Source organism: Arvicola amphibius, chromosome 17, assembly GCF_903992535.2.
Source record: "Arvicola amphibius chromosome 17, mArvAmp1.2, whole genome shotgun sequence".
NCBI classification, from domain to species: domain Eukaryota; kingdom Metazoa; phylum Chordata; class Mammalia; order Rodentia; family Cricetidae; genus Arvicola; species Arvicola amphibius.
Window position 1 is genome coordinate 31,739,895 of NC_052063.2, and position 130,820 is coordinate 31,870,714.

Below are 130,820 nucleotides of genomic sequence, written 5' to 3' on the forward strand. Positions count from 1 at the left end.
CATTCAAATCTGTCTCTGCTAGCTGACTGGCAGAGTTCCCATCTTGTCCCCACTCTTCCTCACATCCCAGCACTATGAGGGTCATAGGCACATGTAACATAGACTATTCTTACACCGTGTACACCGTGACACATCTAAAAGGCCAACAGCTACAGCCAGGACTTCTGCACAGAGCTGGCGGTGTTGCCGGCGAGATGGGCCATGCAGAGTAAGGTAGCCAATCCACATAAGGAATGTAGAATACAAGAGATGGGTTCATTTAAGTTAAGAGCTGGTGGGACAAGCCTAAGCCATAGGCTAAGCTTTAATTAATAACCTTCGCATCATCTGATTTTGTGAGCTGGCAGCCCCCAGAAAAGTCTGTCTCCAAGGTAGGGATATGAATTCAGGTCCGTATGCTTGCCAAGAGCACTTACCCAAGTTCAAGTTTAATGGAACTCATTCTGTATGCAGCCCAGGTTGACCTTGAATTTGGTTTTTTGTTTTGTTTTCTTTTTTATATTTTTCAAGACAGGGTTTCTTTGTGTAATAGTCCTAGCTGTCCTGGAACTCGCTTTGTAGACCAGGCTGGTCTCGAACTCAGAGATCTGCCAGCCTCTGCCTCACAAGTGCTGAAATTAAAGGCGTGCCACACCGCTTGGCGACCTTGAATTTGTGATGGTTCCACCACCTAAGCTCCCAGCATTAGTTTTATAGTAGAAAGCTACCAGGATCTGCTTCTGGGCTTTGCTCATTTTAAGAGTACCCCCTTACCCCTTTTCTTGGAGGCAGGGTATCCTGTAGCTCAGTTTGTAGCTTCTGTCTCCACTCCCCAAGTGCTGGGAAGACAGGTACACACTGCCACACTCCATGCAAGGCAAGTACTTCACCAACGAAGTCCAAAAGACTTCTGAGGTTTCCAGAATGGCAGCACAGTCATCCCCAAAACATCCTGAGACTTCCTAGGGCCCTAACAGACACCATACACTCAAAAGGTAAATTCAGAAACTTTTTCAAGTTAAGTTGTGTTAAGACTATCTGGTCTGGGCGAGCAGCTCTGAAATGATCTAATTATAGGTCCGCGATTCTGCCAAAACACTGTCTAAAGCTCACTTCATTTCCCAAGAGGATTCCTTACCCAGTTCCCTGGCAGCAGTAGTAGCAACAGACAAGGCAGACAAGTATTTACCAAGTAAGAAGTCTCCACCTTGTTTCTGGGTGCTCGCTCAGAAGAACCCCAAGATAAATCCTACAGGTTTTGTGGCACGCCTGGCAACTATGAATTACACAGATCAAGTCAAAACCATTCTGCCTTCCTTCTTTTCTCCAGGTATACTCAGCTTCAAGTTCTTTACAGAAGTCAAGGTCGTTTGTGGGACTGTCCCCACTTGGAGTAGGGGGCTGAGATTCCATCAGCACAGCTGAATCTCTGCTAAAAGCGCCGAGCTATACGGAGCCCAAAACAGCAATAATCTGAAATTAGAGTTATTACTTGGACTTGAATTTCTGGATTCAAAAAAGCAAAAACGTCCAAGCCAGGGTGTAAGAGGAAGTACTCTTGGTTAGAGGAGACTTAAGACTAGCAGGAAAACCCGCACGAGTAAGGAGTACAATTGGTCATGTGACCTTGGTTGGTGTTACTCCGCTTGCTGGTCTTCATTTATTGGCCTGCAGCTTGGTGGAACAACCTTTCTGGTTCTTGCTCGAGTCATCAGTGATATTCTATCAGCAGGTTTAACAGAAATGCCCCACCCTATCCTAGCTCCTCCTATGTACAGTTAAGACTCCCAAGGACAAAGAGGAGCTGGGGGCTCTCCCCTGACAAAACTGACCCGGCCGGGTTACTCAAAGGCCTCAATTACAATGAGAAACGGAACAGGTCTTGACAGGACTCTTCCTACAAAGCAGAGCCCAAATTAGCCCCGGCTCCAGCACATTCGTTCACCCCCACTCCTCCTCCCAACAATTCTTCTCCCCAGCTCCGGCTGCACGCCACACCTCTACTCTCGGGCCCTTCGGCCAGAACCGGCATCCCTGACTTGCATCTCGGATGTGACAGTCAGACCGGGACCGGGCGGCCGGGGACCGCAAGCCGGCGCCGGAAGGAAGGGTAGCGCGGCACATGGCCTAGCAGCTCAGGAACGGCTGGCGGGCGGCCAAGGCCGGGCCCCTTTAAGGCGCGGAGGGGTGCGCTCCAGGGCGGGAGGGAGGCTCGGTGCCGGAGGGCCTGCGGTCGCCTCGGCCCCACCCCGCGACGACGCGCTTCCCTCCCTGAGCCGCTCACCTTGGCTCCCCAGAGCCGGGCTGCCGCAGTGAGGAGAGCCATGGCGGGCGAACTCCGGGACCTGGCGGGAAGGAACGCGGGGAGAGAGAGCGCTGCAGCTCCGACGGGAACTGCCGCTGCTGCAACGGAGACCGCGCCAACCGGCGGACAAGGTTGAAAGGAGGCGGCTGAGGGAGACGGTAGACGAACCGGCAGAGGCGCCCAGCCCAGGGTCCTCGGCGAGGCCCCGCCCCTCGGCCGAAACCCGAGCCCGCCCCTCGCCGAGGAGTCCCTGCGGGCTCGGCCATTGGCCCGAGGTGGAGGGGGGGCGGGACTTGAGCCACTGACAGCTGTTCTGGCGGGGAGGATTGGACCATGCGGATTAGGCTAATTAAGAGTGGGTGGAGAGGGGCCCGTAGGTGTCTTAGGATGTGCCTGAGAACTCAGTTAACTTCCTTCTTTGGCTTTTCCCTTTGCCCTTAACACATTTCGGATTCTCCGGAGAATGCGAAAGATACCGCTCCGGCACAGCACGCGACTTTTGAAGGTCACAGCACACAGCAACTGACCATTGCATTCCCCCACCCGCTTGGCACGCCTTTTAAAGAATGTCTTTGGCTAATGGCTTCATGGCCATGGAGGTGACATCGTGTGGAAAGCAGGCTGTGATGCCAAAGTTGGCTACTCGATGAAGATCATTTGAGAACAGCAGAAATTCTGGTATTGTAGATACGGACCCCACTATGTGGAGAAGAGCGAAAACGGGGGCCTGAATATTTAGTGCTGTTTGTGAACTGTAGGGAATCTAAGTCATACAAGGCCCTCTTAATGAGAAGGTGCCTGCATCTTTCAGACTTTGGGTCCTGGACACTATTACTCTGTCATTCTTCATACAACCCCATAGAGCCAGCCCATCTCACATTCAGCCACAGGCTGCAGATCTGCCTTCCGTCCAAGATCAGGCATTAGACACTCCCTGTTTTTGTCACATCATCCGCAGTATTTCCAAAGGGCTCTAGGACACTTCTCCTACTTGGCTCTTACCCTCTGCTCCTCCAGAAACCATTGCACTAAATGACACAAGAATTGAAAACAATCTTACACATCGCTCTTAAGCTCTCTGGGTAGAACACCTCAGAACTTTAGTACCTTCCTAAGCCTATCTTTGTAATTGGCCTAAGGGTGGAGAGAAACTGACCCAATGATCAGGGCATCTTATCTACAAACCCCAAGCTCCAAGGGAACAGATCCTTTTATCTTCCCACATGGCGGTAACAAAGTGCAGAGGTCTCAGCATGAAGCCAATAGTCCTTGTTTATAGAGGATGTAGTTTGTGGCTGAGACTTGGAAAAGGAGAAAGAAAACCCTCATTTCCCCAAATTCTCTCATAGGCAAATTGAGACCTGCCCAGCAGTTCTTCTGGCCTGGAAATCAGATCGTTCTTAGGAGAGAAGAACCACACCCTTGTAGAAGCAACGACCCCAGCTAGCTCCCTAGGAACTTCAAAGCTTCACTGATCAATATTTGCTCCCAATTTAGCATCTCACATAGAGTTTCCTCATAACCCCAGAATAGTCTGACCTGGCTGATTCTCCCTAGTTAATTATCCACAGAGACCAGCTAGCAGATCAGAGGGCTGAACTCCAGTGCCCTAAGAAAAAGAGGCTTTCCCCATCAGGTGAGACTACGGGAGGAAAAATTATTGGGTGGCTACAATGGTAGCTGGAGTTTTAATAACTGCAGAGAGAATCTGGAGACAGTAGTGTTTTAATTCCCTTGGTGTAGGGTCCTGGATTTTAACATCCAGATTTTTTTTTATTTGAAGTTGTTCGATCCTGATAGTCATTATTATAAAGTAAATATGAAAGCCTAAAGTTGAAAGGGACCACATGAAACCTCCCAAAAACTGAGTCTGTGTTATCAGTCTTTTGTTTCTAGAATTAAAAATGTAGATTCTCAGCTGGTTGGTGGTGGTGCACACCTTTAATCCCAGCATTCAGGAAGCAGAGGATAACTGAATGTTAGGCCAGCTTGGTCTACAGAGTGAGTTCTAGGACAGCCAAGGTTACCCAGAGAAACCCTGTCTTGGGGGGTAAAAAGTGGCTTCTAACATGCTATACTAATACTCTTAAACTACATCCCTAGCCTACAGTCTCTTTCTGAACATAGGTGGGAAAGTTAAGGCTTCCATGAATATAATAGCTAAGTAAATTCTAGGCCCAAATATAACCAAGTGAGTGAGAACAAGAAGGGACAATAAAGAAGGCCCAGACTTGACCTCATTGTGACCTTGGGAGTATTTAAGATGCACAGAGACAATGGTGCCCCCTGGTGGTCCAAAACAAATAGGAGCGTGCAGGTCCCAAAATCCCCTTGATCCCTTATCATTGTCTACTATAGGTAAAATAAACTTCCTTATTTGGTAGGCAATAGTTTGCTCTCTCTCTCTCTCTCTCTATCTCTCTCTCTCTCTCTCTCTCTCTCTCTCTCTCTGTGTGTGTCTGTGTGTATATGAACATGGATATAGTTCCATGAGTCTTACACATGCTAAGCCATGAGCTATACCAAAGCCCTGTTTTTGAAATTTTGAGAAGCCAGGAGTGGTGTCACGTGCATATAATCCCAACATTTCGGAAGTGGAGGCCGGAAGATCTAGAGTTCGGGGTCATCATTGGTCACACAGTCAGTTCATGGACAGCCTGGAGCATGTGAGACCCTGTCTAAAAGAAAAATTAAATTTACTTTGAGGCAAAGGCTCACTAAATTGCCCAGGTTGGCCTAGAACTTCTGATCCCCCTATCTCAACCACTGGAATAGCTAGGACTGCCATGCCCAGCTGACAAAAGGTGTACTTTGTGCTTACTACATCAAGTTACTATCTAGCTATAATACATGAGTCATCGTAATTAATCCCCACGACTGGAAAATATGTAGTAATAGTAACTTTAAAGAGGAGGAAACTCAGATAAATATCTTGCCAAGGGCCATTGCTCATAACTGGCCTAAAATTCAGACTCAAGTCAATTTCATTCCAGAGCCAATGTCTGCCAGGCTTTACCATGGACTCAATAGGTGCTGGGATCAAATCCAAGACTTCCTGCATACTAGGCAGGAATCTTACCAGAGCCGCACCCTGGCCCCAGATGATGTCCTGGAGACAGCGGCACAATGCCTTGCTATAAAGATACTTTGAAAGATAAGAAGTATGCAGTCTCACCTACCTGTAAAACCTTTGCACAGCCACACTGATCTATATAACCAGAGACACCACCCACCCTAGTACACATACAAGATGATTTTTAAAAAAAAGAAAAAGAAAAGAAACCTAGCAGCTAAAATGACCAAGGTGAACAAGATGAATGCCGTCTTCCTTGCAGTGGCAGGGATCAAACACTAGGTAAGTGTTCCTACATGTGAGCGACACCTATTTTGTTGGAGAAACGGTGGTTTTTTTGTTTGTTTGTTTTTTTGTTGTTTTGGTTTTTCTCTTTTTTTCTTTGAGACAGGGTTTCTCAGTAGCTATGGAGCCAGCCCTGTAACTCACTCTGTAGACCAGGCTGGCCTAGAACTCACAGAGATCCACCTGCCTACGCCGCCTGAGTGCTGGGATTAAAGACATGCACCACTACCGCCTGGCTGAGAAACAGGGTCTTATACTTTTGATCAGGCTGGCTTCAAATTCCTAGGCTCAAGCAATCCTTCTACCTCAGCCTCCCGAACGGTTGACAACTGCGTGTACTGCCCTACCCAGCTCTACAACAGGCTGCTGCTTTTAGACAGTTTGGCCTTGAACTCATGATTCTTCTCCCACATCCTCAAAATGGGTGTCTGGAAAAAACAGAGTATGTAATGCTTTCCTATTAGTGATTATTAGCATTCGGAACACATGCATTCGGGCTTGGAGGTCATTTTCAAACATATTTTAGAAGTTTTCCTCTTACACAACTATTAGAGATCGTATGGAAACGCTTCACAAGGGGGTGTAGCAGAAAGGTCACTGGGTGGTGGAGTCTTCTGCACTGACTAGCAAGACCACTTAACCTTGTGAAGTTTGCTTCTTCATCTATACAATAGAATAATGACACAAAGCAGAGGAACTGCCTTGAATCCCAGCACTTTAGAGGCAGAGAGGCAAGCAGATCTTTGAGTTCAAGACCAGCCTGATCTACATCCAAGATAGCCAGGGTTATATAAAAAAAAACCCTATCTCAAAAATAAAAACAAAAAATAATATATAGCAGGGTATGGAGGTGCATATCTGCAACCCCAGCACTTGTGGCTGGGGCAGGAAGATTGTGAGAGACCAGCCAGGGCTACATATAGCAAGACCCTGTTTCAAAAACACCTCCAAGCAAAATGTGGTGGTATACCTTTAATCCCAGTACCTGGGAGGCAGTTGCACATTGGTCTACATATAAAGAGGTCCATCCCAGCCATCCAGCACTATATAGTGAGATCTTGTCTCAAAAACAAAACAAAATAAAAATTCCATCAAAGGAATAATGCCTATGTTAGTGGTTTTCTTTCTTTTTCTTTTCATTGTTGTTGAGAATAAAATTCAAGAACTTGCACAAGCTGGGTAAGTTCTTCTTCCTTCTTTTTTCTTCAGGTTTTTTTGAGACAGGGTTTCTCTGTATCGCTTTGGAGCCTGTTTCAGAACTCACTCTGTTGACAATAGTTTCTGACTTGCCCAGTCCGGCAATCATTCAGTTACAAAGAAACACAGAGGCCTACATTAATTATAAACTGGTTGACCTATTAGCTCAGGCTTATTAACTAGCTCTTACATTGTACATTAATCCATTATTCTTGTCTATGTTAGTCACATGGCTTGGTACCTTTTACCAGCAAGGCATTCTCATCTTACTTCCTCTGTGATGACTGCAGACTAACTCTTTCCTCATCCCAGAATTCTGCTGGTCTAGTTGCCGCACCTCTACTTTCTGCCTCACGACTGACCAATCAGCATTTTATTAAAACAATACAATATAAGTGACAGGGTACAAGACCATTGTCCCACAGCATCACTCTGTAGACCAGGCTGGCCCCAAATTCACAGAGATTGGCCTGCCTCTGCCTCCTGAGTGCTGGGAGGCAGCACACAAAACAACACAAACAAAAAGTTACAAAGAGCTGGAGAGATTGCTTGGCAGGTTTTGTTTTGTTTGTTTTTTTGGGGACAGGGTTTTTCTGTAGCCAAGAGTGCTCTGTAGACCACTCTGCCTCCATAGTGCTGAGTTAAAGATGTGCACCACCACTGACCAGTAACTTGCTGCCCTTATAGAGGACCTGGGTCCCATTCCCAGCACCTATGTCTGACAGCTCACAACCACCTCTAACTCCAGGTCCGATGTCCTTTATATATCTTTTTTTAAAGATTTATTTATTATGTATATAGTGTCCTGTGTGCATGTGTGCCTGCTGGTCAGAAGAGGGCATCAGAGCTCATTACAGATGGCTGTGAGCCACTGTGTGGTGGCTGGGAATTGAACTCAGGTCCTCTGGATGAGCAGCCAGTGCTCTTAACCTCTGAGCCATCTCTCCAGCCCCCTTCCCCTGATATCTTTTTCTAGCTCCCAAATGTACCGCACCAGCATCTATCTAGTGCATGTACATTCATGCAAACACTCACAAATACATATAAAAATTCTTTTTTCTTTTTGTTTTTTCATGACAAGGTTTCTCTGTAGCTTTGGAGCCTGTCCTGGAACTTGCTTTGTAGACCAGGGTCAAAGTCACAGAGATCCACCTTTCTCTGTCTCCAAAGTGACATTTTTAAAAAATATATCTTTTTATCAGGCAGTGGTGGAATATAGCCTTAATCTCAATACCTGGAAGGCAGAGAGGCAGACAGATCTCTTAAATCCAAGGCTAGTCTGGTCTATAGAGTGGGTTCCAAGACAACCAAGGCTACACAGAGAAACCCTGTCTCAAAAACTAAAATAAACAAAAAGTTTCTTGAACTTGGTGGCGCACACCTTTAATCCCATCACTCAGAAGGAGAAGCAGGGAGATTTTGGTAAATAAAAGGTCACAGAGAGACAAGGACAGCCAAGACTACACAGAGAAACCCTCAACAAAAACCCATAAAGATAAATACATCAGAGGCTCCCAACCACCTCCACCCCCACAAAGGACCTCCAGTTGTGGACACCTGCACTCATGTGCACAAACTCACACGCAGACACATAAATAAAAAATAGTAATTTTGATTAAAAAATAGTAAATTTCTTTTTTGTTTTTTTAAACAAAATCAGAGTTGCAAAGATAAGATGAAAGCATGCTCGTCGTGCTGGCATGTACCTGTGATTTCATTATTCAGGAAACTGAAGCAGAAAGACTTAGCATTGAACACAAGCCTGGGTTACATAGAATTTAGAACAGCTAGCACTATATAACCACGCATAGTTTGTTCCCCGTGCCACCCACCCCCACAGAGTATTATGGAAATACGCTGGTTTTTGTGTGATCGAATATTTAACGTATGTTTCCTTCCCTGTGCTGTTAATCCCTGTCCAGCATGACAGCACATGATGTAGCCCCAGACCTTGCAAGGCTGTGACAGGATGACGTCAGGCCTCAGGACAGGCCCGGGAGACCTTGCCTCAAATGAACAACAACAGTAAAAAAGGATCTGGCTTCTGCTGTCTCTTTTAATAGCAAAACATTCTAAGCAAACCACATAGCAGTAGAAGAACACTTGCTTAGCGTGGGCAAAGCCCTGGGTTTGATCCTCTTTCAAAGACTGTTTTTTTTTTTGTTTGTTTGTTTGTTTTTTTTGTGGCAGGATCTTACTGTATAGCACGGGCTGATCTTCAACTTGAGAGCTTCCTGCCTCCACCTCCCAAGCGATCAGATAACAGGCCACAGGTGCACAACATGGTAAGACTTTTCTCTACTGGCATTTTGTTTCATTGCATAGGTTGGTTTCCAACTTGTAGTTTCAAGTTATCCTTCCGCCGAGGCCTCTATAGTAACTGGAACTATAGGCACGGGACACTGAATGATATTGCTGAAGGACGACATTTTCCTTCTAATTTTTAAAGTTTTATTTCTTTTATGTACATGATGCTCTATCTGTATGTACACCTGCACACCAGAAGAGGGCACCAGATCCCATTACAGATGGTTGTGAGCCAGCACGTGGGTGCTGGGAATTGAACTCAGGTCCCCTGGAAGAGCAGCCAGTGCTCTTAACCACTGAGCTATCTCTCCAGCCCCCTACATTTTCTTTCTAAAATTAAAAATTATTTAGATGAGCCACATGAGTGTCCAGCACCCATCTAAGTAGGAAAAGGGCATCAGATCGTCTGAAAAGTTACAGGCAGCTGTGAGCAGTCATATGGGTGCTGGGAACCAGTGTTCTAACCACTGTGCCGGGGCTGGGGAGATGGCTCAGAGGTTAAGAGCATCTCTTCCAGAGGTCCTGAGCTCAATTCCCAGAAACCACATGGTGGTTCACACCATCTATAATGGGATCTGGTGCCCTCCTCTGGCAGAACACTGTATATTTAATAAATACATAAAATCTTTTAAAAAGGGCAACATCATTTTAAAAAAAACTGTTAAACCACTGTGCCATTTCTCTAGCTCAGGACTGTTTTTTCATAAAAGATCCTAGCTAGGGGGCTGGAGAGATGGCTCAGTGGTTAAGAGCACCAGCTGCTCTTCCAGAGGTCCTGAATTCAATTCCCAGCACCCACATGGTGGCTCATGACCATCTACAACAGGATCTGATGCCCTCTTCTGACACACAGGTGTACATTCGGAGTACTCATACATAAAATTAAATAAAGTTTAAAAAAATTAAAAAAAAAAAGATCCTGGCTACATCCAGACTCTGTCTTTTGGAAATATCTATTGAAGCTCTTCAACTTCCTGATAAATAAATGAGAAGATATTTAAGGCTTAAACTAGAAGTTGATTTGCAAGATCAAGAATATAGGTTTAGGGGCTGGAGAGATGGCTCAGAGGTTAAGAGCATTGCCTGCTCTTCCAAAGGTCCTGAGTTCAATTTCCAGCAACCACATGGTGGCTCACAACCATCTGTAATGAGGTCTGGTGCCCTCTTCTGGCCTGTAGGCATACACATAGACAGAATATTGTATACATAATAAATAAATAAATATATATATATATTTTTTAAATATAGGATTAGCCAGGCAGTGGACACTCCTGTAATTTCAGTCCTCAGGAGGCAGAGGCAGGCGGATCTGAGTTTGAGGTTAGTTTAGTCTATAGAGTGAGTTCCAGGACAGACAGAAATCTTGTCTTTAAAAAAGGGGGGGTGGGGCTGGAGAGATGGTTCAAAGGACCTGAGTTCAGTTCCCAGCAACCACATGGTGGCTCACAACCATCTGGAATAACATCTGATGCCCTCTTCTGACCAGCAGGCATACATGCAGGCAGAACACTGGATACATAATAAATAAATAAATCTTAAAAAAAAAAATCCATTCCCAGCAACCCCATAAAGCAACAGTAACAACAAAAAGTTAAACTATTCCTTCAGATGCCTTAAGGTATTACTGAGACAAGAATGTTTCTAAACTCTGATACATCTCAACATCAGGATATTTAAGAAGTTTCAAGAGGTAGGTATCTTAGATTTTCCACACTATGTGCAGGACAGAATAGTCTACTAGATTATCAATGGCTTGTGATACGTGAGGGTAAAATCTTTCACGGTAGCCAAGCAGTGGAGGTGCACACCTCTAATCCCAGCAGGAGGATCTCTGTGAGTCTGAGGCCAGTCTGGTCTACTGACCAAATTCCAGGACAGTCAGGACTGTTTCAAAGAGAAACTCTCGAAAAACAAAGAAAAAATAAAAAACAAACAAGAAAATCTTTCCCAGTAAGAAGTGTTTATACATATGCACACCTGGTGCCCAAAGAGGCCAACAGAATCCCTGGAACTAGAGTTACAGACGGTTGTGAGCTGCCATGTGGGTGCTGGGAACTAAACCTGTGATCTCTGAAAGAGCAGCCAGTGTTCTTAACTGCTCCACCATCTCTCCAGCTAAGTGGGAGGAGTATTTCTGAAACAGGGTCTCACTATGTAGCCAAAGCTAGCTTCATACTTGCAATCCTCCTGCGTCAGCCTCACAGGGGCTAGCACACTTTTTTTTTAAGTTTACGTGAATTGTAATTGTTTTTTGTTTGCTTTTTGTTTTTTGCTTTTGGAGACAAGGTTCCTCTGTGTAGCCTTGGCCATTTTGGAACTCACAGAAATCCTCCTGCCTCTTCCTCCTGAGTACGCCAGCACTGCCCAGCAGTTTTCCAGGGATGTTTACATGTTAGACAAGTATTTCACCACTGAGCTATCCCATGCAAAAGAAAGATAACACTTTAATTGCTGCTGTTCGCATCAAACCCAAAACTTAGGGCTAGCAAGTAAGGCCTTTCCTTACGCAACACGCCTTACCTCCTCTGTCCCTATCGGAGAAAGCCCTGTTTTTCAGCTGAGCTGGTCACATCCATTTTCCCCTTCCTGTCTCTGCTCTTGCTGGTCCCTCCATCTGGAAGGGCAGAGGGAAGAATAGTGTGTCTCCATTATTTCCTTCTAGATCAATCCCGAATTCCCACCTCTAACATCTTCTCAGCACAAACACAAAGACTCCCTACAACCTGTTACGTTCCTCTGCTCACACAGCTGCTTCTCTTCTTCACAGTGCTGTAGCGACCACATACAACACTGAGTAGCTGTGAGGAGTTACCTATGCTTTACAGATGGGACAGGATCCCAGAAGAGCAAGAACTAAAGGGCCAGGACCCAACTTTAATGCTCTCCCAATCCCTAAACTCTCTAACCCTCCTTTTTTTGTATCTCTGCAATCCCCTACCTCCAATCCTAACATAAAGGCTAAATTTGGGCATAAAAAGACAACACAGTTTGTAATTTTGGTTCCAGACATTCTTTCAGTTCATTTCCATAAAAACATAATATAAAAGGCAATGCCGCCATCGTCCCCTCCTGGGGGTGTTCCATCAGGTTGGTCTCGGCTGCTCCAGTGACTCATAGCTCGTCATGAGATCTCTGCAGTGCATGGTCACAAAGATCTGCAAACAGCACGTAACAGTTTAAAGGGAACGGCCACCCTCGCACACATACCCCTTCCAAGAGAACACCCCAAGCCGAACCAACACCCACCACCATTTTTCAAAGAACGTGTTTACAAATGACAAATGCCCCCACCCCCCACCGCTCTCTCTCCTCTGTCTAAGGCAATGGAGACACAGATTCTGAAAGCTGAGAGGTAGAGAGCTGAGAGAGATGACTCCAATCCCGAGGGCATGGGAAGCCAGCTGTGGGGCATCCACAGGAGGTGTGTGGGCACACTCTCCTGTGTGGTGAGGGTGGGACCGTGAGCACAGGAGGCAAGGGGAGAGGCTTACCTGTTCGCTTACTGCAAAGTTTGTCTTTAACGTTGTCAGACTCTCGGGAAAAGAATTCAAGAAGTTCATCTTCATACTCCTCCACGATAGTCTCACACTGTCAACCCGAGGGCGAGAGGTGACACGGGGGGGCAAAGACTCTCACCCAACTCTCCACTTGGTGTTTTTGGGGGATTTTTTTGCAGGCAAGGTCTTACTAGCTGGCCTGGAGCTCACTATGTGGACCAGGCTACCCTCAAACTCACGGTGATCTTCCTACCTCAGCACCCTGAGCGCTGGAATTACAGACACGCAACACCACACCCACCTCCACCCTCCAACTTCTGATTTCCAAAAACCAGCTACTCACCGCAAACTTGAGGGTGCCGCTGATATCTGCATCGATTCGGATGCCCTGTAAGTCTAGCTCACTGGACTCTCCTTTCCGGCTCACAACACGGACGTAGTTCTTGCGGTGGGTGGAAGGGTCAATCTGTTCCCCATACTCCTTCATGCGGTCACACACTTCCTCGAGCAACTCTGTGAGGTGGGCCTCTGAGCGGGCATAAGGTACCTAGAAATGCACTCAGTCTTTGGTCACTCCCTTTTACAAACTTACTTTCCCTTTTAAATCTAGCTCAAACAACTCATTAAAAAAAGAAAGAAAGAAAGAAAATCTTCCCTAATAGTTATAGTTTCTATGTCTGCCTGTCCTCCTTCCTTTCATACACATATATTTTTGTTGGTCTTCTGGAACAGGGCCTCACCCTGTGGGGTTGAATGGCCTTGAACTCACAGAGATCCACCAGCCTCTGTCTCCCAAGTACTGGGAGGAGTATGCTACCACTCTGGGCAAATGTACAATATTATTTTACCTGATTATAAAATCCCAAGGAATAACACAGGCACCATTAACTCTAAATGTTAGGCAGAAACCACTTTGCTTAACTGTAATCAGCTGTGCTGTTTTCCTGTAACTCCCTCAGGTCTGGGGACACAGGTAGCAGACCTCTGTTCAAGGCCAACCTGCTCTATGTGGTTGAGTCCCGGGACAGGGGACAGGCAGAGCTGCAAAGACAGACCTGGCCTGAAAAAATAAAAAATAAACAAGCAAACAAAAACTGAAGAGGTGGTATATAGGTTCTGATGATAGCACACCAACACACTTCCCAAGACTGTTTCATTTCAGGGGCTAGAGAGATGGCTCAGTGGGTAAGAGCACTCACTGGCTGCTCTTCCAGAGGACCTGGGTTCAGTTCCCGGCACCCACCTGACAGCTCAAAACTGTAACTCCTGGGGATCCGACACCACCAGATACGCAGGAAAAATACCAAAGTAAAAATAAATCGTTTTGAAAAAGAATGTTTCCTTGTATATTACTTAGTAGGTATAACTTTGTGTATGTATCTTATTTCTTTTATGTTTATTGGTGTTTTGCCTGCATGTGTATCTGTGTGAAGGTGTCAGATCCCCTGAAGCTGGAGTTACAGACAGTGCTGAGCTGCCATGTGGGTGCTGGGAACCAAACCCAGGTCCTTTGGAAGAGCAGCCAGTGCTCTTAACCACTGAGCCACCTCTTCAGCCCATGTATGTATGTCTTATGTTTCCAACTAATAAATTTCTGGAATACAAATATTTTCTTTAAAAAGATTTTTATTTTACGTATATGAGTGTTTGCTTGCATTTATGCATACCCAGTGCTCACAGACATCAGAAGAGGATGTCAGATTTTTAGAATGAGTTACGCGTCACTATGTGGGTGCTGGTATCTGAACCGAGTACCAAACAACAGCAAGCGCTTCTAACCACTGAACCATCTCTTCAGCTCCAAGGAAGACTCTGAGAACATGTAAGGGTTACAGGTGAGTACCAGCATGCAGGGTTTATGGGGTGCCAAGGACGGAACCCAAGACTCTGAGTGTGCTAGCATAGAAAATGCTATGCTAGCATAGCATATGGGGTGCCAGCTGGAAAAGACCTTTTATCCTTTTATAAATAGATGTATGTATCTATACTGCTATAGTGAAACAAGAGTCATTAGGAATGAGGGATGTAACTCCCACAGCAGAAATAATGAATTGAGGTTTGGGGCCAGGAGGTACAAAGGTCGTGAGCCTCTCCCAATATGCCCAGCTGTTCTGTTGTCTGTTTGTGAGGCAGAGCTTCAAGTAGTCCAGGCTGGCCTTGAACTCCTGACCATCCTGTCTCTACCTCTCAGTACTACGACTACAATACCGTATCTGGTATAGAGCCCAATCTTTCAGACACAGAATGTTCTGGTTGGTTGTTTTTTTGGTTTCTTTTCTCTTTGAAGACAGTATCTAATTCTGTGGTCCAGACTGACCTGGGACTCTGCTTCGGCCTCTGAGTGTTGGATTATTACAGGTTATACGCCGCCTGCTTTCTTCACTTCTGAACTAAACCAAGTTCCGAGTCGTAGCCTCAGTGAGCTACTTTATCTGGGGATAGTAAGTTACCTCTACAACTGACTGGCTGCCGTCTGGATTGATCCGGAAGGATCCCATCTGAATGGTCTTCTTGGGGTCCACCCGGGCAATTTCCCACTCTAATTCATCCACCAGAGCCCTGCAAGCTGGTGCCAGGGAAGAGAACAGGGGTGGGGATGAGGAGAATGGGCTCGACCCAGGGACTTCTATCCATCCTTGTCCTTGTCCGGATACCTCCCAAGGGTCGGCTTCCTCCCGCTTCTCCTTGTCTTTGTGCCTTTACCTCCACAGTGTAGATCCTGGCTCCTTCGAGCCCAAGCAGTTCCCAGCAGGACCCCCGAAAGTAGGGCCAGCCAACCCCAGCCTTTCATCTTTAGCGTAATGGGGTCGCTCCACCTGGATTCGTGTGAAAATAAAGCACAGGTGTGAGGAGACAGCTCCATCCCCCCCTCCCCTGCCTGCCACTCTCCATCCCAAGGCCTTCAGAGGCCTAGGTGTGATGGGTTCTACTGTCCAGGAAAAGGCCAAACACACACCCGCGGGGCTGGGGTTCCCTGGGGGTGGGAGGGTGGGGGAATGGGAAGTGAGAACTCAGTTCCAGAAACTCCTCCACAGGTGACGGCCTGGTTACTGATATGTTAGCACTGGACGCTGAGGGCTCACACAGCTATGCAGTAGCTATCGGATGGAGATTATCAATCGTGCGAGGACGACTGGCAGAAAGGGGCTGCCAAGAAGGCACCATCAGTCAGGCCACGAGGCCAGCGAGAACACTCCTTAACTAGGGCCCATGCGGACCTAGCGCCAAAGGTTCCAGAATCCCCATTTCCACTATGTAAGTAGTTCCCGTGCAGACCGGTCCCTTTTCAAAGGACTCCGCCATTGCTGTCGCTCAGATCCATCCCCAACCTCAATGTGCCCATGGCCTCAGATGCTCGCATCTGTCCCACCTCTGCTCCCACGGCCGCCGCCGTGGCTCAGGAAAGCCGCCAGACTCTCACTTTGTTTTCTGTGGCTCCCAGCCCTAGCAGTTGTCTGGGAGGAGCGAGGCTGTCCCGGTTTCTCCAGAGCGATCCAGCGCCCGCCAGGTTCAGGGTGGCCAGGGACTGCCTGGCCCAGCGGTCCGCACCTAACTAGGCACCTAAGCAGGGATCGGAGGGTGCCATGCGAGCCCCCACGGGAAACTGATCCTAAACCCGCCTCTCCAAACTCTCGCGCGAACAGGCAGCTTCGGAGTGCCTCAGAGGCAGCGAGGACCCCTTGGAAGGTTTAAGGACCCAGACTTGCGTGGCGATTCCGTTCACGTGACCACCCAAAGAACAAAGGTAGCCTAGCCGAAGGTGAGCACCAAGCCCAAGTGGTGCATGGGGATAATGCATCAGTCCAGGCGGGCTAGGACTTCCAAGTAGATGCAATAAGTGAAAGCGAGACCTAGGTTTCACTATGCAAAGAGTTTATCACAAAGGAAACTACATTTCCCAGGAAGCACTGCGATATCAAGTCAAGCTTTGACAGTAGCTACAGGTCTTTCTGTCCTTTTTTTTTTTTTTTTTTTAACTAGTTAGATTCCTCTTGTGCCTTGTTAATAAATTATCGTGATTAGGTATGTGTAGGGGAAATTACTTTCTATCTGCCTTTTCATGCGTTCTTGGAGAGTCCTGTAAGTTATCCTCTGAGGATGGGGACGGGACTGCTATGTTAAGGTTATTTAATATTAGCTCTCAGGCTGTGAATTTCCTAGGACGATTTCCCTGAATACCCAGCACATCGCTGATACTATTATAGGTTCTTTGAGGCAGGGTCTTGCTGTGCAGCTCAGGATGACCTTAACTCCTCATCCCTGGCTAGTCACAACTGTTAGGATTACAGGCAGACACCAAGCCTGGCTCCACAAGTCTTAAGAAACTGGATTTGTGATCTTCTGTCTTTAGGGTGCTAGGAAACTACAGCAAAGACCGAACACTGTCCAGGGAAAATCATATTCTTCCTGTTGCCACCCATTTCAGACTCCAAACTCTAACCTTCTTCTTCTTCTTCTTTTTTTTTTTTTGTTTTGTTTTTTGAGACAAGGTTTCACTGTAGTTTTAGAGCCTGTCCTGGAACTAGCTCTTGTAGACCAGGCTGGCCTCGAACTCACAGAGATCCGCCTGCCTCTGCTTCCCGAGTGTCTAACCTTCATTTCTAAGTGTGAATCTGAACACAATTTGTCTTTGTTCGGTGAACGATGAATAAAACAGGGGAGGGCAGAAGCCAAAGAACCCACACCAGCAGTTTTCTAATGAGATAAAAATATTTTTATTTTATAAAACATGCCATTTTAAGCAAATTTTCTTAAAAAATAAAACAAAACTCAAGACAGAATGTATGGAAGACAGATACTTGTCAGCTCTCGGCGGGAATGAAGCCGCAGCTCAGCTTCCTCCACACTGGTTTGATTGGCCCATTAGGATGCCACACGCTGGCCCGTCCATTAGAGTTCCACACGCTGGCCCGTCCAGCCATCATTGCCATCGTCTCTCAGGCAGCGGGAGGCTTGCGCTGTCTGCATCTCTTGTGGTACCGTCCAGGACTTCAGTTCTCTAGCTGGCTGGGGACTCAGTTCTGAGTCTAGGAGCTTTTTTTTTTTTTTAAAGATTTATTTATTATGTATCCAGTGTTCTGCCTGCATGTATGCCTGCACACCAGAAGAGGGCACCAGATTGATTGCTGGGACTTGAACTCAGGACCTCTGGAAGAGCAGCTAGTGCCCTTAACCTCTGAGCATCTCTTCAGTCCTTTTCTAGGAGCTTTTTGTTTAGATATCAATAATCCAGGTATTGCTGGGCAGTGGTGGTACAGGCCTTTAATCCCAGCACTTGGGAGGCAGAGGCAGGCAGATATCTGTGAGTTTGAGGCCAGCCTGGTCTACAAAGTTGAGTTCCAGGGCAGGCTCCAATGCTACAGAGAAACCCTGTCTCGAAAAAAAACAAACAAAACAAAAAAGAATACCAAGTATTTTCCCTGGGTCAATTTAGGCTCTGCAGAGGATAAGGAAGGGCTCTGGCTTCCAGACCGACTGTGACAATGTTTTGCTGCTTTCCAGTTCTGTGAACAGCGCCATCTGCAGGCCCTGAGCAGATCCAGTTCCGGAGTGGAGAAGCCATCTCTCAGGCAAGGGCAGGTCAAAGTGCCAACACTGAGGGGAAGACAGCTGTGTCTGTCAGGAGAGAAGCAGTGGGACGAAGTGTGAGCAGAGACAGCTCCTGTGAAGACAGGACACGAGGAGGAGGAGACAGCATCGAGACACCTCTGAAGACAAGACGAGGAGGAGGGGGCACGGCATGGATCTTCCTCAGTTATTTTAGGCTGGGCAAGCGGCTTTAGACCAATGGATAATTTAAAAAATAAAGTCCAAGCCAGGCATACGCCTTTAATCCTAGCACTTGGGAGGCAGAGGCAGGCAGATCTCTGAGTTCGAGGCCAGCCTGGTCTACAGAGCAAGTTCCAGAACAGCCAAGATTACATGGAGAAACCCTGTCCCCCAAGAAACAAACAAACAAATAAATAAAAATAAAAAAAAAATAAAGTTCATCTCATTGACTGGTAGAAAACGCGGTGATCTGTAAATGGTCAGCTTCACGAGTAGAAGGTAGGAGTACACGCCACCAAAGCCCCACCCCAGCTTCCCTGGTCTTCACGAGTAGAAGGTAGGAGTACACGCCACCAAACCCCCCACCCCAGCTTCCCTGGTCTCAGCCCAGCCTCACTCTTGGGACTTGTCTGGCTTTCAGGCTCAGGCACCTTCCAGTCCATCTTCCGGCCCTTCTCGTAAAGACCCTTGAGCACCTTGTGGAAGGACTCGGGCTCAGTGCCGTTCTTGCTCAGCTCTAGGTACTTCCGGTAGAGCTGAAGCGCTGTGCGGGCATCCTCAATGCTGTCGTGGGTCTCACCTTGAATCTTCAGGTCTGCATAAATACAATGCTTAAGGACCTCGCAAAGGAGGCACCCCATTTCTGACACCCAGAAAACTCCCCTACAAGTTCCCCTAATCACATGCAGATTCCCAGTCTCCCAGAAAACTTTTTTTTTTTTTTTTTTTTTTTTGGTTTTTCAAGACAGGGCTTCTTTAAAGCCTGTCCTGAAACTAGCTCTTGTAGACCAGGTTGGCCTCGAACTCACAGAGCTCTGCTTGCCTCTGCCTCCCGAGTGTTTTTTCAATTTTCTTAGATTTATTTTATGTGTACCAATTGTTTGCCAGAATGTATTTATGTATGGGTGTGCGGGTGTGCATGGTGACCATGGAGGTCAGAAGAGGGCTCCATATTCCCTGGAACTGGAGTTATAGATGGTTCGGAGCCATCATGTGAGTACTGGGAACTGAACCTGTAGGTCCTCTGCAAGAGCAAAAGGTGCCTCTTAACCACACAGCCAGCTCTTCAGCCACAGAAAACATGTTACTGACAGGAGCTGACTGAAACCATTAGCAGAAAACACATTTTAATTCTAAACTGAGAAATCACTAACTGCTCTTCATTCCAAAGTCTCCTGCTCTGTTTCTGTTGGAGTTTTTGATTCTTTTTTTTTTTTTTTTTTTGGTTTTTTAAAACATGATAACAGTCCTGGCTGTCCTGGAACCCACTCTATAGACCAGGCTGACCTTGAACTCAGAGATCTGCCTGCCTCTGCCTCTCAAGTGCTGGGTTTAAAGACGTGTGCCATCACTACCTGGAAAAACTTTTTTTTTCTTTAATTTATTTTTTACACGTGAGTGCTCTGTCTAGAAGACATCAGAGACCCCATTATAGATGGCTGTGAGTCACCGTGTGGTTACTGGGAATTGAATTCAGGTCCTCTGGAAGAGCAGCCAGTGTTCGTAACTGCTGAGCCATCTCTCCAGTCCTTGTTATTTTAAGACTGTATCTCCTCTATGGCCCAGGCTGGCTTCAGATTTCTATAGCTGAAAGCATTAGCCTCTTTATGCTTCCTCCTTTTTATTTGGACAAGGTCTTCTGTAGCCCAGGCTGTCCTCGAACCCATTAGATGGAGCTGAGACCAATGCTGAATTTGTGTTTCTTCTGTGTCTACGTCCTGAGTTATGGCTGCAGGCAGGCATCTGCCACCATGTCCACTGTCATGCTAGGCAAATACCATCAACTGAGCTCTATACCCTGCCCCCAGTGTTCTCTATTCATCAGTACCACAGGGTAGACAAGGTAGAGTAGCTCACCTAGAAAGTACCAAGCAAGAAATCGTAGGGAAATCATCCGCTTTCGGGGCATGTGGAACAGGTAGACTGTGTCAAGAACTTGGTCCTTGGGCACCTGGCAGGGATCAAAAGAGCAGAAGACTTAAGATAAATGATCCATACTCTCCCACACTTAATACAAAATATATACACTAAGAAGTCCACCTTCAAAAGTAACTCCTGCTAGACAGTGGTGGCGCACACCTTTAATCCCAGCAGTTGGGAGGCAGAAGCAGGTGGATCTCTGTGAGTTCGAGGCCAACTGCCTGATCTACAAGAGCTAGTTCCAGGACAGGCTCCAAAGCTACAAAAAAACCCGTCTCAAAAAACCAAAAAATAAAAAAGTAACTCCTAAGTCAGCAAGATGGTTCAGCCAGTAAAGGCATTGCCACCAAGCCTGACAATCCCAAGGATCAACACGATGGAAGGAGAGAATCCACTTCCACAAGTTGTCCTCTGACCTCTACATATGCAATGTGGGACTCTCAGGAGCTGTAAGAGTGCACACACACACACACACACACACACACACACACACACACACACTAATAAATGTAATTTTGTTTTTAAAGTATGGTGCATGGGAGTGATAAGAACAGACTGTGTGTGGGAAGAAGGCTGTATATTAAAGAAGAAAAGATACCAGGCATGGGGGCGTATGACTTTAATCCTAATACTCATGAGAAGGATCTCTGTGAGTTTGAAGCTGGCACGCTCAACATAACTAGTTACAGGGCAATCAGAGCTACACAGTGAGACCCTATGTCAAAATAAACAAACAAGCAAACAAAAATGAAACAAGAAACAATAGTAATGCCGTGCGGTGGTGGCGCACACCTTTAATCCCAGCACTCGAGAGGAAGAGGCAGATGGATTACTGTGAGTTCGAGGCCAGCCTGGTCTACAGAGTGAGTTCCAGGGCAACGAGGGCTATTACACAGAAACCCTGTCTCAAAGAACCAAAAAAAGGCAAATAAAAGAAAAAAAGAAAAAACAACAATATTAACCACAAAAACACTTCTAAATAAACCCTGTCCGAACCATGAGGTTGATGACCCGGAAGTCCTTCTGCAGACCATGACCCACAAACTTGACTCCAATATCAATGAGAAAACGAAGCTTTAAGTAGGTAGACTTGAGAGTTGTGAGGTGCTTGGAGGAAATTTTGGCATCAAGGTCGCCTGGCTTTATCCCCGAGTACTGAGTCAAGTAATCTACTACCTAGGGACAGAGAAAAAGACAAATCAATGGGACATGAAGAGATGCTGTCTCTTCCTACCACTCTCCCCAGCGTTCTCAGACACTCTATGATAGCATGGGGCTGTTCCCAGGGTTCTCAGACACTCTATGATAGCATGGGGCTGTTCCCAGGGTTCTCAGACACTCTATGTTAACACAAGGCTGTTCCCAGGGTTCTTAGACACTCTTATGATAGCATGGGGCTGTTCCCAGGGTTCTTAGACACTCTATGTTAACACAGGGCTGTTCCCAGGGTTCTTAGACACTCTATGTTAACACAGGGCTGTTCCCAGCGTTCTCAGACACTCTATGCTAGCACGGGGCTGTTTCCAGGGTTCTCAGACACTCTATGCTAACACAGGGCTGTTTCCAGGGTTCTCAGACACTCTATGCTAGCACAGGGTTGACTTCAGTGGTCCCTTCATATTCTAATACCTGCTCCTGGGTAGAGATGTAGTCATCAATGAAGGGGATACCCTCATTAGGCCCTTGGCCCCGAACACAGGTGATCCTTGCTACTGACATCTGGCTTGGTTTAATGGTAGACTTGGTACCATCACTGCGTAACTCTGCTTCTTCCTATGTCACAAGAATTAATACAGACATCAGAGAAGTACCTAAAATTACTGATATCCTCAGAGTTCGGGTCCTATGTCCCATCTTTTTAGTTGTAGTTACCTCATTAAGAGTGACAAACTCGGCATCAAGGCCCACCAGGTCCCCAACCTGTGGCATCTCATTCAGCATCAGTGGAATAAAGGTAGTATGTGTTTTCCGCTGCTTCCGTGCCAACGAGGCTTCTGCCAGCAGCACACTAGCCTCAATGGGGTTCTTGACTGAAAAGGAGAACGCAGAAAAGACAGGAGCTGGAGAAACGGCTAGGGGGAGACCCCATGATGGCTGCTCAGAGGCCACTGGTCTATATTGTGATCTCTCTCTCTCTCTCTCTCTCTCTCTTTTTCTCTTTCTCTCTCAGATTTATTTGTTTATTATGTATCCAGTGTTCTGCCTGCATGTATGCCTGCAGGCCAGAAGAGGGCACCAGACCTCATTACAGATGGTTGTGAGCCACCATGTGGGTGCTGGGAATTGAACTCAGGACCTCTGGAAGAGCAGCCAGTGCTCTTAACCTCTGAGCCATCTCTCCAGCACTATTGTGATTTCTTGATAACCAAAGAAATTGAGTAAAAGGAGAGTATCTGGGCTGGCCAGACGACTCAGCAGGTAAAGACACTCACTGCCAAGTCTGACAACCTAAGGTTGATCCCCAGAATCCACATGGAGAAAGGAAAAGACCTATTCCCACAAACTACTCTGATGTCCACATCTGTGCAGTGTGTGGTATGTACTAATACACACACACACACACACACACACACACACACACACTATACACACACACATTATACACACACAGAGTAAATTAAAATGTAGTAAAAAAATTTTTAAAAGACTATATCATAGTCTGCTATAACACAGAAGATCAAATCAGAAAATTATCAAGAAATAGACCAAGAAAAAGACAGAAATGGTTGGAAAGAGAACGATTTTCACTTTGAACCTTAGCTTACAAAATCCAGCAAGGCAAAGCCACAGAGAAACTATTGTCTGAAAGGTAGCAAACCCCCTGGAAAGAGACACCATCTGAGGAGAACTGCTGGCAGTGTGATGCACTGCGCAGGCCGACAACATAGGTGGAAGGGAGAGCTGAGGCTACAAAGTTGCCCCTTAGCCTGCACACACAGTAACAATAAATAAACAGTAATAAAGAGCATTTGAAAAAAGATATCCTGTGCGGCCATTCTCATTCAAACCACTACAAAAAGGAGATAGGAATGCTTAGAATCAAAATCATCACCAAAGTCATTTTTATAAAGCTTCCTCCTTCCTTCCTCACGTCACCCTCAGAATTTCCAGCTTCAAAACTTATTAATTAGTTAACTTCATTCTGTGTTTTTGAAAATGGTTCCCACTCTATAGCCCTGGTTGGCCTTGAACTGACTATGCAGTCCAGGTGATCCTTGAACTCATGTCAATCCTCCTGCCACAGCCTTTTGAGTGCTGGGATTACAAGCAAGAATTACCCTCTCCAGCCACCTTCTAAACTTAAGACCCGATCAGCAGGAATTTCTTTTTTTTTTTTTTTTTTTTTGGTTTTTCGAGACAGGGTTTCTCTGTGGCAGGAATTTCTTACTATGCCTGGAAGTATTACCACCAGTCAACAACCCTCAACACCACAAAGACATCCCCCAGGTTTTCTCCTCAGGTCCAACTTAAACTGCCTAAGCCTTTGGGCCACTCCACGTCACTTACTGTTCAGGTTGTATCTGGAATTGAGATTCCTTTTGACGTAATACAGGATAGCAGGTACTTTCCAATTCATGTCAAACTGCACAGCTTCATACTAGAAGAGGTAAAACACAAGGGGCCAGAGGGGTAGCTCAGTGGTAGAGTGCTTGCCTATTGTGCATAGGCTCTTGGCTTAATCCCCAGCACTAAAATTCCCCACTCTAGAAAAAGAAACAATACAGTGTCCTATCATAACAATGTATCTCATCACTTCTCATCAAGACAGGAAGAGGCCAGGACCCAGGTGCTATTTTAAAAAAATTCCTGATGCCATTTATTTCCAAAGCTTCCTCCTTCCATTGTGAACCTTGCAGGCACTCATTAGGGGCCTGAGAATAAAAAAAAAAAAAGCCAGACAGTGGTGATGGCACAACCCTTTAATCCCAGCACTCAGGGGGCAGAGGCAGGCAGATCTCTGTGAGTTCGAGGCCAGCCTGGTCTACAAAGCAAGTGCTAGGACTTGCTGGACAGCCTGGACTCCAAAGCTAAAGAGAAACCCTGTCTCAAAAAACAAAAACAAACAAACAAACAAGAAAAGGAAACTAACAAAGACGGGTGGATAAAAGGGGGAATGGAGCTGCAATTACACCTGTAATCCCTGCACTCTGGAGGCTAAGGCAGAAGCACAGTGAATTAGAGAACAACCTGGCTCACACAGCAACACCCTCCCTGTCTTCCCATGAAAGGGGGAACAGAAATGTCTTGACTTACCTTATCAATAGGTTCAATAAGAAAGTCATTGAAAAGATACCACTGCTGGTGAGTCACCCCCTGTGGAGAGAGAGCAGTGACAGCTGGTCTGCTACACTGGACGCTCAGGGCCAGCCCTGGGACTGCACTGCAGCCATCTCCTCCAGGAGTGCTTTCCTGGTTCCATCGGACTCACCTCCTTGCGCTGGTGGTAGGTCTCACCTACTTTGATGTGAGCCACCAAGCTGCCTCCTGTTCGTGAGTCCAGGATGTGTACCACAGTAGCCATCAGGTCATACACATAGACACCATGCTCCTCCTCTGCCCTGGCTGGACCCCACTGTGAGGGGGTACCCAGGCTGCTAAGCTATGTTTAAGGATTGGGGTTTGGGATGGGGGATGGGGATAAAGGGAAAAGGGTAGGGAGTTCTGGGAATGGGGAGTCAGGGCAGATTATCTTTATCTTAGTTCATCTATGACTTCCCAACACTAAACCAAGTTATTCTAGAAAACCCCACAACTGGCAGACACCCTTTATTCTCGTCCTTGACCCCGGGTTCCACCATCCCCTTGCCCTGCCTCACCTTCTGCCCTGCCTTCACTCCCTCACTCCCTCTCTTCTCCCCATTTTTCCAACAACCTGCATCTCATCCCCATCAGTCCAATTGTAAACATCCAGCCCTTTGTTCTTGGTCATCTTCATGCGAATGGAAAACGGAAGCCAGACATTCTTCAGCTCCTCAATGGAGGAACACAGCAAGCCCTCTGGACTCCTTGGTTCCTTCCTATCAGGACAGAAGAATGAGAAATGTGCACTGAAGATACCTAGCCAATTAACAGAGGGATCACCAAGTAGTCCCACCATTTGATAACATGGTACCTACCGGTCAGCCAAGGTAAACTCCTTGTTCTTAATATCCCCACCGTATTTCTTCACCGCTATTTTGAAGGCAACCTGAACACACAGGAAAGACATCAAGATTCCTAAGAACATAACCATACATAGAAGTAAAACAACTAATAAAAATAAAAAGAACGCCTCAAAAGTCCTGCTTCCAACCAGGTGGTGTTGGTGCACGCTTTAATCCCAGCACTCGGGAGGCGGAGGCAAGCCCATCTCTGAGTTTAAGGCCAGCCTGGTCTATCTACAGAGCAAGTTCCAGGACCGCCAAGACATAGAGAAATTGTCTCAAACACACAGACACACACACACACACACACACACACAAAAGGTCCGGTTTGCAATCATCACCTCAGCTTGTGATCTCCAGAAATCGGCCTCTTTTGAGCTATTCACTTCACAGTTAATGACAAGAATGTCTGGCAGATGTCGGATGTTGCGGGTCTGAATCTGAAGAATGAAACAAGAAACGGCAGAGTTGCCGGGCGGTGGTGGCGCACGCCTTTAATCCCAGCACTCGGGAGGTAGAGGCAGGCGGATCTCTGTGAGTTCGAGACCAGCCTGGTCTACAAGAGCTAGCTCCAGGACAGGCTCTACAAACTGCAGGGAAACCCTGTCTCGAAAAACCAAAAAAAAAAAAAAAAAAAAAAAAAAAAAAAAAAAAAAAAGAAATGGCAGAGTCTATAGAAAAGAAACCTAGACAGGCTTGGTAAACCTGGAGCTCCTCTTCCCACACCTCACATCCCTGGAAGGCAATGCTAACAGTGCCTGGAGGCAGACCATGGACTGCGGCTACTCACTGTGGGCTGGTACTTCTCACAGCTGTCGCACCAGGCCTGTGTGTTCTGCTCCAGGCAGATACTTCGCTTCAGGATGTGAGCGAAGTCATAGTTCTTCCCGGCTTTATCTGAGGAGAAACGGGATACTTCACTCCAAGCTCTCCCTCTACCCACAGCCCCCACACCCACTCAGGTGCTGCCCAGCGGCAGGGTCTACCACAGACCTACCCTCAGGGTAGGAGAGTGTGAAGAGCAGCGTGGATGAGGCCCGCACAGTCTCGCTGCCACAGCGGCAGAGGCTGCAGTTCTCCATCTCACAGCTGAACAGCTGCCCGATGACAGACTCCCCTGACGAACAGAAACTGCTGAGAGTGGAGAGGGCAGCATATACACAGGGGTTAGAAGACCCTTATAGTCTCAGAGGGGCCTGCTTTGGTGGCATGATTCTCGTCCAGCTCCATACCTTCCTCCAGCGCCGCGATAAGCCTGGGGGACCTCCGGCTCCTGCATATCCTGGTGCAGCTGAGTGAGAATGAAGCGATTCCACCTCTGGATGAGCCTGGCCAGGCTGCCCCTGCCTGAAGCCTCATCCGAATCAGCCAGGATGAGACCCAGGGCTGAGGCCTCAGGAATCGTGCGGAATGCTCGAAGGAAATTACTGCCCTGGAAGAGGGTTATGTTGATGAAAAGGGTTACTTTCTGTTCTGTGCCATTTGCACGGCAATACCCTTTTCAACCATGCATCTTCTGTCCCTTGCCCTTTTCAGTGTCCCCAGACTCGAAGGACGGACCTGACAAGGATCACCACGAGAAAGCTCCAGCATATGGAAAAGGAAGCCGAGCTCACATGCCAGGCAGAACTCCTTCTGGCAAAGGTGGTTCTGGATTAGACAGCGAACAGGCTCCAAGAAATAGAGCACCTGGAGGGAAGAGCAGGAGAGCTGGTGCGGGAAACTGGGAGGGGGGAAAAGATGGGGGTGCTCTGTGAGCCACCGGAATACAAAGCAGGACTCCACTGAAGCTAAGGAGCTCACAGAGGAGACTTGAAGGTACGGGGGTACATAGGAGATGAGGCTTGACTGAGGAGACCTAGGAAGAGCAGAGCAGGGACTAAGGGGCAATGGGAATGAAGAAAGGCAGGAAGAGCCACCCTTACCTGGATCATGCAGTTACAGTAGGCATTGGGGATATGGGGCTCTAATCCAGCAAACAGTGTCTTATTGTAGTGTTTGAAGTCAAAGTCTTCCAGCCCTAGCTTGGAATATTTGATGGTTACCTAAGGCAGAATAGTTTGAGCAGAATGAGTCAAATCTTTTTCTAGAACCTCCCTCCTGGGTCTAGAGTTGTAGAGGAGACTTATTGATTAGACGCAATGATTTTTCCATATAATACCCTTTCCCCCACATCCCACAAGAGCCCTGAATCAGTGTCCCCCAGCACCTTCCGGTACTTCTTAGAAACCATGTGCAGATGCGGCTCTTCCTCTCGCCCTATGGGTGATTCCGTGACTTGGCTGAAGTTGTCAAATTCACTGTCCGACTCCTTTAGTCGATAGGGAATCTAGGGTTTGTGTTTTGAAAAAAGAGGAACTCTGTTGGATGTCTTAAGCAGCTTTGGCTTCTGCTTTGCCTTTTCCTGTCTGTTTCTGTTTTTTTGTTTTGAGACAGGGTCTCACTATGTACCCCTTGTTGGCCTGGAATTCAGTATGTAGACCAAGCTGGCCTAGAATTCTGCCTTTGCCTCCTAAATGCTGGAATTAAAGGCACGAGCCACTACAACTGACTCTGTTATTTTGTTTGCTTTGAGGCAGGGTCTCATGTAGCCAAGGCTGGTCTCAAATTCAGTATGTAGCCAAAAAACCCTTGACCTGTCCAGCCACCCAGGGCTGGGGTGGCCAATGCATGCCACCTCGCCTAGTGCTCACTTAATTCCTTTTGTTTTCTATCTTTCAACATAACTGTGCTTACAGAAATATATTCACATCGGCTAATGAAATGCAATTAAGTTTAATTTGTACATGGTTTATGATTTTAAAAAACCAACACGCCTGCCATCTAGTTTATTTTTTTCTACTACAAACACATAAAAGATCTTCCACTAAAATGCTGCCAACAGGAGACAGAAAGAACATCGAGAGATATGCCTTTGGTTTGTCTCAGAAAAGTAACTCATGGGCTGGAGAGATGGCTCCATTGTTAAAAGCACTGGCTGCTCTTCCAGAGGTCCTGAGTTCAATTCCCAGCACCATATGGCTGCTCACAACTCCAGTTCCAGTGTGAAACTCCAGTTCCAGGTGATCTGACACCTTCATACCAATGCACATAAAACAAAATTAAAAAAAAAAAAAAAAAAAAAAGGAAAGTAGGGGGCTGGAGAGATGGCTCAGAGGTTAAGAGCATTGCCTGCTCTTCCAAAGGTCCTGAGTTCAATTCCCAGCAACCACATGGTGGCTCACAACCATCTGTAATGAGGTCTGGTGCCCTCTTCTGGCCAGCAGGAATACACACTGACAGAATATTGTATACATAATAAATAAATAAATAAATAAAAAAAGGAAAGTAACACATATTACCATATTACACTGAAAAAGGTTATAAATTTGGGGCAGAGCACTCGGGAGGCAGAGGCAGGCAGATCTCTGTGAGTTCGAGACCAGCCTGGTCTACAGAGCTAGTTCCAGGACAGGCTCCAAAGCCACAGAGAAACCCTGTCCCGAAAAACCAAAACAAACAATAAACAAACAAACAAATTTGGGGCAGAGTAAAACTGATGACCCCAGTTCAATCCCCAGATCTCAAGGTAGATGAAGAATCAATTCTTCTGACCTCTACATGTGCTTATCTCTCTTTCTCTCTCTCTCTCTCTCTCTCTCTCTCTCTCTCTCTCTCTCTCACACACACACACAAACACACACCATACACATCTATACAATAATAATTTTTAATGAATTTTAAAGTCTATAAAATTGGCATAAATGCTGTAATTTTACACCACCACCATTTATTTCCTGAACATCCATGACTATTCTGTTATCGTCAACATTTTCACCTCCATAACTACTTACCCTATCTATTTATTTCGTTACGCTGCCCTCAATTGCTCCGGCCCGAGTAACGGCTTCCCTCTGAAAAGTCCTGGGAGAATGCTAATGACATTCTTTTGCATTTAAAACCAAGATATAAATAATTTCTGACGTTGCTAATGTCTTACCTTCAACCAAATAACTTTCCTAAGGGATAAAACCTCATCATCTCTGACTTAGACAAGCATAGCTACTTGAATTCTGTCCATACACCCCAAACCTTTACTATCTAAAAACAAAACACAAACTAGTAAAAGGTAAGAGAACACAGTAGGCTCCCCTCTGAACACACCTGATTGCGCAGCCTGGTGCGAGGGTTGGGTGCGTAGCCAATAAAGCCCACTTTCTTCATGGTTCGAAGAATCTCTGCATCCACAGGTGGTGCTCGCCTATAAGCCAGTGTCGTTCTAGGGCTTGAAGGGTCATGACAGCCACCCATGCCTTTCCCAACCCACGGGTTCAGAAAGGGAAACAAAGCCTTTAAGGCAGACAAAAATAACCATAGCAGTGGACTAATAATCAGGCTAACAGAAGCATCTATTTCCCTGGGCCCCACCCTCCCTCCGGCCCAGGGATGAGGTACAACCTGGGAGCAGGAGCGGAGTTGGCAGCAGGCCAGTCAGAGAGCAGCATGTCAGTGGTGAGAGGAACAGGAATAAGGGAGAGAGGCAGCAGGTCCTGGCTCCAGTCCAGAGGCGGCAATGTGTCCACAAGACAGGGCAAAGCAAATTCAGTCTCACGGGAGTAGGGGTTGAAGGACGGTTCAGGGGAATCAGTCCAGAGATGCACACAGCCCTCAGAATCCCCAAAGGCCAGAGCCTGCTTGCTGGCTGACACATCAAAAGTCATCAGCAGAGGGCCCACGGCACTCACATGAAAGATGTCGGCTGGATTGGCCAGGCCTGTGGGCTCACAAAACTGGCACTGACCTAGGAGAGGAAAAGAAAAGCCAGACCAGTGAGCCGTGAAAAGTGCAAAAAGAAGAAACCCTTTACACTCTTACCCTCTTTGTTATCAGGGAGATGGACACCAACATCATGTGCCTAGACACAAAGAGAACGCCGGCTCATGCGTTCTCATGGGCACAGAAACTTTACTCCCAGCTAAGGGCAATTCTCAAGTTATTTTATTTATTTATTTATTTTAATTTTAAGAATTTTTTTCCAAGACAGGGTTTCTCTGTGTAGCCCTGATTGCCCTGGACCTCGCTCTGTAGACCAGGCTGGCCTCAAATTCAGAAATCTGCCTGCCTCTGCTTCCTGTGTGCTGGGATGAAAGGTGTGCACCGTCACGCTCAACTAAGACTTATTTCTCAATTATGTGTGTAGGTGTGTGTCTGTGTGTGGGATACACACGAGTGCAGGGGTGCAGAGGCTAGCAGAGGGCATCAGATCCTCTGAAGCATCCTAATGTAGGTACTGGGAACTCAACTCTGACCCTCTGTAAGAGCAGGAAACAATCCCAGTCGCCGAGGTCTTTTCTCAGTCTCCTTCTACTTCTGTGTTTAACTCACTTTGAGACTGAAGCCAAAGCTTGGCCCCTTGTGGGCCATCATTCTGTCACTCAGCTACAGCCCCGCCTGCCCTGTTTTTCTTTTTCAAGATGGAGTATCACTATGGTGCCCAGGTAGGCCTTCAATTAGTTCTGTAGCCCAGGCATGGATTGAATGTGCGTGGATTGGACCTCAGTGAAAACCTGGGAGCTGGGAGATGGTTATTTCTATCCCCAACAAAGAGGCACATGGGGATGACTTCTGGTGGACGAGTTCTCTGCTCACCAACCTGCCCTCCCCAGTGCTGACCCCTTTCACACCTGACTGGGAGATGATAGCAAGGCGGGAGGTGTACGTAGGGATGAAGCGCAGGAAGGCAGGGTCCACGTGGACCTGAAGAGGTGTGATGGCACGCATCATGCGTAAGTCATACACCTTGAGGAAACGGTCACAGGCCAGGCCGGTGAGGCGGCTAGAGAAGCCACAGGCAGCCAGCAGGTTGCCATGAACATCAAAATCTGACAGACTCCCTGAGAAGGCATCAAATTCATGCTCCACTTTAAAACTGCGGAGGTCTCGCAGGGAAACCTGAAAGAGAAAAACTGTTACCTGCCACCTCTGTGACAGGGAGGAGACCCTGCCACCTAATTAATCCTGCAAATGTCCTGCCAAAGAGGACAAAAGTTCGAGGATACTGACAGAGCAAAGAGAGGCACAGAGGAGAGCCAAGAAATGGAAGGGATGCCCCAAAGAGTTCTTTCACTTTTTTGCCTCCAAGGCACCTAGCTGCAGAAAATGTCAGGATCCAAGAAAATCTCATGCACAGAGTAACACACGAAGCAGGAAGTGATGTCATCCTTCACACTCCTCATCTTGAATCCAACTGGAGAAAGCAGACCCCAGTATCTAGTGAAACCGGGCCTATGGTGGAGGACCATGGAATCCCGTTACCTTGCCAGACGTATGGCCACAGAAGAAGAAGCGATTTGTCTGTCTCATGATGGTGACTCCGGGTATCTCCACTGCATACTGGAGAAAGAAGCAAGAGAAACAAGTGAGATGACACTCCCCACAGACTAAGGGACAGAGAAGTCACACGATATATCAACGCATTTCCGGCCCAAGCACACCCCCACCATGACCTCAGGTCCCACACGGGTCTGCACCTTCTGAGTCTCCTGGACACTGTTGAGGTCAATCTCCAGCACGTGGTTCTGCAGCCCGCCGATGAGCAGAGTGCTGCTGTCAGTGAGCAGGAGACTGTGCATGTCCTCACACTCATCCAGCCTGCGTGAGAAGGGCCAACAGGCCAGGGGCTCACCAGCTGCCAATCCTAGCTTCCTAGGATTCTCCCTCTTTCCCAGCTGAGTTGGAAGCCCACTTACAAATAGTCAAATATGATGAGCCCCCCACGGGCCATGTACTTGAGGTTGTTCTTGGTGAGGAAAAGGATACCATTCTCCAGGCTCTGGATTTGCCGAATGTCATCGCTGCCATTGACCTGGAAGGATGAGTAGCGCTCCAAGGCTGGACCAAAAAAGGAAGTGGCATGGCCCTAGCAAGGATGAAAGCAACACCTGAGTGGAGGGGCAGGAACACCCAAGACACATGGCAAGGACTGCACATTTCTCTTCTCTCCTCTCCTCTCACCCATCCTTCCTGTCTAGGGGCAACTGAGGCATAAAGCTAGGAACCAGAACTCTCAGTGATAAAAACAATGATACCTTATGCTAATGTATCACATAGTATTAAAGATGTTTTGGTTATTCTTATTTATGTATGTATCCCAGACAGGCTGGAAGAGGGCACTGGATACCCTGGAAGAGGAGCTACAGACAACTGTGAACTGCCATGTGGGTGCTGGGACTCCAACCCAGATCCTCTGGAAGAGAACAAGTGACCTTAACCAATGGAGCCATTCCTCCAGCCCCAAATTATTTTTGTTTACCCAGCACAAAATACTTATATAAACTCTCACAATGACCACAATCAATAGATAATGCTTCAGTTAATTGGAGATTTGTTTCTTCAGAAGGCCAAGGACACAAGCTGATCCTCCACTGGCCACTTGTTCCATAGTAGAGTCTTAGGGTGGTTTTTATTTTGGCTTTTTTTTTTTTTATAATAGGGTCTCATAGAGTGCAGGTGGCCTGGCACTTGCAGTGCAGACCAGGATGTCCTCAGTTACACTGATCCTCCTGCCTAGGCCTCTTGAGTCTGAGATGAGAACCGGCTTCATGGCCAGATCTTTCTGCTGTTGCTTTTGAGACACGGTCTATGTAGCCTTGGCTGTCCTGGAACTTGCTATACAGACCAGGCTGGCTTCAAACTCAGAGACCCTCATGCCTCTAGAGTCTTAGTTTGGTTAAATTTTCATCTCTACCAGCATGAGAGACCCATACTGAGCCAATGTCATAGGCCAGAGCACAAGACTGTGAAACACACCTCCCTGCTGTCAATCATTCACTCCTGCCTTCTGGCTCCATTTTCTGGCTCCTTATGTGTACCCCTTTTTTGTTAGAGAGAGGGGCTTACCATACAGCCCTGGGTGTCAGGCCTCTGCCCCCAAAGAGGGATGAAGGTGTGTGCCTCCACACCCAGCTTCCCCTTCTTTTGATTAAAAAAAGGTCTGTCTTCTCACTTTATCTTCTCATTTGCTCTCAGGTGCTTTTTGCTTTAAACACACTTGTGCTTGACTTTCGTTTTATTCATTACTAGAGATCAAAATGCTAGGTGAGCACTCGGCTAAGACAGCCCAGCCTTTTTTACTTTGAGACGGAGTCTTGCTACACAGTACTAGATGGCCTTGGCCTCTCAAGTGCCGAGATTACAGGCAGTGTGCCTGCCTTGAACCCCATTTCAATTCTCTTGTTTTTTGTTTTTTTTTTTTTTTTTTTTTTTTTTTTTTTTTTTTTTTTGGTTTATTAAGGCAGCTCTGGCTGTCCTGGAATTCGCTTTGTAGACCAGGATAGCTTGAAACTCACAGAAATCTGGCTGTTTCTGCCTTCCAAGTGCTGGGATTAAAAGCCTGCACTACCATGCCTGGCCTTGATTCATGAACTGAGTTTTGTTTTTTAACTGCTTATTCCAAACCTAAGCCTTACAAGCAAGTTCGTACCTAGCAGTTGACTTAGTTAACTAGTTTGAGAATGTGGGGAATATAGCTCAGTGATAAAGACTTGCCTACACAGTGAGGTCCTGCGATTATATTCAAACACTAGAAAAGTCGAATTTTCCCATGCCTTAGGCATATGAGCTATGTGTATATGGGGGGCTTGATCCCAAGGCCTCTTGTATTTTGGGCAAGCACTATCACTGACTTACACCCCCAATTCATGTGTGTGCTCTTCATCCTGCTAAAAAAGGGAATATATCATTTTGAGTGAGGTAACCCAGACCCAGAAAGACAATTATATATATTCACTCATAAGTGGTTTTTAAACATAAAGCAAAGAAAACCAGCCTACAAATCACAATCCCAGAGAACCTAGACAACAATGAAGATTCTAAGAGAGACATACATGGATCTAATCATACATGGAAAAAGACAAGATCTCCTGAGTAGATTGGGAGCATGTGGCCTTGGGAGAGGGTTGAAGGGGAGGGGAGAGGCAGGGAGGAGAGCAGAGAAAAATGTAGAGCTCAACAAAAATCAATAAATAAAAAACAAAAATAAAAGGAATATAGATTAAATGAATAAGTGCCTACCTTTCAACTTCCAGCCCAATATATGTCTTTTTTTTTTTTTTTTTTTTAAGTTTAAAGCCAGGCATGTGGTACCTGCCTAGAATCCCAGCACTCAGAGGAGGTAAAGGGAGGCCGATCTCTAAGTGTGAGTCCAGCCTGGTCTACAAAGTGAGTTCCAAGACAGTCAGGACTATGAAGAGAAATTCTATCTCAAAAAAAAGTTTAACCAGGTACTACAAGTCCAAGGTCATTCTTGGCTACAAATCCAGTTTAAAGCCAGCCTGGGCTAAAGGAGACTGACTCAAACAAACAAAGACAAATTATCTAGTACACCGGAAAGATGGCAGCAGAGCCGCCAAGCGAGGCCAGCACGCTAAGAAGTTGTGGTCCCTCGTGCTCACCCCACTCTATGACACCCTGGGAATCTCCGCTGAGGCAGCCCCCCCCCTTCACTCCAGCTTCTATTTTTTGAGACAAGGTTTCACGGAGCCCAGGCTGGCTTCACACTCTGTAGCAGCCAGTGATGGCCCTGAGCTCCTCTTCCGGCCTGTTTCCTCCCAGTGCCAGGACTACAGGTACTCAACACACACTCCACACACCTATTTTCTAAGACTCATTCAGCTTCACTCTTGTGGCTCTTTCTGACCCTTGCAACCACTCCCAGATCCTTTCACACTGATATTTAAGGCTAGGAGAGCACTCGTGTGTGCCTTTCTCCTCTCACTGTATTGTGAACTCTGTGAGAGCAGGTCACTACAGTTGTGAAGCTAGTCCACAACTTGCCATCCTCCTGCCTCAGCCTCCAAGTTAAGGTTACGGGGTGTGAACAACCACACCTATCTAAGGTCTACGTTGTATTCTGTTTTAGTCCTTGTGCCTAGTGCAGCAGTAGACATGCCTTACTGAACTGAAAACGTCAGTGAAAAAAAAATCACTTCTAATGGGAAAACAATTCATGAATCATTAAACGGTAAATAAGTAAACTAAGGTCTTACAGGAACCATTTGGGTTCGCAGCATATATAAATACACACTTTTTTTTTTGTTTTGTTTTTCGGGACAGGGTTTCTCTGCAGCTTTAGAGCCTGTCCTGGAGCTACATCTTGTAGACCAGGCTGGTCTCGAACTCACAGAAATCCGCCTGCCTCTGCCTCCCGAGTGCTGGGATTAAAGGCGTGCGCCACCACCGCCCGGCATAAATACACACTTTAAAATTAACACTGAGACTAAAATCAGAGAGAGAAGACAAAAGGATTCCAGTAGGTACCATTCCACAATTATAAGCCAGGTGTGAACCTGGTGCATGTCTGAAATATGAGCACTCTGAGGTTCAGACAAGGCTGCTCCTGGATCAAAGCCACCCTGGGATGTATAGGAAGTCCCAGATAAGAAAGTACTACATAGTGAGACCCTGTTTCAAACCCCCATCCTGCTCCTAATTCTAAACTGGGTAAGACACTAGAGATTGGGTATGGATGACTATATACTAAATGATGGTAAAGGTGATCAAACCATGGGACTGAGCTCTGCTTAGCGACACCACTTACAGTCTCGGCACTCTGGAGATCAAGGTAGGATTGCAAATTGAGGCTGGCCTAGGATACATAGCAAATCCCTGTCTTGAAACCAAAAACAGGAATGGGCATATTGCTCAGTGAGTAGAATGCCTGCCTACTACACAGGAAAAGCACTGGGTTTTATCCCCAGCACCACATGAACCAAGCATGGTTTTGGTGCCTATATTCCCAGCACTCAGGAGACTGAGGCAGGAGACTCAGAAACTCAAGATAGTCCTTTGCTATACATAAAGTTCAAGGTCAGACTAGGAAATTTGATACCCTGTCTTTAAAATAACAAAACAAAATAAACAACAGTCAGACACGGTGGCACACATAAAACTCAGCACTTGCGAGGTAAAAGCAGGAGAATTGCTGTGAGTTCAAGTCAGCCTGGACTAGAGAGATGTCTCAAAACAAGACAAGGGATGGATGGGCAAACGGGCAGAGTGGGATGCCTTAGGAGACCAAATATGTAACCAATCTCTGGAGCCCAGATTCCCCAGTTCTTTCTCCACTCCCTTCTTTTTGTTTTAAGTGATCCAGCAAACTCTCAACACTCCGACTCAGTTTTGACTACATGCAAAGAGCTGTGCTCAGGCAAAGACCGGATAAAGACTTCTAATCCACCCTCGCAGGCTGCGGAAAAGGGTCTTGTTCTTACCCCATGGCTCCCCACCCATAGCATCTCCTCATGCAAGTCAAAGTGGGAGACGGACACAGGGACTCCCACTTCAGCCACCACGCTGTGCAATTCAGAGTAGACACCTTCCATGATGTGCACGGATTCCTGGACGGGAAGTGACTCCAAGGCCACTCCCTCTGGGTCCAGCTCCACGTTCTGTAGCAGACTTGGGTTCAGGTGGGCATCCAAGACTGGATCCAGGGTGGAATGCATAGCTGGGGAAAAGTCGGCCAGGCCAGGATCCAGACCCTCAAAGTTCATGGCGATGACGGGCGAGGCTCAGGCCCGAGTCACACCCTCCCTTGCCACGACTCCTACGGACATCTGACCCAACCTTCAGCAGGACAGCACCAATGGGCCTAGAACGGACATCCTAGCCTGCAAGGGAAGGAGGCACCTCAGTCAGGACAGGACTGGTGTCTTCTATGTGGACAGGACAATGAGGCAGACACAAGGGCCGAAACTGCCAGACAGATGAAAGAAGCATGCAGGAGGGGGACACGGGCAGGCTGCAAGGTGGAAGACCTGTGTCCTTCACGCCGCACCCCTAAACTTTCTAAATTCCCTAGCATCCCACCACACGAGCTAATCTGACTTCCCTTTCTCATGAACCACAGGGTGATGGGAGCAGGTACAGGGAATGGAGTTTGGCAGAGTGGTCTAAGATGCTTGCTTCCTAGAATTGGATGTGAGGGGAAGGGGTTGGGCAGTGAAGGGAGCTAGACAAGTCAGTTTCCCAGAATCCTTCACAGTGGTTACCCAGCATTCTCCAGGGGGTGGCTAACAAGAACGGCCAGTTACCCACAAACGGGGCGGGGGGGAGGGGGAAGGCAGAGAAACAGATCGCTACCCAGAATTCTTTGGGCGAACCAGAGAAACTGGTTACCCAGAATTCTCCCCCGGCGCAGGGGACGGGAGGGGAAGGAGGAGGGCAAAGGTCAGACGTGTTCCTGGGATGCTTACGGGGAATGGGTCATTACCAAGATTTCTCCATGGCGGATATTTTGGAGCGCGTGGAATTCAAACGAGTAGGGGGGGAGAGACAGCGCCGTCAGCTCCGCGGGAAATTCCAGTTTCCCTACTACGCCCCCGCGCCTCTAGCTCAACCTAACCCCAGCAAGCCGGGCAGAGGATTGGCAGTCGTCGCTTCCAATCAGCAGAGGCCTGGGGCTCGTCTCAGCCAATCAGGAGCAGCCAAGTACAATCCGTCCGGAGGAGGCGTGTGACGCCAGAGGTCCGTCAAAACAAGGTTACGGAATGCCGCTGGGGACAAACTGAGTCAGGCGCGTGCCTACGTGGTGTGATGAAAAGTAATCCCGTCAGTTTTCAGCCTTGTCAAACGAAATTAACTTTAGACTTGGAAACTACGTCTTTGCGCTCCCCGAATAGAAACTGGCCCGAGGCGGGCCGGAGGCAAAGCACGGGGACGCGCCTGGTGGGTATTCCCGGCGTAGCGGGGTCTACCCCTTCATCCTGCTGTGCCTGTGAGCCATGCCCCCTGCGTCCCGAAGCTCACTGGCATTTCCTATGACTGCTAGAGACGGGGAAGAAAAAGGAAGCGGGAGCATGACTTCTAGGTTGACCCAAGTGGCCACCTTTTCTATATTTCTAAAGGCATCCAGCTAAAATTCCCATCCATGTTTGTATCGCCCCCAGAGGTCCCCATAATTTTCCCAAGAAACAAGACTCCCGGGTTGTCAAATTCCCCTAGACTGTGGAGTTAGACATTGTCTCTCAGAGGGAGATAAACAGTTAAGTTGAGTCGGTTGAGTCAACTGAGGCATGCATATGCTATCAACAACCATTCTGGGGGGATTCTTGACCAGCCTCCAACTCAGAGATCCGACCGTCCCTAATTCTTCTGTGGGAGGATGTCACCATGTCCAACAGATTCTGGGGACTTAGCTGTGGATTTAAACTGCTTTAGAATTAATTGGCTGTAAGATGTCTTAGGACACTCAAGCTGAGCTGTCATTACTGTGTTTGGGCTGTCCTGAAACTAGCTCTATAGACCAGGTTGGCCTCAAACTCACAGAGTTCCGCCAGCCTCTGGCTCCCGAGTGCTGGGATTAAAGGCGTGCGCCACCACTCACTGCTCGGCTCCCAACTACTGTTTTTAAAAGTCATGTACAGGTAATGGTCCACACCTGCAATTCCTGCTTTCTTAAGAGGACCCCACAAATTCAAGGCCAGATTAGACTACATATCAAGGACACCAGGCCAGTTACAGCTACACAGTGAAGCCCTCTTTCAGCAAACAAATAGTATAAAGGCCAAATTGTGGGATGCCTGTGGAAGAAATTCCTCACCAATAGTAAACTTTTACAGCATTTCCTGGGACGTGGAATAGTAGGGACATACTTGTAATGACAGTAATCCAGAGATAGAGGCAGGAGGATTAGAGGTGCAAGGCTAGCTTCTGCTACATAGCAAGTTCCAATCTTGCCAGGGTTGCATGAAACCCTGTTTGAAAACAAAAACAAAACAAACAAACAAACAAAATGCCAAGTTATGTGGGTTTGCAAACCCAACACTCAGGAAGCAGCAACAGACGGATCTGTGTGAGTTCAATGCCATCCTGATCTACCTAGTGAGTTCCAGGCCAGGGAAAGCTACGCAGTAAGACTTGTCTCAAAAGAAAAACCCCCTAAAAAAATCAAAAATGTCTTTCTTTTCAAAAATGTGAAGAAAGCTTTCAGGATGGCACAACAGGCAGGGTCCTTGCTGCCATGCATGAGCACCTGACTTCCACCCTTCAGGATGGCACAGCAGGCAAGGTCCCTGCTACCGTGTGTGAGCACCTGACTTCCACCCTTCAGGATGGCACAGCAGGCAAGGTCCCTGCTACCGTGTGTGAGCACCTGACTTCCACCCTTCAGGATGGCACAGCAGGCAAGGTCCCTGCTACCATGTGTGAGCACCTGACTTCCACCCTTCAGGATGGCACAGCAGGCAAGGTCCCTGCTACCATGCATGAGCACCTGACTTCCACCCTTCAGGATGGCACAGCAGGCAAGGTCCCTGCTACCGTGTGTGAGCACCTGACTTCCGTCCCTGGGACTGGTAGTGGAAGGAAAAAGTGATACCCAACATCTGTCATCTTCACTCATGGACTGTGGCACACACACATAACACATTTCTGCACACATATGAAATAGATACAGCTAGTTTTATGAAAGTCAACCGCTAAAGCATCTATTTAGCACATGTAAGCACCTAGCAGGAACAAAGCCCGAGTTTAAAAAAAGCCCAGTATCTCCAAAAACCAAATATTCTCTGGGCTGAGTCTATAGGTCAATAGTTTAGCGCTTGCCTAGCATACACACGTATAAGAAGCTCTAGGTTCACAACACACATGCACACACGCACACATGCACACACTCACATCCATGTCTGTGTGCTCTCTCTCTCTCTCTCTCTCTCTCTCTCTCTCTCTCTCTCTGATTTCTCTCAATAAAAGCAAGTAAGTAGAACTTCATGAAAGCACATGAGGTGGAGGCAGATGGAGCAGCGGTTCAAGGCATTCTCTGCAGCGCAGTGACTGCACAGCCTGGACTATAGGAGACTCCATCGAAAAAACAAAGCCAAACTGTAAAGGGGGCAGGCAGGAGGACATAGGCACTTGGTATTCCATACTCCATGGACTCCTATATCAAAATAGGAAATAACCTAACTCAAAGAATCTCTGATATCACAGGTTCTAAGATTTAAATTTTCACACACAAAGCTAAGTGCTAAGAGGCTTAAACAGTTCCTATATAGAAATCTCTACATTGAGAGCTCATAATTCTCATAATTTAAGAGACCTCAGAGGAGTTAAAGAGCTCGAGATACATGGAATAAATAAATTACTTTTGGTTTTGTTGAGCTAAATTCTCACTACGTAGCCCAAACTGGCCTTGAAATTGTTATCCTCCTGTCTCAGTGCTCCCAGTACTGGGGATAGAGAAGGTGTCGCCGCACCCCACTCAAGAGTCTACTTTATTGCTGGACAGTAGTGGCACACACCTTTAATCCCAGTGCTCGGGAGGCAGAGGCAGGTGGATCTCTGTGAGTTCAAGGCCAGTCTGGTCTACAGAGCTAGTTCCAGGACAGCCGTGGTAACACAGAGAAATCTTATCTAGAAAAAAATAAATAAATAAACAAAAAGACTGAACAGATAAATCAAAACAAAAAACTAAACTGCTGTCTATGAGCCTATGAGGTGAGCCTGATGCAGATCTATAATCCTTGTTAAATTAGGAAGTAAAAATTTAAAGATCCAAACCAGGTGTGGAAGTGCTCACCTTTATCCCTACAGGAGGCAGCCGAGGCTGAGTTCAAAGCCAGCCTGCTCTACACAGTGAGTTCTAGGCTACCCAGGCTACACAGTGAGACACTTTCTCAAAAAAAAAAAAAAAAAAAGTTCTGGGGATCTGATGAGAACACTTGCCTAGCGTGTGTGAGGCCTTAGGTTCACTCTCCAGAACCACAACAAACAAATAGGGGAAGTGTGAAGCCAGTGGGAAAGATGCCTCAGCGGGTAGAGGTGCCAGCTGCCAGAGCCTGGCAACCTGAGTTCAGTTCCTGAAAAGCATGCCAAGGTGGAAAGAGAGAACTGACTTGAACGTTGTCCTCTGATGTCCAGAGGCGTCCTGAGGCACACAGGCACCCGCACACATGCACCCACACACACAGTAATTTTAAACAATTTTAAGCTTTTTTTTTTTGGTTTTTTGAGACAGGGTTTCTCTGTAGCTTTGGAGCTTGTCCTGGAACTAGTTCTATAGACCAGGCTGGTCTCGAACTCACAGAGATCTGTCTGCCTCTGCCTCCTGAGTGCTGGGATTAAAGGCATGCACCACCACCGCCCAGCTAGTTTTAAGCATTTTTAATTTTTTTAAAGATTTATTTATTTATTATGCATACAACATTCTGCCTCGATGTATGCTCACACACCAGATCTCAGTACAGATGGTTGTGAGCCACCATGTCGTTGCTGGGAATTGAACTCAGGACCTCTGGAAGAGTAGCCAGTGCTCTTAACCTCTGAGCCATCTCTCCAGCCCTTAAAATTTTTATGTACATTGGTATTTTCATCTCTCTCTCTCTCTCTCTCTCTCTCTCTCTCTCTCTCTCTCCCTTTTGTACCTGTGTGAGGATGTCAGATCCCCTGGAGCTAGAGTTACCGTCAGTTGTGAGCTGCCATGTGGGTGCTGGGGATTGAACCCAGGTCCTCTGGGAGATTAGTGCTCTTAACCACTGAGCCATCTCCCCACCAATTTTTAAAAGTAGAATCTGAAGGCAAGTTGTCAGCACCAGAGTTCTAGTGGTCTGTGTTAGATTACTTATCTCCGCCCCAGGCTCCCCAGCTGTCATAGGTAGTATGTAGCATAATAACACTTACTGCGTAGACTTTCTTGTGAGACTTAGGTTAATGCACATAAAGTGCTTAGAGCAAATGCACAGCATAACGTGAAAGCCAGCCACACATTAGCCATCGCTTTTACCCACCTGGGGGACCTTCAGCTGGACTCGGAGGCTGAGCATCCAGCTGGAAAGGCCTGTCTAGGAGTGTCTTCTGAGTGTGATTTGCATAACGGTTGAGGGCCAGCTGACGTCAAGAGCTTCTTGAAGTCCTAGATCAGCTGTAGCCTTGGAAATGCTCCCAGCTGCAAGACAACCCCACAGTCTCCCCACGGACCCTGCTTCCTACTCCTCTGCTAAAGCAGCAGGAAGTGAAACAGCCCTGGGCCTACAGCTCGCCCCATCCAGCTCATCCCACCTCCCTTTCCTTATCTTTCCTTCACCTTTCAGCTCCTTTTAGGACTCTCGGGACATGGACCAGAGGTAGCAAAAGTAGAAGAGACACTACACTAAGTGGAGTGGACTCCCCAGGCAGCCTCTCAATTCCCTTATTCCATTTCTGCCCATCCTACGTAGTCGAACCATCTCTCCCCCAAAGTGAGTCAGTCTTACGGTGCTGGCAATGTCTTATCTAAAGGTAGGCATACCTGCCACAACATCCTAATAACACATGAGCTGGACGTTTCACTGTGGTTTAGAACAGTCCTGAAGGGTCCTTGCTTCCTCACGCCTTGCTAAAATCGCAAGGATACAGAGATTAGCATCCCTGTGCAAGGATGACATACCAATCCACAAAGCAATTTTATATTTAAAAAGTAGATTCTGGGTGGTGGCGTACACCTTTAATCCCAGCACTCAGGAGGTGGAGGCAGGCAGATCTCTGAGTATGAGGCCAACCTGGTCTACAGAGTCATTTCCAGGTCAGCCAGGGCTACACAGAGTTTCTATGTGTCAAAACAAACAAACAAGCAAAAACAAACAAAGTCTTAAGGGAAGGGAGACCCCTACTGAGAACACGTCTCTCAGAGGAACAGTTAACTTTGAGAGCCTTCCATGTGGTCGTCTACAGTCTCATTCTGACGTCCAAACTGTCCTGGGCCCCTCTGTGGGGCTGGGGCAATTCCAGCTCCAGACCACCCTCCCCTCCCACGTCCAACCTCACGCTGTCAGTTGCTTCCCTGGCTGTTGCGTCATGGACAGTGATGAAATCAGCCATCAGTGGATTTTACCCGTGGATGCAATAGGCTGCAAGCCCAGCACAGATCTCTGCCACTGCACCTTCAACTGCCCAGAACTTGTAGTGACTCTGTTCCAGCCATGGGGTAGGATGGGGTGGGGGTGGAACGTCCATGTTGCATTCCCAGTCCTTGTTTCCGCTGGTTCCCTGAAAAATCACTGCCTCAACCCCACAGAACCAAGGACAACCTTAGGCAAAGTGGGATAAGAAGTCAAGCGGTTCTTAGTCGACATTATCACCCCAACGTACCCTTCCCACAATGAGGACTGGCACAGTAATGACTTACCCTGCCCCGAAATGGCATCTCAAGTCACAAAGTACTTTCATGGTTACTGTTGGCCTCCAAAAGCAGGACCACCCAGTGACAAGAACACCCTTTCCCACGGTGGAAAAGAAGGGCTTTGTTCTCACGTAGATGGTATCACACAGGAACCAAAGTTCATTTCAAACTGAGCTCACCATGGGATTTGGCGATGAATGAATGCTGTTTTGGTTTTTCCTCGGGCAAGAGGAAGTGAGGAAATCAGAGTGGGATGAGGTAAGAATAATGCCTTGAGAGGCAAAAATATCAGACAGATTGCACGGGAAGGAACTGGAGATGGCATGAATTGAAATATTCGTTCCTTCCCCGCCCGGCTGCAGCCATCTCTGTTCCTGGAGAGCGTGACACACGTCCCATCCTCGGCCTCCAGCCACGGCAACCTCCCCACTCATTTCCCCTGGAACCGAGGAGGCATACCTGGGCTCTCCACAGAGGGAGATGATGCAGGGAGGGGAATCCCACCTGCTCTGAGTCACCTGCTAGTGGAAAGGGCGGGTCCTACAGCTCAGGGACCTTAAAAAGAGACTGCGAGACAAAGGGAAGAAAACAGGAAGCACCTTAGAAACCGGACTACAAGACTCAGATCAAAAGGAGGCGGGTGGAGAGTCCACCAGGCCTGGTGCAGGTCACAGAACCAGCCGGATTTGAGAAGAGGACAACAAGATGCTGGATTGTAGAGCCATACTACTGCTGTGGCTGCTGCCCTGGGCGGCTCACGGCCGGGCGGTGCCTAGGAGCAGCAGCCCTGACTGGGCGCAGTGCCAGCAGCTCTCTCAGAATCTCTGCACACTGGCCTGGAGTGCACATCCCCGAGAGGGACATGTGGTAAGTGTGAGCTCCTGGAGCCATGCAGAAACCTTTGCGAGTCCTCAAAGTGTGAAGTGTGATGGAAGCTGGGGCCCTGGGTGGACTCTGGGGGGCTGAAGGTCGTCACAGAATGAGAGAGGACAGAAGAAGACTTCGGGTAGAGCCTAAGAGTCTATTGGATACAAAAGTACTTGTGTTGCCGGGCAGTGGTGGCACACGCCTTTAATCTCAGCATTCAGGAGGCAGAGGCAGGCAGATCTCTGTGAGTTCGAGGCCAGCCTGGTCTACAGAGTAAGTTCAAGGACAGGCTCCAAAACTGCACAGAAACCCTGTCTCAAAAGAGCAAAACAACAAGAGCAACAACAAAACCTTATCTCATCCTCCCCCGGCCCCATTCCAGGATCTGCTAAGAGAAGAAGGAGGTGACGAAGCTAGAAATGACACCCCGCACATCCAGTGTGGGGATGGCTGTGACCCCCAAGGACTCAAGGACAACAGCCAGGTACCGTCCAAATGACGTTAGTGCATCTAGGGCAGGGGAGGAATGAGCTGGCATCATATCGACCCCTCGCTGTGCCTGAGATGGTAAAGAACTGCCATGGGCTTGAAGCCGGCCTGAGCTACATGGAGTAGGTTTAAGGCCACAGCCTGAGCTAGTGGGACACTGTCTAAAGAAGAGGAAGAAGAGAAGGCAGGGCACTGGAAAAGGGTATCCACGTTTTCATTGCTTCCTTCTTTCCCTAGTTCTGCCTGCAAAGAATCCACCAAGGTCTGGTTTTTTATAAGCAGCTGCTGGACTCAGACATCTTCACAGGGGAGCCTTCTCCACTCCCTGATGTGGGCCAGCTTCATACCTCCCTACTGGGCCTCAGCCAACTCCTCCAGGTATGAACCAGGGATCTGGAGGATGGGACTAGCCAGAGTCCGAGATGGAAGCTGGCAGCTTAGTATTAGAATCCATCCTAACTGTGTCTTGTATCCTTTTAGCCAGAGGATCAGCACTGGGAGATTCAACAGATACCTAGCCTGAGTCCCAGCCAGCAGTGGCAGCGTCCCCTTCTCCGCTCCAAGATCCTCCGAAGCTTCCAGGCCTTTGTGGCAACAGCTGCCCGGGTCTTTGCCCATGGAGCAGCCACCCTAACTGAACCCTAAATGCCAACAGCTTAAGTATGGCACCCAGGTTCCCATGACTCAGCAATGATAAGATCAATCTACCAACCCAGGCATCTATAAGCCAACAAGCTAATTGACCCATTAGTACTTTTGGTTGTTGTTTTGTTTTGTTTGAAGGGCAAGAGCAGCTTTACTACAGGCTCGCCGTGCTACAGATAGAAGCTCGATACCAGCCTGCTTAGTCCCTGAGGACTGCAAACGGCCAACGTGGACCGACTGATTTCACCTGGGACAAAGCTGCATATTTATTAATCCGGAAGGGAGATTTGGGTATTTATCCTTGTAACAGAAGTTTACAGGATTGTTATTTATTATATTTATAAGGAATTATGTATTTTTTCCAATAAAGACTTATTTATGTGGCTCTCTGAGTCTAATTTCTCTTCCTTCCTTCCTTCCTTCCTTCCTTCCTTCCTTCCTTCCTTCCTTCCTTTCTTTCTTTCTTTCTTTCTTTCTTTCTTTCTTTCTTTCTTTCTTTCTTTCTTTCTTTCTTTCTTTCTGGTTTTTCGAGACAGGGGTTCTCTGTGTAACAGCCCTGGCTGTCCTGGAACTAACTCTGTAGACCAGGCTAGCCTCGAACTCACAGAGATCCACCTGCCTCTGCCTCAACAGTGCTGGGATTAAAGGCATGCACAATCACTGCCCAGCTTTCTTGACTCTACTTTCTTTTTTTTAAATTTATTTATTCTTATTTAATAAGCATTGGTGTTTTTGCCATGGGTGTCAGGTCCCCTGAAACTGGAGTTATAGACAGTTGTGAGCTGCCATGTGGGTGCTAGGAATTGAACCCTGGTCCTCTGGAAGAGCAGTCAGTGCTCTTTTTTTATACATTTTTAAAATAATAATTTTAATTAATACATTGAAAGGAAAGGGGAGTTAGAATCTGAAGAAGAACCAATGCATATTGGACCATTTCTAGATTAAAGGCAAATATTAAGGTGACTGCTTTTATAAGATTCAACCACAGTTTGTAGAGCGCAGGCGGAGAGATTGATCAACAGTTAAGAGCACAGATTATTCTTCCAGAGGATCTTAGTTAAATTCCTAATATCCACTGCAGGTGGCTCACAACAGCCTGTGACTTCAGTTCACAGGGGTCCAATGACTTTAGTCCATATGCACGTGGCACACACCTTCACAGGCACATAGCCACACAAGTAATAAACAATGACTTTATACATTTTTTATTAATATTTATTGAGCTCTACATTTTTCTTTGCTCCCCTCCCTGCCTCTCCCTTCCCCCCTTCAATCCTCCCCCAAGGTCCCCATGCTCTCAATTTACTCAGGAGATCTTGTCTTTTTCTACTTTCTACTTCCCATGTAGATTAGATCAATGTAAGTCTCTCTTAGTGTCCGCATTGTTGTCTGGGATTGTGGTTTGTAGGCTGGCTTTCTTTGCTTTATGTTTAAAACTTCCTATGAGTGAGCAAATGTGATGATTGTTGAAGGAGAGGCTCTTCACAGGGAGTCAGGTTCTCTCTGCAATGGTCTCCATGCCTCTCCTCTCCGAGACAGACGCAGGTTAAGATCTCTCCTGGTAAGCCACCACCTCATGGTGCTACACAGTATGGGTTAAAGCAAGATGTGAGAATTAGCTAATAAGAGGCTGAAACTAATGGGCCAGGCAGTGTTTAAATGAATACAGTTTCCGTGTAATTATTTCGGGTAAAGCTAGCCGGGTGGCGGGAAGCGGCCTGCTGCCTCATCACTACAGATAATTGTCTTTCTGTGTCTGGGTTACCTCACTCAAAATAATGTTTTCTTGTTTCATCCATTTTCCTGCAAAATTCAAGCTGTCGTTATTTTTTCCTACTGTGTAGTACTCCGTTGTGTAAATGTACCACATTTTCCTGATCCATTCTTTGATTGAGGGGCATTTAGGTTGTTTCCAGGTTCTGGCTATGACAAATAAAGCTGCTATGAACACAGTTGAGCACATGTCCTTGTGGCACAATTGAGCATCCTTTGTATATATACCCAAAAGTGGTATTACTGGGTCTTGAGGAAAGTTGTTTCCTAATTTTCTAAGACATCACCACACTGACATCCAAAGGGGCTGTACCAGCTTGCATTCCCACCAGCAATGCAGAAGTGTTCCCTTTTCCCCACAACCTCTCCAGCATAAGTTGTCATCAGTGATTTTGATCTTGGCCACTGTTACAGGTGTAAGATGAAATCTCAGAGTCGTTTTGATTTGCATTTCTCTGATGACTAAGTATGCTGAACACTTCCTTAAGTGTCTTTCAGCCATTTTAGATTATTCTGTTAAGAATTCTCTGTTTATGTCTGTACTCCATTTTTTTATTGGATTATGTGATCTTTTAGTGTCCAATTTCTTGAGTTCTTTGTATATTTTGGAGATCAGCCCTCTGTCTGATGTGGGGTTAGTGAAAATCTTTTCCCATTCTGTAGTCTGTCATTTTGTCTTGTTGACCATGTCCTTTGTTTTACAGAAGCTTTTCAGTTCCAGGAGGTCCCATTTATTAATTGTTTCTCTCAATGTCTGTGCTGCTGGGGTTCTATTTAGGAAGTGGTTCCCTGTGCCAATGCATTCAAATGTACTTCCCACTTTCTCTTCCGTAAGGTTCAGGGTGGCTGGCTTTATGTTGAGGTCTTTGATCCATTTGGACTTGAGTTTTGTGCATGGTGATAGATATGGGTCTGTTTTCGTTCTTCTACATGTTGATATCCAGTTATGCCAGCACCACTTGTTAAATATGCTTTCTTTTTTCCATTTGCTATTTTTTGCTTCTTTATCAAAGATCAGGTGTTCAAAGATTTGTAAATTGATATCCGGGTCTTCTGTTCACTTCCATTGGTCCTCCTGTCTGTTCTTTTGCCAGTACCAGGCTGTTTTTGGTACTGTACCTATGTAGTAGAGCTTGAAGTCAGGGATTGTGATGCCTCTAGAAGTTCTTTTATTGCACAGGATTGTTTTGGCTATCCTGGGTTTTTTGCTTTTCCATATGAAGTTGAGTATCATTCTTTCGAGGTCTTTGAAGAATTTTGCTGGGATTTTGATGGGCATTGCCGTGAATCTGTAGATTGCTTTTGGTAAGATTTCCATTTTTACTATGTTAATTCTGCCTACCCCAGAACATGGGAGATCTTTCCACTTTCTGGTGTCTTCTTTAAAGATTTAAAGTTCTTGCCGGGCGGTGGTGGCGCACGCCTTTAATCCCAGCACTCGGGAGGCAGAGGCAGGCGGATCTCTGAGTTCGAGGCCAGCCTGGTCTACAAGAGCTAGCTCCAGGACAGGCTCTAGAAACTACAGGGAAACCCTGTCTCAAAAAACCAAAAAAAAAAAAAAGATTTAAAGTTCTTGTCATACAAGTCTTCCACGTGTTTGGTTAGAGTTACTCTGAGATATTTTATGCTATTTGTGGCTATTGTGAAGGGTGTTGATTCTCTGATTTCTTCCCCAGCCCTTTTATCATCTGTGCACAGGAGGGCTAATGATTTTTTTTTAGTTAATCTTGTGTCCTGCTACATTGCTGAAAGTGTTTATGAGTTGTAGAAGTTCCTTGGTAGAATTTTTGGGATCACTTAAATAAACTATCATATCATTAGCAAACAGTGAGAGTTTGACTTGTTTTCCAATTTGTATCCCCTTGATATCCCTTTGGTGTCTTATTGCTCTAGCTAGGATCTCAAGAACTATATTGAATAGATATTGAGAGAGTGGGCAACCTTGTCTTGTTCCTGATTTCAGTAGAATCGCTGGAAGTTTCTCTCCATTTAGTTTGATGTTGGCTTGCTATATATTGCCTTAATTATGTTTAGGTATGTTCCTTGTATCCCTGCTCTCTCCAAGACTTTTATCATGAAGGGATGTTGTATTTTATCAAAAGCTTTTTCGGCATCTAATGAGATGATCATGTGATTTTTATTTTTCAGATTGTTTATATGGTGGATTATGTTGACAGATTTTTTTTTTTTTTTGGTTTTTCGAGACAGGGTTTCTTTGTAGCTTTGGAGCCTGTCCTGGAACTAGCTCTTGTAGACCAGGCTGGTCTCGAACTCACAGAGATCTGCCTGCCTCTGCCTCCCGAGTGCTGGGATTAAAGGCGTGCGCCACCGCCGCCCGGCTATGTTGACAGATTTTCATATGTTGAACCATCCTTGCATCTGTGGGATGAAGCCGACTTGATCATGAATGATGGTTCTGATGTGTTCTTGGATTCGATTTACTAGTATTTTATTTAGTATAGTATATTTATATAGTATTTAGTATTATTTAGTATTTTTGCATCAGTGTTCATGAGTGAGATTGGTCTGTAATTCTCTTTTTTTCTTTCTTTCTTTTTTTAAAATATTTATTATTTATTATGTATACAATATTCTGTCTGTGTGTATGACTGCAGGTCAGAAGAGGGCACCAGACCCCATTACAGATGGTTGTGAGCCACCATGTGGTTGCTGGGAATTGAACTCAGGACCTTTGGAAGAGCAGGCAATGCTCTTAACCTCTGAGCCATCTCTCCAGCTCCTGTAATTCTCTTTCTTAGTAATGTCTTTTTGTGGTTTTGGGTTTCAGGGTAATTGTAGCCTCATAAAAAGGTTTGGCAATGTTCCCTCTGTTTCTATTGTGTGGAATAACTTGAGGAGTATTGGTATTAGTTCCTCTTTGAAAGTCTTGTAGAATTTTGAGCTGAAACTATCTGGTCCTGGGCTTTTTTTGACTGGGAGACTTTTGATGACTGTTTCTATTTCTTCAGCAGTTATAGGTCTGTTTAATTTGCTTATCTGGTCTTGATTTAATTTGGCAAGTGATAGTTATCCAGAAAGTTGTCCATTTCCTTTAAGTTTTCCAATTTTGTGGAGTCCAGGTTTTCAAAATATGACCTGATGATCCTCTGGATTTCCTCAGTGTCTGTTGTTATGTCCCCCTTTTCATTTCTGATTTTGTTAATTTAGATATTCTCTCCCTGACTTTTGGTTAGTTTGGATAAAGGTTCGTCTATTTTGTTGATTTTCTCGAAGAACCAACTCTTGTCTCATTGATTCTTTGTATTGTTTTCTTTGTTTCTATTTTGTTGATTTCAGCTCTCACTTTGATTATTTCCTGCCATCTAGTTCTCTTAGGTAAGTTTGCTTCTTTTTGTTCTAAAGTTTTCAAATGTTCTGTTAATTCACTAGTGTGGGATTTTTCCAGCTTCATTATGTAGATGTTTAGTGCTATGAATTTGCTTCTTGACACTGCTTTCATTGTGTTCCATAAATCTGGGTATGTTGTGTGGTCATTTTCATTGAATTTTAGGAAGTCTTTAATTTTCCCCTTTATTTCTTTCTTGACCCATTGATGATTCAGGTGAGCATTGTTTAATTTCCATGTGCTTGTGGGTTTTCTGGAATTAGTATTGCTGTTGCCTTCTAGTTTTAGACCATGATGATCTGATAAGGTACATTGGGTTATTCCAATTTTTTTGTATTTGTTGAGGTTTGTTTTGTTACTGTGTATGTTGTCAATTTTTGAGAAGGTTCCATGAGGTTCTGAGAATATATATTCTTTTCTGTTTGGATGGAATATTCTATAGATGTCTGTTAAGTCCATTTGAGTCATAACATCTGTTAGTTTTCTTATTTCTCTGTTCATTTTTTGTCTGATTGACCTGTCCAGTGGTGAGAGGGGAGTGTTGAAGTCTCTCACTATTAGTGTGTGGGGTTTAATATATCATTTAAGCTTTAGAAGTGTTTCTTTGACATATGAGGGTGCCCTTGTATTTGGGGCATAAATGTTCAGTATTGAAATTTCCTCTTGATAGATTTTTTTTCCTGTGACTAATATGAAATGACCTTCTTTGTCTCTTTTGACTGATTTTAGCTTGAAGTCTATTTTGCTAGATATTAGGATAGCTACACCCACTTGTTTCTTAGGTCCATTTGGTTGGTATATTTTTTCCCAACCCTTTACTCTGAGACTATGTCTATCTTTGAGGTTGAGATGTGTTTCTTTTATACAGAAAAAGGATGGGTTCTGTTTTCATATCCAATCTGTTAGCCTGTGCCTTTTTATAGGTGAGTTGAGTCCATTTACGTTAAGGGATATTAATGACCAGTGGTTGCTATCTCCTGTTAATTTAGTTTTCATCATTGGTGATGTTAATTTGTGCGTTTTTTTCTTCTTTGGGATTTGCTGTAATGAGATCATCAATTGTCTGTGTTTTTGTTGGTGTAGCCATCTTCCTTGGGTTGGAGTTTTCCTTCTAGTATTTTGTGTAGGGCTGTGTTTGTGGCTAGGTATTGGTGAATATCTTGTTTTGTCTTTCTATGGTGATTGATTGCTGAGTATAGTAGTCTGGGCTGGCATCTGTGGTCTCTTAATGTCTGCATAATGCTTGACCATGACCTTCTGGCTTTCATTGTTTCCAATGAGAAGTCAGGTGTAATTCTGATAGGTCTACCTTTAAATGTTACTTGGCCTTTTTCCTTTGCAGCTCTTAATATTCTTTCTTTACTCTGTATGTTTAGTGTTTTGATTATTATGTGGCAAGAGGACTTTTTATTTTGGATCCCATCTATTTGGTGTTCAGTAAGCTTCTTGTATCTTCATAGGCATATCTATCTTTAGGTAGGGAAAGTTTTCTTCTATGATTTTGTTAAATAAATTTTCTGTGCCTTTGAGTTGAACTTCTTCTCCTTCTTCTATACCTATTATTATAAGATTTGGCCTTTTCATGGTGTCCCATATTTCATGGATATTTTGGGTTAAGCTTTTGTTAGATTTAATGTTTTCTTTGACTGATGAGTCTGTTTCCTCTATTGTATCTCAGCGCTTGAGATTCTCTCTTCCATCTCTTGTATTCTGCTGTTCATGCTTGCGTTTGTGGTTCCTGACCTTTTTCTCATGATTTATTTCTGTTTCTATAATTCCTTCAGCTTGTGTTTTCTTTGTTGTTTCTATTTCAGTTTTCAAGTCCTGGATAGTTTCTTTTTATATGTTTGATTTCTTTTCCTTGGTTTTCTTTAAGTGATTTGCTGCTGCTATCTTCCATTTTTTTGTTTGTTTTTTCCTCCATTTCTTTTTTTTTTGGTTTTTCGAGACAGGGTTTCTCTGTGGCTTTGGAGCCTGTCCTGGAACTAGCTCTTGTAGACCAGGCTGGCCTCGAACTCACAGAGATCCGCCTGCCTCTGCCTCCCGAGTGCTGGGATTAAAGGCGTGCGCCACCGCCGCCCGGCATTTTCCTCCATTTTTAAAAGGGAATTTCTCATTTCATTTTTAAGAATTTCAAACATTCTCTTGAGTTTATTTTTTAGATCATTTTCTTCTGGTTCATCCATATTTGGTTGTTCAGGTCTTGCTGTTGTAGGGTCTTTAGGTTTACTGGCGTTGTGTTGTTCTTTGTGGTGTTGCGTGTGGTCTTATCTTTTCTACTCATCTTTTCCTCTAATGGGTGTGGTGGGGGCTGTCTGAGATTCTGTTGAATAATCTTCTAGGTGCCAGTGAATCCAAAGCTCAATGTCACAGTTCTAGTTACCCCGTTGGTTACTCCTGATCCTGGAGGTAGCTTGGCGCTCCTGTGCTTTGCTCTGCTCCCTTGGAGTCTCAGGCCTACTTTGGCCTAGGCTGCTGGCTTTGATTTGTTTCTGTAAATCCTGGTCTGGATCTCCTCCTGCAGAAGTCCCTGGCTTGGAGTTGGACCTGTTGTGGTGGAGATCGCTGACTCTGGATCTGGTTGCTGGCTCAGTCCTGATCCTCCCGTGTCCCAGGGCTGGATTTGCTCCTGGCTTCTGCTCCTGGTGGAGCTTCTTTCTTCAGGCCCTCTCATTCCTAGGACTCTCGTTCAGTTCCACTCCTGTAGAACTTGTTGCCTTGGGGTTTCTGTCTCTGCCTCCCAAGTACTGGTATTACAGGTGAGGATTGATGCTCACCCATTATTTATGTAGGTGTCGAAGCTCCAATCTCTGGTCTTCACACTTGCCTGGCAAAGGCTCTACCTACCTACGAAACTATCTCCCCAACTCTCCTGACTTCCATTTTAAAACAGGGTTTCACACCAGCCTGTCTGGAATTATGGCAGTTCCTGCCTCAGTGCTGTGAGCTGTCACACCTGGTCTGAATTTTTGGTGTTTGTTTTTGATGGGGTATTGCTATGTAGTCCTGGTTGGCCTGGTACTCCTTGATATATTGACCAGAATGATGCCAAATTCAGAGCAATCCTCCTGCCTTTGCCTTCCAAGTGCTGGGATTACAGGTGTGCCACCAAGCCTAGCAACATTTTGGTTTGACTTCTCAGTCAGCCCAGACAGGCTTTCTGCTTGTGGCAGGCCTCCTTCCTTGGCTTCCCAAGTGCTGCACTATTAAACATGAACTACCATACCTGGTTTGCCCAGTATAGTCTAAGTGGTCTTTCTCTATCGGTGCTGTTTTTATGGTGGCTAACTGAGATACCACGGGGTTCAGGTCAGGAAGAGAACATGGTCCCTGATCCATTGCTTTCTTCCCTGATTTTATGGCCAAGGGTGTATTTGGCCAAAGACAGGAACTCAGATCACCACAGAATTGTGTTTTATCATAGCGTTGGGGATTGAACTCAAGGCCATGGGTATGCCAGACAAGTGCTCTACCACTGAGCAATAGCCCTAGCCTTCAACTTCAGTTTTGAGCGAGACGACCAGTTGGGGAAAATGAAGGCAACTCCCAATGTGATTCTCCCTTAAGGATATCTGTAGACTCCTTCAGAAGGAAGAGTCTAGCACCCAAGTTAAAAACTTTAGCTTCGGTGCTGGAGAGATGGCTCAGAGGTTAAGAGCAATGACTGCTCTTCCAGAGGTCCTGAGTTCAATTCCCAGCAACCACATGGTGGCTCACAACCATCTATAATGAGATCTGGTGCCCTCTCCTGGCATGCAACCATACATGGAAGGAAGGAATGTTGTATACATAATAAATAAATAAAATCTAAAAAAAAAAACCCTTTATTTTTTTTAAAAAAAAACTTTAGCTTCAAACATAAAGAAGAACAAAGGGAAGCCACCAACAAAGCCAGAAGCCGTGGTTACACATCTTTAATCCAAACACTCTGGAGGCAGAGGCAGGAGGATCTCTGTGAGTTCCAGGACAGCAAGAGCCACATAGTGAGACTTTGTCTCAAAGCAAAACAACAAAGAAAAGAAAAACGAAGAGTGGAATATTAAAGGAGGTTAGTGGAAGAAAAGAAGTCCCGGATTTGAAAGGGGGCAAGGAAGGGGCACATGGGAGGGCTGAGAGGCAAGAACGAGAAGGGGGAATATTGATTATATCACAGTCTCAACAAATGAAAAGGGAAAGGAGATAGTGATTTTTTTTCTTTTAAACAGGGTCTCATTAAGTAATCCTGGATGGCTTGGAACGTAATATGTAGCACTCGGGTGACAGAGGCAGGCAGATCATGACCCTGTTGTCAGCCTGCAGTACACAGCGAAGTCTACAAAATCTCCACCCACCTGCCCAACCGAAGAGTCTGACTGTGAGGGTCTGTAACTGTAATTCCAGTTCTGGAGGGCAAAGAAAGGTCACTGTGAGCTCCGGGCCATCCAAGACTACAGAGGTGGGGGGGTGGGTAGAGTCCGATTCCTGTGTATTTTAGAGCCGTGGACTCATGCATCTGAGACTGTCCTGGAACTCAACACGTACCCTCGACTGAGCCTTGAACTCCTGATCCTGCCTGTACCTCCCAAATGCTGAGATAATGGGCGTCTGTCACCAGGCATGACCAGGTCCAGGTTTATGTCTTGACTTTGCCAACTAGCGGAGTAATACCGGAAGCTATCCGTCTGAGGGACACAAAGGGCCATACCAACCCGAGGAAAAAAGGACTGTGACAAGGGAAACATACCATAGTAGGGATGAGAGAGGGTTTGATGACCGAACGCCTACACACTGCTGGCCTTGCTGGCCCTAAGGAATTAGCTTTCGGGGACAGAAAAACACAAGCAATTGGAGAAGAGACACTTCCACTGTTTTTGTTTTTAACAAGAGTTTATTATGACGTACAAAAGATTCATTCTGGCTATAGGTAGCACGGTGAGAGATGTTGCAGCAGGGAACCCAGGCACTTACAAAGTAAGGAATGCAGCCTCTCCATCATCTTTCCCACGGGGTCCCACTATGTCACCCTGGCTGCCTCGAAACTCAGAAACATCTGCCTTCCTCTTGAGTGCAGGGATTAAAGACATATACCACCCTGCCTGGCTCTGCAAGATTTCTTTCTTTCCTGTGTGTGTGTGTGTGTGTGTCTCGAAACTCAGAAACATCTGCCTTCCTCTTGAGTGCAGGGATTAAAGGCATATATGACCCTGCTTGGCTTTGCCAGGTTTCTTTTCTTCTGTGTCTGTGTGTTTTAGGTTTTTGAGACAGGCTTCCTCTGTGTAGCCCTGGCTATCCCAGAACTCACTTTGTAGACCATCTAGCCTTGAACTCAGGTAGATCTACCTATCTCTTCCCTCTCAAGTGCTAGGATTAAAGGCCTGCGCCACCCAGCCCAGCTTCTGCTGGAATCTTAACTTCACCTGTCGGCCAGGGCCTTTTTCTCGTAACTTCTGCTTTTAGCTCCCTGAGCTTCCTCGTTCCTCTGTGCGTCTTCCTTGTCTAGTCCCTTGGCTTTGTTCAAGCCACCTGCATGGCACCCTCCCTCAACAGGATGGCTCTTCTGACACCTCAGGTCACAGTATGGCTCCCTCAAAGTTCATTTACCAAGTCCTACCACAAGCCGACCTTAGAGTAGTGGCAGCTGCTCCTGGGCTCCCTGGCAATGGCTGAGGCTTAAGGATGTACGGAAGCCTCTGAGGTCCTTGCCCAGGCCACGCCTAAGGGACAGAGCTGTGCTTTCATGTTAACAATGTACAGAAGAAGCAGTGACAGCTTATTAGCAGCACAGCTCAGCTGCGGCACTTCCCGACAAACACTCAGTCCTACTGAACACCATGAAAAGCAATCCCAGTGCTCGGACACCTTGCCATCCAGACCTCTAGGAGGGACGCCCTCCAGAGATGGGGAAGTAGAGGTTAAGACTGCTAAATCAGCACAGCTTCACGTCTTCGGAAGAGTCTCAGGGTTACTGTGGAGGGGAGGTCTGCGCTGCCACCGGGCAGACGCTGTAGGAGGAACCCTATTAGCATGCCCTTCCTCAGGATAGAGTTTCACAGAGTGGGCTGAAGCGGACAGCTCTCAGCCTCTACAGGGAACAAAGATATTTAGAACTGGAGTCAGGAGTGAAGGGAGGGAGAAAGGAAAAGGTTAGGTTAGATCTGAAGTAAACGGAAGGGAGGGCTATGGGACTCGGGTATGGTGCAGTGCCCTGTGGTTGCCTACCACATGTGAGTTTGGCAAAGACCCAGGATAGCAAAGTGGGAGGGCAGACAAAGTTCCGTCCATCTCTGTGCTCCCCACAAAGACCCCATTATGGCTCACACCAGTTTAGCCTTACCGATCATCAAACCATTAAAATCCTCCCATACTGGAGATACTGCTTTGGACCCTTTAATAATCTCCCAAATGTCCTGGCTTGCCCTCAGGACCCCTGGGTCTTCCAGCATGGCAGGCAGCCTTCGGATCCTAGTAAGACTTCAGCCAGTGTCTATTCTGACTCTGGCTCACCTTCCAAGCCCCATCTTGTGCTTTCCCCTCTCACTCCACAGTTCATGGCTAATGCGGCTTCGAAGGCCTCATTTCCCACTGTTGGAAGCAACGTCCTGGCGGGGGGAGGGGAAGGGGCAAACGGGAACGTGGCTCCTAGTCATCAGAAGGAATCAAGGGTCCATCCACATCAAAATGGCTCTGGCAGGATATGTAGGCGTCGTCTGCGATGTTCTGCCCAGCCAACAGTGGGTCACCGTGGGGCATGATATTACGGATGTCTATGCTGTTTCTGAAGACTAGACCACACAGAGAAAAATGTCAGGCCCTGGCCCAAGTTAGAAGCTCCCGACTCTAGCAGGAAAGGCACAGGCTGGGGCTGGAGGGGCTCCTGGGAAAGGGAAGAAGGGGGGGAGGGACACGGGAGGACAGCTCACCTTTTTTCCCCAGCCCAGCCGGATCACTTACTTTCCATTTCTTCCATGTTCAGCTGCTGCAGGTCATGAGGTAAATCTGACTCAGTGTCCAGACTTGGAGGTGGGGTCACACACAGTGTGGGGTTTAGTTCCAGCCCTGTCTTCAGCAGCATCGGTAACTGCAGGTCTTGTTCTAACTCCATGGTTGCAGTGGTTGCATTTACCTCTAATGGCTCCAGTTCCGGCTCCTGTTGAAGCTCCGGAGGTTGCTGCAGCTCGTCCACCTGTCTAGGTTGACAAGGACAGACAGTGGGACGAGACTCCGTGAGTGGCAAAGCAAGCAGGGTCTGTGTTTCCAGTCTAAGATGGCGGGGAGCTATGCGTGTTTGCGCACACCTTTAATCCAGCACTCAGGAGGTGGAGGCAGGTGGATCTCCGTGACTTTGAGCCTAGTCTGGTCTACAGAGTGAGACCCCCTGCCTGGGGGGTGAAGTGGGGGAACAAAAGGGCTAAAGACCCTGGGCTTTATCATCAAGATTTTAGGATTTTTGTTATTGTTCTTTTCTTGAGACAGGGTCTCACACAGCCCAGGTTGGCCTTCAACTCGCTACCTAGTCAAGGCTAGACAGGAACTTCTGCTCCTTCTACCCTCTACTCCAAGGGCTGGAGTCATAGGCATGTACTACACATCTGGCCTCGGAATCAGGTTTGTTAGAGTGAATTCTCTCATTTACTAGTTGGATAAACATCAGATTATCATTTCCAGCTTTTAAACTTTATTTTTATTTTCTGTGCACAAGCATTCTGCCCATGTGTATGTCTGCCCGTGTGTATGTCTGTGCACCACAAGCATGCCTGGTATGTGTGGAGGCCAGAAGAGCTCATCTGATCCCCTGGAACTGGAATTATGAATGGCTGTGCACCACCAAGTGGGCACTGGGGACTGAGCCCAGGTCCTTGGCAAGAGCAATCAACTGTTCTTAACTGCTGAACCATCTCTCTAGGCTCAGACCATCACTTAAACGGGAACAATGGTGCTTAAAAACTCTAGAGAGGCAACAGGATGGTCAAAAGAATAATTCTGGATGTCACTCGAAATGATTTACAATTTAATGCAATTTCTACCAAGTGGCACTCTTCCCAGAAATAGAAGAAACAAACTTTATATGCACTCTCAAAAGACTCCTAATTGGTCAGGCTGTGGTGGTGCATACCTTTAATCCCAGCATTCGAGAGGCAGAGGCAGGAGAATCCCTGTGAGTGCGAGGCCAGCCTGGTCTACAAGAGCTAGTTCCAGGACAGCTAGGACTGTAACACAGGGAAACCCTGTCTCAAAAAACCAAAAACCAAAACAAACAAACAAACAAACAAAAAACCCCAAAAAAAGACCCCTAATTGTAGAACAACTGGAGGTTGGGGATGGTGATACACAACTGTAATTCCAGCCCTTGAGAGGGAAAGGCAGGAGAATCAGGGGTTCAAAGCCAGCTACAGCTATATAGTGTATCTTAGCTGCATGAGATCCAAAGACAATTAACATAATAAAATAATACTAAGATATAGTAACCAAACAGCATTTTACCAACATAAAGTCAGACATATGGGCCAATGAAACAGAATACAGACCCAGAAATAAATTCATAATCCTAGAGCCAACTAATTTTACAAAGATGATAAAAATATATAGTGAGAGAAAGCACAGTCTCTTCAATAAACTGGACATCCATCTGCAAAAGAATGAATCTAGATTTGAATCTTCCACCACATACAAAAACCGTGGAGCCGGCAAGATGGCTCAGCAGGTAAAGGTGCCTACCATCAAACCTAACGCTGGAGTCCAATCTGTGACCCACATGGTAGAAAGAGGGAATCAACTCTTGCAAATTGTCCACTGACCTCTACACCTGTGTTGTGGCATGCATGCACATGTGCACCCATACATTCACATATAAAAATAAATGCAATCTAAAAACCAACACGGGGGCTGGAGGAAAGCCCAGCAGTTAAGAGTGGACACTGCCGAGAGGCTGTCCCAGTGACAGCAAGAGGGCAGAGTCCCAAGTTCAGGTCCCAGCACCCAGCCAAGGCGGTCACGGCTGCCTGTACCCCAGTGCAGCACCCCCAAGTTCAGGTCCCAGCACCCAGCCAAGGCGGTCACGGCTGCCTGTGCCCCAGTGCAGCACCCCCAAGTTCAGGTCCCAACACCCAGCCAAGGCGGTCACGGCTGCCTGTGCCCCAGTGCAGGACCCCCAAGTTCAGGTCCCAACACCCAGCCAAGGCGGTCACGGCTGCCTGTGCCCCAGCTGCAGGACTCCCAAGTTCAGGTCCCAGCACTCAGGTAAGGTGCTGCCTGTGCCCCAGTCCAGGACTTTGGCCTTTCAAAGTGGGGGACTTCAGCCTCCACATGCACCCACACTCATGTGTATACACCCACACCCACACATATACACAATTAAAAATGATAAATCTTAAGCAGGGCATGGTGGTGCACATTTGTAATCTCAGCACACAGGAAGCAGGAGCGGGCAGATCTTTGTGCATTTAACGTCAGACTGGTCTACACAGTGAGTTCCTGGCAAGCCAAGGCTGTGTGGTGAGACCCTGTCTCAAAAAAAAAAAAAAAAAAAATCAACACAAAAGAGATCAAAGACATAAATACAAAACTTGAAATTATAACATTATATAAAAGAAAAACCTCAGGGCTGGAGAGATGGCTCAGTGGTTAAGAGAGAGTACTGTTCCTGCAGAGGACCTGAGTTCAATTCCCACAACTCACAACTGCCTCTAAGTCCAGATCCGAGGGATAGGAAACCTTTTCTGCACGCCACCCCCACAGACGTACATATGATTAAAAATAGAATAAATCTTAAAAGGAAAAGAAAAACCTTGAAACACTGGTAGAGACAATAACACGGCCCTGAAAGCACATAAAACAAAAGCAAAAACAGACCAGAGGCAATTAAACCTAACTAAAAATGTCCACAGCAAAAGCAGCCACCAGCAGAGTTAGCAGACAGCGCACGGAGTAGGAAATACCGCTTCTACACTCTTCATCAAAAAGAGGTGCATATCCAGGAGCTACAGGGAACCAAAAAACTCAAGAGTAAAAAAGCAGGTAAGGGGCTGGAGAGGTGGCTCAGTGGTCAAGAGCATTTGCTCTTGCAGAGGACTGGGGTGCGGTTTCCAGCAACTGCACGGAGGCTCTCAACTGTCACTTCAGCTCCAGGGGATCTGATGCCCTCCTCTTCGGGCCTCTGAGAGCACGGAACACATATGATTGATGCATGGTGTGTAGGCAAAACACTCACACACGCAAGCAAAAATGAGTATATCCTTAAAAAGCAAATGATCTCACAAAGGTTTATTCTTTTTCTTTAAGACAGGGTCTCATTATGTTATCTAGACTGGTGCTCAATCCTGCCTCATTCTCCCATGTGCTGGGATTGCAGGCATACGTCACCACACCTGGCTTGGGCTGAAGATCTGCGTAGACATTTCTCAAAAAAAAAAAAAAAAAAAAAAAAAAAGATGCGTGGGGCTGGAGAGATGGCTCAGAGGTTAAGAGAACTGACTGCTCTTCCAGAGGTCCTGAGTTCAATTCCCAGCGACCACATGGTGGCTCACAATCATCTGTAATGAGATCTGGTGCCCTCTTCTGGCCTGCAAGTATACATGCAAGCAGAACACTATATATGTAATAAATAAATCTTTAAAAAAAAATTAAAAAAGATATGCAAACGGCAACGTACATGGAAAAGTGTTTAATCACCAAATCAATGGGATAGCATACTCGTTGCTAGAGTAGCTTATTGAGAAAATCCAAAGTGCCAGGTGGGGCTGCTTATACCTATAAAAACCCCAGCACTCAGGAGGCCAGGGCAGGAAGAGGGTTACATGTTCAAGGCCAGTATGGACTTCATAATGAGCTCTGACAGGCCTGGGCAACAGAGTGTGATCCTGTCTCAGAAAACAGCCAGACAATCAACCAACCGACTAACCACCCAATCAAACAAACAAAAGACACAAAACAGAAATGGGGATGTAATCCCGGCACTTGGAAAGCAGAGGCAGAGTGGTCAGGAGTTCAAGACCAGCCTCAGCTACATGAGACCTTGCCTCAAAGGGGTAGGGCTAGAAAGATGGCTCAGCGATTAAGAGTGTATTACTGCTCTTGCAGAGGTCCCAGGTTTGATTGCCAGCATCACATGGCAGCTCCCAATCATTGTAACCCCAGTGCCAGGGTCTTCTGGCCTCCACAGGCAACAGACACAAAAGTGGTACACAGACAGACATGCAGGTACACAGACAGACACAGAAACACCCATACATATAAAGCAAAATTAAAAAATTAAAAAAATGCTAATTATCCTGAGTTGGTTAATATAATGTAGGCATCTATCAAGTTATCACATTGTACCACGTAAATACATACAAATACTATGTGCCAGCTATAATTTGAAGAAGAAAAAAAAAGCCAGGTACAGTAGCTCATGCCTTTAATCCTGAGAGGCAGAAACAGGAGGATCTCTGTGAGTTCAAGGCCAGCCTGGTCTACACAGCGGGTTCCAGGCCAGCAGCATTTTGTCTCAAACCAACAACAGCAACAACAAACAAGCCAATAGTTGGTCAATCTGCAAAGGAAAGAAGGCTCTGACAGACCTGACTCGCTCAGCAGCCAGGTGCCTCAGAATGCTACTTCACCAAACTCCCTGATAACAGCATCCCTCAAGGGCTGAATGGGAAGAGTCAACAGCATAAGAAAACACACAAAAACACTTAGCCCAGTGTCCAGAAATGACATACTTTTAGCTGTTACTCCAGTGGGGCCTCGTAAGGGTTAAACAAGAGTCTCTGGAGCATCCCTTCCTAGGCCTGGCACCAGGAGGGGTGCCATGAGTGGTTACAATCATGACTATGGGGGAACCAATATGGAGACAGCAGGAAACCATGAGAGAGGAGAGAAGTTGGTGAGTGGGGGTCAGCAGGGAGAGGAGGGGGAGGGAGCGGAACTGGGCAGCTGCAGGCTGCAGAGGTTTGAGAGAAGCCTTTGTACCTCACCTGTTAGAGATGACGATGAGCCTGTGCTTCAGATATTTCCTCCGTTCTTCAAAATCAACTGTGGGGACAGACAGGAGGTGTGAGAGATCAACGTGTTGGACTCAAAGGTCCTGACGAGTGGACCTCCTTAGAGCATGACCATGGGCTACCAATATCTGAGACCCCTTTCATTGGAGGAAGGATGTATGTCAGTGATCACAACCCTTTCCCCACCTTTTTCCTGGTAGTAGCACCCAAAAGCTTCATCCCGAGGGATTCTGGGATAGAGGAAGCACAGCGGGTTCTCAGGGATGTTCTCGTCGGCAAGAACCTGGTAGTGGCGGATGATTTCTGTCAGCGGGAGAGACTGCAGCACTTCCTTGGTGTAGGGCTGTACGGAGTAGATGACCACTTTATCTGAAGGACAGACAGGTGCCGAACAGACATGTGTCAAGAGGTGAGACCAGTCCCTGAGTTCCCTGCCCTAGCTGCCCAGCACCAAAGTTACTGCAGGGACCCAGGCAGAAACCAAGGGTAGGCAAAGGGTCAGAAGGGATTGGCGGGGTGGGGTGCCTGGCAGAAAGCAGAGACTGCAGGAACGGCAAAGGAGGGCGGTGTGAGGTTGAGGGCGCGGGGTGGCGGGGAGCTGGGACCAACCGTCACCCTGGTGTTCCACCCAAGAGCAAGTAACGCCCCCAGAAAGCAGAGACCTCGGGAATGACCGGGGTGAGGGGTGTGGGCGGGGTGAGGGGGGCGGGACCGACCATCATCCCGGTGTTCCACCCACGAGCAAGTAATGCCGCCTTCGGTAGTTTCGCTGAAGCGCAGCAGGAAGGTGCCAGAGACCATCTTCTTCAGCAGCCGGCGTTCCTGGCTCCGGCTCACAAAGCCCATGATGCGCCTGGAGCAGACGAAGTCACGATGAGATAGATCCCAGGGTCCCGGTCCCATCTACATGGAAGCGGGGTCTTTGGCCCCGTTTCTGTCGCTTACACACTTTTCCATCTTGATCAAATCACGTAACTTTAGTGAAAACGCTCCTGCCCCCAAGGTTTGAAGAGGCGTGAGGATTCAGTCGGTCACATTGGTGAAAGTACAAGGCGCCTCAGCAGCTACAGGTAGCTGCCACCGAATCCAGTGTCTTTAATGACAGCTCTTGAGAGGCAGAGGCAGGTGGATCTGTGAGTTCAAGGCCAACGTGGTCTAAACAGCAAGTTCCAGGACAGCCATTTAGAGCTACATAATAGAGAGACCCTCTCTGCCTGCCTGCCTGCCTGTCTGTCTGTGTGTGTAAGAAGTAACAAAGGCAGCCGGGCGGTGGTGGCGCACGCCTTTAATCCCAGCACTTGGGAGGCAGAGGCAGGCGGATCTCTGTGAGTTCGAGACCAGCCTGGTCTACAAGAGCTAGTTCCAGGACAGGCTTCAAAGCTACAGAGAAACCCTGTCTCGAAAAACCAAAAAAAAAAAAAAAAAAAAAAAAAAGAAGAAGTAACAAAGGCCCCCGTGATGGGCAGTTGCATAGTCCTGGGCCTATTCCCAACTCTGCCCATTGAGCAAATTCCTCATTTCTCCAAGACTTGGTTTCCTCATGGGGCTGAAAGTGGAACTATCCGCCGTCCAGCGCGGTTTTAAGGGCTATATGAACAAATTCACAAAAGACGCAAAAGACGTCTCTGCAAAGACGCTGGACAAGTACGGGCCACCATTCCTATTTCTAACCAGACTTTCCATTAGTTTGTAGTTTCTCCAGTGTGCCACGGGGGGGCGCACGAAGTCTACGCCTGAGACCAGTGGGAGCAAACACGGGACAGGAAGGCTTCCTGTGAAAGGCCTTACCCATCATTCCAGAGACCCTTCAGGTGGTCATGGACCAGGTCCAGAATTTTGTCCAGCCATGTCCAGAAAGGGATCTTGCCAGGGGGGCTCTCTCGCTGAAGGAGGAATGGAAAGGCGGGAAGAGATGTGGAGCTGCCCTTAGAGGGAAGGGTGGGGGCAGGGCCAGGATTTGAACTAGGGACAGAGGGACGGGCTGCAGGGAGTTACCTTACTGAAGTCCACCCAGGACAACAGTGCCTCCTCCACCTTGCAGTTCTTTCCTGTGGGGTGATTGAAGAGGCCTTAGGGCCGGGCAGAGGGCCTGGGGCAGGACACAGGGTAGAAGCAGGCCAGGGTAGGCAGAGGCTGAGAGACAAGGGAACTGTACCAAATAGCTTGGTCCTCAGCATGCTTAGCTGCTCAGAACCGAGGCCTCGGCCAATGTAGGAGGAGAACTGCCAGCTGAGGACAGGCTCCAGCAAGTTCCAGGGGGCTTTCGGGGGCTGGCAGAAGAACTGGAGGTTCTGGGGGAAGAGGGAGGAGAGCCGGCTCAGAAGCAGGCCTTCCCCCACCCCCACGCCCCTCTTTTCCTCACCCAGGCACCTCCTTTTCCTACCTGGGGGTTTGAGCTGAGCATGTTGAACCAGAGAACTGAGGCCCAGGCAATGGAGAGCTGGTTCATGTTGGAAATGACCACCACCGGAAGAGTGTCCGTCTGGAAAAACTCAGCAGTCAGGGTGGTGGCAGATGTCTGCCTCGGGGCCTGGGTGACATCCCACTCCAGGTCCCTTCTGCTTGTGCCCTCCGTGTGTCTTCTTCTAAATCGTTTTTCCGTTTGTTTGTTTTTGATTTTTTCCAGACAGGGTTTCTCTATGTAGCTCTGGCTGTCCTGAAACTCACTCTGCAGACCAGTCTCCAGCTCTCAGAGATCCGCCCGCCTCTGCCTCCCCAGTGCTGGGGTCAGAGGCGTGCGCCAGCAGGGCCCTAACTATTCTAAACCTGCTGCCTGCTTTTCCTCCTCACCTGCAGCTCCATCTTCAGACCCTGGTATACATATTGCACCACGAAGTTGATGATGTGTAACTCCTCGGTCACAGCCAGCGGCCCCTGGAGAGTCACAGTGGTCAGAGGGCCCTCTGGTGAGTCACTGGTCCCAGCTCGCAGCTCTGCTGAGTCCCCACTCACCTTATTGTTACCCTTTCCTGAACCGACAGAGCGCTGCTCCACCAGCGTCTATAAATAGAGGAGAAACACAGTGCCAGGGAGGGACCCAGAGGCCGAGCCTGGAAAGACAGTAACTCCTGCTCCTTTGGATTAGTTGACAATTCTATTAACCATTCTTACCAAGAAGCCGAAGTCCCAAATTAAGCCTTGTCTCTGGCCCTCCTCGGGGGTCAAGGTTTTTTGGTTTGAGGTCAGAATGTTGAACTTCCGGAAGCTGTTCCAGGGAAAAGATATACGGAGTCAGAGTAAGGTTAGTGTCTGTCTGTCTGTCTGTCTCTTGCTCTCTGAGATAAGGTTTCATTATGTAGCCCAGGATGGCATTGCATTTTCAGAGATCCTCTTGCCCCAGTCTCCCAGGTACTGAAATTTTTAGGTGTGTTCTACCATGCCATGCTCAGTATTAGTTTTAAGAACCAGCAGGAAAGGGCCAGTGAGATGGCTCAGCAGATACAGAGGCTGGCTGCCAAGCCTGATGATCTGAGTTCGATCCCCAGGACCCACATGGTGGAAGGAAAGGACAGATCCCACCAGCTGTCCTCTGATCTACGTGCATTTCCATATTTTTCTCTCTTGATCATGCATATGTATATACACACACTCACACCCTTTCTGTAGATAAAATGTTTTTTAAAATTAAAATAAAAAATATAAAATAGCAGGAAAATAAAATCCCAGTTCATTTCCGACTTCCCCTTCTCCTAGTCCCACGTCCCACCCACATCCCCTTCCTTCCTTGGGCTCCCACCAGGATTGCCAATGTGATTTGCAGGTCATGCATGCGTGTACCTACCCTGATAACTCTGAATTCCTGAAAAGAAAGGAAAAAAAGTCACTGGTTCTGTGGGGAAGAGTGGGAGGGTGAGAGATGTTCCGGAAGCAGCCCTTCCCACCCAGCTCCATGCGAGTGGCAGACAGCCTCTGGAGCTCACTAGCCACGTGGCCTGGCAAAGAGACACTGCCTCTGAGTTCATGTCCTTGTGTGTCTGACACACTGGTAACACACACCTGGTGGGGTTGTACAATGACATGAGCCCGAGGCCTGCTGCACAGCACTGAGCATGTGCTCCGTGAGGGGGAGGTCGCCATTTTGTTGTTGTTTGGGGATCTTGGGGGGGCTGTTGTTGGTTTTTTATTTGTTTTTAGTTTTGTTTTGTTTTTTGTTTTTCAAGACAGGGTTTCTCTGTGTAGCCCTGGCTGTCCTGGAACTCACTCTGTAGACCAGGATATCCTTGAACTCCTGAGTGCTGGGATTAAAGGGGTGTGCCACCATGCCTGGCTTGAGGGAGATGCTTTTACTTCTGTAAGGTAGAATGGATGGGCAGCCTGAGAGGACAGCTGTGCGGTGAGCACCACTGGTACCAGCTGTTCCTACTGGCCAGCTCAGTCACATCCTTCAGCTGCCTCAACTTACCTGTCAATAGAGACTTCTGCTTTGAGTGACTCGTTGCCTTCCTGGAGTCTCACCAGCAATCTAGGGGAACAGGAGATGGACACAGTGGTCAGTCTCTAACTAGGACGGACACAGTGGTCAGTCTCTAACTAAGGGACAGGAGACACAGTGGTCAGTCTCTAACTAGGGGACAGGAGACACAGTGGTCAGTCTCTAACTAAGGGAAAAGGAGACGGACACAGTGGTCAGTCTCTAACTAGGACGGACACAGTGGTCAGTCTCTAACTAGGGAACAGGAGACGGACACAGTGGTCAATCTCAAATTTGTTGTTCTGTTTTTCAAGACGGTTTCTCTGTGTAGCCCTGGCTGTCCTGGGACTAGCGCTGTAGACTAGGCTAGCCTCAAACTCACAGAGATCCCCCTGCCTCTGCCCCTCAAATGCTGGAATTAAAGACATGCGTCCCCACACCTGGCTCTCAAATTCTTGATAAAGCCAGATGTGTAGAAGAGAGGGCCAGGGGATTGGAAGCAGAAGGTGAACTGGAGGAGAGAAGAAACTTCCACCAGCAGAAGCAAAAGTCAGAAAGGCAGAGCCGGGGACGAGGCAGGGGGTGAGAAAAAGCAACCTTGTTCGGACAGTGAACTTGCTCCCAGTCTTCAGGATGAGGGGTCGGTGGAGAGTTTGGGGCATGCAGGGCTGGGTTTCCACCACGAAGGACCTGAGGAAAGAGGTGTGGTGAGAACATAACAGTTCAGTGTCTGCAACAATCGTATTCCCATGTTTCTTCCTTGTTTCTCCCACCGGAGATTCCTCCCAGGCCGCCAGACCTTTGGAGCAGGCGCTGTAGTAACTCCGTGACTTGGGCATTCTGCAGGTCCACCCCTTGGCTAAACATGTCACCCTCGTACTTCAGCATGTGACTCATTTCCTTTAACTGTCTCAGCAGCAGCCGGAGGTGGAACAAGAGTTTTGCTCCAGACGTCATCCTGGGTGACGGAGAGAGGAGTGTAGTTTTACGGGGCCCCACTGAGGTTCTGAGTGCCCTCCCCTTAATGACATGGAGAGCTGGAAACAGAGCCAGGTGTGCACTGCACCCTTCCGCTCCCGCACTCTCAAGGTTGAAGCAGGAGGGTCAAGAACTCAAGGTCAGCCTGGACTGTACAATGTGATCCTGCCTCAAAAAATGGACAAAATACAAGGGGTTAATGATGTTGCTTGTTTGGCAGAAAAAGCACAAAGTCCTAGGTTCGATCCCCAGCACTGTATAGACTGGGTATAGCGCTACACGCTGGAAATCCCAACACCAAGGAGGCAGAAGTCAGATCTGAGTTCTCCTGCAGCTATATAGTGAGTTCAAGGGCTGCCTGGGATACCTGAGACCCTATCACAAACAGAATCCAGGAAGCATATGGTAGAGTATTCAACACAATTTTGTTGTTGTTTTTGTGAGACAGGGTTTCTCTGTGAAACAGTCCTGGCTGTACTGGAACTTGCTCTGTTGACCCTGAACTCATAGAAATCTGCATCCTGCCTTCCGAGGGCTGGGATAAAGGTTTAAAGGTATGCATCACCACCGCCCAGCTCCATTTCTTTTCTTTCTTTTTTTTTTGTGTGTGGGGGATATTGTTTTTGAGACAGGGTTTCTCTGTGTAGCCCTGTATGTCCTGGAATTCACTCTGTAGATCAGGCTGGTCTAGAACTCAAGAGATCTGCCTGCCTCTGCCTCTCAAGTGTTCATTTATTTTATTTTATTATCATCACAATAATAATTATTATTTTTTAGGTTTTTCGAGGTAGGGTTTTTTCTTTTCTTTTTTAAAGATTTATTTATTATGTATATAGGGTTCTGTCTGCATGCATGCCTGCATGCCAGAAGAGGGCAGTAGACCTCATTATAGATGGTTATGAGCCACCGCGTGGTTACTGAGAACTGAACTCATGACCTCTGGAAGAACAGCCACTCTCAACTGTTGAGCCATCTCTCTAGTCCAGGTTTCTTTCCTTAAAGATTTATTTTATTAAACAAGTATGGTAACCCCTGCCTTCGGTCCCAACACTGGGGAAGCAGAGGCTGGAGGACTGGCCAGTTCAAAGTCAGCCTGGTCAGTGCAGCGAGTTCCAGGCTACCCAGCGCTACATAGTGAGACCTTGTCTCAAAAGCAAACCCAGCAAAGCAAAGGGTGGAGAAATCATGACGGTGGATGAATTCATTACTCTCGTTACTTCTTTACCAGAGCGAAGGTTGGACTCTGAGGTCTCCCTGAGTTGGGAAGACAACAAGCAGAGTGTGACCACGGTCAAACAAGAAAACGTGGCAGACGAGGCCACGGCATCACTTGCTGCACCTCTTCCTTCCCCTTCCCACCCTTCCATTCCCCACCCCCCGCCCCCCCACCCCCCCACCCCCCACCCCCCCCCCCACCCCCCCTCCCCCGTGCTGACAACCAAACCCAAGACCTTGTGCTTGCTGGAGAAGCACTCTATCTCCGCGCTCCGCCCCAGCCCATCACTTGCTGTCCCTAGACTTCACAGCACACGAAGCTCCGTGAGGCTGGGCCTGGTGTGTGCACGAGGATGGGGGTAGAGGTATCTCTTCCACTTACCACTGCTCCAGCTGTTCCAGCTGCAGCTCCGGTGGTGGGGCTCCAATGCAGGATTTCTGCTGCTGCACCTTCCACTCATCCAATTTTGGCAGCAACAGGTCGACCAGGGTGGTCAGTCGGCCCACTAGGGCCCTGGAGGTATCCAGCACCTCCTGGCAAAGGGAGAATGTGGTCTAAGCACCTCTCTCCACCAGCGGAAACAAAGCCAGCAAGGCTAAGAGGCCAGAGCCCCCAGACCCCTCTCCTTCAGTTCCCTGCTGCCCACTCTGCCCTGCCCTTTACCTTTCTCATTCTGTCCAGTTCATTGGCTGTTGTCTGTACAAGCTGTTGCTGTTGGTTCTGATGGGGGTCCAAAGATGGCGTCTTCTCTGAAAGGCAAACCCAAGAGTCAGCTCTTTCTCAGCCAGGGTCTCAGTCAGGAACAGGGAATGATGGGCGGAGGGAGAGGAAGGGAGAACCAGGCAAAGTACAGGCACCTGGGGTCTCACAGGCAAACTCTGAACGGCCCAGAAGCCCACTCAACCTGCTAAGGCAGTTCCGACATAAGCCCTGCAGCATTTCCTAGCTGTTCCTCAGCGGCATCTCTATTCCAACCTCCACAGCACAGCCTGGCGCCCTGTCCTGTGTATCCACGCGACTACCGACGCCGACGTATGCGGCAGTCACTCAAGGCAACTGCTGCTCGCTGGAGCGTTCAGCTTCGGTCATCATCCACACTAGGTCCCCAAGATGACCCCGGCCCTTCCCCCACTTCGAGTGGACCTACTCTGAGTGAGAATCGTGAATCGGAAGCTGAAGACATCGTGCAGGTCTTTCAGTTGCCGGACGGATTTCACCAACGTCTGTAGAGGAGATGCAGCCCCAGTAAGGCGGCTTCTGAAGGGGTAGAAGAACTGAGTCCTCCCCACCCGACACTTGCCGCAACCACCAACCTCAACCACAGTCTGTAGATCCAGGATTCGGGTCTCAATCTCCAGCTGCTGGCTTCTGGCAGCTGCTTCGGGAGCTGGTCCGGCTTGCACCTGAAAGAAGAGGCTCTCAACATGTTCCAACTCTGGTTTTCTGTTCCGAGACAGGGTTTCGCTATGCTGCCCTGGCTGTCCAGGAACTTGCTCTGTAAACCGGACTGACCTCGAACTCATAGATATGCCTGCCTCTGCCTCCTGAGCACTGAGGTTAAAGACATGCGCTCCCTTCCCCATCCCAGGATGAAGGCTGACTTTTCATCCCTAAAATCAGGACTTGAAATTTTACTGCAGGATGCGGAGAGATCCCGGTCGGAGACGAGGTCCCTGCGACCTTTCCGTGGTGTCTTTCCGTCCCAGCTTTCAACATTGCCACCATGTTGCCCTTACCTCCTGAGCCCTTTGAGCCTGATTCAGAATTCTCTTCTCTTCCAGGAGAAGGTTAAAGATCATCTCAGCCAACTGGGTAGGGCCATTGGGTAAAGTCTAAGCAAGAAACACAGAAGGATTGATCCATTCAGGTAGGGCCATTGGGAAAGGTCTAAGTGAGAAACACACAAGGATTGATCCTTTCAGCTACCTTACCGACCTGCCATTCCAGACCCTGCTCTTGGTGGCCCCTAGTACTGTCCCTCCTTCAGGGTCCCTGTCTACCTCCGTCTGTCTAGACTCTGTATCTACCCGTATCAGTCCTTTACTCTGCCAGTAGCACCCCAAGTCCAGACTCTGTTTTCCGGTCGCCAGGTCTGCCCCCGCTTTGCATCTTTAGGAACATTCTGTACCCCAGCCCTTACCCTATTCTCAGATGCTGGTCCCACCCTATTAGTTCCAACTCTCCCAAGTACCTGGATGTCCCGGTTGAATTTTCGCAAGTTATGCTGCAATAAAAAGCAATCAGGATCCGAGCTGTGGTCCCACTGCTTCAGCTGCTCCAAGATGTTGAAGTACAGCATGTTGGCCTTGGAGTGATCGTTGCCTAGCACAGCTTCCCTCCTGAGGACCAGGCACGGACAAGGATTAGGATCTCTGCTGCTGTAAGATCGCCCACCCCTCCCGGGAAGTCTCTGGGATCCTGAAGGCTCAGAGGAAAGAAACCAGCTCAACTCCCAAAGCCCTCACCAGTTCTGGTCTTCGATCCAGGCAGCCAGGTGCTGTCGAACATCCATTGGCAGGAGGACTTGAGAGTAGAGCTGGTGCAACTGGTCCAGAAACGGGCTGTCGAGACTCTGCAGCAGCTCCCACTGCGCCATCTGGACTCTGCACAGAAAGGATGTCAGCTCTCAGCTGGACCTTCTACGGAACCACATCATCCAGAGTCTGACGATTTATGAGTTTATTGTTTGGTTTACAAAAAAACAGCAAACAGGCCATTCGTGGTGGCGCACGCCTTTAATCCCAGTACTCAGGAGGCAGAGGCAGGCGGATCTCTGTGAGTTCGAGGCCAGCCTCATCTACAAAGCCAGTCCCGGAACAGCCAGGGCTACATAGAGAAACCCTGTCTAGAAAAACGAATCCAGGGTCTCACTCAGTAACCCAGCTGACCTGGAAGTCACAACAATCCCACATCAGCCTCTTAAGTGTTCGGATTTAGGCATGAGTCACCAAGTCTGGCTATGTGATTTTTGTTCTAATTTAAAATATTTTAATTATACAATTAAAAGATACAGAAAAGGGGCTGGGAGTTGGCTCAGTGTTTAGAGTGCTTCTTGCTCTTCTAGAGGACCAGCTTTTGATTCCTAGCACCCACATGGTAACTGAAAACCAGGGGATCTGACGCCCTCTGCTGACCTCTGAGGTCATCAGGCACTTAAGTGGTATGTCTACATCCATGTAGGCAAAACTCATATGCATAAAATAATAAGATACAGAAAATACTAGTTTACATTGCTCCTCCTCTTAATCTTGGCCTTCGTCCTTTCTCTTTAGATGTGATTCTTAATGCAGTTTGTCGTGGTTTTTCCAGGGAATACTATTCAATAGTTGCAATATGTGGTACTTTTTGTTTTACTGGTAACTTTCAAACACACAAAAGTAGAAGGAAGAGCTGGCATGGTGGCACATGCCTGTAATACCAGCACTTGACAGCTGGAGGCAGGAGCATGGAGGACAGGCTCAGCTACATAGTATATTTAGGTCAGGCTGGACTGCTGTGGAGCAGTCTTTGTACATTATAAATATGTATTACTCCCATTGGTTCATAAAGAGCTGACTGGCCGATAGCTGGGCAGAAAGAGATCGGGCAGGAGAGCCAGACTAGGAGGCTGCTGGAAAGAAGGGTGGGATCTCGGGAGTTACCAGTCAGACCCAGACTACACTGGACTACATGAGATTCTGCCTCAAAAAAAAAAAAAAAAAAGAGGGCTGGAGAGATGGCTCAGTGGTTAAGAGCATTGCCTGCTCTTCCAAAGGTCCTGAGTTCAATTCCCAGCAACCACATGGTGGCTCACAACCATCTGTAATGAGGTCTGGTGCCCTCTTCTGGCCTGCAGCATACACACAGACAGAATATTGTATGGATAATAAATAAATATTAAAAAAAGAATAGAGAGGGTTGCCTACGTATACATTATTCAACCTAACAAATAATATTTCCACAATATAATGCCATCTAGCACATCCACTTAATCTGCATGATCTTTGTGAGTTTGTGTTTGTTTATTCGGGAATGAAGGATAAGCAATATAGATCCATGTTGGTCGTGAGTACTCATGATTTTTGCTGGCCCTGGAGTTTTATTTAGGGTCAGCAAAGGAAGCACACCTTACCAACTGCCCACCACCTAGGAAAGGACCTCCATTTAAGGGGTCTTAAGTGCCAGTCATTCAATCTCTAAGACTGGAGAATTTTTATGACTCTGTCAATCCCTCGTCTTTGGGGGAATTGCCAAATTTGGAAAGACCCAGAAATTTCATACAAAACTGTTTTCCCTGACACGAAGCAGGCAGTGCCATGTTTATTGGCACATTTTCCCTTCCCACTGCCATTTCTTATCTATTATGGGAATTAAAAGAAGACATTCATCTGCTCCACTCTGCTGCCTGAGTTTTAAGGAATCAAATACCATCTGAGATTTAGCTCAGCTAGAGCAATCCTAGAGCACAGAGAGATCCTGCGTTTGGGCTCCAGCAAGGGTTGGGGATCAAGGATTATTAGTAGTAGGCTAAAATGAAAAATTGGCTCTTGGGGGTAGAGAGATGGCTCAGCGGGTAAGAGAGCTATGAGACTCTCTGATGACAAACGGCTAGGAGTATAACAGAATATCAAGGAATCATTTTGTTGATTTTCTTTTTCAGCCAGAGCTCAGGAAACCCTGAAGAAGAGGGGAAAGAAGGGTTGTAGGAGTCAGAGGGGCTAAGGACAGGCCCACAGAATTAACTAAGCAGGGAGTCACAGGGGCTCACAGAGACTCAAGAGGCAATCATGGAGCCTGCAAGGGTTTGCGCTAAGTCCTCTATATACGAGCTGTGGTTGCTTAGCTTGGGGTTTTTGTGGGACTCCTAGCAGTCGGAGTGGAGGTAGCTCTGACTCTTGCCTGCTCTTGGGACCCTTTTCCGCCTACTGGCTTGTCTCTACTAGGTTGGCTCAGCCAGCCTTAACATGAGGGTTTGTGGCTAGTCTTATTGCATCTTGTTATGCAGTGTTCAGTGTACTGGAAGGCCTGCTCTTTTCTGAAGGGAAACAGATGAGCAGAGGATCCGGGGAGAGGGTTGGCGAGGGATGGGAGGAGAGAAAGGAAGGGAGGCCACAGCGGGGACATATTGTATGAGAGAAGAATAAATTAAAAAAAAAAAAACCTTTTATTGCACCGGAAGCCTGAAAGATCAGGAGAAACAAGCACATGCATGTTCTTCGAAGTCACACGATTCTACTAGAGAGCAAACAAAAACATCTAGAGTCCATGACTGGCTTTTTTCCTCCGAGAGTAGAATGGAGAAGGAGAGAGACTGGGCAGGAAATAAAATTTTTCTTAAAAACAAACAAATGAAAAATTATTTATTTGTGTATAATGGTGTGCAGAGTTGGGGTGGAATGGACCAGGGCTTTAGATTCCCTGGAGTTTGAGTTTCAGGGTGTACTGAGTCTCCAGGTTTGGGTGCTGAGAACCAAAACCCAGTCCTCTGCAAAGCAGTGAGCTCTCTTACCCGCCGAGCCATCTCTCCACCGCCAAGAGCCAATTTTTCATTTTAGCCTACTACTAATAATCCTTGATCCCCAACCCTTGCTGGAGCTCAAACACAGGATCTCTCTGTGCTCCAGGATTGCTCTAGCTGAGCTAAATCTCAGATGGTATTTGATTCCTTAAAACTATATACTGTGTTGCCTTTCTGTTTTGTTTTGTTTTGTTTTAAAAGATGAGATTTCTCTGTGTAGGCCTGGCTGTACTGGCCATCACTGTGTAGACCAGGCTGGCCTCAAACTCACAGAGATCCACCTGACTCTGCCTCCCGAGTGCTGAGATTAAAGACGTGCGCCAGGTTCATTGGTGTTTTGCCTGTATGTCTGCATAAGGGTGTTTGCTCCCCTAAAACTGGAGCTCCAGACAGGCGTGAGCTGCCATGGGGGTTTTGGGAATTGAACCCGGGTCCTCTGGTAGAGCAGTCAGTGCTCTTAACCACTGAGCCATCTCCCCAGCCCCTGTACTGCTTTTAAGAAACAAAAACTGCATTTTAAAGACAAGATCCCAGTTCTTCGGGAATTGAAGGGCTTGTATCAAAGCAAGGGAATGCGTGAATACTGAGATTTAAATAAGAAACCAAAACATAAGAAACAAAACTTCTAAAGCTGCATAATCTCCACAGCACAGGGCAACAACAGGACAGCCAAGAAGAGGCCCACCAAGGGCCCAGCATCGGCAGTCTAGTATAAACCAGAGGCCTCGGACCAGACCAGCAGCTCTTTGCAACGAACATGTGCAAGTAAAGATCCATGAACAATGGAGTTTACTGCGTGAAAACTGCAGCTTTCGTGATGAGATTTTTTAATTCTTCACCTTTTTTTCTTTTCCCTTTCTTCTCTTACATTTTGTTTTATTGAGGGTGCTGGGGCAGAGGGTAGATGCTAAGGGAAGGGGAAATGAAAGGGATCAAGACACATGATGTAGGGACTAGAGAGTTGGCACTGCCTGCTGTCCCAGAGGATCTGGGTTCAAGCCTTAGCACTCACATGATAGCTCACAACAGTGTAACTCCAAGATCTGACAACCTCACACAGACACACATAAAGGCAAAACACCAACACAAATAAAATAAAAATAAGCATTATTTGTTTTAAAAGATTCATGATATAAAAGATACAGAATAGAAAGAAAGAAGGAAGGGAGGGAGGAAGAGAGGGAGGGTGAGAGAGAAAGAGAGAAGGAAGGAAGGAGTTGCTGGGTGTAGTGGTGCACACCTTGAATCCCAGCACTTGGGAGGCAAAGCCCAGCCTGTTCTGCATAGAAAGTTTCAGGACAGGCAGGGCTGCACAGAGAAACCCTGCCTGGAACAAGAAAGTCTTCTACTGCAGTTATAGGGGCTGCAACGAAATGCTTCACTCTCTCAAACACCAGTTTTGCACTAAATAAGATTTTCTAAAATAAATTAGACTTTGTGTTCATAAACAGTTTCACCTTCCAGGACCTTATACTTACATATCTAAAACATATATGCATATGCATAATGTCTGTTTATATATGTGCATATATACACACATAAATAAGGATGCCTGTGTTTTTGTTTATTTAGTTTGGTAAGGATCAAAAATTATGCAAAGGGGCTGGAAAGATGATGGCTCAGCGGTTAAGAGCACTGGCTGCTCTTCCTGAAGAACCCTGGGTTCGATTCCCAGTACCCACTTGTCCACCACTCCAGTCCCAGATCTGACGACCTCTTCTGACCAACACAATAACTGCATGCATGTGGTACACAGACAAAACACCCTTACAAATTAAACAAATGGATCGATAGATAACGCAGAGCCGGTTAAAGCTTTGGCTTATGACAAGGAACAAATGCTACATGCCAGGCTTCAGGGGTTGCGGAGGAGTTTTGGAAGGAAGTCGACAGGGTTGAGAAGTAGAGTTAAGCGGGGATGTGACATCCTGGACACACCAGAGCTTCAGCTTCTGCCAGAGAGCAGAAGCCTTCTCCGCAGGGGCATCAACCGGGGGCAGCAGCCCGTCCCGGGAACGAACGCGCGCCTCCCTGCTCCGCACACGCTCTCGGGGCCTGTACCTTCTGAGGGTCCAGGGCCGCTCCTCCCAGTGGCTCCCGCGGCAACTTCCAATCCTCCGGGCGGCTCAAGAACCGTCTCCACCCCGCCCCCGACTCCGGAGGACCCAGATCGTGAGCTGCAGAACGGGTCACCGGCGCTGCGCACTTGCCTTTCCGGGCTCTCAGGGGCGACCCGCGCTCAGCCACGCCCTCCACGTGTTTCATTGGTGGAGCCATAACCCCGCCCTCTTCCGGGCTGGACAAGCCGCCCGGAACCTCACCGCAGACTTCAGTGATTGGCGGAGAGGCTCCCCTTCGCGCAAGAACCCAAGCAGCTGACTTTTCTGAATCAGCACTCCCAGGGAAAGGAAACGAAACCATAGCCTGCAGAGGCGCCCAGGACTCCATAGAAGGGGTGGGACTTGCATTTCGACACTTTAGGATAGGGAGGGAAGAGCCGAGGTAAGTATTTTTGAGGATATAAACATACATACTATAAATTCAAGCTATCACTTTTTAATTTCTAAAACCACTTGCTCAGGTGAAAACTCACTATTCCCTCATTAGAAATATAAAAACTGAGTTTCAAGAAAGAAATGACTGGCAAGTGATGACAGAACCCCACAACCATCCATCCATCCATACTTCTCTTGCCAGAATTTGCTCTGCTAAGATCTCTTGTATACTAAGACACCATAATTCTTGACTAAGGTTGGCCCCCAGTAGGAAGATCGACTTTCAGCTTCTGACACAAAACTGGCCACGGCTGTTTCCTCCGGGTCTTGTGAGGGTCCATCCTTCCTGGTCTCTGGCTAAGGGACGCTCACCTCTTTTTCACCATAATAATACTGGATCAGCCGCTGAACCCCAGCCTTCATTGCTGGCTTAAGAGCAGCACTGATGACCACCCCAGCTGGCCCCACTGACAGACCCGCCATGGCCATCAGAAGGTCATAACCCAGATCTATGGCCCCATCTTTGCCTCGCTCCTTGGCCTTGTCAGAGCAACTCTGGATGGCATAATACAAAGCCGTGCCTAGATTGTAGTAGGCCCCCACTGCTGGCAGCTGCCCGACCACATCGTGCACATTCTGCTCCTGTTCATTGTCACAGTCGGCGTGAGAGAGCCAGCGACGGACCCTGTTTGGACCTGGTTGCTCCCAGGCTAAGCGCTGCAGAGCGGAGGTCAGGGCGTCCATTGACACTTGCCGGTCTGCGTGTCCGCCTTTCTGGAGCTCTTGAAGATGGTGGATAAGGGTCTGGGTAGCCTCCACACCTCCCAGTCGGTACAGCTGAAGCTGCAGAGCCCAGATGTCAGCCTGGCAGCCAGCTTCCTCCAGAGCGTTTCTCAGAGCCAGGCCGACCAGGAACTGGGGGAGAGGGGGTAGATGAGAGAAGCCAGGCAGGGACTTTGGGAGCAGGGCCTGGCAGGACAAGGGGTTTGAGGACGCCGAGGGAGAGAGCATTGTAGAGGGACTGGTTGGCTCTGGGTGTGGCATGGCCTCCGCAGGACACAGCAGGAGACAGCAAAGCAGCGGGATTTGCATCACGATGAGTCGGACGCTAAGCATGTCTGGAACAGAGTACCCTGGAAAAGGGAGAGCCCCAAAACATGCAAACCATCTCACTGAAAGTTATGGTTTTAAGGGAGCCCAAGATTCAGGGGGCCCCCTTCTCTATCACCTACCTCCAGCCTTTTGTTCTTTTTAGTAAAGGGTAGGATAAGGGAAACGCAATGCGATTTCTCTTTGGTCTCTGTCGTGCCTGTGTCACAGACACCTCCCTGTTTTGTGCCCACCCATTTATAGAGACGCAGATTACCATGTAGTCCGGTCATGGAGAAGTGAGACCACTGGGGTAGGCTTGGTGGCTCCTCCTGTTTTGTCTAGTTCTCTGTCCCGTGCAGAGAGGAGATATTTGGAGTCACTGCAGTGGAAGGGCCAGGACTGACGGCTAGAACAGGCCCATCCGTCCCTACAGTGCAGATATGGCCTCAGATGTTGACATTGGCCAGGGCCTTTGCAAATAGCAGGGACAGAAAGGTTCAACAGCAAAACCAGGTGCTTTAATGAGGGCATCGATCTTATCCTCCAGTAAGGTCACCTGCTTTGTTTTGTTTTGTTTCCAAGACAGGGTTTCTCTGTAGTTTTAGAGCCTGGCCTGGAACTAGCTCTTGTAGACCAGGCTGGCCTCGAACTCACAGAGATCCGCCTGCCTCTGCCTCCGGAGTGCTGGGATTAAAGGCGTGCGCCACCGCCGCCGGGCTTGTTTTTATTTTATGCATATGTATGTACAAGATGTGTACAGTGCCCAAGAAGGCTGGAAGAGGGTGTTGGGTTCCCTGGAGCTGGAGTTACAGATGTTTGTAGGCTGCCATGTGGATGTTGGGAATTGAACCTTGGTCTTGGGCATAGCAGCAAGTGCTCTTAACCAGTGACCCCTCTCTCCAGCCTTTTCACCCATCTTTTTAAAAGCCGTGAGATCAACCAGGAGGACCACTAATGGTGAGGCTTTTAATCCCAGCACTCAGGAGGCAGAGGCAGGCAGATTTCTGTGAGTTCGAGGCCAGCCTGGTCTACAGAGTGAGTTCTAGGGCAACCAAGGCTATACAGAGAGACCTTGTCTAGGAAAAAAAAATACACGTTGAGAAAATAAAAGTTATGGGAGATCTCCCTAGGTTTAGAGGGAAAACTGGAAGTTGGCATTATAAATATCCCATTTGCTTTGGTGTCTTCATGATCTGAGTGAGTGTTGTCTTAATCCCACCTTCTCCCTGACACATCGTTAGGAAGCCAGAAAGCTGTGGTTTAGAAAAATGAAGGATCTGGTAATTACAAATATTTACCGATTCTTCCTGGAGCCAGCTCTGTCCTCACCTTTGCCCCATATTGGCAAACTGTTTTCCCCCTTCTGATTCCTGCCCATCCTTCTGTCTCCTTGTCCTAACGTTTTGCCTTAGACCCTTAGATGAAATGAGAAAGGCTCTCAGTGTCTTCTGGAGACGGTTAAAGCAGAAGACTGACAGTCTCTGGTAGGGAGCCTCTAAACTGCACTGCGCCTACACGGACAGACTGACAACAGACTCAAAGCAGCTTTTATTTTTCTCTTTTCCTGTATTCAACATAAAACACATAAAACATCTGTCTCCCTGATGGTGGTGGTTTGAATGTAATCAGCTCCAGCAATCTCATAGGGAGTGGCACTATTAGAAGGCATGGCTTTGTTGAGTGGGTGTGGTCTTATTAGAGGAAGTGTGTCACTGTGTGTGTGGGGGGGGGGAGCTTTGAGGTTCCCTATGCTCAGGAAGCTGCCCAGTGTCTCAGTTCATTTCCTGTCCCTGCAAGATCGAGGATTCTCAGCTGCTCCTCCAGCACCACCTCTGCCTGTGCACTGCACCGCCATGCTCCCCTTCATGATAACAAACTGAACCTCTAAAACTGTAAGCAAGCCACCACAATGAAATATTTTCTTTATAAGAGTTTCTGTGAGGGGCTGGAGAGATGGCTTAGTGGTTAAGAGCATTACCTACTCTTCCAAAGGTCCTGAGTTCAATTCCTGGCAACCACATGATGGCTCACAACCATCTGTAATGAGGTCTGGTGCCCTCTTCTGGCCTGCAGGCATACACTCAGACAGAATATTGTATGCATAATAAATAAATAAATATTTAAAAAAAAGAGTTTCTGTGGTCATGGTGTCTCTTCACAATAGAAACCCTAATTAAGACAATGAGTCTAACCAAATACATTCCTTCCTATGCATTGTCTTCAAACTTCCACACCTGTGTCCTAACATGGGCATACATGCATAAACATACACACACAAAAAAAAGATAAGAAAAAAAAAGGAAGCATTAAACTTAATTTAAAGAAAATAGTAAGCCAGGCAGAGGTGGCGCACGCCTTTAATCCCAGCACAGGAGGCAGAGGCAAGTGGATCTCTGTGAGTTTGAGGCCAGCCTGGTCTACAGAGTGAGTTCCAGGACAGGCTCCACAGCTACAGAGAAACCTGTCTCAAAAAACCAAAAGCAAAAGGAAAAGAAAAAGAAAAAGAAAATAAAAAAAGAAGAGAAAAAGGAAATTGTCTGCAGGAAACAGAAACAGTCATACATGCCTGCAAGAAGACACAGAAGAGAGCAGGAGCATCACTGTAGCCCGGGGAAGTCATCTTGTCTCTGACAATGACCACAGCAACGATGGAGTAAGAGAAGAGGAGCTGGAGGAGAAGAAGGAGAAGGGAAGGATGGAAGGGAAGAGAAAAATAATTTGTAAGGATGATGGCAAAAAACAACTCCTTTTTCTGGGGGTGGGGCAAGACAGAGTCCATCTATGTAGCCCTCACTGTCCTAGAATTCTATATGTAGACCAGGCTGGCCTCAAACTCACGGAGATCCACCGGCCTCTGCCTCCTGAGTGCTGGGATTAAAGGCGTGCGCCACCTCTGCCTGGTTTACTATTTTCTTTAAATTAAATTTAGTGCTTCCTTCTTTTTTTTTTTTTTTTTTTTTGGTTTTTTGAGACAGGGTTTCTCTGTAGCTTTGGAGCCAGTCCTGGAACTCACTCTGTGGACCAGGCTGCCCTCAAACTCACAGAGATCCTTCTGCCTCTGCCTCCCGAGTGGTGGGATTAAAGGCATGTGCCACCATTGCCCGGCTTAATGCTTCCTTTTTGATTAAAAATATTGCACAATTCCTAAAAGAAGGAGCAAGGAAGGATGCTCACTCTTGCCCTGTCCCACAGTGTGGTAGGTTCTAGCCAGAGTAACTGCAGGAGCTTGAGGCCAGTCTGGACTAGGGTGAGTCTTTCTCAAAAACAATAAAACATAAAGCCCTCGGGAAAGATTACACCCTCAAGCAGCACAAGGAAGGAAGTAACGCTAGAGGAGAGATGGAAGGTAGAAAACAAGAGATAAAAATCAGCAGAACCAAAACTTGCTCTTTAGAAAGGTGAACAAAGTTAACACACTGTTACCTCCGTGACCAGGAAGAGAAAGAACATAACCAAATGACTTAAGTCAGGAATGAAAGCGGGGACATTCTTACCTATCTTACTGAAATTATAAAGATTATGAAAAAGCCAGGCGTAGTGGTTCATGTCTGCGTCCCACCATACTGAGGGCTGAGGCAGGATCATTGAGATTGACGCTGCTCTGGGCTGCATAGCAAGTTCCAGGTTAGCCTGGGCTATGATGTGAAGCCCTGTCTTAACCCTGACCTCACTAGAAGGATTATAAAAGAGTATCATAAACAACTGATTGCCTACAAATTCCATAGTTTAGATGGTGTGCACAAGTGTCAGGAGCACACAATTTACCAACCAACAGTGAATGAAGCAATAGAAATTCCGAGCTAGGGAGACTCCACCAATAGCCCGAACCCTACCAAGACAGTGTAGGAACACATGCTTGTAACCAAAGCACTTGGGAGGCTGGGACAGGAGGATTACCATGAGGGTGTTGGATCTCTCGGAATTGGAGTTGCAGCAGTTGTTCGCGCCCTAATGCTCGTGCTGGGAACTGAACTCCCTCCCTCTGTAAGAGTGCTCCTAACCATTGAGCCATCCCACCAGTCCCTTCTGATTCTTTTTTTTTAAATGAGGAGTTTAGGGCTGGAGAAATGGCTCAGTGGTTAAGAGCATTGCCTGCTCTTCCAAAGGTCCTGAGTTCAATTCCCAACAACAACATGGTGGCTCACAACCATCTCTAATGAGGTCTGGTGCCCTCTTCTGGCCTACAGACATATACACAGACAGAGTATTGTATACATAAAATAAATAAATAAATACTTTTAAAAAAATGAGTTTATTGAGAGAAGGGTAAAGGGGAGGGAAGAGGGAGAGATTCAGAGAGAAAGACTCCCTTCTGATTCTTTTTTAAAAAATATTTATTTATTATGTATACAACATTCCTTCCATATATGTTTGCATGCCAGAAGAGGACACCAGATCTCATTATAGATGGCTGTGAGCCATCATGTGGTTGCTGGGAATTGAACTCAGGACCTCTGGAAGAGCAGTCAGTGCTCTTAACCTCTGAGCCATCTCTCCAGCCCCCTCCCTTCTGATTCTTAAGCTTATCATCTGTGCCGTCTCAGAAACATAGGCAGGTTTATTAATACTCTGCATGTTATTAGGCAATCCAAAAAGGAAGGGTCTTTAATGAGTCCCGTGGTCTTCTCAGTCAGGGTGAGAAATGCTCCTATTTACCTGAAGAAAAGTGTCAGTACAGACCGGCACGTATTTGAACCCCCTTGACTTCCACATTTGAATGCGTGGACTTGCCAATCGTGAAATCGCTGCTGACCATAGTATTGTTTTCAATTCTTCTGGGTGGGTGTAGTCTTTGGTCACTCTTTTGCGTTTGTTTATTGATTGATTGATTGATTTGGGAGTGTTGCCACGGTGCCTGTGTAGACCTCATAGGATAGCTTGCAGGAACTGTTTCTCTCTGTCCACTACATGGGTCCTAGGGATTGAACTCGGGTTATCAGGCTTGGTGACAAGTGTCTTTACCACCCACTGAGCCATCTCAGTGGCCCTTGGTTGTTATTATTTCAAAGCTAGGGATGTTGCGGTCAACACTCATCCTTTATTTTTAAAGACTTATTTTGTTCCTCATATGTGTGTATGTATATGCGTGTGTAAGAGTCCTGCCATGTGTTTGGGTTCCTATGGCAGCTAGGAGAGAGCATCAGAATCACTAGAGATGGAGTTACAAGAAACTGTGTGCCCCTTTACCCCACGGCTCCCTGGCCACGGATGCTGGGAACTGAACTCAGATCCTCTGGTAGAGCAGCAAAAGCTTAAGAGTCAAACAAACAAACAAAGCCAAAGTGTTTGGTTTTGGCTCAAGTCTTACATAAACATCACACAGTAATTCAAAGTAGCAGACTGGTATAAATGCCCCTCCGGATGTGCAATAACAGTATTTGGAGGCATATACTGCTGGGGTCAAAGGGATTAAAAGGAAGAATATTTTACCCCCTTTCCTCCAAGGTCAACTAGGTCCCAGGGGACTGTGGAGCACCTCTTGAGATGTCCTGTAACTTTGGGAGTCACTCGTTCTCTTGTTCAGGGAGCCCGTGGAAATGCACCTCCCTCTGGTAAATTCTAACCTATGTCCAATCTACAAAGACCAGTGTTAAATTTCCTCCATGCTTCCAAGAGAAGCCATAGTTAGACAAGGCCTTTGACTTATCCTCACATAGATGGAACCATGGGTAAAAGAAAGGCTAGAGAGCCGGGCGCCTTTAATCCCAATACTCAAGGGGCAGAGGCAGGCGGATCTCTGTGAGTTCAAGGCCAGCCTGGTCTACAGAGCGAGTTCCAGGACAGGCCCCAAAGCTAGAAAGAAACCCTGTCTAGAAAAACCAAAGAAAAAGAAAGGTTAGAGAAGCCACAGGTTCCCTCAAGCCCAAATGCCATGATACCTAGCTCTTCAATTGGCCTTCATGGAGAAAAAGAAGAAAGAAAAACCATGGAGCCATCTCTTCAGCCTGTCATTTTTGTTTTAGTTTTTGAGAAAGGACAAGTCTTTCTACGTAGCCCTGGCTGTCCTCTCCCTATGTAGACCAGGCTGGTCTTGAAGTCCCGGAGATCTGCCTGTCTCTGTCTCCCTGATGCGGGCATTAAAGGCGTGTGTCACCATACCTGAGGCTTAAATCTATGCGCTCTTCCTGGGCCAGGGGAAATGGCCTGGTTAAGGGCACTGGCTGTTCTTCCAGAGGACTTGGGTCACAACTATACATAACTCCAGTTCCAGGGTGTCTGATACCCTCTTCTGGCTGCCTCAGGCACACATGTGACGTGCACAGACACACATTCAGGCAAAACTCCTGTACATATAAAATAATAAGCTGGGTGGTGGTGGCGCACGCCTTTAATCCCAGCACTCACTCAGGGGGCAGAGGCAGGTGGATCTCTGTGAGTTCAAGGCCAGCCTGGTCTACAGAGTGAGTTCCAGGACAGGCTCCAAAGCTACAGAGAAACCCTGTCTTGAAAATAATAAATAAATAAATAAATAAATAAACAAACAAACAAACAAATAAATAAATATATATATTTTTAAGGGGCTGGAGAGATGGCTCAGTGGTTAAGAGCACTGACTGCTCTTCCAGAGGACCTGGGTTCAATTCCCAGCACCCACATGGTGACTCACAACTGTCTGTTACTCCAGTCCCAGGGATCTTATGGTCTCTGAAAGCACCAGGCATACATGTGATGTATATATGGACAAAACACCCATACAAATAAAATAATAAGAAATAAATTAAAAATATATTTTTAAGACATCTCTGTGGCCAAGCAGTAGTGGTTCGTGTCTTTAATCCCAGCACTTGGGAGGCAGAAGCAGGTGGATCTCTGTGAGTTCAAGGCCAGCCTGGTCTATAGAATGAGTTCCAGGATAGTCAGGGCTACTGTCTGTCAAACCCAGTCTCAAAAAACAAAACAAAAAAAAAAAAAAAGAAATCTCTATGTTACTCAGACAGCTATCTCTAATTAATAACTTGCTTCTTGATGAGACAATGATGCCCAGGGCCTGGAGTGATGGCTCAGGGGTTAAGAGCACTACTGCTCTTCCAGAAGACCAGAGTTCAAATCCCAACACCCACATGGCAGCTCACAACTGTCTGTAACTCCAGTTCCAGGGACCCAATACCCTCACATAAACATACATGCAGGCAAAACACCAATGTACATAAAAATAAATAAACCTTAAAAAAATGGAAGGAAGGAAACGAAGCCTAAATATCAGACTCCAGACCCTGGGCTCACAGAAGCACCTCTATACCTAAGAGAGACAAGCCCACTATTGTTTGAAAATAAAAACGGAAGGGTGACTAAAAAGCTCTTCTCTCTGTCTCTTGAACCCACATGGGAGGAATACCAAGATGATTTAAGCCTCTCCAGCAGCTGTCAAAGCAGATCATGGGGTCACTGCTTTAGAGACCAGCCTTAGAGGTCAAAGAAACATGAGGAGCCCAAAGAGAGAGATGGGTGCTGTGTGAGCCCGTCAGGTGAGTCTAACGGACTTTGACTTGGATATTGAAAAAGGATCCTGTGATCTGGCTTCTCTGGGTTCTCTGCCGAGGGCTCATCAAGCTAATAACTGTTGCCTTTACTTCTTCTTTCATTTCCTTCTAGAAACAAGGCAAGGAGTCCTATTCTCACTTCACCTGGCGGGTGTACAAGTGATTCTAGGTGATGTGTGTGTGTGTGTGGTGTGTGTGTGTGTGAAAAACAGGAAGTAAAGCTTAGCTAGGCAATTTAGAGGAAAAGAAAAGAAAAGAAAAAAGTAACCAGTTTACCTCTTGGCTAAAATTTGGAAACATCTTTGGGACTCTTAGCAGCCTCATCCTTGCCAGAGGCCAAAGATGCTAAGAGTTTGTTTGGTTTGGGGTTTTTCTTTCCAGTGTGTGTGTGTGTGTGTGTGTGTGTGTGTGTGTGTGTCACGGGGGAGGTGGTTGGGGGAGGCTCTGATGTCTGATCTGGTTCCTAAATGATTCTAGTGTCACATCTTTAGTCTCTGAGAGAAAACACTCCCTGGTCAAGAGACTGGAATTGCTGGCTCAGGTGGAGACCTAACACTACAGCTGCCCCAGGTCAATTGACTGCCAAGGGGATTCAGAAAGCAGGTTCACCATAAGTCATGCTGAGGAAAGTACCGTGTGACGGACGCTTCAGAAATATATATATTAAAATTGGAATGACATGAAGATTAGCATGACCCCTGAGCAAGAATCCCTATCTATCATCTATCTATCTATTCATCCATCTGTCCATCCATCCATCCATCTATCTATTCATCTATCTATCTATCTATCTATCTATCTATCTATCTATTCATCTATCTATCTTTCTATCTATTCATCTATCTACCTATCTATCTATCTATCTATCATCCATCCATCTATTCATCCATCTATTCATCTATCTATCTATCTATCTATCTATCTATCATCTTTTGGCTCTTGTGGCCAGAACCTCCTCTCTCTACAGCAGAGCAGGGCTATCTACACAACAGACAACTATGCTGTCTATATCAGTCCAGGAGTGAGTTAGTGTCTGGGACTCAGGAGCCCGGCCACATGACTTTTAGGGTAATATCTGAAAGGAAACCCATAAAAGCCAATGTCCTCTCCCTGCTGGCGACTGAGACCTTTACCCGAGGACTGAGGAGACAGCTAAAGGCCCGGGGTTCCCACCAGCCCTTTATTTATTACGTTTACACACTAGCTCACTATTTATTACATTCACACACTAGCCCACTATTTATTACATTCACACACTAGCCCACTATTTATTACATTTGCACACTAGCCCTCTCTTTATTATGCTCACACACTAGCCCTATATTTATTACACTTACACACTAGCTCACTATTTATTACATTCACACACTAGCCCACTATTTATTATGATTACACACTAGCTCACTATTACATTCACACACTGGTTTACTATTTATTACATTCACACATTAGCTCACTATTCATTACATTTGCTCACTATTTATTACATTCACACACTAGCTCACTATTTATTACATTTACACACTGGCTCACTATTTATTACATTTACACACTAGCTCACTATTACATTTACACACTAGCCCACTATTTATTACATTCACACACTGACTCACTATTTATTACATTTACACACTGGCTCACTATTTATTACATTTGCACACTAGCTCACTATTTATTACGTTTACACACTAGCTCACTATTTATTACATTTACACACTAGCCCACTATTTATTACATTTACATACTAGTTCACTATTTATTATGTTTACACACTAGTTCACTATTTATTATGTTTACACACTAGCTCACTATTTGGTCAGCTGGGGCTATGTAGAGAGACCCTGTCTCAAGACAACAGCAACTCGACAACAAAAGGAAAAAAACCAGCCTGTCACAAGCGACGTGAAGCCAAATCCTAGCTAAAGGGGAAAGAGCAGTCACACCCCTGTCAGAGTCGCAGCCACGTTCTCTTCTTGTCCCCTGTGCTCGTCTGCTTTCAGGAGCCCAGTGCCCTTTGGACCAGACGTTCTGCCTAGTCAAGACACTACCGGAAATGGGGGTCTCTTTCTTTGTGACTCCAAACTTCTCTCTCTCTCTCTCTCTCTCTCTCTCTCTCTCTCTCTCTCTCTCTCTCTCTCTCTTTAACTTCATTTTATGTGAATTGGTGTGAAGGTATCTGATCCCCTGGAACTGGGGCTACAGACAGTTGTGAGCTGCCATGTAGGTGCTAGGAATTGAGCCCAGGTCCTCCGGAAGAACAGGCAGTGTCCTTAGTCTCTGAGCCATCTCTCCAGCCCCTCCAAGCTTATTTCTAATAGTTCACAGAAATACATACAGACAAAATACTCACACACTTGAGTGTTTTGCTTTGTTTTGGCTTTTTGGAGACAGGGTTTCTCTGGGTGTAGCCCTGACAATCCTAGAACTTATCTTGTAGACCAACTGGCCTCAAACTCATAGAGATCTGCTTGCCTCTGCCTCCCAAGTACTGACGATAAAATAAATCCTTAAACAAAGAAACCCAAGCTTGGGGTGGTGACACAAACCATTAATCCCAGCACTCAGGAGGCAGAGACAGAGCTCTGTGAATTTAAGGCCAGCCTGGTCTACATAAAGAGTTCCGTGACAAACAGAGCTATGTAGGGAAACCCTGTCTCAACAAACACACACACACACACTCACACACACTCACACACACCTAAAAACCAACCACCACAAATGACAACAACGACACTTACTTTGCATGTATGTGCTCAAATGTGCCCGCAGGTGTGCATTCAGTTGTGTGTCTTGCACGCGGAGGCCAGAGGTCAGAGGTCAGCCTCAGGGGTTGTTTCTCAGGTTGTTCCTCACCGGAGAAACCCCATTATTTTTTTTTAATATTTATTTATTATGTATACAATATTCTGTCTGTGTGTCTGCTTGCAGGCCAGAAGAGGGCATCAGATCTCATTACAGACGGTTGCGAGCCACCATGTGGTTGCTGGGAATTGAACTCAGGACCTCTGGAAGAACAGGCAATGCTCTTAACCTCTGAGCCATCTCTCCAGCCCAAGAAACCCCATTATTTTTGAGTCAAGTTTTCTTGCTTCCAGATGTGACGTGCATACACCACACACCTCCACATCTGTCTGTGCACCACGTGCATGCCTGGTGCCCACAGAGGTCAGAAGGCTCGGGTCCCCTGGGACTGAAGACATGGGGGGGAGGGTTATGAGCTTTCGTGCGGGTGCTGGGATTGAACCGGTCCTCTGCAGGAGCCACAGACTGGGGTACAGACACTCCCACTTACATTTTATTAAGTTCAAGGACTGGTTACGAGGCTGGAGGTGGCGGGAAGGTCCCACCCCGCCCCCATCTCCACTGGCGCACAATAAATACAAACAATCACGTCGCTGGGAATGAGCAGCTGGAGAGGTGGCACAGCAAACACTGACTTCAAGGGGCGGGACACAAGGGCCCCTTCCAAGCTGGGGCGACCATCCATCCCACCCAGGGTCACAGAGGGCCCACGGATCAGTTCCTGGAGGAGGCTGACTTTCAAGTTGGTCTTTTTGAAATGAGGTCTTACCCAGGTCACCAAACTCAGAGCAATCCTCCTGCCTCAGCCTCCCAAGTGCTATAAGTACAGGCATTCATCACCCTGCCCTCCTAGGACCTGGTCTCCTGGCTGATCCAGTCAGCCCAGGATTATCGAAAAGCCACCATGTCGCAGACTTGTAGATTGTTCTCTTTGGGATCTAAGAGGCCAGTGGGTCATTGTTGTCCTGATGGACATCCAGAGGTCAATGTCACTTAGCCTTCTGACTGGTGCTCTAGGGCTCTAGGATATGCAAGGTGTTCTATTTTTTTAATATTTATTTATTATGTATACAATATTCTGTCTGTGTGTATACCTGCAGGCTAGAAGAGGGCACCAGACCGCATTACAGATGGTTGTGAGCCACCATGTGGTTGCTGGGAATTGAACTCAGGACCTTTGGAAGAGCAGGCAATGCTCTTAACCTCTGAGCCATCTCTCCAGCCCCTGCAAAGTGGTCTTTAAGCTCCTACTTGGTCCACTGAGGGCCCACTGTGAGACACTAACATGTCAGTCACTACTGGCAGCTTTCCTTTATAGGCTGTTAATAGCTGGAGTTTCCTAGACTTCTGATTGGTCAACAAGGACCTAAGGACAGAGCATTACAGATCCCAGGGAAGGGAAGGAACTTAATTAAGTACTCAGGGTTGGAGAAATTTTTCATGTGGTTTCGAGGTCCAATATATATATATATATATATATATATATATATATATATATATATATACACACACACACACACACACACACACACACACACACACACACATTTTCAAGAAGGGGAGGTGACCCCAGGTGGGCTCAGGCCAGGGTGAACCTTCAAGATGTGGAGGGACAGCTTCTGAACAGCAGCGTGTCCAGCCACTGCTGGGAGGGGTATGAGGGCCCACAAACCTTCCTGGATTCCAGCTTCCCTTCACTGGGGGAGACACCTGGGCCAGGCAGCTCATGTTGCCGAATGTGACTCATGGCCCGCCTCCATCTACGGGATCGGGGAATGGGGGAGGTGGGTTCAGTCCTCCAGCCCCTCCATCAAGTCTGCAATGCTCTCCACGTAGCAGTGAGGCACAAGGTCATGTTGACCAGCTACCAGGTAAGCCTGGGCTTCTTCGAGGCGTGAGACCCCTGTGAGTGTGAGCACGGTGGTCATGCCACAGCGGTGGCCAAAGAGGATGTCGGTCTCCAGGCGGTCACCCACCATCAGGGTGCGGGTGGGGTCCACACTGAAGTCTTCGGCGATGCACTGGAACATGTAGGGGTTGGGTTTGCCCACCACCAGGGCCTGGCGTCCTGAGGCTGTCTCCACGGCTGCAACCAGGCTTCCGGTACCGGGGGTCCGGCTTCCGTCGCTGAGCGGGTGCCAAGGCTCGCGATCGGTGGCTACCAGGAAGCAGTCGGGGTCGCGCAGGTGCGCGCACGCCTCGCTCAGCCTGGCGAAGGAGAAGTGCTCGTCGTAGCCCACGAGCACGGCGCGCACGCGCGAGCCGTCGTCGCCGGGGTCCCCCGCCAGGCGCAACCCCGCCACACGCAGCTCCGCGCGCAGCCCCTCACCGCCCAGCACGAACACGGTGCCCGGCGCGTCGGGCGACCCAGGCAGACGACGCTGGCACAGCAGGCGCGCGGCACACAGCGCTGAGCTGAAGAGCTGCTCAGCGCGCAGCCCCGCGAAGCCCAGGCGGCCGAAGCGCAGCGCCAGCTCGGGCCGCGCGCGCCGGCTGTTGTTGCTCACGAAAAGCGTGGTCTTGCCCGCCCGCGCCAGCCGCTGCAGCAACTCGGGGGCGCCCGGCACGGTGCGCTCGCCGTTCCACAGCACCCCGTCGCAGTCGAACAAGACGCCCTGCGCCTGGCCCAGCAAGTCGCGCAGGGCCGCGCTGCGCAGCCGCTCGCAGCGCGCCATGCAGCCGGCTCCAGATATCTCTTAAAAGATGATTATGACAGTGCTTGAGGGACTGAGCCAGGACAAGGTCAAGGCTACGTAGTGAGTGCCAAGCCATACACGGCTACATGCCAAGACGAGTACAAGAGAATTGTGCACTAAGCATGTAACCCTTGCCCAGAATGCCTAAGGTCCTGGATTTGATGTAATTCCTGAGTGTAGCAGAAACCAAACTCAGGGCCTTATTTTTGATGTGTATTGGTGTTTTGTTTATATGTGTGTCTGTGTGAAGGAGTCAGATCCTCCAGAACAGGAGTTATAGTTGTTATAGTTGTGAGCTGCTGTGTGGGTGCTGGGAATTGAACTCGGGTCCTCTCAAAGAGCAGCCAGTGATCTTAACCGCTGAGCCTTCTCTCCAGCCTGGCTAACTCTTGCTCTAGCAGGCCATGTTGGTTGCTTATCATCTGTGGTGACCCCCCAAACCTTCCTGATCTCCAGAAGAGAGAGGTGTTTGCCTTTATTAGCTGCTGAACCTCAGTCTTCAGTACATCTTTGTAGCAATGGGCATCCAGTGGGTCTCACCGGCAACCTTGGTGTGATCAGACATTGCATCCGATGCCTGTGGTCTCACCTCAGCCTATTCCTCGGGTTTGATAGAGTGGATCTGAGCAGCAGCATGCAAGACTGTGCCCGAGTGCAGTAGATTCCCACTCCGAGCAAGAGCCGTCCCCTGCCACGTGTTCATCCTCTGCTCCTGCTCATGCGCAGTATGGTGGGGAAGGCGCAACTTTCCCTAAGAGCTGAAGGACGGAGAGAGACCAGGACATCCCCTGGACAGCCCCTATCTAAGCAGCTAGCTGAGTCTGGTTGAAGAAAAAAAGCGTGCATGCCTCCCAGACTACAGAAGAAGCTGCAGGCCACAGCAATTAGGCCCCAGGGACCGGTCAAAAGCCTGTGGAATTTAGGAACAGGATCTGGCAAAAAGACCTCCAGATATGAGGGGGGAAAAGGGGGGGAGGAATCAGGTCTTAATCTGGGGTCTATAAGAAAATGGCAATAAATTCTGCAGGATGCAGTGGCAGCAGGTCAAGAGTCTTAGGTGAGGTCTAGGTGGATCAGACCTTGCTGTACGGACAACAGCTCTCAAGCTGCTTTCCTCGGACTGTGGTCTGAAGAGCGTGCCTGGAGCACAGCGTAGGCAATGTCCGTCCGTCCCCACAAAGTCCCAACGGCAAACCAAAGCTCCGGTCCTCCCAAGTTCCCACAGCAAACCAAAGCTCCGGTCCACCCAAGTTCCCAACGGCAAACCAAACCAAAGCTCCGGTCCCCCCAAGTTCCCAATGGCAAACCAAAGCTCCGGTCCACCCAAGTTAGCCGTGGGAGCCAATGAGTTTGTTAGAGCCCTTCACAGAGCATGGGCAAGCAGTTATGAGTAACAGTGTGGGGAACCCTAACAGAAGTTAATGTGATAGTGATGGCTTCCCCAACACTGACCCTCCCTTCCTCCAGTGCGCCCCAGTTCAAACACTAGCCTCTCCCTGAGGCCCTGAAGCCATAAACAATTAGGGCAGAATTGCCTGTCACAGCCTGGGAGTGGTGGGTGAATGCTCAGAGAAGGACCCACGAGCTTCTGTCCCTCAGAGGGAGGGTCAAAAATCAACAACCCGGCTGGAGAGATGGCTCAGAGGTTAAGAGCACTGGCTGCTCTTCCAGAGGTCCTGAGTTCAATTCTCAGCAACCACATGGTGACTCACAACCATCTGTAATGATATCTGGTGCCCTCTTCTGGTGTGCAATCATGTACCAGCAGAACACTGTATTCATAACAAATAAATAAACCTTGTAAGACACTCGGAAGGCTGAAGTAGGAGTCTGATAAATTTGAGGCCAGCCTGGGCTACATAGTGAGTACAGGGGCTACATAGCAAGTCTGTTTCAAAATAACAAAACAAATCCAGACATGGTGTCGCATGCTTTTAATTCCAGTACTTGGAGGCAAAGGCAGGTTGATTTCTGAGTTCCAGGCCAGCCAGGGTTACACAGTGAGACCCTGTCTCAAAAACAAAACAAAACAAAACAAAACACCACCCCTTTAATATCTCAAAACAAATGAAAGTGAACACACCGAGGTACAGCATTCATTTGGGGAATTAGAAAGTGTTAAATCGGTAAAGAGAGACATCTCAATACCGAGAGTGTTCTCGCACGAATCAAAGGAAGATGTGTGTCAATCATAAAATACTGCTAGCATCTCGCTCCATGCTACGCATGGTCTGTGTGTGCAGACTCCCTAAATGGCTATGAGAAAGTTCACTTGAGGCCCATAAGTCCAAAAATACTCCAACAGAAGGCTCATGAAAACACGTTTCAGAAGGACTGCCAGCCGAGAAGTGAAGTAGATTTTATCTTCTATGGAGAGTGTGGCATTCTTAATTTCTGGGCTTTTCATCATCCTAATGCGTACTTCTTCCAAATGTTCCCAAGACTCGATGGTGCACTTCTGGGTGACATTGGCCACAGAAGCCTTGAACTCACTTACCACGTCGATGGAAGGGAACTTCTCAGCAAGCTCAGCAAGAAACGATGCACTTTCGTGGAGCACCCAAGCTCTTTCATCCGTGCACGTCTCGGGCAGCGTACCTGAGCGCCGCATCCTTCTCCGTTCCCCAGGGAATCCCCCCAGACCCTTCAGAATGGCCTTCTCCTTGCTGCGCATTTGACTCTGGAGGACCAGGGTTTTGGTGTCATCCTCTCTGCCCACTTCACTGAGCTGAAGCTGCAGATACTGGGCCTTAGCAGGGCAGCCCACATCTTCCAGGGCCACTTTTAGCGCTAAGAGGGACAAGTGCTCAGGTAAGGGGGCTAAGGAGGGCACTGTGTTCCGGAGGACCTGGCAGGTGCCAGGGGCTGGAGGAGGAAGGATCTTCCCGGAGAGCACATTTGATGTAGACTCAGTCTCTCTGACAGCCGACTGAACAGGCGGGGCGCCATTCTGGGTGTTCCTTGGAAAGGCGACCACTGAGGACAGTAAGACACAGCCAAGGAGCAAGGCAGCCTGGATCATGGTGGGTCCGCAGAATGGCCCTGTCAGGAAGGAGTAGAGTTCAGAGGAAGAGGTGGGGAAATGCCCCACATGAACAGGCACCTAAAACAGTCAGAGCTTGGAAGAGTCCTAGTCTCCGTAGACTTCAGCTTCCCCGTATTTACCCCCTTAGCAGCTGTTTGTCATGCTCACCTGTCCTGAAAGCAGTGGCCAGAAGAACGAGGTGGTCCCTGGCTGGAAAGGCTGCCTTGTGGATCGGATGACTGAAAACGATCATTCTCAAATATTTATCACCTTTTTCTGGGTTAGACTTTGTTCAACCAGCTATTACCTCATCCTGACACGGGGGTTTCCTCCCTGTGGCTCTGTTTTCCCCAGACCATCTTCCAGTAAACCTACGCACTGATTCAATAATAAAACAGACCAGGCAAAGTCCTCTGTATCTCCTAGGTAACAGAAAGTTTGTTCTCCGTCTTTCGAGTCAGGGTCTTCCGCGTCCCTGGCTGGCCTGGAATCCCACTAAGTAGCCAAGGAGGACCTTGAACTTCTGATCCTTCTGCCATCCCCTCCCCAGCACTGGGGTTTACAAGTATGTGCCAGCATGGGTGGTATATGTGGTACTGGGAATCACATCCAAGGATTCATGCATGTTAGACAAGCATGCTACCACTGGGCCACCCCCTCAGTCCATACAGGTCTTACTGTAGAGACAGACTACCAACCACAAGTTTTGCAGAACAGAACCTTCCAGCAAATCGAGATGAGTCAGAGCAGCCTTCCAGGTTTCGTTTCTGTTTGGCTTTTTAAATCCTTAATTTTTATTTTTAATTGTGTGGTTCTGTGCACAAGTGCAGGTTCCCCCAAGGCCAGAGAAGCTAGAAGCACAGGCAGTCATGAGCCAGCTGACAAGGCTGTTATAACTCTGAACCCCAGTCCTCCTGAGTAGCACACGTTCTTAGCCACTGAGCCATCTCTCCAGCTCCTATGAGACAGGGTTTCTCTATGTAGTCCTGGCTGTACTGGAACTATGTAGACCAGGCTGGCCTTGAACTCAGATCTTTGTGCATCTGTCTCAAGTGCTGGGATTTAAGGTGTGAGTCAGCATGCCAGGGTATTTGCTGCTTTTTGACACCCGATAGCCCAAGCTGGCCTGGCTTCCTATGTAGTCTGTGTAATCTTGCTCAGTCTCCAGAGTGCTGAGATGCAGGCAGGAGCCGCCATACCTGTTTGTTAAGACAGGGTCTCAGACACAGTGGGGAAAGGCACTTGCCTGAACAAGGCTGACAACCTGAGTTCAGTCATCAGAACCCAGGTACTAGAGTTTAAAAAAAAAATTGTAAGAAATTTAAAAAATTTTTAAAAATTATAACTTAAGGTATGGGTATTTTACCTGCATGAACATCTGCACACTACATGCATGCAGTGCCTACCAGAACCAGAAGGCATCAGATTCCCTGGAACCGGAGTTACCCAGTTGTGAACTACCATGAAGTGTGCTGGGAATCGAACCCAGGTCCTTTGGAAGAGCAACTATTGAGCCATTTCTTCAGTCCCCATAAATGTTTTTTAGAAAGAAGCCTAGGAAGAGTTTGAAGAGGGATACAATATCAGAAGGGTGCTAGACTTTTTTTCTATTTGAGACAGAGTTTGCCTCAAACTTCCCGTTTTAAGGCTGGCCTTGAATTCCTGACCATCCTGCTCCATCTCACAAATGCTGGGTCTAAACCACCATCTCCAGCTCAAGAGTAAACTAAAGAAAAGCCTAGTGTACTGATGTCATCTGAGCAAGAAACAGACTGGTATGTTTTAAAGCAGGCATTTGGCCAGGCAGTGGTGGCGCACACCTTTAACCCCAGCACTCAGGAGGCAGGTGGATACCTCTGTGAGTTCAAGGCCAGCCTGGGCTACAGAGTGAGTTTCAGGACAGCCAGGGCTACACAGAGGAACCCTGTTGTAATTTGAAAAAGGGGTACATAAGAGAAAGACACCATGTGACAGAGCTCAGGTAGAGGGCTTTTTATTGGGGTACAGAACTAAACAGAATTCTCAACAGAAGAATCTCAAATGTCCAAAAGATACTTAAGGAAATGTTCAACAACCTTAGCTATCAGGGAAATGCAAACCAAAACAACTCTGAGATATCATCTTAAACCTGTCAGAATGGCTAAGATCAAAAACACTAAAGATAGCTTATGCTGGAGAGGATGTGGAGTAAGGGGAACACTCATCCATTGCTGGTGGGAGTGCAAACTTTACAAAAAGTTTGGAAATCAGTCTGGCGGCTTCTTTGAAAATTGGGAATCAACCTACCTCAGGATCCAGCAATACCACTCTTGGGCTCTTGGGCATATACCCAAAAGATGCCCAGTCATACTACAAGGGCATTTGTCCAACTATGTTCATAGCAGCATTATTTGTAATAGCCAGAATCTGGAAACAACCTAGATGCCCCTCAACCAAAGAATGGATAAAGATGTGGCACATCTACACATTAGCGTTCTACTCAGCAGTAAAAAACAATGACATCTGAAATTTGCATGCAAATGGATGGAATTAGAAAACACTATCCTGAGTGAGGTAACCCAGACCTAAAAAGATGAATTTGGAATGTACTCACTCATAAGTGGATACTAGCTATAAACAAAGGATATTGAGCCTATAGTTCATGAGCCTAGAGAAGCTAAGTAATAAGGTGAACCATAAGAAAAACATATATACATATACCTGGAAAGTAGAAATAGACAAGATTGCCTGACAAAATTGGGAACATGAGGGTGGGGGGGAGAAGGGAGAGTGGAAGGGAAAGAGGGACAAGGGAAGGGGTGAGGGGAACTTGAGGGAATGGGATAGTTGAGATGGAGGAAGGAGATATCTTGATTGAGGGAGCCATTATGGAGTTAGAAAGAAACCTGGCTCTAGAGAAATTCCCAGGAATCCACAAGGATGACTCCAGCTAAACAATAGAGGATGGGGTGTCCGAACTGACCTTTCCCTGTAGTCAGACTGATGAATATCTTAAACACCACCATAGAATCTTCATCCAACAACTGATGGAAACAGAGGCAGAGACCTGTATCAGAGCAATGGACTGAGCTCCCAAAGTCCAGTTGAAGAGTGGAAGGAGGGAGAATATGAGCAAAGAGGTCAAGACCATGATGGGCACACCCACTGAAACAGTCTGCCTGAGCTAATGTGAGCTCACCAACTCCAGCCAGACTGGGAAGGAACAGGCATAGGACCAAACTAGTCCCTCTGAATGTGGGTGACAGTTGCATGGCTGGGGCACACTGAGGGGCCACCGGCACTGGCACCAGGATTTAGCCCAACTGCTTGTACTGGCATTTTGGGAACCTACTTTCTTTGGATGGATACCTTGCTCAGCCTAGATATAGTAGTGAGGGCCTTGGACCTTCCTCAAAGCAATGGGCCTTACCCTTACCTTCTCTGAGGATCGGATGGGGGTGGGGTGGGAGGGTGTGAGGAGGGGATGGGAGGAGAGGAAGTGGGAACTTGGATTGGTGTGTGTAATGGAGATAGTTTTTTTTTTAAATAAACAAATTTTTTTAAAAAGGGAACATGGCGATTGTGCACAGGAGATGCTCTTAGTGGCTGCAGCTGAGGATGTATCCTGTCAGGACCCCAAGGGCAGGCCAGTGCAGATGCCTGAATACTAACAAACTCTGTCTCGTAAAACAAAAGAGAAGCATTTGGCTTTCACTGTTTCCTAATATATGTTTTTAAATCCTTACAGTCTGCTGTATGAGGCTAAGGTGACTGGTGAAGTCGCCAGGGGAACCAACCCCATGATGAATAGAGCAGACACACTCAGTCCTACCTCCACCCAGCTCACAAGGGGGCCAGGGGGGTCAACTTTGATAAGGCAGTGGTCAACGACTGTAATCAATAGTCAATCCTGCTTATGTAATGGATTTCCTAACTCCCCCTGAAGGTCAGAGTTCTTAAGACAGCAGTCAAAGGAAGCACAGAGCTCAGCCTAATCACAATGGGGAGGGACAGGACAGCATAGCCCTTTTGGGAAAAAGCAGTACTTAGATGGCACGTGAGAAGGGTTCAGGACCAAGAGATGCCAGGACTGGCTAGAGCCAGAAGGTACCAAAGTCCTTGGAAACTCTTTCAAGACAGAGTTTCTCTGTGTATCCCTGGCTGTCCTAGAACTCACTCTGTAGACCAGGCTGGCTTCAAACTCAAAGAGATCCACCTGTCTCTGGCTCCCAAGTGCTGGGATAAAATGGAAGAGCACCAAGCCCAGCTCACCTTTGGCTCTTAATGGTCATTTTCTGAATCTTACCTTCAGCTTGGTTGGGAGCCAGGGGCGGGAAGCTGGCTCCAAGGCTGAGCATCTGCCCTTTGTTCACGCAGAACATTGCATTGCCCAGGACTTTCCTGCCCGGTCTGTTGTCCCTCCCTTTGTCTGATGCCAACGACCTGGTTTAAACTGTAGCTTGTGTCTCCCTGGTGCACATGCGTTAAGAGCCATTCTCAGGCTGGAGAGACGGGTGGAAGAACCCCAGTTCAGTTCTTAGGGTTCTACTGCTATGAAGAGACACCATGACCACACAACTCTTATAAAGAAAAACATTTAATTGGGGCCTTACAGCTTCAGAGGTTCAGTCTGTTATCATCATGGTGGGACACAGTGCTGGAGAAGGAACTGGGATTCTTACATCTTCACTGGCAGACAACAGGTGACCAGTCTGTTGTACTGAGACTGAGAGCGCAAAGCCTACCTCCACAGTGGTATACTGCTCCAGCAGGGCCACACCTCCTAATAGTGCCATTCCCTTTGGGGGGTCATTCTCTTTCAAACCATCACAAGTTTCTGGTACCCACATCCAGCAGTCCACAACTGCCCATGACTCATGACTCCAGCTCCAAAGGACCCAGTGCCCTCATGTGGCCTCTTAGGTACCTATGTGTACACACACATCTGGTACACACTTACACAGGTGTGCATATAATGAAATAATTTTTTAAAGATTCTCACCGAGTGGTAGTGGCACACGCCTTTAATCCCAGCACACAGGAGGCAGAGGCAGGTGGATCTCTGAGTTCGAGGCCACCCTGGTCTACAAAAGCTAGAGAGAAACCTTGTCTCAAAAAACCAAAACAAACAGATAAACAAACAAACAAAATATATTTATTCTCGATGTTGTTTGGTTGACTTTGTTACTTTGTTTTCTGTTGCTGTTATTTTTTTAAGGTAGTTTCACTAGCTTGTCCTGGATAGCCTCAAATTCAAGTTGATCTTATCCCTCATGAGGAGCTGAACCAACAGGACGCACCCTATGGCCAGCAAGATGAAGCTTCTTGAGGTAACACTGCTTTTATGTTTATTGGGGAAGGTCAGAAGAAAAGAGAAGTCTCTCTCTAAAATTATATTTATTGGGCCAGGGTTGGTGGTATACCCACGTTTTCCCCTTCCTCTTGTGATAATTCTCTGCCTTTACACTCAGCTCACATGATTTTAACTCTTTTTTTTAAAGATTTTTATTTATTATGTATACAGTGTTCTGTCTGCATGTATGCCTACTCGCCAGAAGAAGGCACCAGATCTCATTACAGATGGTTGTGAGCCACCATGTGGTTGCTGGGAATTGAACTCAGGACCTCAGGAAGAGCAATCAGTGCCCTTAACCTCTGAGCCATCTCTCCAGTCCTTAACTCTAACTCTTAAAGTTCTTCTGAAAACACAGAGAAGGCTGGAGAGCTCCGAGTGACATGTAACATCAAGATCAGCAACTTTTAATCCTACATGCTTAATGTGAGACATAAATCAAGGATGTCTTTTCCCTTGAGAGCAGTGCATCCCAACTCTCTCTCAGCTGCAGGAATGGGCTCAACCGTGTGTCCTGGGAGCAGTCATGAAAAGAAAAGGAGGGAACCCAGGGCCTTCTGAAGACACTGAGCACGCCCATGCACTTAGACGCAGGGACAGGCTGGGACCCACCTCCTGCAGAAAGCCGAAAGGGAGCTCATTTACTCCTGTTTCCTAGGAAACGGTTTCCAGAAGAGATTACATCTCCAGAGACCAGCTGTACACACAGATGAACCTGGGGCAGGACTGGCCCGCACAGAGTCCACCCAACACTGCTGCCTAGGATTCCTGGCCATCAGTGCAGGGAAGAGCACTTTCAATGTGAGCAGAGCAGCTTCTATGCCTCCAACTGTGTCCGTCTCCAGGAGAGGCCAGGCTTTCAGTCATCATCATCATCATCCTCAATTTGAAACCGTTTCTTCTTGTGGATTACTGGAGTTCCCAGCTCTGCTGCTATGGAAACGACAGGTGAAACAGAGAAAACGTCTGCGTGTAAAAGGGTAAGGCGAGCAGCAGAGTCTTCAGAGGGAAGGGCGGGTCCCGATCAGAGCCTACCTGGCCCCTGCCCCTCCTCGTCTTCATCACTGTCCAGCAGCTCTCGCTTCCTGGGCACTATTTTCCGTTCTTCCTCCCCAGGGGTCTCCTCCTCTGAAGTGGCTGTGAGACACAGAACTAAGGTACGAGGTCGGCACCACCCCCAAACTCCTTCCCAGCCCTCACCCCGCATGAGCGGAACCAAGAGGTGAGCAGTGACACTCTACCCTCTGGGGACACCAGGCCTGCTTTCTTCTTCCGGGCTGACAAGAGGGCCCTCAGGGCCTTGGCTCGGTGCTCACTGGGACTCTGCTCTCCAGGGACTCCTGGGTGGAGCTCTGGCTCCTCTTCCCGCTCCTCTTTTTCTTGTTGATTCAAAGACGCTGCCATTCTGCGAAGCTGGGTGGAGCTCAGCTTGGCTGGAATCCGCCAGAAGGTTTCCTGCGGGAAGACAGCAGGTGAAGTGTGCAGAGAGGACCAGCCTCTCTGGCCACTGGACTCTCTTCTGTTATTGGATAAAGAGAAATAAATTGAATAATAAAATATAAAATAATAAATATACGGAGAATGATGGAAAGGAACTGTGAACTTGACTTCTTCATTTAAAGCATATATCCAATGTCTAGCTCAGGACTCCATCAGGCTCCCGGTAAGCCCAGCTGTTAACAGGAAATGCAGGAAAGGAACCAGGTGGGACCCATGCTCAGAATGGATGGAATACATGCTATAGAGTTGCTGGGTTGGGCACCAAAGTATGTACGTTTGATTCAAGAGTTGGACGGCAGTAAGCCTGCTTCTCTGAGGAAGGGACACTGAGTTGACCCCTACTAGTTGAGGTTCAACAAGAAGATGCGGGGGTGGAGCTTGCATGTCTGTGTGTATGGACCTCCTTATCTGTGTAGCAGAAGTCTTCCAAAAGGAAGATGAACTGGCTATGCATTCACAGGATGGAAAGCGGCTCAGGATGACGAGAAGCGGTGTGTGTGTGGAATGGCCATGCAAAGACGGCATGCCACCTGGAGGCTGTGACTCCAGACAGAGAAGGTCCGCATGGGAACCAGGGCATGGACTTAGGAAGGAGAGACAGTGAGACCTGACGCAGGAACCCTGGTGAGCACAGACAGACAGCAGGGAGGAGCAGGCAAGGGGTGTTCTCACAGGACCAGGAACCCCGCCCACACCGTGCCAGCTCAACTGGCCAGCCCTGAGGCCGGAAGCTGGGTCCCTAGCCTGCTGAGATCATCTTGCTTTGACACTTGCCTGCCCTGAGATGGGGGGCCGCATCCCGAGCTTGCGCAGAAGATGCTGAAACTGTGCGTTCTCCATTGCTTCCTCATTTTCTTCTGTCAGAGGCACCAAAGGGACGCCTTGGGAGCAACCTGGAGCAGAGCCATAGCACGTGGTGAGGATGGAGGAAGACTGGCCTCTGCCGCAGGGGCCCGAGCAGCCCTGGTCTCCAATGCACTCACCATCCTCTTCCCGGTCATCTGCTGCGCGAGTCAGGCAGTTCTGGAGCCACAGCAGCGGGGTGGAGAGGCCTGAGTAAAGAAGGGAAACTTGCGCTTGGTCCCCACCCCCTCCTAGCCCTCTCTCTGACATCTCCCCCAACCGAAGTCCTCACCTTCCCGACACAGGCTCTGGCCAAGGTCCTCAGCAGAGAAAAACGAGCTCCCCCGAACTGCTTCTGCTTCCAAGGCTTCCTCTTTCTCTTCATCCTCCTCACTCTCCTCCTCCGGCAAGTGCTCTTCTTCCTCCTCAGGATCTTCCTGCCAAGAATCTTTCAGGGACTCATCTCCATTTGACTGAAATCATTGGAAACAGAGGTAAGGTCTCAGGGGAACATTAGTGGGGCTTTGTTCCCACTCCACCCACTGAAGGGACCTGGCCTGAACAGCCTGCAGCAGAAGGAATCCAAGAGTGCTTTGTGGGGCAAGACCCAGGCTGAAGGAGCCAGGACAGTGTTACCATGGGAGCCGGACGGTGGTGCACACCCTTAATCCCAGCACCCATAGGCAGAGGCAGGTGGATCTCTGTGAGTTCGAGGTCAGTCTGGTCTACAGAGTGAGTTCCAGAACAGGCTCCAAAGCTACACAGAGAAACCCTGTCTCAAAAAACCAAAAAAAGGAAAGGAAGGAAGGAAAGATGGATGGACAGACGAATGAACGATAGTTACCATGGAAGAGGGCTCCAACTTCTTTCTTCGTTTCTTGTATAGTTGCCGCCGCTCAGACACTAGCCCCATGGCCAGCAGTTTATCCACTATTCGAGCCCGAGAACGTTTGGCTGTGACGTTTTTCATGATGTGACCAAGAACATCTGTAGAGAGGAGCCAGAGAGAGCACGTCTGGAGGCTCTAGAGAAGCTGGGAAGGACTGAGTAGTGGGAATCAAAGGCCAGCTTAGGTCACTCCAAGGGACACAAATGAGGCAAGGGAGCAGAAGGGCGGGACAAAGCTTCCGTAGGAGTGAGAGGCAGCGGGGAAGAGAGCACCTTGGCTCTCAGCTCCGAGGCTCCTGAGCATCTATCTCCCCCACATACCGTCAGAATCCCGGAACTCCTCGAAGAGCCGCTGCAGCTCCAGCTCCTGCTCCTCTGTCCACAAGACAATCCGGGTCCCCTTCCTGTTCAGGCAGGTGTCAGTGCCAGGGGAGGCTTCGGACAAACAGGGTTCCTGACCTCCACTCCCTCCAGAGCAAGGGCCTTACCTTTGGAAGTCCTTGACACTGTTGGCCAGGCCCATCCGCACTAGATGGTGGATGACCTGCTTGCGTGTTCGAGTTTTCAGATGTGCGAGGATGGTTTCCACCACATCTTGGCCTGTAAAGGAGAAGCAGCGGGGCAGTATGAAGGAGTCTGAGGGCCTAGGCTGCCCTCCCCAGGCTCTCAAGGCCTCAAAGCCTCTAACCTTCTACATCCTTATGGGCGAGGTACAGTTCCTGAAGCTGGGCCTCTTCCTCAACGCTCCACGCAGCGGCTTTGTGGCTGGAAGACATGAACGGTGAAAGGGGAACAGGTGCACACAGGCCATTGGTTTAAAGAGACAAGTCTGAAGCTGTCCCTCATCAGCCCAGAACAAAGGGAAAAGCAGGGGATGCAAAGGAGCAGGAAGCAGAGGCCTTTACTCTTCTGCATAAGAATTCAAACGCCAAGGGGCTGGAGAGATGGCTCAGTGGTTAAGAGCACTGACTGCTCTTCCAGAGGTCCTGAGTTCAATTCCCAGCAACCACATGGTGGCTCACAACCATCTGTAATGAGACCTGGCGCCCCCTTCTGGCTTGCGGGCACACATGGAAGGAATGCTGTACACATAATAAATAAATATTAAAAAAAAAAAAATTCAAACGCCAAAATCAGGAGATTTCTGATTCTGGAAGTACAGAACCCGACACTCCGAGGACTAAGAGCGAAATGGGAGAAAGAGCAGTGAGACCAGAGAGAAGGACAGGACAGCCATTTCTGTGAGGCCATCTTGTTTTAGGCAGGGTCTCATGGGACCCAGGTTGGACCTTTACTCTCCTCTTGCTTCCTCGTCGGTCTCCTCAGTGCTGGGATCACAGTCATGACTCCCACCCCCAGCCCAACTCCCAGCACATTTTAAGAAAGCAGACATGGATTCTCTGGGGACCACCCCACTGTCACCAGTAGCCACCTGTGAAGGCTGCTGACAGAGAAGGAAACTAAAGGTAACCGAAGACTTAGGTCCAGCCTTGTTCCTGGCTTGGGTAACCTCAGGAACAGCATTCACCTCATGGGCCTCCCCACTCCCTTTTGAAAGGAGAAGAAACGTTAGGTCACATGATGGCCGCACCTCCCTCCTCAGCCCCTGTGCCTCCCCAGCCCCTCACTCACCCACTGTCCAGGGAGCCATATCCCTGAGTCATCTCTCGAACCACCGCAGTGTTCTTCCAGAACAGCAGCTCCACAAAAGCTTTTTGGTTAACTGCAGCCAATGAGAAGAACTTGCCAAGGATGTATTTGGCAAAAGTCACCAGCTCCTGTAAGAAAGAAAAGCTACAATGGCACCTCAGCCCAAATGAATTTGCAGACCTGGCCCCGTTTCTCTACCCGTTCCCAGCTTGTCTCTGCCTTCTCTCTGCCTCTCCTCTCTCCTCTGTGCCGCTCCCTCAACCTGCCTGCTGACCTCTTCACTGTGTGGATGAGGATCTCTCCGCCCCCAACGCCTTCTTTTCTCGAGAATCACCCACACCCCATGTGACCACCCCTCGGCAGCCCCTCACTTTGTAGGCTCCAGCAGCCGGGTCACTCAGCAGCCGATTAAAGAGGCAGAACAACGAGAGCTGGAAAAGCAGGGCTTCCATCCCCAGGTCATGGGCCAGCCGGTGCAACATCTTGGCAACACAGTGGTTGGTGTGAGCGCTGTTCTGCCGGTAGCTCCGCATCAGAAGCATGTAGGCTCGCACAATGGTTGAGCATGCAAAACTGCACCAAAACACGAGGGGAGTTATTCAGCATCGGACAGCTGCAGCTCAGCCTCGCAGCGCCCAGCAGTCCTCTCAGCCCGCACCGTTTCAGGTAGTCCAGAAAGTTAAACTCTTTCTCCGACACCTGGACCACCTGCAACTCCTCCTCCTCCTCCTCCTCCTCCTCTTCCTCCTCTGCATCTCCTTCTATCGGCTCCTGCTGCCCTGGACAAAGAGTGAGGATTACTGGGTTTCTGCCATGCTGGTGCAGCACAGCTGGAAGAGACAGGAAGGGAAGGAGACTCACTCGGAAGGGGTGCGGCCAGGATTTGTTTCAGCAACTGCATTTCTTCCCCCGGGGAAATGAGCGGAGAGCCAAACACGCTTCCTTCAGGCCACACCTCCCTGGGGACAGACAGACAAGGCTCTGAGCCCAGGAGACTGGAGTTGCAGTTAGGACTCGGAGAGAAAGTGTCCCTGTGTCAGCCAAAGAGAGAACGTGAACTGCTACCTCAGAGATGAGACAGGCTAGGGAGAAGACAGGCATGCTGCTCTGGGAGAAGACCTGAGTCCAGCTCCCAGCACCCATATGGCAGCTCATAACCATCTGTAACCCCAGGTCCAGAGGATCTGAAATCCTGTTCTGGCATCCACAGGCAAACAGGAACAAATGTGGTGCATATACATACATTCAGGCAAAATGCTCACACACAGAAAATAAAATAAACCTAATATACATGTAAGAGAGAAGTGAAAATACTACTCAAGCGAGGAGCATGGTAATCATGTCTGTAGGTGTACACACAGTAGACTACTCAAGCAAGGAGCATGGTAATCATGTCTGTAGGTGTACACACAGTAGACTATTCAAGCGAGCAGCATGGTAATCATGTCTGTAGGTGTACACACAGTAGCTCTACACAGAAAACACTAAAGGTCAATCATCAACATGCTACCCAAGGCTAACCTTGGCTGGTAGAATTGCATTTATTTTTCTTCCTCAGTTAACTGTGTTTACTGACACTTCTAAAAACAAAATACTCAGGAAGGAGAGGTGGATCAGTGGTTAAGAGCACTGGCTCTTCAAAGGACCTGAGTTCAATTCCCAGCATCCACATGGCAGCTCAGAGCTGTCTGTAGTTCCCATTCCAGGAGATCTGACCTCCACGGCAAAACACCAATGCACATAAAATAAGGCCTCCCCCCAAGGCTTCCCCATTTCCTCAGAGCCCAGGAAGATGGGGACACAGGGTTCGTACCGGGCAGACCGCAGGAGGGCCAGGGCTTGTGGGGGCTGGCCAGCCAGAAGGCAGTCTTGGATCCTCACCATGGCGTCGATCCGCTGCTCTTCCACTGGCACCTCTGAGGCCGCATCAAAGGGAACAACGGAGTCCACACTGAGCTCAGGATCCTACAGACAGACACCGCCATGGGAGCAGCGCTGGAGGAAGCCCAGGCTGTCCACAGAGTGCCGTCCACACAAAGGATAGGCCTTCTCTAACTACCGACCTGGGCACACCGAAGCAGCTGCTCTTCCAGGGCTGGCCACGTGGCCTCCAGCTCCCCAGGACCATGCGAGACATTACCAGAAGCAGCACCTTGGTCTTGAACCTTCTTTTTCTTTTTTCTCTTTTTCCTTTTGTTCTAAGGGGAAAGAACTGATTGGTAACAGCAGAAGAGCCACAGAAGTCTCTACCCTCAGTGTTAGAGAAGAGGAAGGCAGGCAGAGGACACGGGGAGCAGCAATGGATACTACTTCCTTGTCCTCCAGAAGAAACAAGCAAGTCAAGAGAAAATGCCATCTCTTCAGTGCGTTAGGAGCTATGAGGATGAGCACAAAATGCCCATTTCTTGGAGCAAGAATTTGCCAGAAGAGGCAATATCTTTTGTTTGTTTGTTTGGTTGGTTTTTGTTTTTTCGAGACAGGGTTTCTCTGTAGTTTTAAGCCTGTCCTAGAATTGCTCTGTAAATAAGGCTGGCCTTGAACTCAAAGAGATCTGCCTGTCTCTGCCTCTCAAGTGCTGGGATTAAAGGTGTGCACCACCACCACCTGGCATAGCAATGTCTTTTTAAATTAAAAACAAAACCAAAACAACAATTCTTTGATTTTGTGTGTTCGTGGGGATGCATGTGTGCTGGCATGAGAGAACAGAGAAAAACCTGCGTAAGTCAGTTCTCTCTTTCAAATGTGGACCCAGATGATCAAACTCCACCTGTCAGGCTTGGTGGCAAGGGCCTTTACCTACTGATTTATCTTGTCAGCCCAGAAAGACCTAAAGACATGTATGGAGCAGAGAGTTGCTGTTGGGATGGACACAGAACTGGAAAACACGTGCAAAGAGCGGAGGAGGCACAGCATGGCCCAGCGAGTAACAGTGCTTCCAGTCGGCCTGACGACTACAGACCCGGTGCTGGAGGAAGAGAACTGATTCCACGTTTGCCTTTGACCTCCACATATGTGCCATGGCACGTGCTCCCCCCCACATACACACACACGAATAAATAAATGTAAAAGGCAAAGCATGTAGAAAGAAAGGCTAGAACCTTTCCTTTCTGAGACCAGGAGTGTGAGTCAACCAGAGCTTTGCATTCTGCTCCTGAGAGTCACGGCTGTGAACGGCCCACTGCACAGGTAACGTGAGAGTCACTGCTATGAACAGCCCACTGCACGGGTCATGTGAGAGTCACTGCTATGAACGGCCCACTGCACGGGTCATGTGAGAGTCACGGCTGTGAATGGCCCACTGCAGGGTCATGTGAGAGTCAGGTGGAAACCAGGCCTTTAGTCCCAGCACTCAGGAGGCAGAGGCAGGCAGATTTCTGTGAGTTTTAGGTCAGGTTGGTCTACACAGTCAGTTCTAGGCCTGCCAGGGCTACATGGTGAGACTCTGTCTCAATCCCCCACCCCCCAAAAAGTCAAACAGGACAGACAGATGGGTGGGAATCCCTGAGGATTATGCTCTACTCAAGGACTTTGCAATCAAAAGCATGAGGAGCATGGGCTCTGGAGGCCGGGAGGCCAGAGCTTGAATATGGATGGCCAATGAGACCGGCATGAATTGTTTAACTCTCTCTGTACCTCCCCGAATGCTCTTACGGTGAGTACAGTACATGAAGCCTTAGGCACAGGAACAATGCAAATGGGCTTTAGCATAGCAGCTGCCATACAGACAACACCGAGCAAAGGACAAACTACTAAGGATCAGAGTCCACAGTGCAAAAATTACTTTTGGCAAAGTCTTCTCCATTCTTTTGCCTATCAAGTACAGTTCTGGCAGGATTTTTAAAAAGAGAGATTTACTTTTATTTTATGTGTCTGTCAGCATGTATGTATGTGCACCCCATGTGTGCAGCACCTGCAGAGGTCCGAAGAGGACATGAGTAACCCCATGAACTAGAGTAATAGAGCACCGTGAGCTTCCTTGTGTGTCCAGGAACTGAACCTGGGTCCTCTGCAAGTCCAGACAGTGCTCTTGGCCACTGAGCCATCTTTCCAGCCTTAATTTCTTTAATATTTATGTGCATGAGTATATATGTTCTCTTATCATATATACATACACAGCATATGTATACACTGCTGTCCTGTGGGGTGCTGGGTACCCTGGAACTGAAGTTACAAATGGCTGAGCCGGCACATGGCCCTGGGAACCAAGCCTGGGTCTTCTGCAATGACTGCAAGTGCCCTCAATCGCTGAGCCACATCTGCAGCTCAGTTCTGACACTTTATGATTTGTTTTTATTTTATGTTCACTGGTGTTGTACCTGCATGTGTGTCTGTGTGAGTGTGCCAGATGCTGTGGGACTGGAGTCACACCCAAGTGTGAGCTTCCACGTGGGTGCTGGGAACTGAACCCAGGTTCTTTGGAAGAGCAGCCAGTGCTCTTAACCTTACTGAGCCATCTCTCCAGTCCTAGTTCTGACTTTATTATGTGTGTGTGAGAGAGAGAGAGAGAAAGGGAAAGACAGACAGACATATGGAAGTCAGAGGACACCTTGGAGAAACTGGTTCCCTCCTCCTACCATGAGTCCGAGGCTCTAAGGCAGAGGACCAGGCTTAGCAGTAAGTGCCTTCACCGGCTGAGCAGTCTTACCAGCCCCAGACAAATACTTTTTAAAAAACAAACGTGTTCACCAGGCCAAATCTCTGTGCATCTAAGACAGAGATCCACTGGAGATTTTGTTGACTTTCTGTCTTTGGCTTTTCATCTACTAATCAGTTTTGGACACAATTTCAATTTAGGAACCTAGAGACTGACATAGGTTGTTTGAGTGTATTCTAACCGAAATTAATGGAGGACTAGCCTGGCCAGGCGGTGGTGGTGCACGTCTTTAATCCCAGCACTTGGGAGGCAGAGGCAGGTCTCTGTTAGTTGGGGGGCCAGGCTGGTATACAAAGTGAATTTCAGGATAGTCAGGGGTTACACAGCGAAACCCCGTCTTGAAAAAAAAAAAAAAAAAAAAAAAAAAAAAAAAAAAGAGGGAACTAGAGGGCTAGCCTGACCTACTTGTGTGTATGTGTGTGAACCTGTATGCATGAATGCACAGCAGAGGTTGGCGTGTCTTTCACTATGCCTTCTACCTTCTTCTTCTTCCTCTTTTGAAATAGGTTAAAGATGAACCTAACAGGCAGCTCCACACTGGCAATACCATGAGCCTCTGACCTTTAGAATAGTCAGTCCTAGGATGTCATCCACAGCTGTAGAAAATGCGAGGAACCCTGTCCTCCCCATAGCTCCTCCCACACCCGCAGCTGCCCAGTACCTGCACCATCAGGTTCCCACGGCTACGACAGAACCGCTCCAACATCTTGAGGAAGAGGTGTGTGGTTTCCACCAGGTCACGAAGGAATGAACGTGGGTGGTACCTCTCATCGAATTTCCGGAAGAGCGCCAGGAAGAGCTCTCGATACTCCATCATATAGAAGATGTTGTCTAGGAGTGGGGACGAGAAGGAATGAGACGGACTGGGAAAGGAGAGATGACGCCGGGACGCGGAAGGATGAGACTCCAGTTAAGAAACGGGAAGGCCTCACTTTTGATGATGCGGCTGCTCTCTCTCACAGCCTCGTCTGGGGACATGTCCATCTCATTCACTGTGGCCAGCAGCTCCTGATAGGCCTTTAGAGCCAGGTGCATCCTGACAGAGCAGGGGCAACAGGTTAAGATGGAGGCAAATACGGCTTTGGCAGAGGCAAATGACAACCCCCAAGAGTGTTTCCAAGATGAGAAGAACCACCGGTCCCTGCACTAGCCTGACCACCTCAGTCCTGAAACAGGAAAAAGACTATGCACGATGCTGGTGGTCAGAGATCCCAATGGCCTCCCCACTGACCGGCGTGCCCAGGACGCGGCCTCCTTGCGGTCAGTCAGCATCATCTCGTAGTAGTTGGTGAGATTCTGCTCTACGAAGTGGAAGGCACGGACACTGAGGGTCTCGGAGACAAAGCCAGGACGGAAGGAGGCAGTTCGGTTGAAGGCCATAAAGAACGCTAAAGCCCACATGTAGTAGGTCTCATCATGCTGCTGGGCTCGCTCCCGAAGCAGGTGATCCTAAGAAGGAGACCACCATGACCTCAGGGCTTCTAACTCCCTCCTCCCAGCTGCTCTTGCTGAGATGAAGGGTCGGACCCTGGACACCAACACAATAATTCCTAGGATCCACAATTTCCAGCTTCCTCTTGTTCTCCTCAGTTCTGTTCATTTCTCCTCCCTTTCCTCTGGGGAAATTGCTCCAGAGCTTTCTTTTTAGAAAAGATTCATTTTATCTTGTGATTCACACGTCTCTGTATGGTATGTACAGACTGCCAATGTGCACGGAAGCCAGAAGAGGGCATCAGACCTTCTGAAGCTGCAGCTCCGGGCAGCATCAAGCAACCTGATCTGGGATGCAGCTCTCGGGAACCATCCAGTCCCACTGAGACTCGTCTTTTCAGTCACGCGAATAATATTCACCCTGTCATCTGTCAGGCCCACTCCCTCCGCAGTCCACACAAGCGCAGCCTTCCACAGGCCCCTCTGTCCTCCTCGCCAACCACTGACCACATCACCCCTCTGCTCTACCCTTAACTGCCCAGACGTCCTTCTGGGCTCTCACCTTGACCGCACCCATGAGTGGGTTGTAACAGTTCTCCAGGAACTCAGAGCAGAAGTCCCTGAGGAAGAGTCTCACGTTGAGGGCAGAGCGGCGATGAACAGACAGCTCCCGGGCGGCCTGGCGACGTTTTGGCACCCTCCGGGGCTGCTTCCCCAGATCTGAACTGTAGTCTCGGAGCTGAGGGTACGGGTTGCACCATTAGAGTAAGTTCTGACCGCCCCACCCCTTGCAGTTCTTTCTACAGGCACCGGCCTGAAGTTTTCTTGGGAGAAATGCCTAGGAGGTCTGCCTCTGGTGTCGGTGATGGCATCGGGGGAGACAACAATCAACACCGCCTCTACTGTGGCCACCCATCTCTGAGCTGGAGGTCCTGCAGCTCCAGTGTTTCTGCCCTGTACTTATGCACACTCACATTGTGAAGGCCTTTGTGAAAGACCACGTCCCTCTCTCCAATGGACTTCAGCCCCTTGACAACGTAGGAGCCCCCAAATCGAGAGTGCCTTCAAGGAAAAAAAAAGGTTCCAAATTGAATCCTCAGTTCCCTTGAAGTGGAGACAACTCTCTTCTGTCAACAGCTTTGTGAGAGTTTGTTTAAAACATTAAGCAGCCCCAGCCTCAAGCTGTCCATGTTGGGTGCTTGCGGCTGTGACCCGGGGCACAGTAGAGCACGCCCCCACCCACCTGTTGCCTCGCTGGAGGGCTCGAGCTCTCTTCTCCGCCATCTCCCGCTGGCGCAGCACCTCCAGTTCCGCCACATCTGTGCTTCGCTCCTGAGCCAAGCGTCCCTGCCCTACTCCCGCTAGCTGTTCAGGGATCTGGATTGGGAACGAGGAAGAAAAATCAGAATCAGGACATGCATTTCTTTTTTTTTTTTTTTTTTTTTTTTTTTGGTTTTTTGAGACAGGGTTTCTCTGTGGCTTTGGAGCCTGTCCTGGAACTAGCTCTTGTAGACCAGGCTGGTCTCGAACTCACAGAGATCCGCCTGCCTCTGCCTCCCGAGTGCTGGGATTAAAGGCGTGCACCACCATCGCCCGGCAGGACGTGCATTTCTTAAGCCTTAGCTCACCTCTAGTAGGAACGAGAACCACAGACAAACACACATAACTGTTGACAGGCCTTGGATGGAAGACACAGTCCAGGCGCCAACTACCTGCCTCCTCAGGTGATTCCCATTATTACCAGAGTAACAGGCCAGGTGACAGAAAGCACGGGGACAGAGGGAGCAGGAGAGTACGCAGGGCTCACCTGGTCTCGGAACATGAGGGAAACAATCTCCAGCACATGCAGACTCCATTGTTGCTCAGCAGAGGAGCTGGACAGGAAGAGGAGCAAGTCATCCATGCCGCTGAGATGGATCGCCCAAAGAAGCCGGTCATGGATGCTGCATCGCCATCGATCCTCTGAGTCAGTGGAGAGGGAAGAAGGACACACTCGCTCCGTGACTGCCCCCAAAGTCCCCAACGCAGAAGACAGGAAAACCTGGAAGTGGAGAGTTCACCCTAAACAGCACAAGAACTCAGATGCCCCAAGACGCTCACCTTCTCCTGCTCAAGGTCAGCTGGAACATGGAGAATATTTCTGACCAACAGCAGGATCCGTTCAATCAGCAAGTTGTCTTCTTCCTGCCGATTCTCCCAGTCCTGGGCAAAAAGAGAAAAAAAAAATGGCACACACAGATACATAAACATATACTAATAACTAAATCAATTTCTAAAAACAAAAAGAAAAGCCAGGAATGGTGGCACATGTCTTTAACCCCAGCACTCAGGAGGCAGAGGCAGGGGAAGGATCTCTGAGTTCCAGGCCAGCCAGGGCTACAAAGTGAGACTGTCTCAAAATAAACAAACAAACAAATAGTAAATAAATATAATAAAATAAAACAAGAGAGTGAACCGAGCCCGGAGGTACAGGTCTGTAATCCCAGCTTCTCAGGAGACTGGGGCAAAATGACTGCAAGTTCAAAGCCTGCCCAGGTTACAGAGTGAGTTCAAGACTATCCTGGGCAGTATAGCGAGACCTCACCTCAAAAACGAGAAAGAAAAGCAGCTAGGGATCTATTTCAGCGGTATTCAATCCCCAGTACTATGGGCAGGGGGCAGGGGGCAGGGGGCAGGGGGCAGGGGATGGTAGTACACAGCTGTAATCCCAGCACTCAGAAGGAAAAGGTAGGAGCACCATGAGTTCAAACCCAGTTCCAGCCACGTCGCGAAGCAGTGAACTGAAGTGTGAAGTCAGCCTGGGCTACAGGAGGCTCAATCTCAACAGGCGGGGCGAGGGGCTGGCGAAACAGCTCAGCAGTTAAGAGCACCTGCTGCTCTCACAGAGGACCAGTCGTCAGCTCCCAGCACCCACATGGCAGTTCCCAACCATCCACAGGGGCTCCTATGCCCCTTCTGACCTCCGAGGGCACCCGACACATGATACACATACGTATATGCCAGCAAAACACGCATACATATAAAATAAACTTTAAAAGATAAAAGAGTGGGCTAGAGAGATGGCTCAGCGGTTAAGAGCATTGCCTGCTCTTCCAGAGGTCCTGAGTTCAATTCCCAGCAACGACATGGTGGCCCACAACCATCTGTAATGAGGTCTGGTGCCCTCTTCTGGCAAAACTGTATACATAATAAATATATCTAAAAAAAAAAGAAAAAAGAGTAAGGAAGCAAAGAAAGTGGGGTGTGGTGTGTGTTGTGTGTGTGTGTGTGTGCATGCGCGCGTGTGCACTCGCGCAGCAGTCCCCAGGTGGCTAGAAACTCCAGAGTGGACTATCGGATCACTAAGGGTTGAGGACTTTAGCCGGTATAGCGCCTTCCTTTGTCTGGGGAGGTGAAGGCATACTCTCCTGTGGGATGCAGAGGGCAGAGACTCACTCACCAGCTGCAGCAGCTCATACAAGGTTTCACTGAGGACTCCAAAAGCCTTCTCACTGGCAAAGGCCTGTTGAACAGGGAACAGCTGCGTGGCAGTGCCTATCTTCCCCTTCATCCCCCTCCAAACTCGGACCCTAGCGCCTTTGGAGAAAGGCTCCTCACCTCTTTGGTAGGCTTGCAGGTAAGTTAGAACCTGCAGGAAATGGTTGCCGCACACTGGGGGTCCTTAGGCACGCTGCGAAACAGAGCAAGGCTGGCTGAGTCAAATTCACCATCAGCCTGGGAGACAAAGGAAGAAGGAATTAGGTTTCCTTGTCAACAGATGTTGCACTTGGCAGAAGTCAAAAGGCCAAGGAAGGAACCTGATAACAGCATCGAAGAGGGGCTTGTCGCCGCTGGTGCTGGGTGAGGATGGGCAGGAGGTCGCTCTGCAGGATCTGTGCGGCCCCCAGCTGCTGGCGCACGTCTCTTGTCTCATCCTCATGCCTCAAGTACCGGATCAGATCCTTCACACTCTCTCAGAGAGAATAAAACACCTGCCTGTGACCCCAGGTCACAGGAGACTTGCCCCCACCCATTCGCTCTTCATCCTCACCGCCTGAGGAAGGAATTCACCAGACCTCAATCAATTGGCGTTTTCCACCCAGTTCCCCAAAAGAGCGCTTACCTAAGCCAATCTGGCTCCTTGTGATAGGTGTCCCCTTCCAAGTACCCAAGGGCACTACACGTGGCTAGAAGTTCACAGTTCATCACGGACAAGTTCAGACACCAGAGGCTCAACAATCAGGAGGTTGAAATGGCGAGGCCTGTGGTGACAAGGGAGAGGGCGGGGCCCTGTGTGGTGAGGAGGAGGCACAAGCAAGGCTCAACACTCAAGAATTCTGGGCTTCACTTTTGTCAGAACTAAAAGTGATGTTCCCAGGCCTAGGGGAAAACAAATTTTTTACTAATCAATTGTGGTGCTTCAAACCAAACTCAGAGAGGCCCCTGTGCATGGTAGACGAGCTTCTTTGTACTTAAAACTAAAGAACTCCAGGGTATGGTTTAAGACCTGGCCCACACTAGAGCCAGATCCTGAAACCAGAGAAACGTGTTTCAGAGATAAGACAACCCCAGCAGGAAAAGAGGACTGGCTCTGAGACCTTCACCTCAGAGAGCTCTGCTCTTGGGAGGGGTCAGACTGGACGTTTGCTTCTAAGTTCTTCCTTATGCGGCCCTAGTCCGGATGTCACAGGAGTTAAGAGCTGTGGGCTGGCGAGATGGCTCAGCAGGTAAGGGGTGCTTGCCACCAAGGCTGAGAACCTGAGTATTATCCAGGGCCCCACACGGTAGGAGAGAATGACGCATGCGAGTTGTCCTCTGACCTCCGTATGTCCCCTCCCTCCAAAAAAGGGGAAAATCCACTCCCAACCACACACTGATTGTAAGATTTGTGTATTGTAGCGGTGGGGGTCCACAGGTATATATAGTGCTTGTCTGTGTATGTTGTGTGGAGGCCAGGGGTCAACATCAGGTATTGTTCCTCAGGAGCCTACAGCTCATCATTTTGAGACAAGGCCTCTCACTGGTGATTAGGGGCTTGCTGATCAGGCAAGAAAGGCCAGACAGAAAGCCCCTAGAGATCCTCCTGTCTCTGCCTCCTCAGTGCCGGAAATTACAACCACAAAGCACTAAGCCTGGCTTTTAACGTGGTGTTGAGGCGCAAATGCAGGTCATTGTGCTTTGTACAACACTTTCATCAGCTGAGCTGCCTCCCAGCCCCCTGGGAAAGATACCTCATAGGATCTCCTTGGCTTCTGAGGCCGAGATCTGTAAGAAGTTCCTCATCTGGCCAGCAAGAAGTCAGCTCTAGCAGACCAGAAAGTAAGGGCAGCAAGCGGGGGCATCAACCCCAAACCCCTCCACGGCCCCAGCTGCAGCACGTTCCTCTCAAGAAGCATGTCCTCATTCATCCAGGTCCCTGCATCCTCTCTCGGGTAAACCATGTGGGCACAACACAGACTCCTAAGTGACTCAGGACCTGACAGTAATACCCCAGATGCACAAAACACCCTCCACTGTTTACCCACTCCTGGGGGAGATCTTGAAGCTTCATCAGTCTTGCCCCCTAGGCACCTTCGGCTGCACCTCAATCTGCTGTTCGAAGCAGCTTCTAAAAAGACCTTATCTGGCTGTGGTCCCTGCTCTGCATCCTGACTTCAGCCTGACCAAAAGCCCAGGATGTAATGATCAATGCTACCTCCTACACTTAGGTAACTTACATAACTGGCCTACTTCTTCACCTTGTCTGCTATCCCACTACTCCCCACCCCTTACACACACGCGAGCCACACACACACCCCAGACCAAAGGCCTCCCCATCTGCCCTTTCTAAGGACTGACCTAAGAAGCTTGCCAAAATGATGAAGAGCTGCCTCAGGTGAAGAACACCACATGTTCAACACCTAGTGTTGCACTATAATAAAAATATAAAACACAGAAACCCTATTTGTTTGTGGCTTTTTTTTATTTGTTTTTGAGACAGTCACTCTATGTATTCCTGGCTGTGTTGGAACTCTGCACTGTACACCAGGCTGGCCTCAAACTCACGGAGATCCTCCTGCTTCTGCTGGGATTAAAGGTGTGCTCCACCACACCTGGTTCTGAGGCTGTTTGAATCACCTCGAAGGGCTGACATTCCAGGTAGTGGCCGTAAGGCTCTGGGGTTCCTGACCCGGTTTCCATTCAAAACAACTGCGAGGGATGGGAATGGCAGTCCTGGCTCTCTGACATAACCCTGCCTTCCCTTATCTGCAGGAATTCTTTCTTCTCTTTCTCCTCTACCAAATGTTTCGGCAAGCAACAAATGCCAAATGGCTCAGCAGGTAAAAATCCCTTTCACACAAGCTCAAAGACCTGAGTTCAGACGGCAAGACACAGTAGTGGCCATCCATCTGTTTGTAAGATGCAGCTACGCCCGGAATAAGCAGTACAAACAAGAGAGACCCACACCTTGAACTGGAAGATGAGAATGACTCCTCAGAGCTGTCATAAACTTAAGAAACAAGGTGGATGGCAGGGACAGAAAAACTAAAGTTCACCCTCCTTTTCCTTCCTTTCTTTACAAACTGGAGGCAATGGGCATTGTTCATCTCTTCGTGCCAACCCACGTGGCTCAGAACCGTGGCTCGATTTCCTTCCCTGGCTGTTAGGACCCTCACCTAGGAATATAAACATACATGTTCCAGCACACAAACTCTCATGGTGCATTCCCTCCATCTTGGAGGCCTCGTCTTCCTCTTTTATTCCCAAGTTCCAAGCCCACATGACCTTCAAGACCCAGTTCAGATACCACTCCCACAATGAGTCTCTGAACACCTGCAGGACAGGCATGTAATCCTTAGTCCAACACCTATGTCCTGTCTCACACTGGATTATCCAGGACAATTCTGTCTTCCTCTACATCGATCACCGTCTTCTATAGAATACACTAAACTCAGTAGCTTACACGCGGGGGACAACATTAAAGACTACAGGATGCAGCCATGCACTAAAACACTGTGAGGTCAGAAGACGGCGTCAGAACTGTGGCTCACCGCATGCTGCAGACCTGCCCACCCTCTACCAAATCAGTCTCAGTTTGGGCCTCTGAAAAACAAAGGGTACTGCCACAGTCATGGAGCGGTCTGCTCAGATTTCTCTTCAAGGAAGTTGGTGCTGGGACTGGAGAGATGGCTGCTCTTCTAGAGCACCGAGGTTTCAATTCCTAGTTCCCACATGGCAGCTCACAGGAGAGGCAAGTGTCTTTACAGACAACTGTAATTAAAACATTTAATTAAAAGTAAAATCTCTGGAGTCAGGCGGTGGTGGTGCATGCCTTTAAACCCAGCACTCAGGAGGCAGAGGCAGGCGGATCTCTGTGAGTTCGAGGCCAGCCTGGTCTACAAGAGCTAGTTCCAGGGTTCTAGGACAGCTAGAGCTGTCAGAGAAACCCTATGTATCTTGGAAACTCCCTCAAAAAGGTAAACCTTTGGGAGGGGGGGATTCAAGTCATGCTGGGGACGCAGCTCAGCTGTAAAGCCTCTCCGGGGCCCACATACAGACTTGTACCTCATGGCATTTACATTTTGTGTACATAGTAAAGCAGAATGTTAATACGGCTGACTCCCTTAACTTGCTTTAGAGTCTGTGAAGTCAAGGGCTGTTTCTAATCATCGTGAATTTTTCAGGGTATGGTTATTGACTTCCAGGGAGTGGAGCCTGGGCAGTGTTCTGATAATGCTACTGGGTGCTCAGGGGATGGAGTTCAGCTGGCTGCCGGGGACGCAGGAAGCCCTGTGTTCCACTCCTGTCACTGCTTACACTGGGTGTAGGGGGCATCTGTACCCCAGCACTTGGGAGCCTAGGGCAGAGACCAGAGTGGGCAACTCAGGGGGCCTCTCCCTTTAACTAAGGCAGGGGAGTTAGGATGTAGTGTTAAGGTTTGGTGTGCACGGGCCTTTGGTTCAGCTCTCACTGTGGGAAGATTGAGAAAGAAAAGGAAATGTTCTCAGGTGCCTCTGATTCAACTCAGCTGACAGCTGCACTAAACGTCAACTCTTTGACCCAGCAATACTGTACGTGCATGCTGGATAAATGCTGTTTCCTAGACCAAAGCAGACAAGTCTCGGTAGTGGGGTGGGGGTCAAGGCTGGAAATCTGGAGGCATCAGGACTTACGGCCGGGCGTGGTGGCGCACGCCTTTAATCCCAGCACTTGGGAGGCAGAGGCAGGCGGATCTCTGTGAGTTCGAGGCCAGCCTGGTCTACAAGAGCTAGTTCCAGGCCGGCTCCAAAGCCACAGAGAAACTCTGTCTAGAAAAAATAAAAATAAAAAATAAAAGTAAGTAAGGTTCTAGTGACAGCATCAAGACAAAGAAATGACACTCCCGGAAAGAAGCTTAATTCATGGCTCTTATTCTAGTTGACAACCCAATATAGAGGTCGTATCCTCCTACCAAATCGGGGGTGGGGAGTGGAGGTGAAGAGGATTAAACCCAGTCTAAAAAAAACCCAAACTCCTGACGGCCACCGAGCCGATGAGTCCTCGGGTCAGGACTGGATGGCGAGCTGCAAAGTGGCAATCCCCGGGAGCCTCCTGCTCTGCTTCCGGAACTCTTGGGCTCACAGTCTCATGCCCAGCCGAGGTCCAAGGCTGGTACAGAGACACGGACCGGCGGCCTGGGCGCAGCAAGCCCGCCAGGTAGCAGCGTCCGAACGCGCGTGCGCGCGGGGAGCCCCGCCCCGCCCCCGCCTTTAAACCGCGCGGCGGGAATCGCGGCCTCGGCGACGTGGTCGCACACAGCCCCGCAGCCTCGGAGCTGCCCGAGTCGGTCCTGGGTCCTCTCGATACACTCACCTTGCTCTCCATGAGTTCCCCGGAGCCCTCGGACAGCCGGCTGCCCATGACGAGCGGGGCCGCTGCCTTTCCCGCCACTCGGCTGGGAGCGACCGGTCTGCGCCTGCGCGTGGGTGGGGCGGGGCGGGGCGAGCCGGGCAGATCCACTTGACTCCGGGAGAGGGAGAGGGGTAATTGGTGATGGAATAAGGTAAACCAAGAAGTATTGTTTTATCTGAGTCGGGCGTCTGCACTAAATTAAAAAACCAAAACGCTATGGGATGTTCTATTGAATTTTAATATGAATCCAGGCCGAATTAAAGTAGAATTTACAGACATTCTTCCCCTTCCAGCCTGGTGGACTATTCCAAAGTCTTAAATAGCTAGTTAGACAAGTTGTGTGGAAGTGTAGAGTTGTGTTTTATTCGCTAGAGTTAGAGTTGTCTGTCTTACTATAGGCATACGTTTTAAAGTGTGCGAAGTATACACAGGAGGCTCAGAATAGAAAGATCTGCAATAAATATTCATTGTTCGGTTCAGGGTCACCTGCGCCCCTGCTGAGACGATGCTATTTTACCAACAATACAAGATAGGGCTCAAAAATCATCTCCGTAATTAAGCAATGCTAGGAGGAGACCGCTGTCTGGGACGTGGGGAGGGTAGCTGGAAGGAAGGGAAAGACATACAAAGAGGAAAGACGGCGGAGCTAGTGAGGGGAGCCCGAAGACGCCATCTGCAAATTCGGTTTGCTCTAAATAATCTCCATCTTACCCCCCTCAAAAGTAAATTTGCTTCAGACACCAGATTTCCTGTTTTAGCCTCAGTCCATCAATTCTGGGGCTTCAGTACCACTTGTAAGGGCTATAAGGCGGGCCTTTTAAACCACTTCATTTTTCTAGACTCTAGGCTACCCAACCCTATATCGGTTGGAAGGTCCCTGGCCCAAGGCCTCTGAATGAACACGCAACCCCCGCCAGTGGATGTAGACAGGTTTATGCAGATCTACAGGACAACTCAAGCCCATGTTTCCTTTCTCAGAGCTCCCTCCGCCCCGGGTCTCTGGGGCAAGTATCCCTGAGATAAGTAGGCTATATTCTCCCATAAAATCCCTCAAAATTTTCAGGTACACTTGACCAGTGATCTGGAAATAAAATCTTCGATTCTCCCACCCACCTCCCTGAATCCACCCTCCCAATCCCTGGAATACCTTGCCTCCCCTTCCGGTCTGTCTGCTTCCTGAGGGAGTGACCCCTTCCCTTGATCCTTCATACCTTCCATACACTTAACTGGAAGCAGGGAAACAGGGTAAAGGCCAGAAACTTAAGTCTTGAATTTTCCGTGCTCAACCAAACTGGGGCAGGGGACATAACATGTGGACACCTCTTTCCCTTCCCTAGCTTTTGTGTCCCCAAAACTCAGACACCGCCACAGGCACCCACATTCATAGGAACAGTCACACACACACACACACACACACACACACACACCACACACCACACACACACACACGGCGAAGGTATTGGGGTGGGGAGGAAGGGAGTTTGCACCAACTAGATCGTGAATGCAACCTTAAAAGATTTCACACAGGCAAAAGAAAAAAATTAAAAACACACATAAGTTAAAAATAAAGAAGTACATGCCCCTCCCCACAGTCTCTTTCTTCATCGGAGGGCTTGGGGTTGGCCCCTCCTTGAAACCCAGACATTTTTGTCCTACTCCTCTCTCTAACAGGATCTTTCACAGGGCCTGAGTCTTCAGTTCCACAGGCTCACCGGTACCCTCGGGCTGTCCATTGGAGTCACTGGGTCTGGCTCCTTTGAGGATAGACAGTCTCTCAGAAACACTCTTGAGCCGGGGGCAGAGGAGAAAAGTCATAGAGGAGGCTGCCCAGGCCCCCCTCCGATGATCGTGGGCCCACCCAGTAGACCTGGGGGAAGAAGAAGGCATGCTCAGGCTTTGGGGGCTCTATGGAAAACCAGACTTCCTGAACAGTGTCCTACACAATTGGGCGTTGTCCATGTGGAAGTAAACGCGGGGCTTTGTGGCTGCTGTAGTGGGCCTCTGCGAGTGGAACACGTGTTTCTAGCACTGAACAAGCATTCTGGACTCCATGAGGCTGGAGAGATGGCAGCAGTGGTTGGTTTTAAGAGCACCTGCTGCTCTGTACAGGACCCGTGATCAAGTCCCAGCCCCCAACATGGTAGCTCCCAACCATCTGTAACTCCAGTTCCCAGGGAGCTGAATACTCCTTTTGGCCTCAGGGGGGCACCAGGCAGACATGGAGCACACAAACATAATGCAGAATTCCTATACATTAAAAAAAAAAATAAATATAGCTTGCGTAGTGGTGCTCCTTAGCTAAGGAGGCAAAGGCTCGTGGGTCTCTGGGAGTTCAAGGCCAGACTAATCTACAAAAAGAGTTCCCAGCAGTCAAGATTACCTAGTGAGACCCGCCCACAAACTACAACAACAAAATAAATAAATAAATAAATAAATAATACTATTTTTAGAACTATCTAGACTCTACTGTGCATCAAAACCTGTTGTTTCTTCTCAATCATTGGCCATTTCCTTTCTCTCTTTCTTTTTTTTCCCCTGTTTTTCTAAGAGACTGAGTTTCTCTGTATAACAGCCCTGGCTGTTCTGGAACTTGTTTTGTAAACCAGGCTGGCCTCAAATTCAGAGATCCCCTGCCTCTGCCTCCAGAGTGCTGGAATTAAAGGTGTGCACCACCACTGCCCGGCCATTTTCTTATTCCTCTGTTTTACCTGTATCTCCTTATCACACATTATTCTATTTGTTGTTATTTTGAACTAGTTTATATATTGCTTAGAAAATAAGTTGTAAATGTGGTAAAATGCCCTTTATGACATAAAATTTACTTTATCAAATATTGTCTGTTTATTTTTATTTTTTTTTTTGCTTTTATTGTTTGCCTAATACAGGATCTCATTAACCTCAAGGTGACCTCAAACTGGCCTGTGGAGCTGGAAATGACCATGAATTCCTAATCCTCTGGGCCCCCCAAGAATGACCAGCAGGCACCACCTGTCCAAGTTTTTTCAGTGATAGGGCATGGACTCGGCTTTGCACTTGCCAGGCAGATAATGTAACAACTGCACCACGTCCCCAGAACTGTTTTCTGTTTGGTTGGGTGGTTAGTTGGTTTTGAGTTTTGTTTGTTTTATTTTGTTTTTTTGAGATGGGGTTTCTCTGTAGCTTTGGAGCCTGTCCTGGAACTCACGCTGTAAACCAGGCTAGCCTCGAGCTCACAGAGATCCTTCTGCCTCTGCCTCCCGAGTGCTGGGATGTCGGGGTGCACACCAGGCTTGCAGAACTGCTGTTTTTTGAGTCAGTGTCTCACTCTGTAACCCAAACTGGTGTCAGCGTCAAAGTGTAACCCCGCCTTGTCTGAAACGCGAGCAGTTCTCCAAGTTTGTCCTACTAAGGGCTATGATTAGCACAAAGCTGATACCTGCTTATTTAGATTTTTAAGTGTGTGGCTCCATAGTGTAAATATATTCACATTTGTCGATAACTCACTTCCAGTTTTTTTTAGTTTGTAAAATAATGGGGCTGGAGAGATGGCTCAGCGGTTAGGAGCATTGCCTGCTCTTCCAAAGGTCCTGAGTTCAATTCCCAGCAACCACAATGGTGGACTCACACACCATCTGTAATGAGGTTCTGGTGCCCTCTTCTGGCCCTGCAGCCTACATACAGACAGAATATTGTATACATAATAAATAAATATTTAAAAAAATAAAAATAAATAAATTAAAACTATATAGGCCCTTAAACTGCCTGACCTCACCCCAGCCCCTGACAGTTACCATTCTATCCGTGTTCTAACAGTTCTGTTTCTTTTTTCTTCCTTTCTTTCCGCTTTCTCCCTCTGCTCCCTTCCTCTACCCCTTCTCTCCTTTTGGTGTCATGTAGCACCGGCTGGCCCTGAACTGCTGTGTAGCCTAGGATGACCTCAGATTCCTGATCCTTTGCATCACCTAACGCGTGCTGGAAATGCAGCTTTGCACCTCCATGTTGTCTTAGCCACCTGGGGTAAGTAGAATTATATAAGAATTATCTTTTAGCGACAGGCTATTCTCTTAGCATAATGTCCCTGAGGTTTCTCTTATAGCTTATTAGAACTTCAATAGGCCACGTTTGACTTTTCCACTTCTCTAGCAGGGGAATTAGGGCTGCTTCCACCCTGGCTGTTGTAACTAATGCCTCTGTGGAAATGGCTGTTACGTCTTGGCAGATTCTTTTGAAGCTGTTTACATATGCCCAAAGCAACAAAAGCATTACCCTATTTATTGAAGATTACTCCATGCCAGAATCTGTGCTATCTGCTTCACAGATAATTGTCAATTCATTTGTTTTATATAATTCTTGTGGCTGATAAACAAGAGGCAAAGAATGATGTTATTTGTCAGAATCACGTACGAGACCAGTATAGTCAAACTGAGGTGCTACTGGGCCTATGGGCATTACATTCTGGTTCTGGAACCCGGAAGTTTTTGTCTTAGATTGTAGCTGGCAATCCAATAGCTCTAAGCTCTTGAATCCGGCGGATACCCAGTTAAAAAGCCCGGCTGACAAGAGAAGACCAGTATGGCCAGAGCCTCCTGTCTGTCTGTTTTGGAAAGGAGGTGCTGTGTACCGTCCATGCTAGAATCAACTTCTGGGTTCAAGTACTCCTGCATCAGCCTCCCAGGCGCTGGAACTACAGGCATGTATCACCACACCCAGCTTAGAGTGTTTCTTTTTGACACAATAATGCAACGTGCACAGGCACAGCGTGCCAAGTCCCTGACAGCCTCCTTAGCTGCGTGCTGGCAGAGCAGCCAACACATCCTGACGGAATGCAACCTGCAGTCCGGCCCGCCAAAAGTGCTCTTTGCTCTTACCCTGTACTCCTACTTACCCAGTGGTTGCTGAAAGTTCCGGGTGAGGATGGCACGGAGCAAGGAGCGGGCAGGGTTCATCCCCTGCGCCGGTGTAATACATCTGCAAGAGACACAGCTGGAGCTAAGACAGCATCCCAGCCTCCCAGTTTCTCTCCCTACAGCTCACATGGAGCAGGACCGTTCATAACTCTCCACAGTAGATACTGGCTCTGGAATTCCATCTGGGGACAGACTTACGGACCAACAGCCCGGTTCTACCCATGATGTGTGCATTTCCACCCCTGGAGTCAAGGAAGATTCGACATAGTAGTTAAAGGAAATCGATCCCTTGTGCCAATTGATAATGAAAAGGTGGATAATACTCACGATTAAAGGCAGAGTGGGGAAGAAAGAACCCTTACGGGTTGCTAGCGCTTCGGGGACCCCTAGAATCCTGAGTAGGACATTTTCTACCTCTCATGCTTACCCCAAAGAGGTGCCCAGGGTGAGGCAGAGCAAGCCAACATCCAAAGCACACAGAGCCCATGCGGCCATTCCGCCTCTCGTCATACGTAGCAAAGATGCAGAGCACGAACTGGAGGGTCAGGAAGATCTCCACGGTGGTGGCCTGGCCCACGCTTACCCCAGCGTGCAGCTGACCAAGGGGAGAAAGGAGGCAACTGTTAGCACTGCCCTGCTACGGGCACCTCAGACTCCTCACAGTCCCCTCCCGCAGCTCAGCTCCCGGGACAGGAAGGCTATGTGTTTCTACCTTAGATTTTCCTCAGTGCTGCCTTGTTGCCGTGTGGAAATGACTGACTTACGTGGCAGGGACACTGAGGCGCTCTAAGTCTCCTTAAGAACCTGGAGGGAGAGCTGGGGATGCACCTCACTTGGTATGACTTGCCCAGCAGGCCTGAGGCCCTGGGTTCCGTTCCCAGAACCACATAAAACGGATGTGTTTGGGCATGCCTGTAATCTTAGCACTTTGGAGGGTAGAGGCAGGAGGACTATCTTTGGCTACATAGGAAGGCCAGGACTAGCTCTCCCCGCTCACAGCAACAACATCAAAAGAACCTAATAGAGTTGGAATGAAAGCTAAAATATGAACTCAGCTTTTTTTTTTGGGGGGGGGGGGCAAAGGTTCAAGACAGGATTTCTCTGCAACTTCAGAGCCTGTTCTGGAACTTGTTCTGTAGACCAGGCTGGCCTCAAACTCACAGAGATTCACCTGACTGCCTCCCAAGTGCTGGGATTAAGGGAGTCTGCCACCACCGCCCAGTTTGAACTCAACTTTCTTGGCCTCTATACTTTCTTTTCCCCTCCTAAGCACTCATTGCTCCTACACACACACACACACACACACACACACACACACACACACACGTCTATGTACACACATAAGCAAACATAAACATGTAAGGGCAACAATCCAGACACCATGACTCCACCCCACCCCTATCCCACCCCCACCCCTTACTGTGTTGAGTGCTAGGTTTCCACGGACAGCTGGCGGGGTGACGCTGTACAGTACAGCTGCTCCAGCCACAGCTCCCAGAAGCTGAGCTGCCACATAGCCGAAGGCACGGAGCAAGGACATCTGGGAGCCCACAAGGAAGGCAAACGTGACCGCAGGATTGACATGGGCTCCGCTGATGTGACCCACAGTCTGCACCAACGTAGCCAGGGCCAGGCCAAAGGCCAAAGCCACTTGCAGGACATGTATGGGTCCAGGAGCCCAACGCAGGGAGGCTCCCAGCCCAAAGAAGACATAGAAGAGGGTGGCAAAGAACTCAGCAAATATAGCCCTCCAAAAGGAGGCAGACCGAAGTTCCCACATGGCAAAGGGGGGGGGGGGGTGGGCACAGTGCCTGGGTCCCTAATAACCCCCTGGACTTGCCTGGGTAGACAGTCCCCTTTATAGAGGACTCTTAATCCCTGGGAGGGGCAGGTTGGGGTAACTGGCTCTGCCTCTTAACCCCTTCCTGGCTGTGGATGTCTGAATCCGTTCCCAAACATCTGATGGAGCAGCTGGATTTGCCTTTCTGTCCTCATCTGGAGCGTGAGCCAGGGAGTCAGGGAGCCAGGAGCCAGGAGCCAGGAATATGGGGTTTTTGGATGAAGAACTGGAACTGTCTGTCTGTGTGAAAGTTGGGGTTCACAAGTCTCCTGATTGAACATCTGGTTTAGAACATTCCTCAAATTTCTTGGAAGGTAGTCAGGTGATTTCACTTCACGGGATATGGGCTGGCTCACTCCTGGGGGGGGTCTCAGGCTCCTCTGACTCTATCAGGGTTAAGGGTGGGGGTAGGGATAAGGAGTGGGGTACAGCAGGGAAATTGAATAACTGAAGAGAATTCTTTCGTTCCCTAGGATTAGAGGGCCTTCTCCCCATTGGCTGGTTGGGACAGGAATCTGTGGACCCTTGCAGCTCTGGGGACAGAATAGTTCTGCTGTGTCTGGCTTTCTCGAGAGCCCCCGGGTTCCCTACCCCAGCCTATGCCAGCACCTCCCTTTCCCAAACCCTCAGCTGCCCTTTTTAAAGCAAGAGAAGAGTATAAGCTGAGAGTGGAGTTGGGGATTCGAGAGGGGGAAAGAGTCAGGTGTGTTTCTGTCGTTCTGCAGTATCCAGTTTGAGGTTGGATGGGGAAAAGGCTGGTGTCTGTGGAAGGGCAGCAGGAGATGCTGACGTCACAGGCGCTCGGAGGGACCAATGGAGGAGAAATAACATCCTCCGGTTCTCTAATGTTCCTTTATTCCATCACGCCCAGTGACACCCCTAGATCCCGGTCACCTCTGTCAACCCCAGAAACACAGGGTTTGTGCTGCTCCCAGAAACCGTCCTCAGACAGGAGCAAGTGTAAACATGTCGGGGATAAGAGAAGCGAGACCTTAGTCACATGCTGGGGTGGATGTGGGCGAGGACACAAAGCCACAGAAATAGTTCCAATGCTAGAGCGTAAAGACAGACCCTTTGATATACAACACAGCACTGTGTGCAAAAAAAAATGAACAGACACATATTTTTTGACCCAAGAATTTCTTATCTATCCAAGAGAAACTCTTCTATACACACACCAGCAGACATGTCCAAGAACAGCTGTTCACAGTCACAAAACAGAAAAAGCAACCGGCGAGTCCTGTGTGTGAGGACTTGTCTCTCCAGGCATGGTTTCTTCACCTTTTGGCCTCACCCAGTCCTGGTACCCAGGCCAACCACCCACAGCTTGGCTCTCTAGGGCTCAGAGCCCTTGATCCCTATTCTTGTGCTGACAACGCACAAGACAGCCTGTGGCCTAATAATCCATCCTCTCTGAATTCCTGGACTCTAGAATTGCAAACACTTGGATCTTACTTCTCTGCCTCACTCATGGGAACGCGTCCACGTTTGCAGTCAGACCCGAGTCTCAATAGCCCTTAGGATATTAATCCAAATGGCTTGCTTTCTTTTCTCTGATGGCTTTGCCTTCCTTTTGGTACCACAATGGGTCTCTGGCAGGGTATCTACCTCTCGACCGTTTCCCTGGATGTGAGGCTTCCCTTTCTCGAGCACAGTCCCTCTCTTTGCCGTCTGGCTTTTCTCGAAGTCCCTGGTATCAGGCCGACTGTGTCTCTCTCTGGCTCAGAGCCCTTGGTCCCTGTTCTTGCATGACAACATACTGAACAGCTTGTGCCCACTCAATCCGATCCTCCCTGGATCCCTGGGACACCAGCGTATTCAGGCCTTTGGATCTTCTTTCTCTACCTCACTGGTTGAGCCCACTCAGTCCTCCTCTGCCTCGTCCTTGGGAACTGTGACCCACCTTCTCGCTCCTACTGGGGTGTCCTTTGGAGACCCCGACTGCCACTCTTTTCCAATCAAATCTGGCCTCAGTATTCCTTGAACCAGACAGTCGAGTAACCGAGAAAGAATTCTCTACTTTTTTTTTTTTTTTTTTTTTAGACAGGGTTTCTCTGTAGCTTTGGAGCCTGTCCTGGAACTAGCTCTTTTAGACCAGGCTGGCCTCGAACTCACAGAGATCCGTCTGCCTCTGCCTCCTGAGTGCTGGGATTAAAGGCCTGTGCCACCACTGCCCGGCCTCTACTTTCTTTTTCATTGCTCCAAAACCTGCTTGTGTCTGTCTGCTCTCCCTCTCTAAATGTCCTGTCTAGGTTTGCTGCAACGTGGGACTCAGAGATGGAGACAGTCCTCAGAAAAGACAGAACGAACTAACCACTCCTTATAAAACACCCTTGTTAAAATGTCAGAGGGACTTCACCTCCACTGGGACCCTGCTCCCTTAAGCTTCGGAGGACACCCAGATCAGTGGCCTTGTCCCCAGTTCCAGAAGAATGAGGCTTCTCCCCACCGCTGCGCTCAACTATACTGGACTGGGAACCCCATATGGAAGTGGATGCTTTCCTTCCTGACCTTCCTTGTCCTCCTGTCTTTAACAACCACACCCTGCTTCATCAATTTCTTCTCTATGTATCATCAACGATACATTCAAAAAATCTTTGATCAAACAACTAATTAGCCATTGTTGCAGGACTCCCAGCTGTTAGCCAGAAAGCTGGAGGCGCAAGATGACCAAACATATTCAGGTGGTGAGAACCAACAGCACCCCACAAGTATCTACACCCCCCAGATTCAGAAAAGACCCACAGAACAGATTTTAATGTAACTCTCTACTATTCCTTTATTTAAAAGGTACTAACTCTACAATGACTGCCTTCATTGATCAACCACATGTGTTTCCTGGTAATTAGATAGAAAGGGGGTGTCCAGGTAATGCTGTGGTACTGGGAGAGGGTCAGATGCTTTAAGGTTTTCTTTTCTGCCACAAAACCCTCCCCTCTTTATCCCTCATCGGATGTCAGCACTAACCCCGATGTGATGGCTCACATCTGTCATCGCAGCACTTCAGAGATTAAGGCAGGAGGCTAGTGAGGGTCACATATAAATTTGAGACCTGCCTGGACTATAAATGAAACCTTGTTTCAAAAAACAGACAGGGCTGGAGAGATGGCTCAGCGGTTAAGAGCATTGCCTGCCTTTCCAAAGGTCCTGAATTCAATTCCCTGCAACAACATGGTGGCTCACAACCATCTGTAATGAGGTCTGGTGCCTCTTCTGGTCTTCAGGCATACACACAGACAGAATATTGTATAAATAATAATAATAATTATGATGATGATGATAATAATAATGATAATAATAATGATGATGATGATAATAATACAGACAAAAAATGTTCTTAAAGCCAGGCGATGATGCCTTTAATACCAGCACGTGGGAGGCAGAGGTAAACAGATATCTGTGAGTTCGAGACCAGCCTGCTCTAAAAGAGTTAGTTCCAGGACAGCTAGGGCTGTTACACAGAGAAACCCTGTCTCGAAAAACTAAAAAAAAAAAAAAAAAGTTCTTAATCGCACGGATAACTGAACCCCAGGCCTTTCCTTCCTCATGACACTCCTCATTGATTTAAATGCCAGCGTCTTTCAAACATAGCTGGAGGGGCCCGGGAGGTGACTCAGTGCTTGTCACCTTCCTGAGTTTGATCTCTTAGCCCACATAGTGGAAGGAGAGAATCAATTCTCTCAGATTGTTCACAAACCTCCACACTTATACCCTGGCTACACACACATTAAGTAATAAATAAACTTAACTAAACAAAACTCTAAATGGAGATAAGTTCACAAAAGTGACTTAAATTTATATATATTGACATATAATCGCATACTAGTTGATTTCTACTAGTTTAGCTTGTTTTATTTATTTTGAGATGGGCCCCCACGTATAGTCTGGAATGGCCTTGATATTACAATCCTCCTACCTCAGGCTCTGAGTAGCTGGAAGTTTTAGATGCATTCCCATGCCCAGACTTAATAAACAAAACAAAAAAAACAAAAAACTGAAAGTAAGCTGTGCTTCTCTTTTTTTTTTTTTTGTTTTTTTTTTGTTTTTTTTTTTTTTTTTTTGTTTTTTTCGAGACAGGGTTTCTCTGTAGCTTTTTAGAGCTGTCCTGGAACTAGCTCTTATAGACCAGGCTGGCCTCGAACTCACAGAGATCGCCTGCCTCTGCCTCCCGAGTGCTGGGATTTAAAGCGTGCGCCACCACCGCCCGGCTGTGCTTTCTCCTTGAGAAGTGAATCTGACCCTTGCCTAAGTACTTTGCTTGGTGCGGGCAGGAACTTGTACCCCGGCTGCTGATCCAGGCCATCAGGGAACCCCTCTGCCAGGTTCACGTGCTTCCCCATCACTGCTGAAGCCACAGGGAGCATAACGCATGCCCCGCTGGAGCATGTACAACAAGCTCCATGCTCCGAGCCTGCAAGTTCCACCGTCTGCCCATGCTATGGCTGGAGTAGTAAGACTTGTATTCTCCAGTGGTACACTGTGTTAATTAAGGGACTTGCTTCCCAGGGTGGGCCACGGGGAGGGTGGTGGGCTCAAAGGAAGTGTCCCTGTCTGAGGTCTT

General features: G+C 48.1%; 10 protein-coding genes and 1 pseudogene across 19 annotated transcripts in view; 2 read left to right on the top strand and 9 right to left on the bottom strand.

Annotated features, from left to right (window-relative positions):
- Window positions 1-2,487, bottom strand: part of Cs (citrate synthase) — a 24,345-nt gene extending 21,858 nt beyond the window's left edge. Inside the window, exon 1 of the mRNA XM_038314519.2 lies at window positions 2,264-2,487. Within this exon, the coding sequence (XP_038170447.1) occupies window positions 2,264-2,305 (42 nt within the window). The 5' untranslated portion in view covers window positions 2,306-2,487. The remainder of the gene's footprint in view (window positions 1-2,263) is intronic.
- Window positions 2,488-12,140: 9,653 nt separating this feature from the next.
- Window positions 12,141-16,379, bottom strand: Cnpy2 (canopy FGF signaling regulator 2). 2 transcript variants are annotated; one of them, XM_038315073.2, is made up of 6 exons: window positions 16,065-16,379; window positions 15,347-15,459; window positions 15,094-15,209; window positions 12,987-13,190; window positions 12,638-12,734; window positions 12,141-12,301 (listed from the first exon to the last, which is right to left on the bottom strand). In XM_038315073.2, the coding sequence occupies exons 2-6, from the start codon at window positions 15,432-15,434 to the stop codon at window positions 12,258-12,260; spliced, it is 549 nt and encodes a 182-aa protein (XP_038171001.1). In that variant the 5' UTR covers window positions 15,435-15,459; window positions 16,065-16,379; the 3' UTR covers window positions 12,141-12,257. The 2 variants fall into 2 exon arrangements, with proteins under 2 accessions (XP_038171001.1, XP_038171000.1); XM_038315072.2 differs by having other exon boundaries at window positions 16,014-16,374.
- Window positions 16,380-17,334: 955 nt separating this feature from the next.
- Pan2 (poly(A) specific ribonuclease subunit PAN2) lies at window positions 17,335-37,862 on the bottom strand. Of its 8 annotated transcripts, none has more exons than XM_038314778.2 (26): window positions 37,727-37,862; window positions 36,726-37,124; window positions 32,205-32,374; window positions 31,986-32,106; window positions 31,771-31,848; window positions 31,140-31,407; window positions 29,914-30,256; window positions 29,620-29,716; window positions 27,686-27,805; window positions 27,402-27,521; window positions 27,037-27,165; window positions 26,709-26,908; window positions 26,474-26,607; window positions 26,267-26,373; window positions 25,818-25,916; window positions 25,450-25,520; window positions 25,206-25,350; window positions 24,762-24,905; window positions 24,587-24,646; window positions 23,840-23,930; window positions 22,205-22,362; window positions 21,962-22,105; window positions 21,329-21,508; window positions 20,270-20,363; window positions 18,844-19,007; window positions 17,335-18,259 (listed from the first exon to the last, which is right to left on the bottom strand). In XM_038314778.2, the coding sequence occupies exons 2-26, from the start codon at window positions 37,005-37,007 to the stop codon at window positions 18,074-18,076; spliced, it is 3,705 nt and encodes a 1,234-aa protein (XP_038170706.1). In that variant the 5' UTR covers window positions 37,008-37,124; window positions 37,727-37,862; the 3' UTR covers window positions 17,335-18,073. The 8 variants fall into 8 exon arrangements, with proteins under 8 accessions (XP_038170706.1, XP_038170704.1, XP_038170705.1 ...); XM_038314776.2 differs by having other exon boundaries at window positions 26,267-26,391; XM_038314777.2 differs by having other exon boundaries at window positions 26,474-26,610.
- Window positions 37,863-42,806: 4,944 nt separating this feature from the next.
- On the top strand, window positions 42,807-42,904 carry LOC119803760 (annotated as a pseudogene).
- Window positions 42,905-44,314: 1,410 nt separating this feature from the next.
- Il23a (interleukin 23 subunit alpha) lies at window positions 44,315-45,610 on the top strand. Its single transcript, XM_038314366.1, has 4 exons — window positions 44,315-44,476; window positions 44,859-44,960; window positions 45,203-45,343; window positions 45,446-45,610. The coding sequence occupies exons 1-4, from the start codon at window positions 44,315-44,317 to the stop codon at window positions 45,608-45,610; spliced, it is 570 nt and encodes a 189-aa protein (XP_038170294.1).
- Window positions 45,611-55,576: 9,966 nt separating this feature from the next.
- Stat2 (signal transducer and activator of transcription 2) lies at window positions 55,577-77,181 on the bottom strand. Its single transcript, XM_038314386.2, has 24 exons — window positions 76,856-77,181; window positions 71,763-71,900; window positions 71,489-71,636; window positions 71,034-71,129; window positions 70,611-70,700; window positions 70,445-70,520; window positions 69,961-70,046; window positions 69,679-69,830; window positions 67,903-68,061; window positions 67,701-67,793; window positions 67,095-67,154; window positions 66,474-66,491; window positions 65,804-65,897; window positions 65,645-65,692; window positions 65,483-65,566; window positions 65,076-65,174; window positions 64,848-64,983; window positions 64,688-64,740; window positions 64,481-64,575; window positions 63,409-63,545; window positions 62,879-63,061; window positions 62,666-62,723; window positions 57,660-57,895; window positions 55,577-57,490 (listed from the first exon to the last, which is right to left on the bottom strand). The coding sequence occupies exons 2-24, from the start codon at window positions 71,891-71,893 to the stop codon at window positions 57,348-57,350; spliced, it is 2,475 nt and encodes an 824-aa protein (XP_038170314.1). The 5' UTR covers window positions 71,894-71,900; window positions 76,856-77,181; the 3' UTR covers window positions 55,577-57,347.
- Window positions 77,182-77,334: 153 nt separating this feature from the next.
- Window positions 77,335-78,795, bottom strand: Apof (apolipoprotein F). Its single transcript, XM_038314387.1, is given in 2 exon segments — window positions 77,335-78,422; window positions 78,656-78,795. Coding segments are annotated over 2 exon segments (936 nt in total). The 5' UTR covers window positions 78,672-78,795; the 3' UTR covers window positions 77,335-77,502.
- A 10,340-nt stretch (window positions 78,796-89,135) lies between these two features.
- Window positions 89,136-91,339, bottom strand: LOC119803423 (pyridoxal phosphate phosphatase-like). Its single transcript, XM_038314724.1, has one exon. The coding sequence runs from the start codon at window positions 91,337-91,339 to the stop codon at window positions 90,455-90,457; it is 885 nt and encodes a 294-aa protein (XP_038170652.1). The 3' UTR covers window positions 89,136-90,454.
- Window positions 91,340-93,392: 2,053 nt separating this feature from the next.
- On the bottom strand, window positions 93,393-98,691 carry LOC119803483 (apolipoprotein F-like). 2 transcript variants are annotated; one of them, XM_038314835.2, is made up of 2 exons: window positions 98,671-98,691; window positions 93,393-94,402 (listed from the first exon to the last, which is right to left on the bottom strand). In XM_038314835.2, exon 2 carries the CDS (start codon window positions 94,380-94,382, stop codon window positions 93,609-93,611), a length of 774 nt encoding a protein of 257 aa, XP_038170763.1. In that variant the 5' UTR covers window positions 94,383-94,402; window positions 98,671-98,691; the 3' UTR covers window positions 93,393-93,608. The 2 variants fall into 2 exon arrangements, with proteins under 2 accessions (XP_038170763.1, XP_038170761.1); XM_038314833.2 differs by lacking the exon at window positions 98,671-98,691 and adding an exon at window positions 94,554-94,714.
- Window positions 98,692-99,976: 1,285 nt separating this feature from the next.
- Timeless (timeless circadian regulator) lies at window positions 99,977-114,233 on the bottom strand. The gene is given in 26 exon segments (XM_038315054.1): window positions 99,977-100,650; window positions 100,753-100,854; window positions 100,959-101,172; window positions 101,992-102,110; window positions 102,201-102,269; window positions 102,353-102,533; window positions 102,905-103,047; window positions 103,270-103,352; window positions 103,437-103,548; window positions 103,637-103,713; window positions 104,581-104,726; window positions 104,970-105,171; window positions 105,257-105,377; window positions 105,460-105,557; window positions 106,412-106,563; window positions 106,662-106,796; window positions 109,914-110,083; window positions 110,185-110,288; window positions 110,484-110,701; window positions 111,246-111,422; window positions 111,658-111,745; window positions 111,927-112,060; window positions 112,491-112,624; window positions 112,627-112,645; window positions 112,784-112,885; window positions 114,123-114,233. Coding segments are annotated over 26 exon segments (3,285 nt in total). The 3' UTR covers window positions 99,977-100,576.
- A 5,520-nt stretch (window positions 114,234-119,753) lies between these two features.
- Window positions 119,754-127,754, bottom strand: LOC119803468 (major intrinsic protein of lens fiber). The gene is given in 7 exon segments (XM_038314815.1): window positions 119,754-121,342; window positions 121,344-121,400; window positions 124,398-124,412; window positions 124,414-124,461; window positions 124,463-124,480; window positions 124,847-125,014; window positions 125,840-127,754. Coding segments are annotated over 7 exon segments (798 nt in total). The 5' UTR covers window positions 126,200-127,754; the 3' UTR covers window positions 119,754-121,210.
- Window positions 127,755-130,820: the final 3,066 nt, after the last annotated feature.

Bases quoted from the DNA above. Each gene is read 5' to 3' on its own strand.
- LOC119803483 (XM_038314833.2), bottom strand. From the start codon at position 94,638: ATGATCGTTTTCAGTCATCCGATCCACAAGGCAGCCTTTCCAGCCAGG. The intron at 94,403-94,553 runs GTGAGCATGACA...CCTTCCTGACAG, and splicing joins GGCCACTGCTTTCAGGACAG to GGCCATTCTGCGGACCCACC.
- LOC119803423 (XM_038314724.1), bottom strand. From the start codon at position 91,339: ATGGCGCGCTGCGAGCGGCTGCGCAGCGCGGCCCTGCGCGACTTGCTG.
- Stat2 (XM_038314386.2), bottom strand. From the start codon at position 71,893: ATGGCGCAGTGGGAGCTGCTGCAGAGTCTCGACAGCCCGTTTCTGGAC. The intron at 70,521-70,610 runs GTTGGTGGTTGC...TCTCCTCTACAG, and splicing joins ATCTACAGACTGTGGTTGAG to ACGTTGGTGAAATCCGTCCG. The intron at 69,831-69,960 runs GTAAAGGGCAGG...TCCCTTTGCCAG, and splicing joins AACTGGACAGAATGAGAAAG to GAGGTGCTGGATACCTCCAG.
- Il23a (XM_038314366.1), top strand. From the start codon at position 44,315: ATGCTGGATTGTAGAGCCATACTACTGCTGTGGCTGCTGCCCTGGGCG. The intron at 44,477-44,858 runs GTAAGTGTGAGC...GCCCCATTCCAG, and splicing joins ATCCCCGAGAGGGACATGTG to GATCTGCTAAGAGAAGAAGG. The intron at 45,344-45,445 runs GTATGAACCAGG...GTATCCTTTTAG, and splicing joins GCCTCAGCCAACTCCTCCAG to CCAGAGGATCAGCACTGGGA.
- Pan2 (XM_038314774.2), bottom strand. From the start codon at position 37,007: ATGAACTTTGAGGGTCTGGATCCTGGCCTGGCCGACTTTTCCCCAGCT. The intron at 27,166-27,401 runs GTAAGGGTGGCT...TCTTCCCTCCAG, and splicing joins ACTGTAACTGCATGATCCAG to GTGCTCTATTTCTTGGAGCC. The intron at 23,931-24,586 runs GTAAGTCAAGAC...TACCTCTTCTAG, and splicing joins TTATTGAACCTATTGATAAG to TATGAAGCTGTGCAGTTTGA.
- Cnpy2 (XM_038315073.2), bottom strand. From the start codon at position 15,434: ATGAAAGGCTGGGGTTGGCTGGCCCTACTTTCGGGGGTCCTGCTGGGA. The intron at 15,210-15,346 runs GTAAAGGCACAA...CCCTGGCACCAG, and splicing joins CCAGGATCTACACTGTGGAG to CTTGCAGGGCTCTGGTGGAT. The intron at 12,735-12,986 runs GTGAGTAGCTGG...TCGGGTTGACAG, and splicing joins GCGGCACCCTCAAGTTTGCG to TGTGAGACTATCGTGGAGGA.